This window comes from Leiobunum rupestre, chromosome 1, assembly GCF_980474605.1.
Source record: "Leiobunum rupestre chromosome 1, qqLeiRupe1.1.hap1, whole genome shotgun sequence".
Lineage (NCBI taxonomy): Eukaryota > Metazoa > Arthropoda > Arachnida > Opiliones > Sclerosomatidae > Leiobunum > Leiobunum rupestre.
This window is the reverse complement of record NC_143384.1, coordinates 55,230,433-55,332,049: the sequence shown is the minus strand read 5'-3', so window position 1 is coordinate 55,332,049 and position 101,617 is coordinate 55,230,433. Positions and strand designations below refer to the sequence as shown.

At 35.1% G+C, this 101,617-nt stretch overlaps 4 protein-coding genes and 1 long non-coding RNA gene across 7 annotated transcripts; 1 reads left to right on the top strand and 4 right to left on the bottom strand.

Annotated features, from left to right (window-relative positions):
* Nucleotides 1–4,111: 4,111 nt before the first annotated feature.
* Nucleotides 4,112–22,952, bottom strand: Hap40 (Huntingtin-associated protein 40 kDa). Of its 2 annotated transcripts, none has more exons than XM_090170547.1 (12): nucleotides 22,888–22,952; nucleotides 19,718–19,818; nucleotides 19,086–19,132; nucleotides 18,949–19,021; nucleotides 18,466–18,757; nucleotides 7,898–7,955; nucleotides 7,417–7,476; nucleotides 6,795–6,886; nucleotides 6,279–6,360; nucleotides 5,631–5,677; nucleotides 4,828–4,883; nucleotides 4,112–4,257 (listed from the first exon to the last, which is right to left on the bottom strand). In XM_090170547.1, the coding sequence occupies exons 2-12, from the start codon at nucleotides 19,792–19,794 to the stop codon at nucleotides 4,191–4,193; spliced, it is 951 nt and encodes a 316-aa protein (XP_090026673.1). In that variant the 5' UTR covers nucleotides 19,795–19,818; nucleotides 22,888–22,952; the 3' UTR covers nucleotides 4,112–4,190. The 2 variants fall into 2 exon arrangements, with proteins under 2 accessions (XP_090026673.1, XP_090026674.1); XM_090170548.1 differs by lacking the exon at nucleotides 22,888–22,952 and adding an exon at nucleotides 22,173–22,255.
* A 15,048-nt stretch (nucleotides 22,953–38,000) lies between these two features.
* On the bottom strand, nucleotides 38,001–38,888 carry LOC149963293 (polyubiquitin-B-like). 2 transcript variants are annotated; one of them, XM_090170545.1, is made up of 2 exons: nucleotides 38,800–38,888; nucleotides 38,001–38,731 (listed from the first exon to the last, which is right to left on the bottom strand). In XM_090170545.1, the coding sequence occupies exons 1-2, from the start codon at nucleotides 38,815–38,817 to the stop codon at nucleotides 38,042–38,044; spliced, it is 708 nt and encodes a 235-aa protein (XP_090026671.1). In that variant the 5' UTR covers nucleotides 38,818–38,888; the 3' UTR covers nucleotides 38,001–38,041. The 2 variants fall into 2 exon arrangements, with proteins under 2 accessions (XP_090026671.1, XP_090026672.1); XM_090170546.1 differs by lacking the exon at nucleotides 38,800–38,888 and having other exon boundaries at nucleotides 38,001–38,737.
* An 8,011-nt stretch (nucleotides 38,889–46,899) lies between these two features.
* Nucleotides 46,900–59,409, bottom strand: LOC149963292 (kin of IRRE-like protein 1). The gene is made up of 9 exons (XM_090155928.1): nucleotides 59,359–59,409; nucleotides 58,846–59,053; nucleotides 57,654–57,914; nucleotides 55,240–55,488; nucleotides 54,343–54,464; nucleotides 50,555–50,729; nucleotides 50,180–50,290; nucleotides 48,539–48,735; nucleotides 46,900–47,384 (listed from the first exon to the last, which is right to left on the bottom strand). Exons 1-9 carry the CDS (start codon nucleotides 59,407–59,409, stop codon nucleotides 47,058–47,060), a joined length of 1,701 nt encoding a protein of 566 aa, XP_090012054.1. The 3' UTR covers nucleotides 46,900–47,057.
* LOC149963290 (irregular chiasm C-roughest protein-like) lies at nucleotides 47,058–71,853 on the bottom strand. The gene is made up of 11 exons (XM_090155913.1): nucleotides 71,775–71,853; nucleotides 68,469–68,666; nucleotides 67,351–67,473; nucleotides 66,260–66,366; nucleotides 58,846–59,053; nucleotides 57,654–57,914; nucleotides 55,240–55,488; nucleotides 54,541–54,731; nucleotides 54,343–54,492; nucleotides 50,382–50,729; nucleotides 47,058–47,384 (listed from the first exon to the last, which is right to left on the bottom strand). The coding sequence occupies exons 1-11, from the start codon at nucleotides 71,851–71,853 to the stop codon at nucleotides 47,058–47,060; spliced, it is 2,241 nt and encodes a 746-aa protein (XP_090012039.1).
* Nucleotides 62,243–65,588, top strand: LOC149963291 (uncharacterized). Its single transcript, XR_016480203.1, has 2 exons — nucleotides 62,243–62,563; nucleotides 65,325–65,588. It is a non-coding gene; the product is annotated as an uncharacterized LOC149963291 (long non-coding RNA).
* Nucleotides 71,854–101,617: the final 29,764 nt, after the last annotated feature.

The window sequence follows — 101,617 nt, the reverse complement described above, 5'->3', positions numbered from 1 at the left end:
ATTTAAATAGGGTAGTCCGTGTGAAAAAAATCATTAGAATATTTAACTACTAAAACTAATTCTTCCAAATGAAATGGTTTGCAAAATTTTCATATAATAGATGTTTCTACAAATTAACGTGGCCTTCTTGTTTTAATTTAGCTACTACGTCACTGTTTTAACTTTGGTAATATTACAAGCCCGCGCTTAAGGCGAGTTGAACCACAGATTTTCAAGTGCGCGTGAAAACCACTTCTTATAAAGCTATAAAATCGTGACGTAAAAGCAACATTAAAACAAGTTCGGCAAGCGTAGCTGAATTTATAGAAAGACCAATTGCAAAGTTAAATGCTCACTGAAAGAGTATTTTCCACGTCACAAAAGAAGATATTGTTACCGTAGTGATGTTATCTACTTTAATGGATTATAAGCAGTATTTTCATTTTAAAACAAAACTTAAAAATAACCTAGTCTACTCTTATTTAACTCTAAATCTTGTATAGCAATGAAATAAGCAAAATGTGAATAAGTAATTTTTCTATTTTATATGAAAGTAAAGAAATTTTTGTAAAATGTTTGTGACAACCTTTATTTGCAGTTTAGTGTTATTTAATTTATGGTTTAAAGATATGTTGTAATAGCGTGATAACTTGCATTGTAATAACACCCGCTGTTGATGTATTGATATTGTTGGTTTTCATAAAAATTTTATTCAATAAAAAATACTAGTAATAGGCTAATAGCCTAGGTGATATTAATTAGTTTAATAAAATCTATAGTATCAAAAATATATTATAGAAGTATCCATCTCTTTGGCAGGTGTCCACTGCTTTTTGAAAATATATTTCAGAAATAAATTACATTGAAAAATGCGTTTTTACCCAATTTCTGAACAACGTTGGAGCGACTTTCCATTTGTTATCATATCTGACATATACATAATGTATAGGAATGGCTCCAGTTTTGAATGGTTAAGTCGTTTTCAAGACCCTAAACCAATCTTGTATGGTACATATAGAAATCTTCACTAACAATATCTCTGCCTAACATTTAATTACTTGTTGTGACCAACTTGAGTTGAGAGATTTTAATAAAAGCACACATTTTCAGACTGGTCAGAATATATGATATTTATGGAAAAAAATGAGAGTATAGAAAAGAAATTTCTAAAAATATATTTTTTTTTAATTTATTAAATTTAAAATTTTTAGTTTTGACAGATTAATTGGCAAATAAACTGTCGGATATAAGTCGGCTTTTGGACTGAAAACGACTATTTGACCGCTTCCAACCATAAAACGCATAGCGTTGATTTGAATTGGGTTGGCGGAAGTATTTTGCAAAAATCACCCAGCAGCGTTAATTTTTCGGCGTTGGCGGCGCGAAGGGGCTAAAGTTTCTCCTCACTTTTGAAAATTTGGAAAACAAATCCCAAAATGTGTTTGAAAAAACAAAGTTACGTAGAACATTTCAAAAATAATTTGGCAGCATTTGAACAGCTCTAAGTATAGATACATTTTAAAATAAAAGTGCGAAGTTGACCAAGAACAATTAATTGAGCGGAGCAAGCGTAGCTCTCATAGGGGCGACTTTTAATGGAAAGTTGTCTGTCAATCACTGTACGTTTCCAGAGGGGCATGAAAAGAAAGGGGGAACAAAAAAATAGAGTAAAGTGGATGAGAGAGAGGAGCTTCGTAGGGTGACTGGCAGCGCGGGTTCTTCGGGGATAACAGGCGGTGATGGTATCAGCTAGCAGCGCAGGTTGAGACAAAACGAGTGAGCAGGGTGTAACGGGTTTTGTGAAAACTGACGTTATCGTTATGTGTAAATGCTACACTTTCGTATAATTTAAGCCCGTATCCGAAGTTAGATATTGAAATATTTATTAGTCATGGAATAAAGACTAAAGGGAATCTAAACAAGTACATTTATTCATGAAAGAGACTTACACGATGATTATGGTACAATGGTATATTTAAAACTCTTCACTTTGCCCGTAATGACCTTCGGTGGGGGGTCTGAGGCTACGGCCATCGGACCGACGGCAAACTCTCTAAGTCCTGGATCAAGACTTCCCAGTTCGGATGGTGTACTCTCCCCAGACTCTGAACATTACTCCTCTGATTGACCAACTATCTTCCGCTATCCTCAACTGACTGCCATCGCGGAATCCCTTGACGGACCGACAATCGTCAGCAATCCTCAATTGTCAGATATCAGACTCCCATGTTCAGCGTTAGGTACTGAACTCTCGATCTTACTTCCCCCAGGTCGTTCTTTCTTCTCCCTTCTGGGGAGTTCGGGTTTTTATACGTGATGAGTGTTTTCACCCATCTGACGTCACAGGCTTCTGGCGGAGATAAGGAACCTTGGAAGCTCCCCAGGGGGTCTTTCTTTATCTGTTTTCCCGCCAATCCTGTCAACACTTTGCACCGGCCTTATCGTTTATTCGCGGGAAAAACCAGTCCATCACAAGGGGGTGTGAGACATGAGAGTACGTTTTCCTATATATAACTCGGCTTTTACAACTTCAATTAACAAATACGATTAATTATTTTTCAAATAAACGTTTAATTCTTTTTCATTGCATATCTATATATATATCAAAATAATTATTTGACATTTTCCAAACTATATCTCATAGTAACAACCATCCCCAGCTCAGATTTTTGTGACCTCCTAGTATAAATAAACATATTGTAGCCATTGGTCAGTAGCTAATAGTGTTCTTGGGCGCCAGAGTAGACTTTAGCTCTATACCGGGTGTCTCAAATTATGGCGGGAAAATACCGTCACATCCCCCCCCCCCCCCATCTACCTCCAGTTCTCTAATACAGAAATATTCTGGTACAAGACTTCTCTCATGCTAGAGTGGGACTTGAATTTCTCTTTTACAACTGGCTTATAACTCTGCTTCACATGAGACAACTGCATGGTCACTCCCCTTACTTTCTTAATCATAGCCAGGAACCTAGGTTGCTGTGGGTAGAGCCAATGAATGATCCTAATTTGACAGGATCTGATGAAGAAGTTGGTCAGTATATTAATGAGATTGTTGCCCCTATGGCCGCACGAATGGAGGATATTCGTCGTAATATCTGGTTTTCTCAGGCCAAGCAGAAACGATACTATAATGCGAAACAAAGTCACTGGATACCTGAAGTTGGGTCCCTTGTTTGGCGACGCACACACCCCTTGTCTAATGCAGCTCTCAGGTTCAGTGCTAAGCTTGGCGCCAAGGTGGGAGGGCCCCTTCCAGGTAGTTAGTAAGAAAAATCCTCTGTCCCCAGTGCTCCGGGATGTGGAAGTGAGAGCGTGGCATTTTAGTTGCCTCAAGTTGTATTATCAACAAAATAACTGGTTACTCGTCTTCACCGATGATGAAAATTTCAGAACCTGGTGCGTTGGAGGCCTCAGGGCCTCATTGGTCTTGTCTTTCAAGTGGCCGAATTCGTTAATTGAAGTCACATAACTTCTGAATAATTCAGCAAACCGAACCATGCACCATTGCTACCATGTTGTATTAACATAATAAAACTGCATTAATAATTATTATAAGTTAGTTATAATGAGCTACTTCTCACCACTCATCTCTGATGTCATACCCAGATACCCTATCTAACTAACTCTTGATAATATAATCATATTTCAAAGTTCAATTACAGGGACTATAATTGAGAATGGCTGCTTAGTTTGTGATTAACACCAGTTGTCATTTTAGTAGTTTCTCGCACAAATTAGATCACGAAATCAAACCTTTACCCCCTCAGACCGAACCACACCAAACTTAATAGATCAAAACGTATTTCTCGGTGCACCAAAATGTAACGAAATAAAATTCAAACACCAAAGTTCGTAAATTAAATTATTTAATCAGTAACATACCCAAAATGAACTGGAGACGGAGGAAAAACCTAAGTAAATCCAAGGGACCACAAAATGACCATCCACCTTCCAATTACTCACATAAGAAACATTATCACTGAAATTAGATAATATTCTATCTAGAAAATGTTTTTTTTTTTCATTTCTGCTTTAACTGTTTTTTAGTGTCACAATGGAAACATCAAATATTATTGAGGATACTTCAAATCAGATCAGTAAAAAAACGTAATTTATTTCACAATCTCAATTAAATTTACATCAAGCTGTTAACATATATACACTATATTCGTTTAATCTAAATATTAACCATTTATAATATTTTACCGTTAATTTTCAACCAATCTTAAGTAAACTTTATGCAACAATGTATTTTGTTGAGCTGACAGCAAGGACCTGAAATATATTCAAGAAAACCACATTTAATGTCAGTAAATGGAATTTAAGATTTACACATGTTGGGAGATACCACACAACTTTAAATTAAGTATAAAGCGGTATTAACTTATTTCTAAGCTGATTTTACCCTTTTGCAGCCAAATCTGCTACAGGAGTTTAGTTATTTGCTAGAGGAATACTTAAAGCTTAGGTAGATGTGTGCATTAATCAGTAGAAATAGAGGCTAATACAGATTTTTAATTCATAAACAATCAACAGTACTAATAGCAGGAAAAATATTAATTTCGTTGATACACCATCTAACAACCTACTTTATACTCCCTTTACTATGCAGTTCTTAATCAGAAAAATTAGATAAATTGGGTTTTTTTGCACTAATTGACTAAGATTATAAGTAAATAAAGAAATTGTAAATTTGGGGCGTTTTTCCCATTCTCTTGCAGTCTCAATTAGTCCAATGTTGGACATTATAAAACCAGGACAGAACTGCCAGGTTTTAAGAATAGTGAATTTTTTAAACACTTTCTGTAATTCAAACTTGATTATTATGAGCAATTAAATACTGACCACAAGTCTTTTTGTAGAGCTTTTAAGACATCAATTTCCTTAGAATCACAAGCCATCTGCAATATAAATTACAGTATAAAATCAAACATCTCACAGCCATTATACGCTTTTAGCACCCTAGGTTAGTAAACATATACTAGAGATTCAAACTAATCTAAACTCCAGGCATTTGTATATTTGAAATAAACAGGTGTGTTAGAGCCAGCTTGCATCATGGTATTAATTATACCTTTAGCAATAGAAATTATCCATAATTGCTATGCTATGGACATTCTTAGGCTATCCTAGATTGAGAGTAGGTGGGTAGTGGTTAACTCACAGTTAAATGAGTCCTGATTAAGGGTTAGAGGTTAGCTATTATTATTAGTGGGTCAAGCTACATTATCTCTTGTTGGGAATTATTTATATTAATCAGTCTCTTCATTTTATGTTAATTTTTTTATGAGGTAGTAATCGTGGTCTCATTAAAATATTGGTTATGTGTTGGGTTTTTCAATGGAGAGTAACCCTTCATAATATTTAAATAACTGATTATAAAATAAATACAGATAACCAAAATATCCATTATAAGCATTAATATTTAACTTTGCTCCATAATGACTCAGGAGGCCAATGAGTTCTTTACACAAATTCTTAGAGCTAATTCTTAGTATTTGTAGCTAACAACAAATTTATAGAAAGGACTAAGTTGCTTTCCTCCCCAAAACGAAATGCAGATTTAAATGTTTAGTCTATTTAAAATCGATCTTGTTCAAGGAGTTACCTTTACTTTATTCCATAAAAAAATTTAAACCAGTACTTACGATTAAAGACTGGAGTAGTAGAACAAGATCTTCACTAAGGTAATTGACTACATAAAAAGAATATTATTAATGTTTAAGTAATATTTTTACTTTTTACAAGCAGCTCAGAATTTTATAAGATATAATTTTCAACATTCATTCAAAGGGTGAAAAGATACTCTCAGAACAGTAATCAGTAAGATCCTGAACAGCTATCAACCCATTTTCAATAAAAGTCTTTCAGTGATGGGGACAAGCCCTGTAGTACTTCCAAGAATATTATGATTTGGTCATTGTAATATGGATGCGAATGCTTATCATTCGTGGAACTTCGTGACTATCACTAGGTCCTCTCGTATTAACCAATTTAATGGACTTAAAAGAAAGAATTTCTCAATTTCATTCAAATTGGGTCATTCCCCATCATTTAGCCTCAATTTTTATTTCCATTATATTTTCCTATAACTATATTAACTTAAACTGAGATGCTAAAAGTTTTAGCCTAATTAAATTATGGCAATTGTTTCTTCATTCTTGATTAATATTTCATTTAAAAAAATTTAAAAACTGTTTTTCATGAATAATGGGGGGTCAAATAAACTTATATTGCTAGCAATGACAATAAACATTTTAGACACAAAATGAGTGGTAAATCCAACAAAATGCTACCTGTATTTTCAGGATCATAGGTTCCAATTACATATTTGTCCATAAACATGCTTTGTTCAGTACTGAGTTTTTGTGGTGGAGGCTGAAAAAAACTTTTATTTTAACTACAGCCATGTCTTGAAGTATTTATTTACACTTAGGGAGAATGACTCTTATGCAAATGTTGCATGTTGAGATGAATTTTAGTATTGCACCAAATCCCCCCCCCCCCCCACTCATGTTGGAAAAGTAAGTTCCAACCTTCAAGAAAATACAAATCATTGGTTCTGTCTAACTTAACATATTCCAACACGATCAAAGCACACGTCAGTGGCAATTTTCCTCCCTTTTCCTTCTACCAGAGAAGATTTTGACCACGATAACCGCAGAGTCTAAACAGTCATTCTCCCAAAGTTTAAATAAATACATTCTTGATATTAATATTTTTGCCAATAACATGAAAAATTCCAAAGAGCTCAAACCAACTACTGTTGGAAATTAGTTATCTCCTTAAGTCAGTATATTAGAGAAAAATACCTTTAAAAGAAGTAAAACCAGCAGTAATGTCACTTCTGTATCAGCTAAGATAGATCCAAATACACCAACTGCTCTGCCATTAACTTGCTGTACTAGAAAAGTAAAACCAAAAATATCCTTTTTTGAAATATGGGGTTATTCATAAACCTTAAACACCAAATAAAAGCTTTTTCGTTAGAGGGGAGTATAGAAATGTTTTGGCAAACTTTGTGCTAAAGGATTTTCAGTTTATACTTTCCGTTTCATTATCCTTGTTATTTCTACAGATATAAACCAACTTGGTGTATTTATCACTTATGGAACCTGCCATTTTCCAAGATGGCGTTAGATTTCCATTAAAAAACAATAGGTCTCATCTAATGGGTGTCACCAACTAACTGTTGTAAAAATTACAACAGGTATATCAGAAACGTTTTGTTTATTAACAGATAAGCATTTTTCAAGATTTTAATTAAATTTATTAAACTAATATTTATTAATATTATATTATTATATTACATTTATAATCAAAAAGTGTCCATCAATTAGACATTAAATTTAAGGGCCAATAATTGCATAAAAATCAATAAATTCAAGACATAAATTAAGAATTAAGCTTAGTAAATAAAAATATTTAACAAACTTTTATCTTGGGCTATAACTGCCATTTGCGATAAGACTGTTAGTGCACCATCCAAGTCACCTAGTCAAAAAAACATCAAGTTAGAAACATACCAGACATTGTCAAATTTTAATTAGAATTTGAATTGCCAGGCTTTAGGGACGTGTCTATGGCTTTCATATTAAAATAGAATCAGTCAGATTGACCCATTAAAGGGGCTCCAAAGTTCGGTGGCAAAAAAAAGAAAATTCAGCATGCTTTTCATTCCCCCCAACCCGCCCCAACCCCTCACTCGGGCTTGGCAGAGGCGGGCAGAGTTAACCATAAATTTCGCACTTTACTGACTTTACACACATTTTGCCACCGAACTTTGGAGCCCGTTTAATTTTCAAAACTTTGCACCAATAGTTTGTTTTTTCCAATAGCTGAAAGTGTAGCACTAGTCAAGCCAATAGGTGGAAGTGTACCACTAGTCGAGCCAATAGTTTCCACTAATTCTTACCTATGTCCAGTTTACAGGATGCAACTTTGTCCAATGCAGTTAAATAGTTCAATGGGCACTGAAATTAAATATAAAATTCAATATTATTTGAAACAAATTGCTTAAAATGAAATAATTAAAAAAAACAGCTTCATTATATAAAAGAAAATGATGGGATCTGATGATAAATTACCCAAAATTGGTATACATGTGGTATACCATTTAACTTTATATCTTTATCATTCTGTTCAGCTACTAAAATAAATGCCTATGTCTGAGAAATTTATGGCCCCTAAAAGTATAATTTTGCTTTGTAGCAGAAAAGAATTCGCACAAAAAAAATTAACTAAACAGAGATAAAATTCGATGGTGGCCATGTCAATTTGTGCAAATTTTCTGTATATTTTCCATCTTGACAATTACAAAAATCACATAGAGAAAGGTACTGCCCCTAAATATGCTGACGATAATTCCCTACAAAATTATCATTATAATACTGAAAATCTGGTCTGTAATAAGGCTTTGGGGGTGAAGTGCACTACAGCGGCCTCATCGAATTTTATATTAATTTTGGTTGCGCCTGATAGACCTTGTCACGTAGATGCCGAGGGTATTTTTTTATTTTGGCCGCAAATGAGTATTTAATTGTTTAATTTAAAAAATTTCTCATTTTCATTGAATTTAATATTAATTTTGGTTGCGCCTGATAGACCTTGTCACGTAGATGCCGAGGGTATTTTTTATTTTCGCCGCAAATGAGTATTTAATTGTTTAATTTAATTTTTTTAATTTAAAAAATTCTCATTTTCATTGAATTTGAATTGTATATTAATTTTGGTTGCGCCTGATAGACCTTGTCACCTAGATGCCGAGGGTAATTTTTATTTTGGACGCAAATGATTATTTAATTTTTTAATGTAATTTTAAATTTCTAATTTTTGGGCATTTTCACGTGTTTCGTTGTACTTATTTCCGTCGTGTGTTCGCCGACACCACAGTTTCGGTGTCCTAATGAATTCCACGTGATATTCCCTTTTTTTATAAAATCAATTACAGTTTTTGTTCATTTTCTCGGTGTTTTGTATTTTTGGGCCACAAAGTGATATTCCCGTACTTTATCAAATCTTATACAGTTTTTGTTCATTTTCTAGGTGTTTTCTATTTTTGGGCCACTTTTTTTCTGGTTGAGATTAAAAGTATATACTTGATGCGTAAGGCTTGGTACTGTCCTCTAGGTCGCTTTATAGATGCCCCATCGCTTTTTTTAGTGAAGCGAGTGCGCGGCGCCAATACGGGGAATCTCCAAATGCGTCAGGCGCCAATACGGGGAGTTTAGTAACGTCTTTTACGTGTTTTGGAAGTAATTATCTTCGTCGGAATGGGGCTGGGGCGTGTCAAAAAAGTGGTGTCGACGGATACACGACGAAATTATTTTTTAGAAAAACAGGCGGTGATGGTATCAGCTAGCAGCGCAGGTTGAGACAAAACGAGTGAGCAGGGTGTAACGGGTTTTGTGAAAACTGACGTTATCGTTATGTGTAAATGCTACACTTTTGTATAATTTAAGCCCGTATCCGAAGTTAGATATTGAAATATTTATTAGTCATGGAATAAAGACTAAAGGGAATCTAAACAAGTACATTTATTCATGAAAGAGACTTACACGATGATTATGGTACAATGGTATATTTAAAACTCTTCACTTTGCCCGTAATGACCTTCGGTGGGGGGTCTGAGGCTACGGCCATCGGACCGACGGCAAACTCTCTAAGTCCTGGATCAAGACTTCCCAGTTCGGATGGTGTACTCTCCCCAGACTCTGAACATTACTCCTCTGATTGACCAACTATCTTCCGCTATCCTCAACTGACTGCCATCGCGGAATCCCTTGACGGACCGACAATCGTCAGCAATCCTCAATTGTCAGATATCAGACTCCCATGTTCAGCGTTAGGTACTGAACTCTCGATCTTACTTCCCCCAGGTCGTTCTTTCTTCTCCCTTCTGGGGAGTTCGGGTTTTTATACGTGATGAGTGTTTTCACCCATCTGACGTCACAGGCTTCTGGCGGAGATAAGGAACCTTGGAAGCTCCCCAGGGGGTCTTTCTTTATCTGTTTTTCCGCCAATCCTGTCAACACTTTGCACCGGCCTTATCGTTTATTCGCGGGAAAAACCAGTTCATCACAAGGGAGTGTGAGACATGAGAGTACGTTTTCCTATATATAACTCGGCTTTTACAACTTCAATTAACAAATACGATTAATTATTTTTCAAATAAACGTTTAATTCTTTTTCATTGCATATCTATATATATATCAAAATAATTATTTGACATTTTCCAAACTATATGTCATAGTAACAACCATCCCCAGCTCAGATTTTTGTGACCTCCTAGTATAAATAAACATATTGTAGCCATTGGTCAGTAGCTAATAGTGTTCTTGGGCGCCAGAGTAGACTTTAGCTCTATACCGGGTGTCTCAAATTATGGCGGGAAAATACCGTCACATCCCCCCCCCCCCCAACTACCTCCAGTTCTCTAATACAGAAATATTCTGGTACAAGACTTCTCTCATGCTAGAGTGGGACTTGAATTTCTCTTTTACAACTGGCTTATAACTCTGCTTCACATGAGACAACTGCATGGTCACTCCCCTTACTTTCTTAATCATAGCCAGGAACCTAGGTTGCTGTGGGTAGAGCCAATGAATGATCCTAATTTGACAGGATCTGATGAAGAAGTTGGTCAGTATATTAATGAGATTGTTGCCCCTATGGCCGCACGAATGGAGGATATTCGTCGTAATATCTGGTTTTCTCAGGCCAAGCAGAAACGATACTATAATGCGAAACAAAGTCACTGGATGCCCCATCGCTTTTTTTAGTGAAGCGAGTGCGCGGCGCCAATACGGGGAATCTCCAAATGCGTCAGGCGCCAATACGGGGAGTTTAGTAACGTCTTTTACGTGTTTTGGAAGTAATTATCTTCGTCGGAATGGGGCTGGGGCGTGTCAAAAAAGTGGTGTAGACGGATACACGACGAAATTATTTTTTAGAAAAACGTTACTAAACTCCTAAAATGACGCCTTTTTTAAAAGTTATCATTTGCGGCCGCAAAAAAAATGGTTAAGTAATCTACGCGTCAAGTGCTACATTCTCCCCCACAAAAAAAATACAAAAACACGGTAATTCCCTAAAACTACTAAATTTTTAAAATTAAGTTAATTAATTAAATTATCATTTGCGGCCCAAAAAAATTAGTTTCGTAATCTACGCGTCAAGTGCTACATTAAAAATACAAAAACACGGTAATTCCCTAAAATTACAAAATTTTTAAAATTAAGTTAATTTATTTAATTATCATTTGCGGCCCAAAAAAATAGTTTCGTAATCTACGCGTCAAGTGCTACATTCTCCACCAAAAAAACGAAATTACATGAGGCCGCTGTAGTGCAATTTTGCCGTTATTGGATTCAACTAACAAAATTATTGGATCTGAATTTAGTATTAAATGAAAAAAGACAAAATGTAGGGTCATATCTGCCCGTAGAAAACACGATTTCCATGATCTTTAGGTTTTAATAAAACCATATAATTAAAATAGTAAATGTCTTGATAGACGAGAAGCATTCCTGGAATGAGCATATATTGACAATGTCATCAAAAATGTTAAGCCACAAAAATGGTTACTTAGACCACTATAGAGAATATAAAACATATGAAAAACCCATTTATTTATCATTATGGTACTCGCTTTGTGCAAAAAGTAACTAAATATCATTCATCAAAAGACATACTTGAAACTTCATAGCGGATACCATTAGAGAATCTATACTTACTAGCATCATTGCAGTTTATGTTTAGAGGGGCAAAATTCTAATTAACTTAAATTAAATTATTTCAAAAGGGAAATCCCTCATAATCACAATACTCGGGGTGCAAATAGTAATTTTTAGAGACATGCGGAAAATTCTAAATAAATTTTTTGTAATAAGAAAATCGGCTACTGTTGAAAGTAGTTTGGATTCCTTTTCTGAAGAAAGCAATAGCGATTTATCAGTTTCATCTGATGAAAGCATCAATGAAAATGTACAGAAGGCTTCTATACCTACATCTTGTGATATTTATTCGGATACGTTTTCAAGTGGTGAGTGTTTATATTGATAATACTATTTTTCATTTCTCTACAGATGAGAATGACAACTTAAATATAAGTTCAAGCGATGCTTTGTTGAGTGATGAGGAAGTGGAAGAATACCTCCGCAACATGAATTGTGATGAAAAATCTAGTCAGTGCAAAGCTAAACCTCTTGGGGCAATAACAAAGCAAGTTGATATCCAAACTGTTTTACTAATATTTTAATATTAACATTTGGTTTGAATATTATTTTCAGCACAATCAAAAGCCAGCGAAAACCATCACCAAAGAAGAGACTAAAGAAAGTTATTCGGAGCTACATGATATCACGTAATAAAATATACGAAAATATTGTTTTGGGACACTCTAATAACAATTATTTGTTTAGCTAATGACTACGACGCCGCATTTGGGGGAATTGTCTCTGAAGTGAAAAACACAATTAGAAATTCAAATCTACAGTTGACAAATGCAGCAGAAAAAAGCTGTCAGTGGCTATTGAATATACATGTTAGAGATCTAAATGAAGTAAAAGCTGTAATCCGACCAATCCTTACCGAAACCCCTCAGGATAAAATAACTGTCAAAATGAACGACCTAGTGCATAACAGAAAGAAAACTACGAAAACTTTAAAATCATTAACTCATACTAAAGTAAGTTTAATTTAAATTTATAAAATTGTTCACTAGACCAAAAATCTTTCACTAATTGATTACATTTTTAACGTAGGGGTTTAATGAATTGACAGATCCGGAACGATTTAGATCTTTAAACTCTTTGTTGCGAAGAACCATTGAAACTGGATGCAAGAAGGAAAAAATTAAATCAATAGATGTAAATGTTCCTGTGGAAGAGGCTAGCGATGTTTTAATGTATGTGATAGGTGCTGCCATTAAAGCTATAAGTCGCAAATCAAATGAAGGAAGGAAATTAGTATCAAAGTTAGTCACTCAAAAAGAAAATATTCCAGAACAGTTGCGATCATGGGTTGCGAAACAAGATCGGGGGGGGGGGGGACTCTTTTACCCAAGTGAGGAGTCGTACAGGTTTTTCGAGAGCATTTACAAGATAATTTCAAAATATTATGGAGCAGTTTATGTTGAAAATAGAGTAGTCAAAGCTAAAGAACAAGTTCTCCAAGATAAAAATATTCTAAATATTTGGAATGGATTTTTTGAAGACACAGTTTCCGAACATGAAAAAATGACATTATTTACCCATTGTTTGCAGTATTTCATAAATACTGTAGCTAATGGACACTTGAAAAAAATCAAGGAGGATTTTAAAAACAAGGCCCAAGCGAAGGCTGCAAAAACAAAAGCAAACTCAAAATCCAGGTAAAGAAAACAGATCCAACTGAGAAACTATAAAAAAATGATTTAACAATTTGAATGTATTTTTAAAACTAAATTTATTAAAATAACAGTGAAGATTAATCAAGCAAATCTTCTATCGAAGTATTACCTAAATTGCTGTGGCAGGGTATTTGATACCTTTTTAGCATTAAGAGTTTTTCGCGGTTGTTACCTAGTGTGTCTACCATAGGGTTTTCATTAGATCCGTTGGCTGCTCTCTGACGGGAAAATTCTAATTCAAGCGGGTCTTGATTAAAATTTGCACTTAATACAAATTTCGCGGTTTCATTTAATGTTTCTCCATATTCAGATTCAATTGCGTTTGCAACAGATGAACTGAGCACTTGCGAAGCGTAGCGGACTTTCATTTTACTATATGATGTGATCCAATGTCAATTTGTGGGCTTTGCGTAAATTCCCAACTTTTAACAACTCTGACTTATAAAGTTTGGCTATTGGTTCCCATGTAAGGGTTTGTCCATTTTTGAACATCAGACGGACTGTAGAACCATTCACACTTGATGCAAGACAATTTCTGGTAGTTTTCAAGAGGTGCGGAGGGTCAAATACAAAAAAAATTGGACGCACTTCATCCACACTGTAAGGATTGATGCAGGAGTAACGCTTACTGTCTGAAGTATTCATTGCAAAAAATCTCCTATTAGTGGCAGCTCCATCACCAATAATTGATAGAATTTTGAACCCGAGCAATTCCAACTTTTCAACTGCTTCCCATATTACTGAATTAAGATCGTCCGCAGTTAAACTGTTAGTAGCGAAATGGGCGAATGGGTACTTGACTCTTGAAGTGGCACCTCTTAGCATTTACATGAGAACATGTGTGGCAAGTTTTTTATCTGAGAAATTTTCGAACCGTAGCCCATTAATTTGGTTACGAGCATCATTTAGGTCAGTGTATCCTATGAGATCTCCAGACTTCTTCTTATACAATAAATCCTCCTTGACTTTAATTTCGTCCAACAGAATGCTGAAGTATTCTTGGTGTTGCGGTAGATTTTCTGGTTTCAAATCTTCCTTCAGTTGATTTAAGACAACATTGTTAAATCCCACAATTCTTTTGTCTTTGGGCGTGTGTCGGAATAGGGTGCTGTACGATGGTAATTCAAGTATATTTGAGTCAGCTAAACTACGGTACGCGCTTGGAGACTTGTTGTATTGATAGATACACCATTTTATCACAAGGGGGTGCCACTTCCTGCCACGTTTATCTGTTTGCTTAATAACTTTTAACTGGGTTCGTAGGAATATTGCCAAAAATGAGTTATCGTCCTTTTTTGGTAAATTTTTCTCCAAGATTTCTTCAATGGAGGAGTCATCGTTTTCTTCAATTCTTTCTCCTTCTATATCTATACATTTATTTGCCCGTTTTTGTAAACGTTTAATCTTTCGTCTAGACAAAATTTCCTTTGATTTAGAAGCCTTGATCAGTTCAATTAGTTCTTTCTTCGATAAAGATTTGTACTTTTGGTTTTTGGTTTTCTCATACAACGACTTAGTTGTCAAAGCATAGCTTCTCAGCTTTAGGCAAAACACACAGGTTTTTTTATTCGTAACGCTCAGGCACATTTCATGGTGAATGGCCCCTGATTCCAAACAAAACTTTCCCCGTGACCTCTCTTATAGCAAATTTACTAGTTCTTCTTCAGGAATTCCACGACATACATTAATTTGGTTGAAAGTAGATATTACATTACATAGTTCAACTACACTACAAACCTTCTCTGGAACACTGATTAAATTATGAGTATCCAAATGTTTCCCTAAAACTGTAATTTAAAGTCGTAATTTATAGTTGCAGCTATTTCTATCCTGCCTATTTTTGCATTGACTCTGTGTAGTTGTAACCTAGTTGGATTCAATGCTGAAAACCAATTTGAGTCGTCTTGGATTTTAAACCACTCTTCGCTACTTAAGAAATTCCTAAAACTTGCAATGTTTGAAAAAGATGAATCATTTGAACTGTGATTAGGTTGGTGAACTTGGTTTTCCTTCTCAACATTGTCAACAGCTGTTTCTGTTGAAGATTCTCTCTTAATATCTTCGTGGTCTGTAGTTGAAGAAAAAATTAGTTCTTCGTGGCTAGAAGTTGTACAAACATTTGGTTCTTCTTGGCCAAAATACGCAGGATTCCCACTTAAATCTTCCATCTAAGTAAATCATTATTAGTTACTAATTAGTTAATACAATTCTCATGTTATATACTTGGTTTTGCTTCTCAATATTGTCAACAGCCATTTCTGTTGAAGATTCTCTCTCAATATCAATAGGTAATGTCGTACCCAAAATTGAAGTTATATTCTACAGAGAAAATATTTAATTTAACAATGTTTCAGTAAAAACAATTATATATGTTACTAATTTAACTTACTTTGTGGTCTGAAGTTGAAGAAATATTTGGTTGTTCTTGGCCAAAATACGAAGGACTCACACTTAAATCTTCCATCTAAGACCATCATTATTAGTTACTGATAAATATGTTAATACAATTCTCATGTTAAATACTTACAATCCAATGAACGGGATCTGGGTTTTGTATTGTAGGTCAATTTTGACCAACAAAATGTTTTGAACACACGTAAGTGTTCCGGGTAATGTTTTCTAGTTTAAAGTCGATTCTCACTTCCTTTAACCAATTTAACCATTTGTGACAAATGTCAGGGTTCCTTTTAGGTTTAGGAAAAGCCACAAAGCTTATTCCTAACATATGAGGTTTATTTTCATACCTAGAATCGCTGTTGCACTTGGGATATGCACAATGTTTCACTCTTCCATTTTTAAAAATAGCTTTTATTCTACTAAACTGATTCACGAATATGCCACACTGCTTTATATGTATACTTATTATCTAACAAATAACTTAATTACTGTCGAAACGGCGTCAAAGTAATAACTCTCCTCTAAAAACTGGCGACCAATTTCAAACTATTTCCGTTATTTTCAAAATTTCGTGCCTGCGTAGAAAATCGTGTCGCACCAAATTTTCATCCCACCCGCGCGTGACCCCCCCCCCCCCCGACTCTTTTCAAAGTTTGAGAGACGCTCTGAATGCCTAGAGGGAAGGTAGAGTGCTATATCCAGTAACATATTAATAATCCAAGATCTAACAACGTGTCCTCCTTTGTAGCAGACGAAACTTAAAAACTGCCAGGCAGGACAAAAAAAAATATAATAGGAACATAAACCATAGGGTAATATGTGAAGCCTCCCATTTTTCTCTAACACAATCCAGATACAATGGAGAGCAGTGTCAGTATAGCATCAGTTCGGCACTGTCCTCTTCAACACAACCCTTGATCCTTTCTACCCATTGTCCATCTACTACTGGCTCAACACTGTCTCAAATGACAAGGAATTTTCTCAAATAAATATGACATTGGTTTAAAAAAACACATAGGGTTTTACTAATGTTGAAAAACGTATCAATCCTCAAGACCAGAGCCAGGTGAAATATTGTATAAACTGTTTTTAACGGCAGAAAAAATACAAGGGGGTCAGCAATAAATGTTAAGATGTTCGAAATTGTTACAGACAAAAGGCCCGTATCTGCGGGGAGGCTGTCAAAAACCAAAACAGAAATTTCCATTATGGTTATTTTGTTAATCATATCATTGCAACGGATGCCCTAATGTATAAAACCTAACTTACCCTAGGCATAGTGGCTTTTGCCACTAGGACAGCCTGACACTCCTATTCCTACAGTATTATTTATTATTTTAGTTATCATCACTCCAGAGAGATGGCGCCAGAGAGGCGAGAACCGCCTTGACACCCAGGGGGGCTACTCTATATAAGCTCTAGTCCGAGCCGGCAAGGGGGCGTATATTTTTTTGGCTTCTTGACTCAACGGTCAGTCGGCAGCCCGCCGGAGTAGCTCGCCAGATGTTCCATGGCAGCACTGTTCCTTTTTTGTAAGGTTTATTTTTTGCCGTGGTAGTTTTCTCTGCCACTAGTTATCACAAGCCTGATCTCAACAGCAATTAAAATGGCTCTCTCCTCTCTGGTAATGTTAATTGTTAATTTTGTCACTGATTTTTCGCTATGTAATAAGCATCCGTTGATAGTTTAAGATAAGCTAGTTCCTCTTTGTAATTCTTCTCGGCCCCCAAATAAAGCCTTTATTTATTGAAATAAGGTAATTTTATTTCGATCGAAGCCGATTCGGTTTTCCCTTGACTGAACATCGGTTACATCATGACTCCTTAAACATTTAGACAGCCAAACACTTTGATTTTCAAGTCTGTTTCACAATGCATAAAAAAACTGGTTATGGAAAGCATTAGAATGTTCTTCATTGCCTCTCCCCCGAGTTCTTCGGTTTCCCCTTCCATAAAAACTTGTCTAGGTTAACGGTAATAGTTAAGGGAGCTGTTGGCTCGATCTCGTGGCATGCAGGGCTTGCCACCACCCTCCTACGCATTGTAACCCGGCCACCTGAATTAAGGGCTTCAAAAGTCGCATTAGCCTAGCTGATTATTTTATTATTAATTTACTGGTATAAATTAAATTTCTCCAAAAAAACGTTCTCCAGAAAAATATTTATACAAAAACTCCAGTTATAGGGGTTAGAATGCCGTAATCATGCTTATTGTATATAACACTTGGATATCAGACAACATGTGTAAAGGAGACATCGTGGTTTTGACCTATAAATGATGTCACTGATAAGGAAAAAAATGGGAACAGCATAGCTCATTGTGGTATTTTTTTTGGATGAGGCAGTTGCCGTAGTGTATAACAGCAAGTTCAGTTCGAGTTAATTTTATTGTTCAACTAATTAAGTTTTTATAGCATTTAAAACTTATTCGTTATTTATTTTTGGTCAATTGCTCTGCTAAATGGAAATAAATAACAACATAGACATCTAGTGGAAATCTTCAACGATTTTCAGATGATAGTTTTTAGCATAATGTAAAAATTTAGTCTTACTATGGACTTACATTGAACGGTATACAACTAAACTAAGACCTAGAATCATAACTGTACTACATCATTTAGCTCAAACATAATAAAGGGTTAAAATGATTACGAAACAAAAAATACAGAATTAAATTTTATATTAAGAACATGATTACCTGACTTTGTAAATCGGCGGCTTTCTGAAAATGTTGAATTGCATCTGCTTTTCGACCAAGCCAACTTAAAGCTTCACCCAATTCCAGACAAAGCGCTGCCGCAAGGGAATTTTGCTTCTGCTCCAAAAATGACTTTATTCCGTGAGAATAACAGCTAATAGAAGCGTTTAAATGCTCGCCAAAAGTAGGGCAATGAAGCAGATGATTCTGTTGTTCAGCTTCCAAAAATAATCTTGCACTTTGGACTAAGGCTTGAGTTTCACCAACACTATTACCTAACGTATGTTCACACCTTAAATAAAATGAAAAGAGATAATGTAATAAAATTTCAAATTATGTCCCATAATAATAATAATCCACATTGGAAAACTCTTTTGAGGGCAGACATTTGCTATGGACCAAATGTATTTATTAATAGTCCACTTTAAGAGTAGCTTAAACCCAAGTTGTAAATGTACTACATGTGAAAATAACATTACGTACCGAGCCACTGCTAAACAACAAAACGCAGCATAGTGAGGACATTCTTGTCTTTGAAGCTCTTTCGTTAGTATACCTTAAAGAGAAAATTTAAATTGTAAATATTTTCTGCAAAACAAACGAAAAAAGATACTACTTACTAAACTGTTCACTAGCTTCGGCGACATTCGGTTTTCGTAAAAAACGTCTGAAATAGAAAAATCATATGATTTGCATTACAGTCTATTAATTATAATAATAATAATAATCAGCTAAGCTAATACCCAAGGAACAGTGGCGTAGCTGAGAACTCAAGAGGCCCCCCCGCAAAAATCTCTATGAGGCCCCCCCTTTTTAATTTTTTTATGGTTAGCTGGGGACCACCCGAAGCTTGAGTCCCCCCCGCACCGCGGGCCCTGCGGACCATCAGCTACGCCACTGCCAAGGAATCACACAGGCCTAAGTCAAGTGACTTGTGAAGCCAGTTACCGGTGGCCGGGTTAGGAGTGTGGTGGAAAGCGCCCTTCAATCCATGCTCGAGGGGAAAATACCTCTAACCAGCAGGGACAAAACTCACAAACCAACGCAGGAGTGGTTCCGAGTTTTCACCCAGTGCCACAAGCGTTGACTATCTTTAACATAACTAGCGCTTTGACTTTCTTTAACAAAACTAGCATCGAGTATTGGTAGCTTATACTAAACATTTTGAGAGGTATACAAAATTTAGTGATCCGCTATGAATATGGAACTAAAATTTCCCAATCTTATGGTTAGAATGAAACCAAAATTATACTTTTTTAGCTTGTTAGAAATTATTTTATATTGACCAAGGAAATCATTCCGTCCCAATTCCATGGAGTTCCGAGACATGAAGGAAACTTCAATTATGTTGCGCTATAACGATAAATAAAAGAATTTCTGGATCAGATTGTGTTATACCTTACGTTTCGACCAGCGCTATCAGTATTGGTCAAACAACTTTGTTTCGAATATTGCACACCATTAGATATGCTTATCTAACTATACCTTCTAAATTCTAGAAAATTTTACTCGCACATCTCTAACAACTAGACAGTTTAAAAGTAAACCTTTGCTTAGTTATTGTAAGAGAAATTTTAAAAATGTATTTATCAGGATGCGAAGTGAAAACAAATACAACACCACAGTTGTGTAGACTTGTGAAATGCTCTTTGTTCACTGATATTGACAGAGCATACATATGGTTGAAGAGTTGGGTGGCAATCAAATACTTCCTTTGTTATGATTTTTTCCCCATATAATTTCTTTTGAAAGGATCCCTCATTTTATTATGTAGGCGTTCACCTTTTTTATAATAATAATAATAATCTTGATTTGGCCTCCGCTCTTGATTTGGCCTCCGCTCTTGATTTGGCCTCCGCTCTTGATTTGGCCTCCGCCCTTGATTTGGCCTCCGCCCTTGATTTGGCCTCCGCCCTTGATTTGGCCTCCGCCCTTGATTTGGCCTCCGCCCTTGATTTGGCCTCCGCCCTTGATTTGGCCTCCGCCCTTGATTTGGCCTCCGCCCTTGATTTGGCCTCCGCCCTTGATTTGGCCTCCGCTCTTGATTTGGCCTCCGCTCTTGATTTGGCCTCCGCTCTTGATTTGGCCTCCGCTCTTGATTTGGCCTCCGCTCTTGATTTGGCCTCCGCTCTTGATTTGGCCTCCGCTCTTGATTTGGCCTCCGCTCTTGATTTGGCCTCCGCTCTTGATTTGGCCTCCGCTCTTGATTTGGCCTCCGCTCTTGATTTGGCCTCCGCTCTTGATTATGAACTGGACCGTAAGCGCATCTGATCTGCTGCTGCCTGCTATATTCAGCTAACAATGTTGTCTTGATGTTCGTTGGCGTAAAAAGGGAATCATCGTAATGATAAATTTGTTGAACCAAATTATTGAAACTATTTGGGAACTTGTTAATTAGTTGTTAATATCCTTGTCTTTTACATCCTCTCCTGCCTCAGTCAGTTGTCTCTTTACTTCATATAATCTTCCTATGAATGTGGGTTATGTCTTTCTTGCTCTTGATTTTGGATAGAAAGCATCTTTTAATGCCACCCAGGCTTCCCTGGAAGTGTCAGCTTCACCAATTAAACTCCGTAAATCTTCACTAATGGATAAGGCAATTGTTGAGTAAGCCTTCGCCTCTTTTAGCTTATACTTCTGTTTCACATCTACTATGGCTAATTCTCCTCTTGGTGGTTCCTCAGTTCCATTTACAATATCCCATAAATCTTTCTCTTTTAACCTATACACAGTCTCATAGCTCCTATTTTTATAATTGTCTAAAGTCAATTTGTTAATTGCATTTACTAAATACGACCCTTCCACCATCTTGAAAACCGGCGAGTAATAACACGCGGTGAAATGAGCAATAGGAGAATCTCAAATAAGCCTTGGCGAGCTAATATACATATCACAAAAATGTTACCACACAAAAAGTTGAACCACGCTCTGCTACCACTTGTTAGGGGAATGTGTGGTAACAAAAACGACTCTCTTGAACATTATTAAAAAGGTTTAATAAAACTAGTTAATGATATATATACATAATTATTTCTAACTGAGTGCAGCTAACCAAGTCAAACAAGCAACAAACAGAACCTCTTGAGACCTGGGGAATATACAGGTTTGCCAGATCATTTATAAGCTAGTGGTAAATGTAGAGTCACGTGACTAAACATAACGTTTGTTAATTGGTCAATACGTATTATACTACATGTTAATAATTGTTAAAGCTAATTTAATATACTTTTAACAAATGGTTTTACTCCTACCTTTCTAGTCGGACACAATACGTCTCAATAAATGGGAAAACATCAACTCATAGATAGAGCTGTTAAACTGGGAGTACCACAAGGAAGTATACTAGGACCACTTCTCTTCCCCATTTATGTAAATAATTTTTCTGAAGCACTAGAATTTACTAAACCATATCAATTCGCTGATGACACGACCCATATGAAGTAATTAAGAAGCTAGACGCTGAATATGAAAATTGTGTAAAATGGTTTGATAAAGTAGGCATGTCTATCAAGGCCAAAAAATCAGAGTTCATACTTTTTGGTCCCATGAACAAGCTATTAAAATGGTCTAAGTAAATTCTTTACCAATTTCTGGGATTAAAAGAGTAAAAACAGTCAGATATTTAGGTTTCCACCTAGATGAAAACCAAACATGGACTCCTCAAATTGAAAGTATAATTAGTAAAATCAAATCAAGAATTTCCATACTTAGGAAGTAAGACAATTCCTGCCATCTCACATTCTGTTGCTTCGGTATAAAACTTCTATCTTACCAATCTTTAATTATGGAGATATATTATACTGCAATGCATCTCAAGAAAACGTATCACGACTGCAAGTATTTTAAAACTCTATGGGAAAAATTATCCTAGGAGTAAACCAAAGAACTTCAACAAAATATGTTCATACGCAGCTATCATGGACTCTACTCGATACACGAAGAAAAATTCATATGGCCACTTTTGTTTTCAAACTATTCATGATTAACACCCGTCTTGTTAACCTTATGCGCTCGCATAACACCAGAGGATCTCATACAAATTTATTTATTTATTCAAACCCAAAACTAAAATCTTACTAAATCTAAAACATCAGTACTTTCGAATGCGCTGCCACTGGAACTAAAAAGTATAAATATCAAAGACTTTAAATTGTTTAAATTGAAGTGTTTCGATTACCTACAGACTGGAAATTTTTTAGACAAATTTCAAACTTTTCTAATTCTTCTGTTTGAACTTAAATTTAAAGGACCAATATGTAAACTAGCCCTGGGAGTCTGGCTAATTGTTGATATCCTCAATAAATATGCTTTTTATTATTTTTATTATTACGTTACATATGCTCTGGCGTATGGCAATTAGTTTCGCAATAATGCAACGGTTTAAAAAATGATATTACACATTTAAAATTAATATTACGTTACCAAAAATGAATTTTAAGTTGTTGAAAATGTCGAAACTCATTTGTTTGTTTACACTTTATGGTGGCATTGGGTGAATGTAATCGGTAGAACGAAATACAGACGACACGAGTATCGCAAAAATACGGCCAAATGTCCTAGAAATAAGAAAACCTTAACCTATAAAGTTGCATCGGTCAAGGCTCGATAATGCATTAACTGTACAACTTTCGAAAGGACATGGTACTACCGAATGAATTCACTTTATTAGTTAAGCCGCTGTTGGGATAAAAAATAGGATGTAACTGGCTGTTAGCTAACTAAAACGATCCTCCGTTTAATCTAAAATAAAGAATATGAAAAATAAAAGAAATATGGGACATTCTTTACGTCCGTTATAATCCAAATTAATGTAGAACTCCACACCCTCGATTTGAATTCAGAGATCTTTCGGATATTCGACCCATTGAGTTGGGAATATTAATCTAGAGGTCCAATCAAAACGTCGGATTTCAGTATTTCGCGAAACAAGTTTTTAAAAATAAGAATACTGTCGTCTGCTCCCATCGGCGTCCCAAATGACGAGAAAACGTTATCATTCTACCCGTGGCGCCGTCTATCTCTCAATGGTTCCTTCAAATAAGACGCGTTTTCAAGCAAAAAGATTTTTTTCTTCAAAATAATGGATGGCGCCACGTTTGCTCGTCATTTTAGAGCAGACGGCACATTCGTGTTTTTCAAAAACTTGTTTCGCGGGGAGCAGATTTGATTGGATCTCTAGATTAATATTCCCAACTCAATGATTCGACCGCACGTGAACTCCGAAAAATTGGCTTCCATCAGTTGCAGTAGTACCCTATTTAAAGTTGGTAACCATGCATAATTACCATGGTAACCAGCTTCGTTCCAGCAAGTAGTAGGTAAACGCTATTTACTAAGGGCGAGTCAGTGATTCCGAATCTATGGTACGATGTCCATATTACCTTTGTTATAATGAATTTTAAAATTGTAAAAAATTTGCGAACGAAAACTATCGCTACGCCAGAGAGGGTAAAGTCGCTTCGCTATAGAGAGGCGCCTCTCTTTCAAAAATCCGTCGCATGATTTTTTTTCGCTAAAATGTCCACTAGTCTTGGACGTTTGAGGGCGCTACTATCACCGTTCGCCTCGAGCGGCGCTCGATTCAATATTAGGCGTAGAACGACGCAAAAAGTTTTCAAATTGTTGGATAAATTAACATCAATAAATCTTTTAATTATGTATTGTTCGGCGAAAAATTGTTCTTCACCTAAGAAAATTAAGTCTCGTTTATCTTTTTTTAAGTTTCCAAGGGATAAAGAGCGGTAAATACGCGTTTTTATTAGATTAGCTTATATTCTCATATATTTAACTTTCAAACTTTTAGTTCTACATTGTGGCTGCAAAATGTTAACAATGACAAACTCTTACATAAAACAACTGAATATTTGTACACAAACCATACACTTTGTTCTCTCCATTTTACTGACGATTGTTTCATGAATGTAAAAACCAGAAATAGACTAACAACATTTGCTATACCAACTATTTTTGGCAATAATGAAGATCAAATTTCAGTTTCCCCTTCGCCTATTAAAGGTATGAAAACATCTACCAGGAGAACTTGCTTCTTAATATTTAATTTATTAATTATTATTCCAACAAGTAGTAAAGGAAAACCAAACAAATGAACATGGGTTAGAAGATATCTCAAAAGAAAACACATTGGCTACACACGGGTCAGAGTTAAATGGGACTAAACAAATTCTCCAAATGCACAATTACGCTTTGCCTAATGAATCAAATTGTCAAAATGGTAATTTAAATTTGAAGTTGTAACCCAGATAAATCCCAGATTTAAATTGATAAAACATTTCAGTAGATAAACTTAATGGCAATGGGAAAAGAATTTTGGATTTAAACCCAGAATTGATATTCTCAACTAAACGCATTCAAATTGAACACAATTATAACCATCCAAACGAAAGCTACCCTTCAAATATTGACAATGAATATGGTAAGATAAGAGTTTTGATATTTATTGAAATTAATTTAACTAAACTACTTAAATTATTACACTAGAACCAAATATAGGAGGAGAAATAGAAATTGTAGTTTCGGAAAAGCAAGTAAAAAATAAGTCAGTTCAAACCAAAGTATTTAAAACCAAAAGAGAGTTAAACCTTCTTAAAAGACTTAATAAGAAAAATGCAAAAATCCTAAGAATGAAAAAGCAGTTAGCAAGTATGAAAGTTAAACTGGCAGACAGTAAAAATATATGCGATGTCACAAATGCTACTAGGTTCTTATCTGACTTTGCTAAGGAATTATTTGATTCTGAATTGAAACTAAGACAAAGAAACAAAAAGGGAAGGAGATACTCAACACTGTTAAAGAAATGGGCTCTTTCTCTTTTTTATCACAGCCCTCAGGCATACAGAATGTGGCAAGGTGTTTTATGCTTTCCAACAAAGAGAACGCTGGAGAAATGGTTAGCTCACATAAAAATTGAACCTGGATTCGACCACAAAACGCTTGAGGCCTTGAAAATAAAATTTCAAAATAAGAAAATTAGTGAAAGAGTGGTAGTACTTTCTTTTGACGAAATGAGCTTAAAAGAAAAACTAAATTACAATCATGGAAACGACATCATTGAAGGTTTTGTGGATTTTGGTCCTTACGGTAGAACCAAGCAGTATGCAAATCAAGCTCTTGTATTCATGATTAAAGGCATAAAGCTAAAATGGAAACAACCAATTGGTTACTTTCTAACAAAAGATGCTTGCCCAGGGCAGACATTAAATCTTTTGCTTCACGACTGCATAACTCACCTAAAAAATATTGGACTCATTGTCAAAGCTGTGGTTTGTGACCAAGGGACGGGAAACCAAACTTTGTTCAGAAGTATGGGGATATCAGTTGAAAAGCCATACATTAAAACTGATGATGAGAAAATTCATTTCTTCTTTGATCCTCCCCATCTCTTAAAAAGTGTGAGGAACATTTTCAAACGATATCCAATTATGGTGGACGACAACGTAGTTTCTTGGAAAGATCTTGAAAATTTCTTTGAATTAGATCAAAAAATTGGAAAGTTTCGAAGCGCTCATAAGCTGACACACAAACACATTAATTTACCTGCATTTTCCAATATAAAAGTCAGTTTAGCAGCCCAAATATTTAGCCGGAGTGTCGCCAATTGCATTGAAACGGCATGCTCTTTGGGATTAGGAGACTTAACATTAAACAGCACTTTCACAGCCGAGTTCCTTCTACACATGAACGACCTTTTTGATTTGTTCAATAGCCATCTACCTAATTTTTGTGGCTTTGTTGTTTATGGAGGAAGTGGATGCTGCCGTCTTTCATTAGATAACGTAGATCCTAATTGTAAATATTTAAATTATCTTACGACCGGCAATATTCCAAGTTTCTTGAGTAAAGCGTATCATTTTTAGGATATAATACAACTGAAATCATAGTACTAAATCAATGTAAATATAATTTTGTACCATATTTCAAACCTTAAGCCTTTGCAATGATTGGCTAATATATTTCCCATTTTTTCCTTTAACATGGCTTTTTTAAACACATTCCCTAAAATAGAAAAATAAATTGTATAAAATGATATAAAATAATTATAAGATCTGTTAAAATAATTAAAATTTTTTTCTTTTGACTTTTGAAAGTCGATTTATGTAACAATGGTCCATGCTTATTTTCGATCACCACGTGTGTAAAATTAGAATTTATCAACAAAAACCACATGGCCGCTGATAATAGATGGCGTTAAATAGTCGAGGTGTCCCGTATTTTGCAGAGGCGCCGGCTGAAGTGTAGCTCATTGCAGCAGAACCAAAAAAACACCCTCTTTTCATCTCCCGTTCTGTACTCCCTGTTGAGATCGTATGAGCTTGCAGGTAATAACTTAAATATTATATTAAGGAATCTGTAAACTTATTTGGAAGAAGATAGCTCCGTTTCATTTGCAGGTGCGCTTCATAAACATTTAAGCCTAAAAATCTAAATTTCCCGCCGTTTATTAGCCGAGGCCTAATGTTTATAACTTGAAAATTACATATTTTCGCAATCGGAATATCGACACTTTTTACACGATGGAATAAAACACCGCGAAGGCATTTTCGTAAATAAAATAATAAATAAATGTCTGCAGAAAACTTGTCGTTCGCCGAGAGCGCCGTATTTGAAGAATTATGATCAAATTCGGTTTTGGTAACGTAATGAAAAATAATGATTTAGGTGACGTCATTCTCTCTGCTGACGTTTAACTCTTGGCAGAACCACTCTTTGAGCTCTGATTGGCTGAGATCTGGCTATCGTCTGCCACGGCGTTTGGTCCATTTGCCAGTTACACGGCAGCATTCTAGTTACCTATGAGATTTCTATGATTGAAACCTAGATATGTAGCTATTAGTTTTTCCTCATCGTTCTTTATAAATTTTACTTTACAAATAATGATACTTGCATTTTAATTTAATTTTGCATCGTTTGCTTATATTTTGATAAGTTAATTTATGACTTTTTAATTTGACTGTAGCTGACGTTAGATAATAGGCGCAACGTCCGAGAAGCTAGCGCCTAGCGCCGTTACGCCTACTAGAATCGTTTCGCGAGCTAATACATTTCGGTTTCCTATTTTTTCGCCGCATTTTTCCCTTTATCCGCTTTGAAATTTTTTTATTAAAAACCAAATGGTTTTACTGAAAACAGACTATTTCGCCCGTACGGAGGCCAACGAAAAGCACAGGCTGAAGGTACGGTTCTAATCGGCCCTCAACCAAACTTTTATAAAAATCGGTGAAGTTATTCCTCCGATTTCTATGATTTCATATTTTCATTAGTGGCTGAAGGGCCGCTGAAGCCCCGCATACCTTCCTGCTTCTCAAAACATGTGATCAATGCCGGATTAAGACCCTTGGGGGCCTCTAGGCACTAGGCTATCGGGGGCCCCTTTAATACAAGCAGAGGACTCAAGGATGGAGTAAGAGGGTAGCTAAGCAAACCAACTTTTTCTAGAGTTGACACAATGACCATTTTGAAAATGGGAAATGGTTTTTTTCCATGGGCGCCCGCCGAGGTGGGCAAACGGGGAAATTGCTCCACCCCCCCCCCCCCTTTCTTTAGCCATACCTCTTTTTTCTGTCGAACTTTTTGGGGAGTGCAGTGACGAAGAAGAGTGATCCAGTTACTTGAAATGTGTGTTACATCAATTTCGGGAAACTTATATCCCTATTCCTACTAAGATTTATCGGATCGTTGTATGTTTAAAGGTTGTTTATTTCATCGGGCGAGTTCGCTATATGACTTGAAATAATTTCTGCCGGCGTCCATGCTCTCAGTAGCGTAGGGGGTGGACTTGCCCCTTGGTCCACCCATCTGGCTATGCCACTGCATGCTCCTCTCTATTTGAACTTTGTTTGAACCCAAAAACCAACCTTTTTCTATTTGACTAGGCAAAAACCTAACTTTTCGCCCTACCCTTAATTACTTAATTACACACGTTCCTGAATTCCATAAGTGACAATTCACAACGTAACTTAAACCAAAAAATAAAAAAAATGCCATTGCACCCACTTAAAGGAAGTAATAACTGGACCATGATTATCCAAATTATAGTTCGACTATTCAAATTTGTTTAATGCTGGGAAAATGTTGTCAATTCAAATCCTAACGATGTTTATATAAAAAACTATGCTGGGGCCAAACAAAATGAACAAGGGTGGGACAACCCCCTCTATGCTGAGCGGCCTGACACGGAATCAGAGTGGACAAGAGATTGATTATGCAAGGTTACAAGGTAGTCGTTTTGGTACGGTTCTACCTCTATAGATCACCGTAAAACGAAATAGAGGCTACGCGGCAGTGGCGGACTGGGTCTAAAAATGTGGACTGCCAGGGGTCAAAAGGGGCGTAGACAGGGGGAGACACCCTCCGAAAAAGGAACATTCCCCCCTGAAATATTGTTTTATGTTAATAATTTTTTCGCTTTCATTATTTTTACTCAATTGTGTGCGAACTACGCTACTGCCGAAAACTAGAAGGATAAATGCTATAATATTTTTAATTAAATCAAGGAATACCACTGGGCATGCCTCAGGCTGGAATCAAACCAGCGACGTGTGGGTTGCGGTCCCAACGCCTCTTTCTTTTGGACTACTAAGCCCACAATATAGGTGTTCCCTTGTCTCGCGTAAAATATATCCCGATTTTTTATTAAGCCATAGCATTTTATAAATCACCTAGTTGTAACAGTTCCCTTCAATTGGAATACTCTTTGAAACGGCAACTCATAGGTCGCTGGTTCGTCGCCATTTATAAAAGAAATGTTTTAGCGATATAATGTTTTTACCTCTCCGAGGGGACAAAGTCCCCTAGGAGGGGTTATACAACGACCGTGTCTGTCTGTGGGTCTGTGGGTGGGTCTGTCTGTGGGTCTGTGGGTCTGTCAGGCCTGCGAACGCGTTCGCATTTTCGGTGCAAAGTGTAATCCCTGCGTACGCAGTTTCTCGAGATCTCTGCGTTCGCAGTTGCTAGTAATTAGGGAACAAAGTCGAAAAACCGTGTTTGCAAAACCACCGTGGGACGGTGAGCGTTAACGGATTAATTTGCAGTCGGGGTTGGTTTGGTGGTTTTTTTTTCGTCAACGCTCGCCGTCACGACAGGTTTAATTCAGTGGTTTGGATATTTCGCTATTGTAATGTTTATGTGTAGGGTGGTAATGTTGTGTTATTGTTATGACGTTTGTGGGTGTTGAGTTTGTGGTGTGTATGTACGGGTGGTATCTCTCCAACTCTTTCTTATTGACTTTTGGGACGGACCGAGTGCTGAATGTAATGCTACCTCTCAACATCCAATGGCAGGGTTTCCACCAATTGTTCACGGTATTCGTCTTAGTATCAATTTGCGATCGCATCGGGCGGGTTTCGAACCCGAGACCGCCTGTTTGACAGGCGGACGTTCTACCACAGAACCACCGACACTTATTACGTTTCATTGAAAATCAGACCTTCAGCTTTATCGAAAGCGTATTTAATAGAGTATGCAATTTTGGTTTAATTGAAATAGAGCAAGATTTCGTGGAAGATTTAAATTATTGCATCGAAGAAATTCTAATTTAGCGATTTCTCATTTGATTAAAAACAAATGCGTCACCCAGGTTTCGAACCCGGGCCGTTCAGTTAGGCAGTCGAGCGCTCTACCACAGAACCAACGATAACTTCAAGCTATACTGCAAATAAGACACTCATTGTAAGCATAATAGTTAACAAAGTCTTGAATTTTTTTACGAATGAAATTGTGAAGGCCTAATGTGGTTTTTTTACGAAAAAATTATAAAGACTTAATCTTGTTTAATATAATAAGTTGCTTTATTTCAATTTGGTACTTTTGTTTAAGGTTTTTTTAATTAATGGAGTTAAAGATTTTTTTCTTCTATTATTTGACGTTTTATTTTAATGAATGGAGTTTAAGATTTTTTCTTCTATTATTTGACGTTTTATTTTTGCGGTTGTATATTTGTTTTATCTTTTATTCTTTTAAAATTATTTACTTCTTCCGCAAAATGGTTCATTTTTTGGAGGGACCTTTTTACTTATTTTTTGTGTATTAATGTTTTGAGAACCTTTACGTTTGGGAAAGGATAATTTTTGACGGAACCTTCAAAGTGTATACGTCGCATTTTCAAAAAATTTAATGGTCAAATCTTGTTTTAGCGCAGTCAGCAGATAAGATAAAGGGTAGAACCCGTTAGTTTTTTGTAATTTATTTAGTTTTTTCAGTCGTATATTCTTATCTATTAGGTTTAGCGTATTGGTTTTCAAGCTTAATAATTCATTTATTAACAACATATTGGGTTGGTCTGGTTTTCAACTCGGTCGTAATTTATTTTCTCGGCTGATTAAGATGTTTAATGCAGTTCATCAATTGGGTTCGTTTGTGTTTATTTATAAAGAACCCTAACTATTCCCTCTACGGTCATTTATTGATATACGTTTAGTCAAGTGGCTTTCTGTGTTTTGTGAATGGTAAGTTTTTCGCTTCTTGTTAATAAGTTTTTTGTTGGTGTGGATATTTGGATATCTACGATTCCTAATGCAGTCATTGATATCCTGGGTGTGCGAGTCATTATATGATATTGGAAATTGGACGGTTTTGGTCTTTTTCATGCGGTATGTGTCACAACGTCAACAGGATGGTTCCGACAGTCTACGAGTCGTCCACTACCAGATATCTACGATATCTTGATCGGGCGAACGTTGAAATAAAATGAGCGTTAACTATGCGGCAAGTATTTCGTAAGCGTATTACGACACTATAACTTTCAGGGGGGTTTTAGGGGAGTCGTGGAGATTGGAAGGGAGGGAAGATTCAAAAAGTTCCAAAATGTAACCTTGAGAATCTGACCCACGCACTAAACTCGAGGGAAATTTAAATACTATTTCCCCGTGCCGTATGTATCGAATTTATTTGTTCGGGATCCGTAGAGTCGTTATTGTTACGTAGTAGGTAAATGAAACCAATAGTAGTTATGCAAAAATAGTAACTCTTTAATATTGTACTTGTTAACATCGTATGGAATATTGCAGAGGCACTTAAGGATATGGCTGTCGCTATAAGGCCTGATGGGTCGGTAACAGATTGAAATTAAACAGTTCTGGATAGTTGAGTTTCCGGATATTTACAAGAGAGTTTAATTTTGGGCTGGAGGACTTGGTTTATTTTATACGGATGAATCAGTTAACGTCCAAAATAATAAATTAAAAGTACTTATCAATCTTCTATATACAAAGTCTTCTTCACAAAACACAACACCATTATGATGGTCACTCGGCATTCGCCAACACACACAACGTCCGACACACGGTACTAAGATTACCTTGGTTAACCCGAATAACACACCATAATTTAAACATTAAACTATAACTCAATAACTCAATAAATAGCAACATCCTGATAAATAATACTAAACGTTAATGAAAATTATAACAAGGTATTAATTAAACTGTAATCTGACAAACATCATAATCTCAAAAATAAATAATAATCTTTCCAATAATATTTCTAATAATTCGTTTTCATACTAATTCTGTTTCATACTCTGTCTCCCAAATAAAGCTGACTTGGCTTTATATACGGAAATAAAAAAAACTATTTTATCTTTTCAGGGTTCGAAAAAACGAATTACGGGGCTGCCAGAATAGACGCGATTCATTTATACAATTGATATTTTTAGCCGGCCCCTAGATGGCCATACTGAGGGTAGAAAATCAAAAAAATGTTATAAAATGCAAGATGATCACTCCCGAAAGTTAACGGGTCGTGATAAGCGACAAAAATACAAATACCCTCTGTAGATATTTCTTTCATTAAAATTGGCTTCGTATTATATTTAACTGCTAAACTTGTACCGTAAATAGGGTTAAAGTCAATTGTGCATTGTTTTAGTACGTCTTAACTCATTGTTGTAACTACTTAATTTATAATATTCTGAATAAATTAATCTCGGTTGTTTCGTCTCAATTATTTTAATTCAAATTAAAATTTTATACCGGGCGGGATTGAACCGGGATTACGTTATTAGTAAATAACTCTGAATTGGGGAGATATAACTTTGAGGGTCACCTCGAGAAATTAATACCGCTAGTTGTATTTTAATTTTGATTGTGTTGAGCTTTTGGGCGGTATTGTTGGCTTTAATTTTCATTTTTTCGTGTGAAGTGGTTTAAAGAAGGTTTTCTGTGTTGTTATATCGTAAGCGATAAAAATACAAATACCTTCTGTAGATATTTCTTTTATTAAAGTTTGCTTCGTATTACATTTAACTGATAAAATTATTCTGTAAATAGGGTTAAATTCAATTGTGCGTTGTTCTAGTTCGTCTAACTCACTGTTGTAACTACTTAATTTATAATATTCTGAATAAATTAAACTCGATTGTTTCGTCTCAATTATTTAAATTAAAATTAAAATTTTATACCGGGCAGGGTTTGAACCGAGAATACGTTTTTCGTAAATAACTCTGAATTGCGGAGATATCTTTGGGGGCGTGTCGAGAAATTAATACCACTAGGGACCATTCTTCCGAGGAGAGATATATTTTGGCTTGCCAACTTGTTAATAATTACAGATAACATATTAAAGGCAATATACAGTCGATACTAAATGTAAACATAATTATATAAATTGTTATTATTATATTTTAGACAAATGCCGAAATTTTACTTATTAACCGGTTGTTTAAAAGCATGTTTCATGTTCCACTATATTTTGAGTAATCGTTGGAATATACTAGATGACTGTGTGAATCTGTCAATAATTGCTTCTACATCCAATTCATCTAACAATTCCTTTTCAATTAAGCAATAATTTTAATACGTCGAAATTCGAAGCAAAAGAAAGCAATTCTAACATAACTTCATCTTTATCTGTCTTTACTGATTCGTGGAGAAAGCCTAACACCATCCAAGGCGTCATCTTCTAGGCCCTTCTTTGTAATATTATTAAAATTTGCTGTGTCCAAGCAAGATAAATCTTTATACAACTTTTTGTGTTGTAAAAAACGTGAATCTAGTGACTGGACAATGCGGTCCATTATTAGGTTAAACACATTTACTCTTAAATCAGCGGGACCCTGCCAAATATAAGACGTAACTCACAAGGAAAGTACCCGAAGTGTTTATTGCTGATTTTGTTCAAAGTCGGGCGTAATGTAGACCTATATGAGATATGAAATTTCCCAAAAGGAGACGTTGCACTACCCATTAGTTTTGCTATAGCAACCGAAAATGTTTTTGATCACTTAAAACAATAAAATCTCCATTTTAAAAAGCATGGGATTTTCTCGGTTTCACGAAAATTGAAAAAATTTAAAATTATGAAATGTGTAATTTGGACCACATTTAGGTAAATTTCATCAAGTTTGGGTAAATTGAAACATTTTTAGGGTAAATTTGTAACAAATTTTGGGTAAAATAAGAGAAAAATCTTATTTTGGTTGTAAGTGGTCAAAAACATTTTCGGTTGCCATGGCAAATCGAATGGGTAGTGCAACGTCCCCTTTTGGGAAATTTCATATCTCATATAGGTTCACATTACGGCCGACTTTGAACTAAATCGGCAATAAACACCTCGGGTACTCTCCTTGTTAGTACTGTTCAACTACGTAATTTCTTTCGACAGCTACTCGGGCTTAGCCAAACTTTTTAAAAATGTGTTAAAAATTGTTAAAATTGTTTTGAAAATGAATCCACGCTGAACCGCCAGCGCCTCGGCACCCCGACGATGTCATTGGAACTTTTTTTATAAATAAAATATTAATTTTTAGTTTTATTCAGTAAAAATATAATTTAATATTGAAAGTTTTGGGACTTCTATTATATTTTGAAGCTACTATAATGTTGACATATTGTTGAAGGTTTAAGGTGTCCCACTGACCAAATTTATCATGGGGCCCACCTGCTATCGGTTAGGCCCAGTCTATGGCCAGTCGGCCACTGCTACGCGGTACCTTATCTCGACTTACTCGAATTCGTTTTTTAGTGTTTTTCGGAATAGTATTTCATATTTCATTTATATTATAAATATTAAAAAAAGAATCAATTTAGTTTCAAAGTTATTGATTGTTTTCATTCTGAAAAACATGCCGTAAAACTGTTATTAAATTTAAATAAGCTTAATTAAAAAGATTAGCCACTGCAGCGATAACAAAATAATCAACTTTCAAAACCAACTATCACGCGCCAGTTCTACGACTCGGTATATTAAGTTTGGTTGGTGGCGCTAAGTCTGCATTTGGTGTTAACTGTTTTTACAAATAATTTAGAATTAGTTTCCAAAATAAATTGTTTTACTTCCAGTTTCCTGTATTGAAATAACTTCTTTTAGAACTTTGTAGACGTCACCATCCCCGGTATCTTTAGTAACACCGTGAATGTATCAATTTCAACAATGAATATCGAACTGCATTAGGTAGTTGGACCCATTGAGTTGGGAATATTAATCTAGAGGTCCAATCAAAACGTCGGATTTCAGTATTTCGCGAAACAAGTTTTTAAAAATAAGAATACTGTCGTCTGCTCCCATCGGCGTCCCAAATAACGAGAAAACGTTATCATTCTACCCGTGGCGCCGTCTATCTCTCAATGGTTCCTTCAAATAAGACGCGTTTTCAAGCAAAAAGATTTTTTTCTTCAAAATAATGGATGGCGCCACGGGTCATATGATAACGTTTGCTCGTCATTTTAGAGCAGACGGCACATTCGTATTTTTCAAAAACTTGTTTCGCGGGGAGCAGATTGGATTGGATCTCTAGATTAATATTCCCAACTCAATGGTTGGACCTAAGTAGCTAGGATGGGAGGAGCTTCGATATTATGACGTTGGTCACGCTTAGTGCTCAGAATTGTTTATTCATTATCCACAAAATTTCCGATTTATTTAACAAAAGTTGGTAAAAAGTATATAATTTTCACTTATTTAATTATGTTTTTTACGCAACCAAGCATTTATTTGAATTAAAATGGTATTTATTTAAATATTTGTTTGTTTTGTTTAAATAATAGGCTTATCCACTTTCGATTATTTAAACATTTTACAATTATCATTCAAATATTGGTTATTTAAATAAATATTATTTAAATATCGCCGAACTTATTTTATCCATGGATAAAAGTTAATCGAACGCCGACCTCTAGTCACGCTCCACCAAATCAAAAATTATTTTGATGGGTAACGTTTTTAAACTTTGATAGTTCCAATTACTTAAACCCAGAAAGGCACCACCCATCTTAGTTCAAGATGGTACAAATTGTAATGATATAGCTTGTTATTCCAGGCTAAAATTAATACATTCATGGTAACACAGAAATGACCTTGAAGAAAAATCAGAAACCTTCTGATAAAACACTTTACGCCTTTTTTTATAGTAACTAACGTCCATCCCACTTAGATTTTGTTAAACCTCCTGAAAGAAATGATAAATTCGTTCGTCCTCCAAAGCCGGTCCTAGTGGCGTACTCCTATAATGGCTGGTGTCTGGGAGGCAGAGAATATGGATGGCCTTGTGAGGACGACCACCAGTAGCCCCGCCAGGAATTTTTCGCGAGTACGCACTGCGTGATTAAGAGGCCCTCTCATCAAGAATTTATTTGTAATTTGTGTTGACATTTAACCAAGGAGCCTATATCCTAACATAAAGGATCCTTGATTTAACTGGTAAAAATATTTTATTTAAATATTTTAGAAAAATTAATTATTCAATAAATCATTTAAAATTATATTTTACCGAATTTATTTAAAATTTAAGATTGCCACTCTTCGATTAGCTTTTAATTCGTCAGCTACTAATTGAGGCACTTGTCTCCTAGGTAGTTTGATAGATCACGCTTAATCGAAAAAGTGACTAGGCTTCATAGCCTTTCCTCCCCCATTGTTGTCCACGAACGTATTATAATACTGTTGAGATAATTGACACTTTTTTCGGATATAGTAAATGCCACTGGAGTGCGTAAAATAATTATGTAGTATTTGAAAAGATCCTCAAGAGTCAAAGCCATCTTGTATTGCCATTAAATTATTAAAGCAGTCAGTCAATGACGTTAATCAAGGAGGATCCTGTCTACTTTGAGCATCATTCCAAATTAAGTCTACCATATTTCGTTAAAACGACTTTAGATAATTTGTAACACCTAATACTTCATCTAAAACCACAATTTAAGTCAAGTTGCTGAAGCTACTTAATCGGGAAACATACCCGCGACACTCACTTGTCAGCAGCTTCCTCGCGTTATCTGTTTTTAACCATTATGTAACGGTGTAACGACCGACGGGTGGTCTAACGTGGCATCGCCGAAAGAATTTTCTCCGTCCTTGCGTTTCGCCTTAGTACTAGGTCACGTTGGCCCTTTCGTCGGGGATTTTCCCGGCGGTCTAACGTGGGGGAAGGGGAGGGCTTACTAGGGTGGTTCAACTATGGGGAAAAGAGTACCACGTAAATTCTAGCATGGGAAAAAGGGGTAGAGGGGCTTACTGGGGTGTTCAACTATGGGGAAAAGGGTACCACGGAAATTCTAGCATGGGGAAAATGGGTAGGGGGCTAACAGGGGTGGTTCGACTATGGGGAATAGGGTACCGAACAGAAATTATCGCAAGGGTAAACGGGGAAGTAGGGCTTCTCGGCTAGTCTGTAATCAGTGTACAAGCCTGTAGCTGTGACTGTACTAAAGTGATTAAGTAACCAATTACAGATTGAGCACTACCAAAGGCTGTAATCGGTGTATAGAATTTGAGGAAGTGGTTAGCTCCTCGTTTGAAATACGGTACTTCAATTGATTTTAGGGAGCGCGTAGCGAGTGTCTCTCCAACGATGTAAACAAATTCACTACAGAAATAAAACTTTCAAGGAAGGGGTGGGCCCATAAGGAATAATTATGTACAAATACATTATGTACATTCTAAAAATAATTAAAAGATTTTTCATTTTCGTAAATACGAAAACCGTCTAATGCATTAATTTGCATGTAAATGGTGCAAATATTTGAAGCACATAAGAGGCAAATTTAAAAAAAATGGAGGCCTCAAAAAGGTCCGATATTTTTCCACGTAAGCACGTGCCTACTTGTGCCTACCGCTGGTAAAAAAAACCGACATAATCCCAAAAGTGTGCCAGATCGTAAAATTTCCCACTGACAGCGCTGCTTGTCGCGAGTGTTAGAGAGAGGGTAAAGAATAAGTTCTCAAAATTTAAAAATTTAGCCACTCCAGCGCAAAAACGTATTTCTATGCGCGAGTAAAGAGAAGAGAAATTCGCGCCAAGACAAATTAGCCCAAAGACCAACTTTATAGAATGCTTCCAATACATAGCCATCTAGTTGGATTTGCAGTCGACGATGAAACTAGCACTCGATAGATATTTCCTAAGGCGCCGCGATAGGGCTGACACACTTTTGGGTCTTACGTATCAGAATTTTTAAACCTCTGTAAATTGAAAATTCAGTCAGATTTGGTCGGCTAAACTTTATCGTTAGAAGAAACGATTTTTAAATTCGGAAAATTGGCACCCTTGTTTAAATTAAGAAGTCGGTGTAGAACAGTACTAGCTATAAGATAAATGCGTTTATTTAAGTCAAGACTTTTTACATATTTAACAACCGCGAAGACGGTAAGCTAGGAGTACAGTACACTCGTCCTGGATGTTATAGTCTGACAAGTTTAGACCACTTTCTAGTTGTCTTCCAGCAAATAAAAGCCTCTGATTATCGGCTGGGAGTCCTTCAAGCTCTTCGATCCGAGCTTTGAGATTATCTACGGAGCAATTCGATTTAACTTCTACAGTAATGTTTCTTCCAGTTAAGGTTTTCACATGGATACGAATTCCACCTTTCAATTTGACGACTAAATGAAGGGTGGAGTCTTCCTGGATGTTACTGTCTCTCACGGTTCGATCATCTTTCAGTTGTTTTCCTGCGAAAATGAGCCTCTGTTGATCTACAGGTTTTCCCGCTCGTTCTTCAATTCGTTCTTTGACATTTTTTATGGTATCATTCGGTTCAACTTCTAGGGAAAGGCTCACTCCAAAACCAGGTCCAAAGGCTTTCACCAAGATCCACATTCCGCCTCTCAATCTGAGGACCAAATGAAGCGTAGACTCTTTCTGAGTGTTGTATTCGGATAAAGTGCGACCACATTCCAGTTGTTTCCCAGCGAAGATCAGCCGCTGTTGCTCGGGCGGAATTCCCTCCTTGTCTTCTATTTTTAACTTCACAATATCAATAGTATCGATGGGTTCCACTTCAAGGACTATAGTCCTTCCGCTCAATGTTTTCACGAAGATCTGCATCTAGATTAAAAAAAATACGCAAAAGAAGTTACAAATATCCCTCTCAGCTAACTAAATTGCACCATCAACTTAATTTCCATTATATCCACAAATTAAAGGCCCTATTTGCGACCGAAACGAGTATGGGTGGCGCTGCGGTGTCACTGTCTTCCAAGAAAGCGCCTATGTTCTATCTATGCTATTTTCAATTCAGACAAAAATGCCTAAATCTGGGAGTTTTAATTGCTCTGGAGGAAACAAAACTGTGTAAAATTATAATAAAACGCTAATTTTATGGCTTCTATCCAATATAACGTAAATCCTTACACTACAGGATGGCAAACGCTAATAGCGTTTTATAATACGCTATGTAGTTTTCAACGGCAACCAAAAGAGGGTGTAGCAATTTTTTTCGGTCGCGAATGAAATTCGTTTACATATATATGAGTCACTATAATTCAATTAGAGGGACTTGCCAGAATGACGTTGATAATACGTCTCCCATGCTTTTTCCAATGGGAAATGAAGCATGCCATCATGGCGGCCATATCCAAGGGTACGGAGTGACGTCATACTACCAAGTCCATATTCAAGACAATCTAAAAATTTCTCTTTATTTGCAAAATGACTGCCAGGTACGTTGAAGGTGATAAAGACCAATGAAAAAACGTCTTTGATCTCGAGTAATGACAGTCATAAACAAAGCGAGTGTTTATTTTATTCTATTATTTACATTCCGATTCAATAATTTGTTATTATTAATTATTTCGACGAAATAAAGAGTACTTTTTTTATTGTGAAAAGTCTTAATTTTATTTAAATCTTGATCTCAAAGAAAATTAGCTGTCTAAGGAAGCTACACTCACATTGTCAGCGACAAGTTCGTTTGCGACGTTGTTATATTTTTTTAGTTATCAACGACGTTTGTAGAGCCTTTATGTTTCGATTACAAAGGTTTGATAGACCAAGGCTTAAAACGCGAAGACTTTTTTGTACCCGAAACTTTCCATTAAAATATAGCACCTTAGATTAATAAAGTCAAACACACAAAGCCAAAATAAATAGTATATTCTAAGGAATATCTAATCGATTTTTGGTAAATGGACAAGGGACAAAGTATAGATAATACGTAGGTAAGTAAAGAAAATGCGTATTTACCTTAAAAAGTAATCGTGGGCAACGTATCAACAGATTTATTTCGGAGCTCAGAAATGTACGTAGCTTGGTCGTCAGTGGTAGAGCACAGAATGGACTAACTGAGTTTGTGAAACAATTAACTAACGACCAAGAGTTACATATCAAAATCGGGGACAAATTCCTAACTGATAGTAATCTTTTTTTATTTTCTGATAAAGAGTTTTTCTTTTTTAAATTGTGATTCCAGAGCTATGACCGCGCGGACACCGAAGCGCCAAGTATTGATGCTAGATCGCGATTCCCGAAAATGCAATTTTTCTTTCACGGCGTTAAGATCCTCCTTTTCAGGCCAAAAATTCCCGAGCACTCCAAAACCCAAGAAACATTCATATTTATGTAATCAAAATATGTAACACAAAGTGTCTGCTCAACAGACGAAAATCTATCAGCTTACTTGGTCCTATGTTAAGTCAAAAGGCTACATGCAAAATTACTGATGAAAGTCTTCTAGTAGTATTGTAAGTCGGAAAATTGTGAGCGGAAAATGACCGAGGCCTTTTTTCCGGAAAATTTTCCCTATTTTTTCGAAAAAAATAAAAAAGTTTTCATTCCATGATAAATCTAATATATTGTTTGCAAATTTAAATAAGGCAGCCTTTTCGCCTTATTTTTTCGAATCTAAAAGTAAAACTAAACCTAGCTCTAGACTAGTTTAAACTGATTAACAACGTAACACTATTAATGTTTTGTAGTATGTTTACTGATATTAAACATTTTATATCAGTAAAAAGTTAAAAACATTAAAAACCTTTAAAAAGTAATTTATGGTTCAATTTTTTATTTTTCCGATTTGCTTAAAATTTTCCGCATTTTATTTTTCCGTAAAATTAACAACACTATCTTCTAGTCTTTTTTAGTGGTACCAGGTATGATTTTTCTATTTTAGAGGACTATTAGAAGGCGCCACTGACATATGATAAAGTTTCCGATTTGAACAAAATGTTTGTTGCCCGATGATCAAATTTGAACTATACCTCTAGATAAAATAATCTCAACTCATTTGACAAGACCATTCGGGACTGTCTTGTCCATAGAAATCTTATAACATATAATCATATGTAACATAATTACTCATAAGTATACCACTGCACCTTTATTACATTCAAAAATTTTCACTAACGGTTTGTTTCACCACGAACCAGTAAAAAGGTGGACTACGTTAGATTTTAACCTTTTTATTCATCCTAGTAATTTTGGGAGTCACACTATTGGCTACTAACATATTTATTTAAGCCAATGGAAAACCTCTAAATTGAGAAGGAATTTTTTGCGTCGGAATTTAAGTCAGCCCAAGGTAGCTTTATTGAAATTTATAAACTAGCTCGGTTTGTGCGGATGAAGTTAAATAATGAGTAATTTAGAAAAATAAAAGGTTGGGGAAAATGACCAATAAGTGATCGCTTTCCGAAAATGGAACAAGTCGTCGAAGTGGGATATTCCACCAGCGTTATAAAAACCCATATCAAGCCTAGAAGAGTTAGGCCTAGGCTCCAAAGAATCTGCATAGACTCCAACGTTGTAGATGCGCCAGAAAAGCTCAACCTGAATTTATTTATTTATTTTGGAACGTGAGTCTCTGATAACTTCATTAATTTGCAAATTATTCACATTGACAGAACTTGACACTATATTGTAGTACATTAGGGTGTTTAAAAAAATGCAAATATCGAAATGTTTTGGTGCACATTGATTTTCTTGTTCATTTTGGTGGGAAAATGACCCAGGAAAAATTTTACGTAAATTCATCAATATTTAGGACTGCCTCAACGAGCTAAAGTTTTACAATTATAAACGAACCCATTTATAAGCAAAAAATAATTATGTCACTCAAATACTTAAACTGAACGAAATATTTAATATGTATTACTTACTTAAGTTTACACAGGGTTTATTATAGTAATAAGTACCGGTACACAATAAAATAATTGGCAGAAATCCCCACAAAACCAGGTCCTAACTTGTGATTTTCAGCAGTTATGACTTGGTTTAGTGGGGCTTTCTGGCAAATATTTTATTGTGTACCGGTACTTATTTCTATAATAAAACTTTTAAAAACTTAAATAAGTAATAAATATTAAATTTTTCGTTCGAGTTAAGTATTTGAGTGACATAACTGATTTTTGCTTATAAATGGGTTAGTTCATAGTGGTAAAACTTTACCTCGTTGAGGCAGTCCTATATATTAATGAATTTACTTAAAATTTTTCGTGGGTCATGTTCTCATCAAAATGAACAAGAAAATCCATGTGCACCAAAACATTTCGATATGTGCATTTTTTTGAACCACCCTAGTAGTACATGTTAGCTCCTAAGCCTTGGTTGTACAAACCGGTTTGTTTACTAAAATAATGGCCCTCGGTTTATCAGACGTAGAGCTAATTGGGCGACGGCATGATCGGCATTTGAGATTCGATGACGTCAAATATTACATCAAATACTACGTAGGGTACGGATGACGCAATATCTGTGAAACAAACCGTTAGTGAAGAAATAGACCTAGTGGCATACTTATGAGTAATTATGTTACATATGATATAATGATTCCGTATAAATACAAAATGGGCCAATTACATTTTCGGAGGTTTCGTCATTATCAGCCAATCACGATTCAAAGAGTGACTACGGCAACGACTCGTTGCCATCTAGTTTGAGTTACTGAAAATAATAATTCGATTTTAGATTACATCACCTTAAGAACCAGCATTTGATTGGCCCACGTCAATCGAGTTTAATGTAGTTTTTAAACATGGTAGACTGTTTTTTTTCTTATATGCAAACGTTTTGGATAACTATTGCGTTGTTTGTTGTTATGGCTCCTCGATGTTTCATTTCCACATGTAGAAAACGATTTGCGATGGACGATAATGTGTCGTTGTACAGGTAAAAGTTTGGGTTTTCTTAAGCCTCGGGGCAATTTGAAATGTTGAAAAACAGCGGGTGATTTGGTAAAAGTTACTTCAGGAAGTTCAGTGAGCCTAGTGGAACAACAACTCAGGACTATAATTACGGCTATATCCGTTTTTTAAAAACACTTTATTTAGCATTGTAAATATCGGTATTCGTTGAGAACTATCTCTTATGTTGTTTAACAGTGGAATGTTGAATTTAAGCAGAGTGCGAGACATTTATCTTGGCTAAGCTTCTAAGAGAAAAAGCATATTATTAATAGAAGGTAAAGTTTTGAAAAATAAGACAAGCTAATTATCAGTATGATTGTTGTTGTTTAATTCAATGACTGTCGTCAATTCGTCATAAGTGTCATTCTTTAGTGTAATGTATTGTTTCTGGGATATAATTACTCTTTCATAAGGTTTTTGTTTATCTAAGTTTCTACAAACATAATAATAAATATAATATTACTTACTTTAAATGTGAAATAACCTTTAAATACAAAGGTCAATACTAAGGACCTTTAGTCACTGCTTCTCCCAAAACCACGGTTTATAGAATCTACACAGGTTGGGGCGCTTGGGATATGGGAGGGTCCACTTATAGCGTTTTCCATTGGGAACCTCCGAGCACTCCCAGAGTGCTCCAAAATCAAAATCGTATTCCATTGGGAAAAAGGGGGCAACTCCGAGAGGGAGGATCGTCTTCCATTGACCAAGGTACTCCCTCCCGGAGTGCTCCCGGAGTGCTCCAAGCTGCCCCAACTCAAGAGTCGGAGGGAAACAAAAGAGTGCTCCGAAAACGTTTCGTATTTCATTGGGAGCTACCAGGGCGAATCGCCGAATCCTCCGAGCGCCTCCTACAGAGAGCAGTGACGTCATTCAACAAATCCAGATCACACTTGGAGGTTCCCAATGGAAAACGCTATTAGAAGTTTGAAATTAGGCTAAGGCGCCGAAAGCGTCATCTGGCGAAAACTAGTGATTTAATTTTACTGAATGCTTCGGGACTCCTACCTTGGATTAAGAAATTCTTAATCCAAGCTCCAACTCATGGAAGGTTTTCTGAAGTTCATATTTAACTAAGGTAAATATATACCAATTCTTTATTTTTCATATTATTTAATCCTAAAACACCTTATAATTTTCAAAATATTTTTTGGAATGTGTTTTAAGCTTCCTGTTAAAAATATGATATTATTATTAGGCCTTAGCGTAGATAGACACGTGGATTTTTTTTCTCTATAATCTTGGTTTTAAATTAAAATTTTAAATGTATAAATTTAATTAAAAAGAACAGGTGCTGTATTTATATTTCAAAATAATTTCTAACAGGGTTGGCAGGCAATAGAAAATAAGGGGACCTAATCGCTAGCATGTACGAAGGTACAGGGTGCTTCAACCTGTGTAGATTCTATAAACCGTGCCAAAACTGCCATTCCCATTGCATGCTATTTTAAAAGTTGGGCCTATGTCTGGCCTAGGCTTAAATATTTTCAAAGCGAACCTAAACGAAATCTTATTTATCTTCCTCACAATGACATTTAAATATTCCTTATAATAAGTAAATATGAAAACAAAACTAAAAGTTCAAAAAATCTTACCACTATAATTAAATAAAAATCCAAAAACATTGAAGTGGTTCATGTGAAAAAATTCCAGCAAAAGCCTCGGATGGATCCTGTAAGAATCGTCTGAGCTTCTACTATTTTTAACCGCCATGCTATGGTGCTAGCGGCTTGCCGTAATCAATGAATGGCCGCTGATTGGCTGAAGCTTAAGCAAAGACTATATAATCATTAGTCGTTGTTACAAAATGTCTTGGCGTCAGGTTCTCCCGTAGACTGGAGCATTCTAGGTAAGAGTATAAGATTTCTATGGTCTTGTCAGTATATGACCTGATTACAGATAAAAAAAAGTGTACATAAACCAAATGTTTTATTTTCAATAAAATATTTGAAATGTACACAAAACAAATGTTTAATTTTCAGTAAAAAAATTTAAATTAATGTACACCAATTGCATAATTAACAATAAGAAATAGAAAGTAGCAATGTGTATTCCTCAGAGCGATTGAAGTGCCCAAATATCGAATATGAATAAATTTATAGTGTATTGATCAAATGGTTGAAGACCCATGATATTTACTAGCTTTCGGGTCAGCTTGAACACATTTCGAATTTTGTAATTAAGGGTATATCATAAGATAAATTTTTATGTCCAGATTTCTAAAATATATATGTTATAGCACTTAAAACAAATATTTAGTTATGAAAATTGACTTTAATATTGATACGAAATTTAAATATGCTGTTAAGCCTGGTCAAAGGACCAAAATTGTCAAGTTCCAATTTTTCCTAGTTCATGCTAGTTCCTATAGCTTGTCCAGTATCAGTGGTCAAAGCAGGACGAAACTTATTATAGTCTTTTTGTTTAAAAAATTAACGTTATATATAATTGGTTCGCGTTGTAGCCTCGTGCTCGTGAGTTCAGGTTAACTGACATATTAGCTTTGCCATATTTAAAATCCAAACTACTTTACTTTTTTTTATTCATTTTATCTCATTATTCGATGGAATTATTCGTAAATATTTTCTTTATATTTTACCATTTCTTATGGAAAATATTTACAAGTAATTCCACGTACGAAAATTCATCGTATAATAAGATGAACCCGCGACGCATGAGACTACAAGGCGAACCAATATACCGTTAAATTTTAACAAAAAGACTATACTAAGTTTAGTCGAACTTCGACTACTGATACTGGACAAACTATAGGAGCTAGGGAAATTTGGAAATGGACAATTTCGGTCCTTTGACCAGGTTAAACAACAAATTTCCTAATTCCTACCGTTCTAGTTTTTGTTAAGGTTAAATAAGTGTATAAAATTATATTAGAGGAGAGTGGCGTGATTTCGTGCGCTCCTTTCAAAAATAAAAAACGCGTGTGCTCAATAACATTAACAGTGCATCAGAAAATAGCGAAAACCACTAATATTTTTCGAAAGATTATTACATTTCGTTTGTTTTCGAAATAAGGTATTGATTTCTGTTTATTGATAATATAAATCCCTTATACGTAACACAATTATATGATTTCATTAATGATAGAATTTGAATACCGGTGTTGTATTAGTGCTCTCCATAAGGGTCATGGGCACCCTCAAGGGGGGGTAAACCCCCCCCCCCTTATATGAGCTATAAATGAACTATTAAAGGTATGAAGTTCTTTCCCACTTTTGACTAAAGGCCTTTTCACACTAGCCAACTTTTTGATCCAAATAGATGAGTGAACTTGAGTTGAGTCAACTAGTTGGTTCGTGTGAATAAAAGTTCGATGAGTTGATCCACCAAAAATGTACGCGAGAAAAAAATGGATCACTGATCCATTTTTGCTGACTCAGCATTTTGATTTAAAAAGTTGGCTCGTGTGAAAAGGTCTTAAGTATGAAGATTGCCCCCCCCCCCCCTTTGAAAACTTTCTGCGGGCGCCCCTGATAAGGGTTAAATTGATTTTTGAATGTCTCAAAATTAGGCTTTAGATATTAGGCTTGATAAATTTTTGTCCTACTATTTTCTCTCTGGTTTCCCTCTACACATTCTTTCTCGGTTCGCTCTAGTAGCAACCAATAAAACCATCTACCCGCAGATGACATCAACAGTAGGCCCTCAAGAAATGCAGGGAAGCCTACACTACCGTTTAATACTTCAATTGACTAGTGAATATTTATTTTTTTAAGTAAAATAGACATTGCCATTATTATGATCATTATATATTTATATATCACGTGCAAAAATCGAATACACCCAGAAAATTCTTTAATTAAGTTGATGGTGATAAATAAAGAGTGAAAACGCGTTTACAATCATAAATTTCAAAGACCTTCAGAGACGAAACGAAAGTTTATTAAATTATATTTTTGTTCCTTTTCAATAATAGTCGTTACACACCGCACCAAGTTCATTTGCGGCGGCGTATGTGTGAGCTTCATATACAGTTCGTTAATATCTATTGAGTTTTTGTATTTACATAAATAGTGATCGACTACACCAATTATGTAAACAGTATCGACTACAGCGATAACGGATCGATTAGTAATTTATTACGGGATGATTACAGCAAGTACTCAGTGATTACAGTACTATTATTATATAAACAGAGTGAGCATCGTATAGGTGGAGAATATCATCATGGAAACAGAGGCAATAAATGGGGCCACATATTCTCTGTTAAGCTGAATACATTATTAGTCTTAGACATGCGTTGCATGGGGTCCTTTTGGGAGGTTTCTCGCTATGACGTAATCGTTACGTAGTTGTGTAACATTTGGTAGATCATAGTTTTCAAGAGCTCTAAATAGTCCATCTGTTGAATAAAAAGGTCTTTCATTTGGGAAATAGTTGCCGCTGCTGACTAGGCTGGTAGCATTGTATCGTGTGTCAGAGCGTCTTGGTAAGTAATCGAGGAAAGGCTGTTGAAAGTCTCTTTCTATGATTGACCGAAGATTTGGGTTTCTTGAAGGAAACGTATGAGCTTCTTGTTGTCCCATGTACCTCGAATACATTGCGTCGGAAATCGGCTAAAAGCAACAATCGTTTCAGTTATCTATAGACTTAAAGGGAGTATGACCTAAAACGAAATATCGTCGGCTAAAACGCGCTTCGGGTTGTTTTTAACTTAACTAGCGCCAATTACCCCAGCAGCACAGGCTGCTCCAAAATTGGTTTGTAAATGGTATTAAGGTCGGTAAATGGTCAAAGTTGGCAGCCGACCAAATGCCTCCGCTTTTTAAGTCCATTTCTAGTCGGAAAATGGTAGTAAGTTGAATGAACGTTGATGGTCGGCAGCCGACCAAATGCCTACGCTTGTTCAAGTCCATTTCTAATCGGCAAATGGTAAAAGCTGGATGCCTGTTGATAGTCAGCAGTCGACCAATTGCGACCATAACCAAAGGTCTAATTAAATATTTCTTAATCTATTATGGTCGGTAAATGGGTTTTAACATACACTTCGTTATGAAATGGATTGAAGTGAATTTGATTAAAAACCTTAGTCATATTCGGCTTTCTTGTTATTTTTACTTAACGCAATGGTTAATTACCGGTTAACTACCATTACTTAACTTTTAAAGAACTAATTTAACAAATAAAAGGTCTAAGTCTTACTAAGCCTCATAATTTAACCAACAAAAACGGCGCCATTTTGTCAAAATTGAAACTCGGAAATCGACGCCAAATTTGTCACATTTAACTAAATTAACCATGATTTTCCTATTCCCAGTATTAACGCGTGCTTTTTAAAGCCTGAACACAGTGAGTCTCCTTAGTTCCTTGGTCACGGTTCGTACACGACCTGGGAAACCAGAAAAAGTCCGGGAATTTGAAATTGTTTCCGAAGGATCAAGGAATTTGAAAATGATTCCAAACGGTCAGGGATAAGTCCGGGAGTTTGAAAATTATTCCAAACGGTCAGGGAAAAGTCCGGTAATTTGAAAATTATTCCTAAAGGTCAGGGAAAAGTCCGGGAATTTGAAAATGATCCCAAAAAAATCAGGCAAATAAATTTTTCAAAGATGTATTAAAAATACACAATAAATATTTTTCAAGATTTGACCTCAGACAAAAATGATCAGGGAAAACCTCGAAATGTCAAGGAATTTAATCCCGGAAATTTTGTACGAACCCTGTTGGTCCATGGTTACGCAAATGGAATCTAGTGGTTTTGTTTTCTTACATTTTCTGGTCGTTCGTCGTCTCGTGAATAAGGTTCAAATGACGAATTCGAACTCCGTTCTGTGTCGGTCTCGCTTGTGGAGAACGTGGATGATGTTGAAATGTCTCCTTTTATTTCTTCGAAGGTTGACTCTGATTCGCTTGACCACAAAGAGGACGATCTTACGTTTTTTGATTCGTAAGATTTGTAGTCGTCATCTCAATCAAAAAATGAAATAAAATAAAATATGTGAAACGAAACTAAGCTTGCTTATCACCAACTCAAATGGCGAAATGTTTGTCATCGTCGTAGGCAAAGTAAAGGCCAAAGCGACATGGGTCTTACGTCGCTTTTGGTAAGGGTAAGTTAATAAGAACTAGAGCCCGACGCCGCCTTTTATACGCCGACATTTTCTTAAAATAAAAACAAGTGCGTCGGCCCGACGCACTTGTTTTTATTTTTATTTTCGGCGCGCCGCTACGCCGCCGCCGACCTTTTCCCGCCACTATTTTTGATCGAAGTTAGCCAAGGGCGAGTAGTATTCTTCCTAACGAGCTGTTCCGTTTTCCCAATGAGTTCATAGTTTTCAAAATTTAATTCTCAAAGTTTATTTTTAAGGTATGGAAACCAAAGCACTGGTAAAATTCGTTATTAGTGCTTACGCCGCCAAACGCCGCCGGCGCACTAAAAATAGATTTTGCCGCTGTTGGTCATTTTTCATCGGCGTCGGACTCTATTACGAGTCATCTATGGACTGTAATGCAAAGAATGATCAATCACTTGAAAAGGTAGAGATTTATATAATGAAAAAGGGCAAACAAATCTAAACCTTAAAATTATATAAAGAAATTACAGATTTTACGAGCATTGCCCCCCCCCCCTTGAATTTTTATGAGCTAAAAAAGGTCACAAATAAACAGAATAAAACATTTTGTGAATATATAATATCTTGGGAAAATATTTTGTTCTGACTACTATCCTGAATTATCCCACGGACTGTAAATTTTAGAGGACCGGTATTCCCGAGGTATTTTACGCCCCGTTCACCGATCAGGCTGACGGGAGTCGCTCAAGGTCATAAAAAAAAACTAAAGCGCGTGTCTTTCGGTCGGCCAGATTTCCAGATAACATGCGGGGGGGTCTATCTCTATGCGTGGTACAAATGACCTTGACGGACTCTCTCTCTCTAGTTCGAAGTGATTGATGCTCGGGGAAACCAAAATTCTACAGGGGAAGGCTACGCTTTACTCGTCCTCTAAAATTTACAGTCCATGATTATCCATAGCTATTTCAATTTAAAATCCGAAAAATATTGAATTTGATGCATTTTTTTCCTTTAAAAAAAACTGTTTTCCCAGACCACCGGACATTCAAGTTCTGCCCCCTCCTGAAAAATCTTGAAAAGACGTCCCTAGGACCACCATAGGTACTAAAGTAGCGTATTATTGCAGATCTGATATCGGCGTTTCAATTCTGTATTTATTAACACTTCAAGCTGCAAATTGACATTTTTGTCATTTTTTTGCAGTAGATTTACGCTAGTTCCTAATAAATTCTTCCCAGAAATCCCAACACTGCTGCCAGATATAAAAATATGATGCCTCCCCCGGGATAGCCACTGGAAAAGGTTTATGTGCGATATTATTTCGGAAATAAACTGACCATTTAGTAGGGACTTAGTACGCAGGCAGAAGATGACGACAATCGTGAATGTCACTACGAAGACTATTCCACCAATTACGCCGCCCAAAATGATCAGAATTTGAAACTTCTCTGTTATTTAAATATATAGAAAAATATGGTTAATGTACGAAATATATTTTAAATATTTTCAGGGCAACAAAAGTGACGAAGGGAAACCTACCTGGCAGAATCTACTCAAACTGCACATGGACACTGGGTAAAGGGGGGAAAATGTGGCATCAGACTGTACTGCGCCAAAAATACTCCCTAGAGTGTCTTTGTGCGATATGAGCAGATTTTGCCATGTAGTTTTCCACACGCCAGTTTTGTTGTCATTTATCCCTGGCTTTTTACTGATTTTGAACAAGGGAATGACGGCGGAAGTTTCACCGAAGGAGTTGGTCGCCGTGCAGTTGTATTCTCCGTAATCGGATTCTAGCGGTTCTCGAATTACCAGAGTACTGACGACCCCGTTCGTGATATTGCGTTGGATAATTTCGTAGCTGTCATTTCGGTGAACGCCAAACACCTGTGATACCAAAAAAATACACTTATGAAGAAATTAGCTGCCAATCTTTAACTTTAAGTCTTAAAGTTTGTCCTTTTATTTATTTATTTATTTATTTGTATGTCATGTTCCTAAGAATTAGATAACGGTTAGCTCTAGAGCTTTGAAATTTTAACCCAAATACCTGAAAGGTTATTAATCTAATTCAATTTTATTATTTTACTCGACTTCGGACTTTTGCCTCTTTGCTTCCCATATCTATTTTAGGATCAATATTTTTTGGAAAAATGTCGCGTGGTCGCGCCGTTATTTGTTTTAAAACGTCGCCCGGTTTATTTTCTTCTTTTGAGTTCCTTGCGCCCGTCCCGACCTTTAAACTTTTTAACGGGTTAGTGTGAAATTCGTAGAAGGGGAGTTAGTGTGAAAGAAAGGGATTTCGTAGAACGGGAGGTTAAGTTTGGACTTTTTAGTAGTTCAGGACTTTTTGCTACGCGTGTTACGTGTGTTACGTTTTTGCTACGCGTGTTGCGTTTTATCTAGAGCGTTTACCTTTCTTACGTACAAATCAGATCTAATTCATTAAAACTAAGACCCGGGCAGGGTATTAAAGGGGCTCCAAAGTTCAGTGGCAAAAAAAAAAAGAAAATTGGGCATGCATTTCATTCCCCCCAAACCCCTAACTTGGCCTTGGCAGAGGCGGCCAGAGTCAACCGTAAATTTCGCACTTTACTGACTTTACACACATTTTGCCACCGAACTTTGGAGCCCCTTTAAAGCTAGTAATGATATACGTAAAAGCATGACTGTATTCACCACCGAAACGAGTCTTAGGTGGCGTAATGGCGCTAGCTTTTTTGAGGTTGCGCCTCTGATCTAGCATCTGCTACAGACTAAGTAAACAGTCATTAGAACGTTTCTTCCTATAAAACTTGTCAAAAAATATAAGCAAGCGATGCGAAAAGTATATTAAAATGAAAATATCATAATTTATAAAGGTTTACCCCATTTCCCCCAAAATAGTTCTCCCAATTCCAATTTCTCCCAATCCCATTTCTCCCAATTCCCATTTTTCCCAATCCCATTTGTCCCAAAATAGTTATCCCAAATCCCATTTGTCCCAAAATAGTTATCCCAAATCCCATTTGTCCCAAAATAGTTATCCCAAATCCCATTTGTCCCAAAATAGTTATCCCAAATCCCATTTGTTCCAAAATTACACTTGGTATAAACATGAATCTAAGTTTTATTTTAATATGCAAGTACATCAAATTTTGCCCATTTCATTTTACATCGAATCCCCATTTTATCGCTTCGAAGAATTCTTCTGGGGTTTTGGATCCTAACCTAATCTAACCTAACCTAACCTAACCTAACCTAACGCCAAGTCAATTCACATATTCACAAAACGGTAAACTTACTTTTTTTACCGATTCCAAATAATGATTGGGAGAAAGGGGAATCCATATTTTTGGGAATATTGATCGTTGGGGGAAATGGGAATCAATTTTTCTGGGAAACTTGATCGTTGGGAAAAATGGGAATACATATTTTTGGGTTAAATGAACTCCGGTTTGGAGAAATGGAATTGGGACAAATGGGACACCATGTTTTTGGGAGAACTGATAACTTTGGGAGAAGGTAAAATTGGGTTAAATGGGAACATAACTTTATAAAGTCAAATTCACGAATAACGATGAGTTAAAACTAATAGCGTCTGCTTTAGCCGCAACCTATCTAGGTTTTAATGGTGAACAAAAGGGGGCGAAGCGATAGTTTTCGTTTGCGAATAGTTAAAAAATATATAATAAAAGAGACACCGTACTTAATGAAAAGATAATAAAGTATCGTGACTCTTTTAATAGACATTTTAAGCCAGTGGCGTCACTAGGGTGTTTTAGGCGGCGCTTGAGATACCCTAAACGTTTCTGAAGCGCCACCTAAAATTTCCAAAAAGCGCCTCCTAATTTCCCAAAAGCCTCTCCTCTACGGGAAGTAGCATGATTTGGCCAACTCTATTGATTTTTCTTATTCACTTGACAAAGGTTTTTTTGTGGGTTTCAACCTATAGTGCGAGAAGCATTTTTTACGAACCTTGGGTTTCAACCCTCATCTCTCTTAAATGCGACGCCCCTGACCAGGGCTTATGGCTAAAGCGCCACCAATTTCAAAATCCTGACGACGCTACTGTTTTAAGCTGAGTGAGCAAACCCATTTTGACGCTTTTACGCGGAAGTCTGCAACGTTCTGGAGACTAGTAGCTGATCGCGTAACCGCCTAGAAATGGGTTTGCTGAAACTGGGTATTAAATAATTTTTATAACGTATATATACTTTATATATACTTCGTGCCAAAACGGGGGCATTAATATTGCCACCTTTACCGCTCACTTTCTTTGCGATTCTTGCTCAATAGCAGTGATTATAAGTGGTGATTTTGAAAATGTATTCCATGTTCGTACAATCATCCTACAGGCTTCCTTCTGCTTTCTACCTTTTTATTATGGAGGACCAGAAGGTTTGGCCATATTTTAAATAAACCTTATTCATTTATCGGTAAAATTTTTAAAATAAACTTTTCTATTCAAAGATATAACGATATCTCAATGTTGCTCTAATATTTAATTTATGTTGTGAAAAAATCTCAATTAACGTAGGTCACCTTAGCTATTCGCAACCGAAAAAAATCGCTACGCCCCCTTTGGCTCTCCATTGAAACCTAGATTGGTTGCGGCTAAAGTAGATGCTTGAAGTTATTTCTCATCGTTATTGATATAAGTAATGATATTTGCATTTTAATATACCTTTCGCATCGTTTACTTATATATTGCGAAGTTTATTTAAGAAAAAACCTTCTATGACTCTTTAATTTGTTTGTAGCAGGCGCTAGATCATAGGCGATAACTCGTCACGTAAACTTGTCACGCACAAAAACGTATTCGGTTAATTATAGCTAGTGGCGTATAAATAACATTTACTCGTATTTTATAGAAACACCATTTTTCCTGTAAGTACTAGGTATACGTTATTGACTAAGGCTACGTACGGGTAAAGGCAGTGATTCCAAATAAAGGATACGAGGTCTATATTATCTTTGTTATAATGAATTTTAAAATTGTAAAATTTTGGAAATCAATAGAACCGAATAAACGACGAAAAAACACTTGCTTAAACGATACAATTTCTGGGGCACAAAAGTTTGAAAAGTGAAAATTAACGATACATTTCAGGGCGCTACCAACCTGATATGATGTATTGCAAAGATACACCTAGAACATGGTATTAGTACCCATTAAAATATTACACCCCAGAGAGTATTATACTTGCATTTTAATATACTTTTTACATCGTTTGATTATATTTTAACAAGCGTATTTAAAAAAGTTCTTACGACTTTTTAATTTGTTTGTAGCAAACTCTACCTCGGAGAAGCTAGTGCCGTTACGCCATCTAGATTCGTTTCGGTCGCGAATATTCTAAAAATCTATCTTCTGGTGGGCCATTGAAAAATACCAACATAAATGGTACTTTTCTTACTACATATAAACAACCATAATATTCGTAGTTTGTTTAAAATAATGGCATCCTTATATCAGGATGAAAGTCTGTTGATAAACGATTTTGCTATCACGATTTACCTGTTGATCTTTGTCCCAGACGACGCTAGTGGGGAAGGGAAGGGAGTGGATTTCGCAATCCACTCTGATGTCATCTCCGTCGAATGCGAACTGAGACCTTTCGTTGGTGATATTCGGAGGTCCTGCACCGAAAAGTACATTAGATCGTGTCTGTCGCGTAAAAATGATCACCTGTCAATCGTCGCAATGCAAGCTTACATCGCCACCACACGAGTTCGCGAAATGCATTTTGGGTGTTCGCTTTCTTATACGAATCATTTTGGGCATTAAGTTAAGTGAAGTCTTGTAATCTGATGCGTCATCATCAGTAACCATATTAACTAGCAGTGTATTAGAAGTATCATTTCCTATCAGTTCATCTACTTCTGGTAAAAGACATTCATTTCCTTCTGGTAAAAGAACTTATATACCAATAGGGAACTTATACAAATGTCCAAAAATAATGAAATGGAATTAGCCGCTATTTAAACAAATATGGCGGAGGGTGACGCGTTCAAGGCCCTATACCATCGGAACTATACAATCAGCACTTAACAATACGTACGAAGTAAGAATCGGAATTAGTTATTTAATTTTCAAGATAAAACGACAACAGCACTGTTTTGAGCTAGATAACTATAGGGGACCTACCTACATGGACCCAAAACTATGTTCAAAAATAATTAAATTAGATTAACTGCTCGTGAGACAATTTCGCGGAGGCATTAACCTTCGCCGAAATTCCTAAGCTAATAAGTTTTAATTAACTGAACTTCATTTGGCAGGTAGAGGAAAGCCTTTTAAACAATTTAGAAATATAGTGGTATCGATGGGGCCTTTCGACAAACTGTTATCAGAGGTGTTGCAAATGATGACGATATTATATTTCGATGTGGAACTAAAAAGTCCTAGTGTTACCGTTAAGAAGCACGATGACATCAGAAGTGGCTTCTGGAAATCCAAGAACTGCCGCTTTGCAAGTGTATTTGCCAACGTCTTCTTTGTTGGCAGCTTTTATTTTGAGCTCCTTGTCCCGGGCCAACGTGACGCCTCTGAACGTCCAGGAATATGTCGGTTTCGGGTTTCCTTCCAGATCGCAGACCAGCTTTACGGCACCGCCCAAACTGACCGCTTCGTATTTGACATCCGTACTTGATAACGGTCTGTCTAGAGAGTGAAATTAGACATTTTATCAAAAAATCATATAACAGATAGATAGCGATTAAATTAAGTGCGTTCAAATTTGCTTCCCTTATCTTGCGAAGACGCAGTTCCCATTCGTTATAGCTTCGCTTGTTCTGCCACTCTCTTAAAGTGTTGGTTGCACGAAATTTTACCTATGTATAATTAATGATTGATTAGAAATAGCAAACATTTTATAGCAAGTACAGAAAATTTCATCAAAATCGGTTAAGCGGTCCTTGAATTATTATAAAATGAAGTCGAAATGGTGAGAGTCGAGTTTTTCGGCAAATTTTCAGACTTCTAAAATTATTTTCGAAAACGTGAAGCGTATCATTGGCTAATTGTCTGTAATACATTTCTTTACATCTGAGATTAAAAGCAGGTTGATTTAACACCCAGGAAAAAAATCATACGCGGTAGTTAATGAAATAGGCATACTCAAGGCTACGTCTAGAAAAATGATATGAAACCGAAGGTTCCTCGCGCATAAAATCGTCTTGTCACACGCATCGCGAAACGCGCACTTCAAAATAATATTTTTTATTTCGATAATAAACCTAAAATTATGATTAAAAATCTTGGGTTTGAAAACTTCTACAAGTAAACAGAATCCCTCCAATTCAGTTCCTTCTACTTCAGCAATAAAACAACAGCTTCGATTTGCTCGTGCTACGGAGAAGAAAAATTCGCGCAAATTTTCAGGATTTTGGGGAGCGAAAAAGATCAGTTTTGGACCCAAAATCAGTACACTTAGGCTTGGAAATTTGTTTCGAAAATGACATTATTGAAAAGAGAACTACCAGGGTTTCAAAACAAGCCCTCTTTTATTCGATTTCATTACTATTGACTTTTCGTGCAACCAACACTTAAAGTGAAGACGTTGGACCAGACGACGTTATGATGCAGGGGGACTGAGTCTTCAAAAAATACGAGGGGAAAGGAATTTTTTCCCACTGACTTTACTTCTGGAATTGTATTTTTACTAGACTACAAAATATTGGTCCCAGGCACAAAATTTATCGTGCTGACTTTACCAAAATAATGCAATCTATTTTTAACGAAAGAAGAATCCACCACCCTCTCCAGTTATTTCTCTACTTGAAACATGTACCTTCGCAGGTTCCCGATGACTTTTTCAAAACATTTTGGCAGAAAAAGTAGAGCGTGGAAAAATGTGGAGTGACGTAATGGTTAGCACTTTCCATCCTAGTTTGTGAAAGTGGGTGAAAACTTAATTGGAACAACTTCTTCCGCGTTGAGTTTGCGAGTTCTTTCCCACTGGTAAAAGGGGTTTTCTTTGGTTTCCCCTTTTTCATAAAACCTTGCTGAGGCTAATGGTAATAGTAAGTGTAGGAAGCTGTTGGCTCGCGTGGTATGATGGGCTTACCACCACTATACATCGTGATATTACCAAAAATGACGTTAAAAGTCTTTCACTGACCTGGCTCAGAAATATACTAGTAATTATCTAAAACTCTTACATGATTTACATCAGAAAAACATGTATTTTTATAAGTGTCATTTAACATCTTGCATCACTGGACGAATAACACCCGGTAAATGGTTTATCATTGAAAAGTGCCTCGAGCCTGCGAAGTTGCATGTTTCAGGCCTAGATGGGTACTTATATATTATACAGGATGTTTCAAAAGTTTATGCAAACATTTAAGGAGTTGTAGGGGGTGAGTTGAGAAATATGCCTGTTTTTTTTTTTCATTTTCCTACGATGAGTGAAAATAGCGCTGGAGAGCTTCAAAGTGTGGCTTACTAGCCCCTGAAAGTAGGCTGTAACAAGCGCAAAACCAAGCAGCAGGGACTATAAATACTGTTTAAGTTTCCTTTTTTACGCTGGTTACTTTGATTTGTTTACAAAGTCCATTTTTAACTATCACACGAACCCAAACCTCAATGTTCGCATTTCCCTGCAGCTTGGTTTGGTCTTTGTGCAGCCTACTTCCAGGGGCTAGTAGGCCACACTTTGAAGCTCTCTGGCGCTCTTTTTACTCATCGTTGGAAAATGGGAAAAAACTGGCTTACTTCTCAACTCACCCCCTACAACTCCTTAACATTTTTGCATGACAATTTGAAACACCCTGTATACTTCTGACTTTACAGATAGGTTGGAAATAATTTCCGAGTGAAATTACAATTAACGTTTAGTTTATGGGTTTGTTTGGTGACTCCGATGGTGTTGCCAATTTCGCAGGCAATATCTTGTTTGTTGTAATCCCTGGGGATCTGCGCTATCTTGAAGGTGTCCGTGAAAGCTCCGTTGATGACTACGGTGTTTCTGTACCACTTGTAAAAGATTTTGCTGGGATTGGACGCTTTAGCTTCGCAGGTGAACGTGACGTCGTCGAACTCCTTTATTACGGTGGAATCCACTTTCAGCACTACATCCGGTTTATCTATCAAGCGAAAAGCATTTGTTAGCTGTCAGTAGTTTACCGGCGATAAGCAAAATGCTAATGCCGGTCAAGATAATACACAGAAGAAATGCCCTCAATTGGGAATGGAGATTTCAAAAATAATAAAACAAAGATATTTGATTGTTTAGAACATTGAAGCTAGTAATTGTGGAGGTCAGAAATTTTTATTTTAAACCCCCATGTCACACTCAGTCCAATCTGCACTCCGATACACTACGATAGGAGGTTTTCCCGATGTATTTGTTTATACTTATACTAGCCGAGAAGAGTGAGGTCAGGGATTTCGGTCTTGAGGTCACCGGGTATTGGTCCCGTGGTTAAAAACTACGAATATTAGCAATCTCAAGACGCCCCTTAAACCTGATGGCAGGGGGCCACAATTCCACACGCCAAATTTCGTGTGAATCGGACAATTATATATAGATAGGGATAATGATAATGTTAAAACTATGTAGTTCCTGGACCCTGGTCAATCCGACATTTGCCAATTTTCAGTGCGGGAGTTGGAATGTCAAAGTGATTTCAGAGAGAGATTTTCATAGCACAATTTTCTTATGGATTTCGGTTTTTTGAGGCTGATTTCGAGATTTTGGAATTAATTTTTGGCCAGATTTCTGGATTTTCAAGTTGATTTCAAGATTTCTATCATTTCTCTCTACTTATCGATCTTACGCGTTTGAATCTTTACTGAATTTAGAGTAGCTATGCATTTATTATTGCATTACACTATGGCAACATTTGGAGCCTAATATAGGCTCTTTGTTTGGTCGGCATAGTGTGCAGGTGAAGAAAGCCCCATATACCTGTTGGACAGAATTTTAGAAACCCGTGATTCTGTAGCCCCACCCCCAAATTCAAACAATTCTGTAATAATTAAGAGGTAAAGTAAAATGATTCTGAAAGCACCTACATTTGACTAAAATGGGAATCTGCGCGAAGAGTTTTTCGTCGAGGGCAGGGCTTTTCACCTCGCACTTCAACAATTTCCCGTCCTGTTTGCTGTCGCTAGTCAGAGTCCATTTGAGAGCGACGTTGATCAGTTTGTTTTTTTCCGGCGACCAGGACTTCTTTTCCAATTTCGTCTTGACAACTGAACCATCTCCATCAATCCAACTAAGCTTGCAAATTAAATATCAAAAGTACCATTATTAAAATGACTATAGAATAATATGGCGCATATTTGCCGTGCGAAATAAACCGTGTTATGAGCTATTTCATTTAATTTAAAACAATTTCTTGTTAAACGGAATGTGGCCTCCAACACGTTCCTTTGGGAAGACCCTATGAATTTCAGGGATTAGCTTCGCAACAAACCACTAAGCACAGAGACGAAGCAAGGATTTGGCCGGATTGGCCCACGCCAAGGGTGCCCGAAGCAAAGGGCCTCCTAAGAAACCGAAAACTGCTTGCCATTCAGACGCACTCTAGACCCTTCAATATTGAAAGAATACAAAGAAACTCCTATACTCGCCATGTTTAAAATCGCGGGGAACAGAGATTCACCATAAACTATGAAAGAAGGGTTATATAGATAAGATAAGCAACAAATACAAAGACATTGTAAAGCAATGCATTTCTTTCGCCACACTGGCTACATCTCCCATTGCAGTGGAACTGCAACGTCTACATCTCCCATTGCAGTGGAACTGCAACTTCTACATCTCCCATTGCAGTGGAACTGCACCGTCTACATCTCCCATTGCAGTGGAACTGCACCGTCTACATCTCCCATTGCAGTGGAACTGCAACTTCTACATCTCCCATTGCAGTGGAACTGCACCGTCTACATCTCCCATTGCAGTGGAACTGCACCGTCTACATCTCCCATTGCAGTGAAACTGCACCGTCTACATCTCCCATTGCAGTGGAACTGCAACTTCTACATCTCCCATTGCAGTGGAACTGCAACTTCTACATATCCCATTGCAGTGAAACTGTAACGTCTACATATCCCATTGCAGTGGGAACTGCAACGTCTACATCTCCCATTGCAGTGAACTCGCAATCTTTCAAACAACAAAAGACATTCGCGCAATATAACATCGCGGAAAAACATCAATACTCATCCACCACAGTTACAAAGTACCACGGTCCAGCTATCAAACTTCCCCTCGAAGACGCTTATTATAGACTTATGGTTACGCTTAAAGTTATTTGATAGTGTAGCTGTAAAGTCACATTTCAATTTTAGTTCGTCATGAATTTTACTTTACAATGAATGTTTGCGTTTACAGAGTTTCTAAATCGAGCAGAATAATCGAATTAACAGTTAAAAATATTCGCTTCTGAATGTTCCCAATGTGAAGTTAGGCCAATATAAAATATTTTGTTATGAACCCAATAGATATCTTCGTAAAAATATAATTGTTTGGCCTTCTTCGTCGTTTGGTTAAGATCAAAGTGTAGTAACTTCAAACAACATTTGTTAAAACATATCTGCATTAAATTGGATTGATCTCTACTACACATACTCGCACGCTCTAATAGTTCTTTAAGTAGATTCTTCTAAGTCCAGCAATAAAGTTTATTTTAAAACTCATTTGACAATTAATTATTATCATTATCATTTTCCAATAATAACTAGGCGATGCCACTCTGCCATGGCGATTAGTTTATGACTGCTGAACACGTGGTGTTATCTGGCGAAGTATTAATTAGCAAAGTTCTCGGGACTCCGGAGATTATGGTCCACTTAATGAGGGTTCAGTAACGTATCCAGAGATAGCGGTAATTCAATTTAAAAAATTCGATTGATTTTATCAATAATTTAGAGTAGGTTGAATCTTTAGCGCAGAGGTGACCAAGATTCCATTTCAAAAATCACCAATTTGTAGATTGACATCGCCATTTTCAAGGTTTATGGTATTATTTTTTTAATTATAAGCAGGGCCAGATTAACCCCAATATCAGCCCTTAGCAATTTAAGAATGTAGGTGCCCTCCCCTCATTAGTTAGTAGCCGCCGGACTCAGGAAAACAAAATTCTTATTTGGAATCTTGGATAATACTAATACAGATGCATTTATATTTTATTTATATTTTACTCCGAGTCCGTAACTTAATTTTTTAACGTGTATGAGATACATTTTGTAGGATACATTTTTATATTTTTTAGATTAAATTTTATAGTAAATCCGCCACTGAAATAAGGCGAAGCGTCTACAGCTGAGCTGATATCGGCAATTCGCCAAAACGACTACTTCAGTACCTCTATAAATATATTGGATACCACAAAACTGGTGGCGATAACAAAATGGTAACACGAAATGTTTTGACTATAGTGTAATAGATGATGCCAGACTACCATTATTTCAAAATGTTTTCCGAGTTAAATGTATTTACTGAACTGTGAGTTTTAATAAATAAAAATTTTACCAAAATACGTGACATTTCATGTAGCCTTTTTGTTCCCGCCATAAATATTCAATATATTTATGGAGGTATAATCGTTTTGGCGAATTGCCGATGTCAGTATAGACGCTTCAAAGGAGTATATAATTATAAATATTATATATTTATACTGATATAGTTATTTTTTATTTAGTTTTAGTTCCATTGTATCATTATCACATTTTTTAGTTTTTCCAAATGAATAAAATTTCGATGGTGCCCCTAATTTCTATATTTCTTGATGCCCTAAGCAATTGCTTTTTTTGCCTAATGGTTAATCCAGGGATGATTATAAGATTTAAGTATAATATTATATAATATAAGTTCGAGATGACCTTTTACTAAAGATCGCCCATTTGGCTAGTTCTGATATTGCATATTATTACCAGAGAGTGTAAAGATTATGAGAGGCGTCTCTTCCTATTCCCGTAACGTTAAAGTTTCGTACAAGATTTTGAGAGCGCGCGCCCATAGGAGAGGTTACGATACTATCCGACACACGATGTCGCTACTGGAAAATTTTTAAATTTTGTAAACATCCGGAAAGTTTTTCATCAGTCATGGCTGTTAAACATAGTTGAATTATGCTAATTTAAAATTAATAAAATTCAATTTCATGAAAAATAAAGAAACGTAAGTACAAGAAAGCGGACTATTTATAATATTTTGATACTAAAAGAATTATTTGTTTGATTAACCAAGGAAATTCATTGGAAATTTTATGAAATGGCCGAGACTTAACGAGAACAGAGCGTTATAAATTAAAAAATACGAGGAAACATTGAAGTTGGTAAAATGAGATTAATGTTGTATTTTTAACAGTTTCCTATCTAATCTTTTCTGGGTTTTCATGTATTCATGGTTGAGATCTTGTTTCCTAAGGGAACTATGTATGCAGAATTCTATGAAAAAAGATATCATGTTTTGGTATGCAGTTGCACATGGAGAATCTTCATTAGCTTTAAAATATTTCTTGTCAATTCTTTGAATGATGAATCTCTCCAAACGTCCTTTAATATTTGTCATGTGCGATAAAAGCTTAAAACTGGTGTGAAATACTTAATTCATTTGTCTCCGTTACAAATTTAAAGAAACTATCAGTTGGTACGATGAGGCTGCTGAGCAGCTGATAGAAGAATTCTTTGCTGTTTTGAAAGCTTTAAAGTAAAAGAGCAGATTTGTTGGGTCTACAATTGGATTGTCTTTTTTGAGTTGACTTATGCAAGAAGAGCATTGAAGGTTTGAGTAGCAGCGGTGAATTAGATATCCTGAAATGTAACTAAGGGGTCATTCCATGACAAATCGTCCAAAGGTATCCACCCTACCTTTTTAGATTTGGATAAAAATTTGCCTTAAGGGTTATTTTGGTCGTAAAAGCCGATTTACAAATTATTTTTAATGTGCGATAAGCGGTTTTTGAGATATTCGCTATAGAACTTTAGCAAAAAAGGCCAAAAAGGCCTCAACACCGAAAACTTGGAAATTGATATCTCCGTCAATAAAAGTCTGATTTTAATGGGATAAAGCTTATTGTAAAGCATTTTTCTTATACAAACCAGCATAAAATTTTAAAAATTCTATATTGATTTTCTTAGTCTCAAAAAACAGTTTAAATTGTATGACCTTTACCTGTTACCCCAATTTTAGTGAAATATAAATATTGTTTTTCGAATTCCCCGTTTATGATTTAGTCGGAAAGATCAAAATCCCAAAGTAGTATTTTTAGTTCTTTGGAAATAAATTATTTTGTACAACCCCTCGTGCAGTTTTAGAGACATGGAACTTGGTAAACATATCTTGTTAGTCCAGTCGATTTAAATTAAAAACGGGGTGTAACTAAAAAAAAATTGAATAGAATTTTTCTCTTTTGCAATGTGTTCCTAAAATCGGTCTGAACAGCCCCTGAAAAATTTCCATGAATCCCACCATGGGAAAGTGGTCAAAAGTGGTCACAGGTGGTCAAGGTAGATTTTATTTGGAAAATACGGTCGGGGAAAGTTTAAAAAAGTTATTCTGACTTCATGCTTTGAGATAAAAGGCTGAAATTTGGTGAATATACTTCACAGCTATAGGGGATAATTATAGGTCAAAGCTTTTTACCGCCGCCATCTTGGATTCAATATGGCGGACGCAAGTTCGGTGTAAATCTCGGAATATCTTATCAAAAAACCTTATAACGTATGCAAATACTCTTGATATTGTCTATTATCTATTTTTCCGGTTTATCACGGGCTTGCGCGGTAATAATATTTTCCCGCCATTCGCAAAATACAATATGGCAGCCGTTTCAACCTACAAGAGAGAGAATCACAATTGTTACTTGGACGATTTATGCCGAGTTTTGGCTTATTCTATAGGAAACTACATTCTCGGAGCGTTCCCGTCAAAATAAACACTATTTAAAAAAAGAAACATGAAATTAACCTAAATAATTTATTTTAAAAATTTTAAAACTTAAATATTTTCGGTATCAGAGTTCAATATCCGGTTTCAATGAGTTTTCGCAAATAGCTAATTGGCAAGGTCCGCAGGCCGACGAACAATTAAGGCTTTGGCTTTTGCATCGACAACTCTTATCGGAGCACCTCTTGGTACATTTGCAGCGTACTAAATTTAGTAAGCAAATTATAGCTGGTGTTAAGTCCATCGTTATCGGACCACCCTCTAATATCCATCCCCGGTCACTATGGTTCAGATTTTTGACGTTTTATTTCCATACAAATACAAATAGTTAGGGGAATACTCTCGGGTTTCACAAGTGAACTCTTAGATGCAACTTTTGAAAAAAAGGCTATGTAATGACCGTCAAAGTATCAGTTGATGTACCACCAAACATGGACTAATAGATTTGTATAGCCCCGTACCGTAAATAGATACAGAAACAGATAAACCCTGTTCCTTTAGAATAAGTCCAAACTAAATCGTCCCAGTAACAATTGTGATTCTCACTCTTGTAGGGTGAAACGGCCGCCATATTGTATTTTACGAATGGCGGGAAAATATTATTACCGTTCAAGCCCGTGATAAACCGGAAATATAGATAATATACAATATCAAGAGTATTTGCATATGTTATAAGGTTTTTTGATAAGATATTCCGAGATTTACACCGAACTTGCGTCCGCCATATTGAATCCAAGATGGCGGCGGTGAAAAGCTTTAACCTATAATTATCCCCTATAGCTGTGAAGTATATTCACCAAATTTCAGCCTTTTATCTCAAAGCATGAAGTCAGGATAACTTTTAATTTTCCCCGACCGTATTTTCCAAATAAAATCTACCTTGACCACCTGTGACCACTTTTGACCACTTTCCCAAGGTGGGGTTCATGAAAATTTTTCAGGGGCTGTTCAGACCGATTTTAGGAACACATTGCAAAAGAGAAAAATTCTTTTGAAATTTTTTTTAGTTACACCCCTTTTTTAATTTAAATCGACTGGACTAACAAGATATGTATACCAAGTTCCATATCTCTAAAACTGCACGAGGGGTTGTACAAAATAATTTATTTCTAAAGAACTAAAAATACTACTTTGGGATTTTGATCTTTTCGACTAAATCATAAACGGGGAATTCGAAAAACAATATTTCTATTTCACTAAAATTGGGGACACAGGTAAAGGTCAAAGGTCATACAATTTAAACTGTTTTTTGAGACTGAGAAATTCAATATAGAATTTTTAAAATTTTATGCTGGTTTGTATAAGAAAAATGCTTTACAATAAGCTTTATCCCATTACAATCGGACTTTTATTGACGGAGATATCATTTTCCAAGTTTTCGGTGTTGAGGCCTTTTTGGCCTTTTTTGCTAAAGTTCTATAGCGAATATCTCAAAAACCGCTTATCGCACATTAAAAATAATTTGTAAATCGGCTTTTACGACCAGAATAACCCTTAAGGCAAATTGTTATCCAAATCTAAGAAGGTAGAGTGGAAAATTTCAAAAAATTTGGTCGATTTGTCGTGGAATTTCTCTAAGAACATTTTGTTTTAGCAGGTTTGGACTTCCAATAGAATTACAAAATTCTAAGTCTTCATCGGAACATTGTCCCTGGCTTTGCGAGACTACAAGATTTTCAAAATTAGAATCCGGTGGTTTCAAGAGATTATTCACAGAGGCCGCCCTGTATGCAGCTCGAAATTGTTGTGGATTGGGATGATCACGGACTCACGGTTGCCTCCTTTCTGTCTTATAGATCCAAGAAAATTATCTACAAAATCTTGGCTAATCCTGTCTTTTAATAAAAACTTAAAACCAAAATTATCCTTTAGATCTTCCCAGAGGAGTAGCAAGGCTTGAATTGAAATTACCATTTTCTGAAATTTCCAATGGTGTAGAGTCATTAAGACTGAAAATTGTTGGCACAGCGGATGGTGTGAGCCTATTTTTAGTTCTAATATTCATGAAACTGGCATCAATGAAATGATTCGCGCAAATTATATGGTTAACGTGTAAATATTCCGTAGTTTTATTTGTAAGCCCATCATTATTTACATATTTCAGCCACAAAATAGAACTAAACTTTATATTAAGTTAATATGCCAATAAGCCTATCTAATGAAAATGCGAATTTACCAGTCTTTTTCCTTTGGAAACTTAAAAAAAGATAAACAAGGATTTCTTGTTTTCGATATTTTACAATTTAAAACAAAAGAATATACCCCAGACCTACTAAATTATTTAAAAACCTTGTAAAACTAGCATTAAAAATCTGGAAAGTTTTTGCGTCTCTTTTAAACCTAACATCGAAACGCACGCGCTGTGAGAACGGCGCCACTGGTGGCGCCATCGCTCTTACGGTAGTAGTGGACATTTTTGGGAAAAAAAAGTTAGTACGCTTTTTTGAAAGAGAGACGCCTCTCATAAACTTTACACTCTCTGTTATTACCAACCTAGCTCAGGTGGGATCGGGATATTAGTCTGTAACCTACCTCAGGCTCTGGTCTTCCGCCGTGAGCTTCACAGATGAGTTCCACTTTGGTACCTGCAGTTGTATTCACTCCGCTTCTTGGTACGATCTCCGGATGTTTTGGTGGAACTGTGAAGTTATTCATTTCCGATAAATATTAACATAAGTTTATAATTTTTGTTTGACAGAGTCGTGTCAGTTTCGCGTGTTAAATATTTATTGAGATCCATTTTAAGAATGATCACAAATTTTTATGCACTAAGGGACGAACAGTTGACGTTTTAATCAGATTGGCATAGTGCTATCTATTGCGACTACTTACGAGGGTCTGCTAAACGTAGACCCCTCTTTAGGAGTGCCGATCTCTCACCTCTGTAGGTGGATACTTTCGCTTGTTCTGGGTTTTGGGATAAGGGTAAGAAGAGTATCCTTATGACTTCATTTTATTCCGATTCTGTAGTGGAAAATAGCTCGTGTTAGGATAAAAACTTCTTCCCAAAATGGCAGCCGGCGACCATTTTACCAGATAAATTCTGGATAAGCAGACGAATTTCTCTTTTTACTCTCTTTGCACGTCCTTTTCAGGAAGAATATAACAGCGTATCCCCAATACACCGACTTTTACGAATATTTGACGGTACAGAGTTATTCTCTCCACCAGAACAAGCGAAGAGGTCTTATTTAGCGTAAAAATAGTACACCTATTGTTTCAGAAAAGTATCCACCTTATTTGAAAATCTTTGTACTTCCTTATTTTCTAACTCTACAAAATGTTTATCTAAGGCAGCGGTTCCCAATTTATTTTTGCTATGGAACCCTAAATTATCCACCAAATTCTGGCGGAACCTCAACTCATTTTTTTACTTATCTTAAAGGAGTCTTGACACAAACGAAGATGGCCGTGCTGCGAATGCTCGGAACCCCTGTGACCCTTCCACGGAACCCTGGGGTTCCGTGGAACACCTTTTGGGAACCGCTGATCTAAGGAGTTGCGAACCGTTACGCGGCCACTATTAGAAGTCTGCATAGAAAAGCACTATTAAAATTTATCAAACCCCTTAGTAGAGAAACCAGCCACCAAAGTTAGATTTGATAAAATGTGAGCGTAGTTACTTTGGACGGTGAGGTGAGCGACTTTGGACCTGATGCCTTGGTTTCCTTCCGCGGCGCCCACTTGGCACTGGAACTCGCCGTCGTCCTCCATGTTCACATGCTCAATCTTCAGAGAAAAATTACCTAATGTAACAAACGTAAAATATTTAGCTCTTACCAAATTCTTTCTCCCGTCAAATTACGTAATGCACTAACAAAAGGGGAAGGCAGTTCGTACAAGCTTCATTAAATGTTCAAGAGGGGAGAGTCCCATATAATTCTAAACCGGAACCTAATTATCAATTATTTTAGTTTACACTAGCAATTTAAGTGGCACTTGCGCTTTGGTACTATTTCGCGTAGAAAGTGCCATCAATATATGATAACTTTACATATTTAAGGGAGAGTCCGGCTTCCGCCAGTAGCTACTCGTGGCGCGGTAGTTTAAAAGGTAACAGAAAATTAAAATTTTGGACGAATATCGTTGTGTTTTAGCTGATTGAGTTGGGTATCGAGAATCGAAAATGTTTCGACGAGTAATATTCGAGTCAAAAGTAGGGTGGCCGCGATTCGATTTTTTTTCGGTTCTTCAAGGAACGGGAACCAAACCAGGAACCTACTAACTGTAACCGAAAAGTAGTAGGGACCGAACCGAACCGAACCGAGAACCAAAATAAAAGTTGGGGAAAAAAACTGTAAACTACACAAAACGTTTACTATTTTACTGTTCTTAAAAATTATTAAAAGCCGTCATTGCCGTAGAACAGGCGACGAAATAAAAAGAAAAGGTTTAGACAAATTGAAATTGTTTCGGTTCCGGTTCCTTTGGTTTTAAACGGCAGCCCTACGGTCAAAAGGATAAATTTTCCTTAATCGAGTAATCGAGTTTATAACATAAACGCTATTGTACTGTATTTATTACTCGGGTAATCGATTAGTTAAGAAAAAAAACCGAGTATTCAGATCAAGTTATCATTTTAACAGATTATATATTTATAAATAATTTAGTTAAAATAGTTTACATTTACAATATCTTTATATTTATTTCACATTTATTCCTATTTATTATTTATCTTGAATGGAAATAAATGGCGTTTACTAGGTTTTGACATGGTTCAATATTCCCAACTGGGTTTTACCTTCTTCTTGGTTTCCGCAAAAGGAGTATCTGGGATAGGAGTCTAAGATGAGATCGTGTCCCAGTCCGAATCCGTCTTTGGTCCACTGAATAAGCCCTCTTCTATACTGTACTTTGCACTCCAGGAGGACATTGGAGCCCACTCTGACCGCCGTGTCTTTGGGCTCTGTGAGGAACTTCTGCTGCGGCAGCGACACTTCTGGAAATACACAAATTAATTATTATTTTAATCATAAAAAAATAATCAGCTAGGTTTATACCAAAGGAACCACCTTAGGCCCAAGTCATATAGTGACTTATAATGCCTGTAAACAGGTGGCTGGGTTACAATGCGTAGGAGGGTGGTAGCTAGGAGCAACAAACACATCACCCCACACAAGGAGAACGCAATCCGTCAAAAGTCGTGCATTTTTTTGGTTACCGTTTTCATTGGTTAGACCATAGACATAATAAAGAAATAGACCCAAGATTCTACGGAGGGTTAATACGGGAGTGATAACTAGCAGACAACCGGTATTTGTTCCGTATTCCTGTGGTACCACGTTTAAGCGACGCCTGTCGATTAGGAGAGAAAATAAAAAATCATCACGTGACACGTCACACATGTTCGTGTTTGTAATCCTTTAGGTACTCTGACGTGATTCGCTAATATTTTGGCTGTGAGAATTTAAAATAAGGTAAATTTTTATTATAATTTTTAAATAAGTCAATTAATTCTTTCAAAACCCAAATAAAAAGCAGCAGATGATCTTTTAATTAAAAACATTAAAATTCTAATTGCGAAATGATATTTTGTCAAAGGCTTAAGTAACTCGTGTACTATCCGGTGTGTTGTTATGGGAATATTCTGAGATTCTAAATTGTAAACAAAAGTAAATGGAATTTTGATGAAATAGATGATTCTACCTTGGATTAATAATATGACTCCAAGATTCTACTAAAGGTATGTAGCTATTGTCCTTGAAATAAAATTAGCTTTGACAATTTAAGTCTGATGGCTTGACCCTTCATTTCTAGATTTTTGTCCTTCGCTAATTTGTGGAGTCTGAGCTTGCAATATAAATTAATAACTTTCTTAATGATGATGTTCGATTCCAACTTCAGCATCAAACATGTTCGTGGTGATCTGGGAAGATGTCCATGCCAACAATATTTCGTAATACAGCAAGTTCTAGTTCTTAAATTGTCAAAGCTAATTTTATTTCAAGGACAATAGCTACATACCTTTAGTAGAATCTTGGAGTCATATTATTAATCCAAGGTAGAATCATCTATTTCATTAAAATTCCATTTACTTTTGTTTACAATTTAGAATCTCAGAATATTCCCATAACAACACACCGGATAGTACACGAGTTACTTAAGCCTTTGACAAAATATCATTTCGCAATTAGAATTTTTTGTTTTTAATTAAAAGATCATCTGCTGCTTTTTATTTGGGTTTTGAAAGAATTAATTGACTTATTTAAAAATTATAATAAAAATTAACCTTATTTTAAATTCTCACAGCCAAAATATTCGCGAATCACGTCAGAGTACCTAAAAGATTACAAACACGAACATGTGTGACGTGTCACATGATGATATTTTATTTTATCTCCTAATCGACAGGCGTCGCTTAAACGTGGTACCACAGGAATACGGAACAAATACCGGTTGTCTGCTAGTTATCGCTCCCGTATATTTTTGGCAAACCAAACTCCGCGTAAAGTGTCTATTTCTTTATTATGTCTATGGGTTAGACGCTTTAGCGCCTGCTGCCGTTGGAAGGGGAAAATTCGGAAATTACCTTCCCCCTTTCCGTAAAACGCTCAGCGAAAAGGTGTTTCCAATGAAATTTGTAAACCCCACTGCGGCCGATACTAATTTTCACATGCAAACTCTTTTTGCAAACTTTACGCAAGTTTTGATATTTTCAGAAATAGCCAATAGTTTGCAAATCCGATACTAATTCGCGCACGAGTTTTGCAAAATTTTATCAGAGATTGATAATTTCAATTCTATTTACCTCAGATATCATAGTTGGCAAAAATATAATATTTTGCGCAAGGTTTTTGAAAACTATGATATCTGAGGTATATATAATTGAAATTATCAATATCTGATAAAATAAAGTAACGTGACTCTCTTGTTTCAATGATTCTTTTAAGTCGCTTTCTTTTAACCGTACAAATCTATAAGCACCGTAAGCACGTGCTAGAGTCACGATAAATTTCGTATTTTTAATTGCACGTGCCAAACAATACTAATAAACCGCCGTCTAGTGACAATTCTCCTTTTTATTTTACAGAAAAATTGTTTCTGAAAAATCATCTCTAAATGGGTCTAATTTTTCAAAACGCGTATTGCCGCGAAAAATTGGTCTTTCAAGTGTGGTAAAAAATTATTATTTCAAAAATTGTCAAAACAATAGGTACAGCGACGTTTTGACGTGGTGGGAATTGGGTTTTCTCCCACTGACTTTTTAAACCTATCTATTTCATAAATTAATAAAATTTAACTAAAAAGTTCCAAAGCCTGGGCGCCCGCGTCTGTGTGCCGCATTCGTGTGATTGTGGAAGTGCTGTTGACTCTTCGGCACCCATGGTCTTAGCTGTAAGCGTAGCGCGGGTCGGCTTTCCCGTCACGGTGCTGTGAACGACATTTTAAAACGCGCCCTGGTCTCCGCTGGAGTTCCATGCATCCTAGAGCCGCCTGGTCTTTCGCGTGATGACGGAAAACGCCCAGATGGATTAACCCTGGTCCCTTGGTCGGGCGGGAAATCCCTCGTCTGGGACTTCACCTGTACCGACCCTCTAGCGTCCTCTTATTTGGCCTCTTCTTCCTCAGCCCCCCTCTGGGCTGCTACCCAGGCTGAATACGAGGGCCTCGATAATCGATACATGTTTAAGGCCGTCGCCATCGAAACCCTCGGCTCCTTCGGTCGGGACTGTTTGGCGTTCATACATGCCATCGGGCGTCGAATTCGTTAGGTTACCCAAAGAATTCTTTGGGTTACCGGCGAGCCGCGATCGGTGGAATTTCTCACGCAAAGAATTGCTTTTGCGGTTCAAAGAGGGAACGCAGCATCAGTTCTTAACTCGTTCCCCCCGGGTGCTTCGCTTGCCGATTACCTGGCAACCTTGTTCTAATTTCTTTTATTTTATTTTGGTTCACCATAACATTCTATGTAACTTTGTTTAAGTGCTTAAAGTGAATAAATCATTTGTCACTAGATTTTTTAGGTATAACAATTTCAAATTTCTAGAAAATCATTTTTTTTTCGAAAAAATAACTTTTCTAATTGTACATGATATAAATACATTACCTTGAGTAGTGGCGACTTGAGCGTCGAACGAGGGACAGAGGAACAGCGTAAAAGCGAAGATTTTCCAAATCTTATGCATCGTTGTATTTGGCCATGAATGTCTGGAAACAAATCCTAACATATTTGACCTAAATAACTATTCAAACTTCCTGACTAACACCTTACACCAACGTTATTAAAGGGAATTTAACCTCCAGTATTTCTGTCGTCACCAAAGAGTACCGATACATGCATTTTCCTCCTGTGGCTTTTGACATTATTCAAAAGTGTTTTGTGACAGAGGTAATGCCTAAAATTGTTAGTTCGTAAAGAACGAGCCTGGGATTATTTTACCTTAAGCCAAAGATGTATAAATTTCAAAGTTAAAACATTTCTTTATCCACCATAAATATGGTAGTTCATAATCTTTTTAAAAGGTTGGTAAAATTTCAACCAAAATTCCAGTCATAGCAAAGGAAATTTTGTAATAACACTAGTGCTACCTTCACTTCAGATTCTTGCTAAACCATTCCATTAAAGTGTCAGGAATGGAAATGTTTACTTCATTGAGTTGGGAATATTAATCTAGAGATCCAATCAAATCTGCTCCCCGCGAAACAAGTTTTTGAAAATTACGAATGTGTCGTCTCCTCTAAAATGACGAGAAAACGTTATCATATGACCCGTGGCGCCATCCATTATTTAAAAAAAAAATTGCCGGAAAACGCGTCTTATTTGAACGAATCATTGAGAGATAGACGGCGCCACGGGTAGAATGAAAAAGTTTTCTCGTCATTTGGGAGCAGACGGCAGTATTCTAATTTTTTAAAAACTTGTTTCGCGAAATACTGAAATCCGACGTTTTGATTAGACCTCTAGATAAACATTCCCAACTCAATGGTTTACTTATAGCTATGTATGGAGTGACGAAGAATTGACGTCAAAACTAAAATCCTAATAACTTCTAGAGAGAAAAATACTCAAGTTGAAAACTAATTATGGGTTCAGTTTTAGGCCTCCTACTTGGATCATTTTTTTTCCATAAGCGCTCACGATTTTTGTTTTTTCTCTTTCAAATTTTAGAGTTAAGCAAATAGTCTGATTCAGAATCAAACTAAATAATTTTCATAAGCTATAACCTTAAGTTATATAATTATATAAATTTATTATTATACTTTATAATATATTACCAAAAGTGGATGTGACTTCGTACAAAAAGTCTCGTTCTCGCTTGATTCCGTAACTTTGGCTATGCTTGTCGTGATATTTCTTAAGCATCAATAATAGCAGACAACACGTAATTTTTATTATCCCATAAGAGCTCGAATCGCTAAACCACGTGATTTTTAAAGAAAAATAGTACAGTCAGAAAGTCAACCCAGTCTCAGTGAATTATTATAGCGAAAATTGGGAGGTTGTAACTGTTTGGCGTGAGTTTAATTAAGTGTTAGTTAATTTAGATAAAAATTTGAAAATTTAAAATGCCGCGAAAGAAAACTGCAGCTCAGCTAGCAGTTGTATTAAAACCACAATGGACATAGGGTAGAAAGCACAACTGAAAAGTCAGTTCAGTCAAGCCTGGGCCCCGATATTGCATTACGAGATCAAATTGTTATTCTAAAATACCAATTGAACTAAGAATTATTTACATTATAAATAAAACTGAATTATTGAAACAACAATTCATTTTAGAATGCAAATTTTATATCGTTAATTTTGCGACTGAAATTCAATTAGCTCTATTTGATCACGGCAGAACCCTATGTCGAACCCTATAAGTTCGTATGTACCGGCGATAGTCGGCTTCAACTCTGGCGGGAAAATAGTATTCATTCGCCTATGAGGGGGGAGCCATTGAAATAACACGTTTCTTGGCCGACGGCGAGAGCGACACTTTTTGTATGAAGTCATATACACGTTTGATATTACTTCACTTCTCCTACACTACTAAATAATATAATGATTATGGGTTTTCGTTTTATCTTCTTCACCCGGATTTCCATAATTCGAAATTTTAAAATTATGTTACTTATAAAATATTTGGGAATTTTATTTTTGGTGGGTTCAATGTATGTAGACTGAAATCTTTGAGGGTACAATGTACCCCTACACCTCCCTATTCCATCGTCACTGCTTTTATGAAGAGGGCAAGAGGCCTAATGACCTGGTCTGAAGTAATAGCTTCCAGTAAAATATTTCACAAGCAAAAGAAAGCGAACTAACATACTTATATGAAACATAATTATATACTTGCGGCGATAAATATCAGTATTAATTAATAAAAAATTAATTACCAGAACTTGTATGTTGTTATTAAAGTTTGTTGGAAGCGCTTGATGCACATTTCATTTCGGAAAGAAATCGTGTGAAATCCGTAACAAATAGTCAAACTTACTCGTTCGTCGCTTTTCCAGAAAGTTTCGGCGGATGGCAGAGAATGATAGATTTAATTCCCACCGACAATTATGGGTCTCGTGAAACCCGACCCCAAAACGCCCCTCGCCACATGTACGAGTATCAACTGAAATCGTTGATTTCTCCGCTTAAGGCAGACTTAGTGAAAGCTATATTCGCTTTCATATTCGAAAAAGTTCCAAACTAACTGGTAAATCACTTTAGACACGTACACATATATCAAGACCGTTTTAGGTGACTGAGAACGAACGAGTCGAACCATTAGAGGCAAGAGTGACGTGGCAAAATCTAGTAAACGCCCATTTTGAACATTTTTAATTTAAGAATAGATTAAGGTATAAATGCGAATTGTTTTCCCCAAAACATCTGTCGATGAGAGATACCGGTAAGTTCATTAAAATTAGAAATAATTAAACACGAAACTATAAAATTAAGTAGCTCAAATTTAAAAAAAGGCGTTTATTTAGCTTTTCCGAGTACTTGCCAACCAATCGCAAATATAAATTTTAAGGTTTTACACGTATACAGAAAATAAATCAACAAATAAATAAATCAATTGATTTATTGTTTAAACGTCAACCTTTTTGGTGAAATCATAGACCCAAAAGAAGAGGAGTAGCAGCTCAAGGATTTAAAATGTATTGAGGCTTTTCAGCGGGAATCGTCGCTCGAGGTGCTATTCCTTTTCTATATTTTCTATGGCCAGATTAACATTCTTTGTTCCAATTAAAACCACAACGCCATCTTTCGGTTACTTACTTTAAATGTTTTTTAAAATAAAGTTTAGAATTGTCAACTTATTTTACTAATTATGATAAATTGCAACAAAATGAATTGAACTGATATTTTTCACAACTTATTATAAACGTGTTCGCAGTGTTCCGAATTTGTAAATTATGTAATAAATAAAAGTAAAAAACGTTAAATTCTATAAAATATAAAAAAAAGTTCTATGTATGCCAAGAAAATTATCGACATTAATTAAAGTGACCGAACATTCTTTTTTTTTAAATGAGAATAATGTTTACAAATGTTTTACTATTTATTAATATTTATTAAAAATTTCGAGGTTTTGGCTATGGACTCGCTTGATTACACATATAATTATAATAATATAATTAGTATAATACAATTATTTATCTTTATTCACCATTAGTTTACTCAATATTCAAATTTTAGTGCCCACATTTTTCCGACATCGGGATTGGATCTACTTTTAAAAGCGATCTCGGCAAATCAAAGAAATCTCAAGTTCTGTTATTGATACACCGAGTGGGAATTGATTTTAATTCCTGTCACAACATAGGCGCCACCATCACTTACTTAACAGTGACTGTACGTGGATATTTTGATATATTTTCCTAAAATAATAATAATAAGTTTGGGCTGCTTAGCAAATTCATCTAGCGACCTTTACTGCATTAAATTCAGGTTGCCGGGTTAAATTTCGTAGAAAGGTGGTGTAAAGCACTTCGTGGTAGCACTTTCGCCTCGCAGCAAGAGTAGCCGAGTTCGATTCCAGCTTGTGGAAACTCAGAACCACTCATCCTGCGTTGAGTTTGCAAATTCTCTCCCCACTTGTTTAGGGGGTTTTCCCCGAGATCAACGGTTTTCCCTTTCCATAAAAACTTGTAGAGGTTAGCGGTAATAGTAAGGGTAGGGAGCTGTTGGCTCGCGTGGCATGAAGGGCTTGCCACCACCCTCCTACGCATTGTAACCCGGCCACCTGTTTAAAGGCATTAAAATTGCTCGATGACTTGGGTCGAAGGTAGTGCCTTAAGTATTAGCCTAGCTGATAACTATTTATTTATTTACTAATATTATATGCAGTAAAATAACAAGGTGGTGTTATTATTCCATTGATAATACTCTAATATTTTGAAAAATATTCTACTAGCGTAGGTAACCTTAGCTATATTAAAAAAAATGACCTTCTGACTACTTTATAATCTACCATGATAAAAGTGTGCCCGGTTATGGTTTGTATAAATTGGCGGGGTCCAAATTTTGGCGCGAAAACAAACCTGGTATGATACTTTAGTGGTCAAATAGTTTTCGTTCGATAAAATAATTTTACTTTCTCGATGTCTGGACGTGATGGGTCTCAGGCCTTTTGTTAAGCAAATAAAGAACTAAAGAACTTCATAGCTTTGGCTATGGCCGCCATTTTGTGCGGGTTTTTTCTCTATGCCGAAAAGTATGGATGACGTCGTGTCACGTGATACTTAAATAACTTAATACAATGATGACCTCGTTTTCGACATTAACGATTCTAAGAATTAAGGGTGTGCGAGTCCTGTTTTTTGAAATTCGAGTCGAGTCTCGAGTCTTAGAAACTTGGACTCGCGAGTCCTCGAGTCCAAATATTAAGGACTTGATCGAGTCCTCGAGTCCTAAAGAATTAGGTTTAAAGCTTTCGAGTCCAATACGAGTCCGGAATGTTTTTAACGAGTCCAATTCGAGTTCAATTCGAGTCCTAAGTTATCGTGGCCAATTCGTCTGAAATTTATTTGTTGCTGTTTAAATAATCGCCGAGAAATCATGGACTTGCCCAATAATAATGGACTCGCCGAGTAATAATGGACTCGCCGAGTAATATTAGACTCGCCGGGTAATTTTCAAATTATCTATTTACTCGAGTCCGCTTCGAGTAATTATGTACCCTTTTCGTGGGAATCGGGTACCCGTGCGAGTAATAAAATTACGTATTCTGAGTCCGATAACGAGTACTCGCAATTTTCGAGTACTCGCACACCACTACTAAGAACCAAGTATTTATTTATATTTTAAAAACAAAACCAATTAATTTATTGTTTTACCACTTGAAAACTGAATTTTACTATTATAAATAAGAATATCATGTTCTCTAAGTTAAAATAATTGATAATTTTTTTCAGTATATATTTATTTAAACTTAAGTATAAATAAATACATCCTTGCAAAACAACAGTGTACAAATTTTGGAAAATAATTTAGTCTTCGTAGACTGAATATGGATTTTACTTGGCCTATTTCTACGCAGAATAATAATGATCTTAGTTTCCAAATTTAACTTTGAACAGAACTAAAACATTTGAGGCCCATAAAGAAAAATACATAATTTGGGCTTCTTACTGATATTTAGGGTCACAGAAACATTTGAAAAATCATCTTGGGTTATCTATTGGAATTCCTTATTTCTCACCCTGCTGTGTAGCCCGTTTTTTCCGTCTTCCGGCGCGAACTCAGTAAAAGCCTCACGAGAAAACGCGCTATCGAGAAACGCCGTGATTTTGAATCTAGGGTACGTAGTTATATTATCTTTGGTTAAACACGAGGGGAATTCAGGGCGGTCACCATATTCTCAGCTAACATCAATTATTCTCAGCTAACATCATTTTTCGTAAGAACCCTAAACCAAATGTTGGTTTTGGAAAATGTCTTCCTGAAATGGTTATGACAGAATTGTTTTAGCTTAAGCGTTAAAAAATCAATTTACGAGAGTTTATTACGATCAAATTAATAAAGTTAAAATACAGGTTAATGTAAGAAAAATACAGTGACGTCACTCCTACAATTTCTCCATATGAAATGATCCACTTCACCAATTCAATTTCTACGTATTAAATCATCCGCATCATCTACACAATTTCTCATTAGGAAATGATCCTCGTCACCCACACAATATCTCAACAGGAAATGACTCACCAGCGGAATTAGTGAATTCTAATAATGCTCAGTGGTGGTGCCAGGATTTTAAGGGTTGTTGGCTAATACGTTTTCTCAAAATGGGTCCAATTTCAAACATTGAAAAACTTAAAGAAGGCAAATTGACCAATAAATTTACTTTTCTTTGACAATTAGAATTTATTTGTGAGTCCCTTAGTAAAAAGACCCGTACGCTATAGCCCACGACCCACGTAGCCTATCCCTGGTGCTCACAGTGATAATGCTACAGTGGTCTATGACGTCAAAAATGTGTAGCATTGTTTTGAATGTAAACTTCCACAGTTTTTAATCAACTGATTCCTTGGAAAACGTGGCAACAATTATTTCTTCTTCTTTCTCGCAAAATATTTGGTGATTTCGAGGCTTAAGGCGATGAACGACAGTGCCAAGCCGTAGAGCCACACTACGAATATGGGCGCAACGAATGACATGGCGATCGGTTTCGGGGGAATTCTGGTTTCTGTTCGATTCACTCGCAAAAAATTAAATTCGCGAATTATGTTCCAAGGTCGTCTCTGTCGAGTGTCCACATATCTCAAAACACTGAAACAAAAACGTTATAAATAAAGCTGTGGGAAAAGTAACCATTTGAGTGGAGACTGCAGTGTGGAGTACAGATCTATCAATGGATAATGGCGTCCGGACACAATATCTTACAGTGAAGACTGGGGTTCAAACACCTATACACTAGATCTTTCAGTGGAGACTGGGGTTCGGACACCAGTACACTAGATCTTTCAGTGGAGACTGGGTTTCGGACACCAGGTATTAAAGTGGAGACTGGGGTCTGGAGAAGAGATAATGGGGGCCGGACACCATATCTTCGAGTGATGTTATTGAATTATGATTTCGATATATATAGTAAAATTACACATAAAATTACATTAATTTTAAAATATTTTTCTAAGTAAGAAATAATAATCATGAAACGGTTCGATTTTTTAGTGTAGGTAGTCAAAATTTGGCCAATAATAACGGTTTTTGGCCAGCCAGTTGCAGAGGCACCTTTCGCACCCTCACCAAGAAAGCCCTGGTCCTGGGCAGGGACAGAAATGGAGTCTCATGACGTGACAGGGCTACATCAGCTTCTGTACCACGACAGAACAAAAGAAAAGTATCCACCCAGTGACCTAATTTGGTAAGTTATATACGGATGACTCACCGATATAGAATTATCTCTTGTACGAAATGAGGCAGTTTGGCTGAGAAAAACACGCTCTGTGTCAATGGAAAATACTCCTTCTTTCCCCGGTAAACATTCTTGCAATGATGACTGTCCTTGCGAAGTATGGGCCAGTATACGGCTGGTGCGAGAAGAGCTGTCTTCCGCCGCATCACATCGTGGGAAACTTTCTCTACCAATATGCTTTTTGATTTGCTTAGAAATTTAAAATTTCCTAACGTAGTCTCTTCCTGTAAAAATGTAAAAGTACCACATAATAAAGGAAGTATATTTTACATCTCTTATACCAAAGGTGCCCAAATGGACTATCATTAGTAAATTTTGATTTCTTGAAAATGGTCATCTCGACCTTTAAAAGGTTTATCTCGAAAATATACTAAAATCTTAAAACCAAAAAGAGAGGTCTCGAATTTCAAAATGATGATCTTTTAAGTCGAAATGTCTCGAAGCTGCTAATGCTATTATCTTGAAAGCTATTAGACTTTCTTAAGTCTATGCAGGGTGTTTTCTTGCCCGATCAAGCGATTTATTTCAAAAACTATTATAACTAGAAATCTGAAATGTTCATGGTGGACACTTTTCGAATTCGGTAAATGTTTTTTTAAACCTATTTTTCACCACTACCCATGTAGCACATACGGGTCGGCCCAACGTCGAAAATACCCTCAAACGGCAAGGTCGGCCGACACACAGTGTTCCAAAAGCCCAATTTTTTGGCCAAAATTTCAGAGATTGCATAAAATAAATATTTGTACATATATTTCGTTTTTTTTTTCAGAATACCTGGATTTGTCAAATCTAAATATATTTTTCATGCGACCCCTAGCGGCCAAGTTAGCTTCCTATTGCGTTTTGGAAAATTTTTACATTTACAATGGATAGATTAAATATAGTATTTTTTGGATGGCGATGTTTCGCATATAAATAAACATGCACAAAAGCAGCCATCTTTGACTGGCTTTAACTCCAAACGTTGTGGGCAATTTTCGTTGATCTTTTCAGTATGGGTAGACAAGAAGTCATAAAATGTAATACTTATTACGGTTTTTGGGCTGGGAAAATAAAATGTTTAAAAAATTCCGAAATTTAAATTTGCTCAAAAATAGTATTTTTTCCCCCTTTAGAATAGCAACTCATGTAAGATACATCCTTGAACTTTGTGCGCAAACGGTGTAAGAGTCTTTATTTTGGAATAAAAATATGAATAGCTTAATCTATCCAATGTAAAAGTCAAAATTGTCCAAAACGCAATAGGAAGCTAACTTGGCCGCTAGGGGTCGCATGAAAAAATATTTAGACTTGACAAATCCAGGTATTCTGAATAAACTAAATATGTACAAATATTTATTATATGCACTCTCTGGAATTTTGGTAAAAAAATCGGTCTTTCACTAAGTTTCCTACTAACTTGTACGCACATGCATATTTTGAAAAGGCAAATTTATTTCGTCTATTTTAAAGGTGTCTAGATATGCTTTTTAGTGGGTAAGTTACCTTTATGTCAATTCCTGTTGGTATACTAACGCCTTCGTAGTATTGGTCAATAAATGGTCTTTTAAGGACATCCTTTATGTTGTCGATGTATTTAATTTTGCCCGCTGTCATCTCACCCTTCATGTTACACAGGTAACATTTGTGCAAAATCAGAGTGGCCCCTAGAAGCCAGCCTGCCTGCAGTAGTCTCCAGGGGGTGCTACGATGATGCGGGGCTTCGGCGACTCCTACCAAACATAAAAACCATAGCTTAAAACGCTAACGGAGCCTCGTAAAATTTACATTTTCCTCATGCGAAAAAAACTTTTTAAGAAATAAAATTAATTTTTAATTGTTTCAAAACGCCTCGCTTCGCAGTGCTGTAAATCGAACTACATTGAAACCTTGTTAACTGCTGCAATCGGAATCGTTTCGCATCTTTTAGATCCAGCAGCTGCTTCTAGCTATTTCTAATTTGATTGATGGGAATTAAATTACGCATTTGGTTGATTTTCAAACTTATGATATGCGTTTAGCGTCATCTACCGGTTTGACACGATTTGATGTGACAACTTAAAGCGACGTGTCTTCCTCGTGCCTTTGCGACTGCACGGAGAGTCGGAGACGCTAAAAAACTTGTTCTACAGTTTCCCTGATAACGTGATCCAGCCCCCAATTCTTTTTCTCCCTTTTGATTGGCACCTGAGCATGCCTTTACGTAGGTAAAGTGCCTATATCCAGTAAGCGTGTGAGTGTTAAATGCTATGAGGTTTATTTCAAACGTTACTTGATCGAGGATTGAAGAGCAGATGGGAATAGTAGAAGAAGATGTTATCCGCCATGGAACAAATCCAGAAGGTTGTCCTACTCGTCCTGATGGAACCGCTGAAGAGGATAGTCGTGATGGTGGATATTGAGAAGAAGCAGAGCAGTAACAAATTCCAATTGGCTCGACCCAAAGCTTGATGAGGCAGCAGAACGCGCTCTTTCACTCCTCGTCCATCCAAACAAGTGAAGATACGGGAAGCGATTAAATCGAACGACTGGCTGGTTCGAATTCCTCGTTCTGTTAAGATGTCCTTTAACTGGTTTCTTGACGCAATTCCGGAGCTGACATCTACAACCTTAACAGATTTATATTATTCATTTAAAGCGAGAGATAATAACGTGTAGTACAACGAATTTATTATTTTTATCCACGAATGCAAAAGAAAACCAATTGTACATACAACCATACGTTTCTGGGGGAGCACCTGTTCCCCTGGCTACGACTCTGATTAATTTTTTTAATAACAGTTTTTGAAATTTATTGAACATTTTGAAAAGATTTTCACGGATGGTATTATTTTGAATGCCTGATTTCTGAAAGACCGAATCCCGTCAGGCTCAACGTGGTCGTGAACAGTTTTCAAAATTACAAAACCCGTTTCTAATTGTAAGTATAACCTAAATTCGTACTAGCCACCAATTACCTTTCCCCGAAAAAATAATTGTAAACCAATTTATCAAAATGTTTTTCTGATATTACAGTGTTTCACAATCGATTGTTTTAATGAAAACCAAGAGCAAACCATTAATTGTTAAGGCTATTGCAATTAGTTCTATATGGAAAAAAAGCTGTGGTCAATCTTTCAAAAAACATCGTTATAATACGTCACTCAACGGTCACTTACCTCTTGTTGGTGACTTCGAAGACTATTAGATGAACATCGTGATGAGAAACAGAAAATTTACGATTGAGTCTTAGGACAGACATACATGTACATTTTGAATACTATGCTACTAGAAACGTTATTGTTTTCCTGTACGAACTTGCATTTTTATTTCATTTTAGTGAAACCCAACCAACTTATTTTGCAGTTTTGGTGTATGCTCCTTAAGTTTGTCATTGGAAACCGATGAGAAAATCAAATTCTCAAAACTGTGAATATATTTTATATATTCGTGAAATTTACGAATATAAACGTACCTTACCAAAACCATGTAAGTCACGTAACATAAGTTTTAGGCGTAATAGGAAATTATGGGAAAATAAAACTCTCCACTCCCTATTCTAGTTGTGGGATAAATTACTGAGAGTTTAGTTTTATGTTAAATAATTTATCATTAATTTTTCCAAAGTAAATCATATTTTAAATTTCAAAAGCGTTTCAATCGGTTTTCAGTAAAGGTTTGCGGTGGTGATTTCTCGGACGGCAGTTTCAAAAACTAGATACATCTTACTTCCTATGTGACGATTTATGCGTTTATTGGCGAAACCGATTATCTTTTAATAAAGATTTGGGAACAGGTGGAGTGTTACATTTATATTCCGAATTGTACGTTATGTTTGCTAATATATTGGGTATTAGCCTAGCTGATTATTATTATTATTATTATTATTATTATTATATGGCCCGAAATCTTCACCAAGATACATTGTATAGTTTTTGATGAAAGAGCAATTTCAGACACCATGTATTCATGATAGAGGTCGGGGATGGTTAACTTTTATTCAATAGATAAAGCTCTCAAAATTATTTGTTAAACGTTTTGATCAAGTAATTTATATTTCTGTATTATCCGATTAATTTTTTGATAAATTTGTAAAATTAATCGGAAAGCGACGTTTTTACCGATAAAAAGCTCAAATTTTACGAATACATGTTTTTTAATCATTTTCAGAAATATTATCCGGTAAATTTCTTTGTTTACATTTTTTCCCGAAAAAAATCAATTGAAACAAGGATAATGATTAACCGTCCCCGACCTCTAATTCATGACTATCCTCTTCTACAGAATAGTACTCACATTGTTGATGACATTCGACGGAAATTGAATGGCTTCTAGTGTTTCTACGTAAATTAGCCTGAAATGTATAAAACCATATGTTAATAATTAACTTTCACGTTAGTTCATCAATTCCCTATCCTCCAACCACATGTTAATGAAAGTTAATTTGGAATAACCACACATTTCTGGCGATCTTGATTAATTATTTTCGTAGTCATACCAAGCGAGTGCAGGGAGTCTTGCGGATGCGTAGGACTCTCGCTTGGGGCAATTCTGTGTTTGGTTATGATACCAATTTTACGACACTTCAAACGTAGCTATCAGGGACTATTTTATCTAACTGACACACTTCTGCATCATAATTATAGACTTATGATCAGTATAATTTCGTCCTTTTATTAGTTGCAGTTTTTAAAGCCAGTGGCGGCTTGACGTGAAGTAGCTCTTTTTTGCAATAGATCAAAAAGATCGTTGATTGGATCATTTGTAAATTGGTCAATAAAATAAATTACAGCAATTATAAACAATATTTTTAAATGTCATGTATAATTTAAGATTAAGCCCACTAAATAGAGTTTAAGTTGTCTAACTATAATACTCTACAATGGCCCTCTGATGACGTTTTAATTTTGCTATTTTAAATTTTAGCTTCCTTTGACATAAATAAATGGCACCACGCTCTCCAGTAAAGTCGCGTTTTTTGAAGAATCGGAAAGATTCATGGCCATCTCTAATAACACGGGACCTTTATTTCTATCGCCTCTCAAACCTGGTGGCATAAATGTGAAATTAATTTATCCACCAGAAACATAGAAGTTCATAATCCCTTTAAGGAAGACGGATGAGCCGTGCATGAATTGTAACGGCAGTTGATATTTAACTCTTTTCGGGGTATTCCAATTCTCGGAGAGCCCATGTTTATTCCTTACAATCATAAGAAACATACGTATGCCACTTTCTATTGTTTTAAAACCTATATACTGTCACTCTCGCCCAGGTCGGACTTGGACTGAGTAGTATATTATCGTACTTGGCAGTAGTATACTTTGCCTTCAGGCATATTTAGACACTAGGGGGCTCTGTTCTAAACTAAACCTTGATTGGGAAATGACAATTAGGTAGTTATTTAAGCTTTGCTTACTAAAAGACAAGCTGCATTCGTAGCCTTATTAATGTAACTAGTTTTCATTAACAAATTTCATAAATAATTATATGGATTTCTTTTATTTAATTACGTTATTGTTATGTCGTGTATTTTACCAGCTTCACTTTTGTCAATTTCCATGGGGTCTGGTCCCCATTCAGTCAACAGCACCTTCGTAAATTCAGAAGGGCGTGGATTTCATTCTAGGATTCAAGGTGCAAACATATTCTCTGTTCGATTGAATAAATTCTTGGTTTCATAAATCTTTAGTTAAGTATTAAGGCAATGAAAATAAATTGTAAAACATATCTGGCCAATAATTTGTATCAAATCGGATTGAATGTGGGGGGTTGTTAGTTTGTGTGCCAAGAAGGATCTTATACCACACTCCTACGCTTTGTAACGGGTCCATTAAGTTGGCCCCCCAAATAAGGGACTTCCCTTGTCCGGCACGCTCTTTGTCAGGCAGGCCTTTTGCCGGGCACGCATTTTGCCGGGCACGCCTTTGGAAAACATTCTATACTTTGAATTTATTTATTGTTTTATTTTATAGAAACCCCTATTGATATATTTTCTTTTCGTGGACAAATTTCAGTTAAAACTATTATGTTTAAAAGTTTTCAACTACATGAAAACCGTAACTAATTCAAAATATAGACCAAATATCATGAAAATATACCATACAATAATGGTTATTGAAATCAATCATAATTTGTTTGTTTTATTAGTATTGCACAATACAAATGTAATCATGTCATTTGCCTTATAATTTATATAGCCTGAAAATAAAAACTGTAATATAAAGAGAAACCACTTTGACTTTCTTTAAAATCCTATTAAAAATCCGTCTCTTCTTAGACGTAGTGAAATAATACACCGTTAGCTATATCAGCTATACAATTACCAGCTATTTCCTACAGTTATAATATTTTTCCTGTTTTTTGGTTATACCTTCGAAGCAACGTCGCGTCGGCCAGGGGCGTAGGAACCGGGAGTGGCAGGGGGGCAATGCCCCTCCCTACAATTATGTTGGGAGGGGCAACTAATGTTATTGCCCCCTCCAACATTTTGGTCAGTTGAAATTTTCAAAAGGCTCAAATTACCATTTTAAAAGCATATACAGTTTATAGAACCTCAAGTGTGTTTAAATTTCAGTCTTTTCCCGCCAATTTACATAGTAGTAAACAGTACACATACATTCGGAGATGCTACACCCCATTAAAAATGCAAAACCATTCTCCAGACCACTTTTCGTTTCTCTTTGCCCCCTCCAATTTCTAGAACGTTCCTACGCCCCTGGCGTCGGCGAAAATCAAAATGAAGGTAGCGTACGACACTACTTGAAAATGGTGGAGCATGAGAGCGCACGACTAGCACTATCGTTTCCATACATTAGGTTTTGTCTACAGTCGGGGGGGGGGGACAACTTCATGGACCCCTTGGGAACCCGACCACGCGAATTAATGCCATTAAACGTCACTCGCTGACTTGGACTTATGCTGGAGCTTTATATTAGGAAGAAAGTAATTATTTATACTTCAGGAGAATGACTATGTTGAAAAACCTGGTTTCCAGTGGCGTAGCTAGCATGGGGTGACACCCGGGGCGGATATCATGGTGTACTACTTACTAGTCTCTAATTTGTGTAATTTTTAATTTTTTTCACGGTCGGGTGTCACCCAGAAATAACGCGGACCGCCCCCCAAATAGCTACGCCACTGCTGGTTTCTCATTGCTTCCTTAAAACGTACACCGTCCGGTATGATTAGAGCGCACCCTGGGGTCGTTTTCCCTCCCCCAGCCCACTCGTGCTTGGGGAAATACTACCATGATGTCAGCGGCTCGTCTCATTATAGTCATTCGCCCTAGGTATAAATAGTCTAACTTAATATTATTATTGTTATAATTGTTCAGTTATATTTTTCTTGAATATATTACGTCACGTTGTTCAGGTTCAAGATCGTAAATGGAAGAAGCGATAACGGCTTATGATGGCCCATATCCACATGTAATTGGCATCCACTCTATAAGTTAAAAAAGCAATATCGTATTCCATTAGAGTTAAATTGCTATATATATATATATATATTAGTTGAATTTATTTAGCCCATGAATATTCAACAGGATTTCTATAGAGTCCCTGTCCTACTGGTCATATGGGATGCTTATGATTGCTCCTAGGTGCACCGGTATTTAAATTCTGACCCAATGTCTTAAGGTAGAAGGTAGATCCTATGTATAAAATTCTGTGACGTCATATTAAAAGCTTTTGATTGGCGGTCAATAGATGTAATGAGCGCACAAACTATTTCTATTAAATATTTAGAGAAAAAGTTTGAAATTAGAATTATTAAATATTAAATAATTTAAGAATTCGTTGTTATTGACTCACGCGACGCGGAAATAGGCTCTGCCTTACGCTGTTAAAGAGAGGTCATAATGTAATTATGATGAATTTAAATATTCATGGGTTACATACATGATGAGCAAATATATATAGTGTTCTTTGGCTAGTAATGTTTTTCATTTACTTTTATTTTAATATTGCCAAGGCACATTGTTTAGCAGAGTTTCATCGGTTTCCAAAATTGTTTTACAATTTAAAAAAATATGTTGTTACTAGGTAGTAGGTGCGGACATTTTTTGGCAATGAAATAATTGTCGAGTGTAATCGAAAAGGTAAGATGTCGTTATTTCTTTTCACAAAGGGAATACACGATTGGAATATTACAGGACTAGCGAAGAAAATCGATTTACTGCGCAGAGATTTTGTCTACGTTTTTCCATTGAATTTTTATGGAAAGCTACAGCTGCCATTAAAGGGCATTGAATAGAGAAATTTAACATCAATTGCCTTTGCAGTTTAAAGGGAGTATATTCATAGCGGAAAAGGTCAAGCTTCTGTCATTAATCACTCTTAGCGCCACAGTTTAGTTTCAGTAGAAAATCCTGCAGTGATTGAATATCTCCCAGCCGGATAGGGAATTGCAATTTTCTACTAGGTGACTGCCGCGCCACGAGTGAGAAATGACGGAAGCTCAACCTTCCTTGCTTAGGCTATACTTAATTTATTAAGTTTCGAAATATGATTATATTTTTCTAAATTTATTTTATTGACTACATATAGCGCATTATCGATTATATGGTTTCAAATATGAAACACTTCCTCGGCCTGAAAGTTGCATCGCGGATTCATCTAAATCCTACAGGTTTCTCAACATTGATTAAAACCAAGGGGTCCAACATTTACAAATTTTTGCGTAAGGGATTTTGAATTTCAAAGTTATTTTAGAAATAATAAAAAACTGATTTTGAGATTTCAGTGCAGGATTTTCTAGTTGATTTCTAGTTTATTGGTCTGATTTTTAGAATTTCGAACTGATTTTCGACAAGATTTCGCGATTTTCAAGTTGATTTCAAGATTTCTAATATCATTTTTCTCTAGAGTGTAGGGGATTTGTCATCGCAAAAAAAGACCATGTATTTATAATTGCTTAAATAAAGTCTTACCTTATAGCTTTGATGTAACAGAAAATCACTGTGTTTAATTTCAATATTTCCAGATGCATTCATATCTCAATTAAACTAAAGAGTCTTACGTTGATTTAATTACTTAAAAGCTTTCTCCGGAATAAGAGTCCAACAAGACGAAGGCCAAAGATGTGTTTCGATAAAATGAAGTAAGAAAATAGAAACAGTTTTACTTCGCGTCACGGGCCCAAGTTTACCTATAGTTCCTCGGCACGCGTGAGTATCACGTAGGCTTGTTAATGTTTACAATAGCTACAGCTAATGATGTAGATAAATCGATAACACGAAACAACCACATTTTATGGAAAAATATTTATGGAAACTTGTACAATTCTTTCTTAATAATATAAAATTCAGGAATAAAAGACTTTCGTGACCAGTGTTCTATCAATTTGAAATGAACGGAATCGATATATTTACACAAGTTATTTACATAGTTAAAGGTTGAAAAAAAAACGATCATTACGTGCATGTTTTCTCTTACAACATTTTGTAGTTTCGCAAGAATTCCTTTTGTAAATACAATATTACATTTCTAGGAAAGTAGGAAACGATGTATTTATGTATACACTTTAAGTGTCTAGGGAAGATTGTGTTGACCGTGATGATTCTCATAGAAACCGGCGTCTAGTTTACAGCAGAGAGCTGCAGGGTAGCAAAAATAGCATTCCGTTTCCGTTCCGTTTTGTTTCCCAATGTGATATTTCTTTCCGTTTATGTTCCATTTCTTTTCATAATGAACCTTTCAGTCCGATTCTGTTCCGTTTCGTTATCCCATGTAGGATTTACGTTCGTTTCCGCTCCATTTTATTTATCGTCTCCTAATTCCGTACGTTACCGCTCCGTTTAATTTACCCCAACATTTTCTGTCCGTTTCTCCGTTTCAGCTCCGTTTTTTGTTCGTGTTTAGTAGTATGAATTAGTTATTATTTCCGACAAGATCGAAAATGAAAGAATCAACGATTCCATTTGGTCCTAGAAAAACCTGGAAGCATTATAATATGTATAACATTTACAAAAATTTGCAAGAATTGCTTAAATTTTCATGTCTTATTGAATTTGTATTTCCCCTCATAAAACGGAGCTGGTCCACCTCGTCGAAGCCTGGGAGGCTAGCTACCGCCTATCGTTATCCCATAATGTTATCCCCCGTTTTCGGATATTTTATTCCGATTCCGTTCCGTTGTTATAATTTCCAGAAGTTTGCTTCCGAATCCGTTCCGATTTTAATACTTTTAGAAAGTCAGCACCGTTTTTGTGCCGCTCTTTCTACCTCTTATATATTAGCACCGATTCCATTCCAGCTCCGACAAAGACGCGTGAAAACACGATCGATAAACATTGATTTTGTCACCACTTATCACGTGTTTTACTACGTTGTATTTAAGGGTTAATTTAAATTAACTTTTCGATTATGTGATGAAATTAAACATTTACAGTCGCATTGATTTTAGAAATAACTGCGGCGCTAATGTATTTGAAATATACTGTTTGAAGCTCTTATTGTTAGTGTATTAAGTGGATATTGTTAATATATTAAGAATTTATTGTTCGTGTATTAATCTGTTATTGTTCGTGGATTAATCTGTTATTGTTCGTGTATTAATCTGTTATTGTTCTTGTATTAATCTGTTATTTTTCATGTATTAATCTGTTATTGTTCGTGTATTAATATGTTATTGTTCGTCTATTTAGCATGTTAATTTTCATGCATTAAAATATTATTTAGAGTACATCAATTGATTATTTTGCATGCATTAATTGTTTAATATTCGTGTACTATGCAATGAAAAGCTACAAGCTACACAATGATTATTCAACTTATACTAGATAGAGTATTATATAGATTGTGTTTCAAATTGATAGCTCTAGATAAATAATTTGTTTAATGGTACATATCTAAATTACATGTTCTCTTTAGAACTTAAGTGCATGAGCCATAAATATAATAACCTAATGAATATCTAAAATGAATGAATAACAACATAAAATTCAATTATTTCTCGAAAGTGGTAATTCTTAATGGATCTTCATTTACTAGAGTTCTTCCCCATTAACTTAAAAATTGTTTGTGAGGAACGTACGCCACGAAATTGTTAATAAAATTAATTTATTATAATTCATAATTGGTATTCCTTTAATGAAGAGTCACCAGACAAGATGTTTTTCAAAACATATTTGAAAATAGATGATGAATTAAAAAAAAGGTACCTTTTTGTGTTTGAAAGTCGAACAATCACTCGGCCATAATTAAAACAAGTTGGCAAGCCAAAATATACCTCTCCTCGGAAGAACTGTCCCTAGTGGTATTAATTTCTCGAGATGACCCTTAAAGATATCTCCGCAATTCAGAGTTATTTACTAAAAACGTAATCCCGGTTCAATCCCGACCGGTATAAAATTTCTATTTTAATTAAAATAATTGAGACGAAACAACCGAGTTTAATTTATTCAGAATATTATAAATTAAGTAGTTACAACAGCGAGTTAGACTTACTAAAACAATGCACAATTGAATTTAACCCTTTTTACAGTACATGTTTATCAGTTGAATATAATACTAAGCAAATTTTAATGAAAGAAATATCTACAGATGGTAATTGTATTTTTCTCGCTTACGAAATACTTGCCGCATCTTTAACGTTCATTTTATTTCAACACTCGCCCTTGATGAAGATACCGTAGAATAGCTATATTCGACATCTGGTAGTGGATGATTCGTAGACTTCCTGTTGACGTTGTGACACATACCGCATGAAAAAGACCAATACCGACCAATTTCCAATATCATATAATGACTCGCACATCCAGGAAATCAATGACTGCATAATTAGGAATCGTAGATGTCCAAATATCCACACCAACAAAAATGGATTAACAAGAAGCGAAAAACTTACCATTCACAAAGCACAGAAAGCCCCTTGACTAAACGACAGCTCTTATATCAATAAATGACCGTAGACGAAATAGTTAGGGCTCTTTATAAATAAAACAAACGAACCCAATTGATAAATTGCATTAAACATCTTAATCAGTCGAGAAAACGTTTAAAATAAATTACGAAGTAATGACGACCCAGTTAAAAACCCAGACCACTATGTAAACAACTCGATATTTTCTTCACAAATGAACTATTACCCTTGAAAACTAATAAGCTAAACACACAATAGATTAAAAAAAGACTGAAAAAACGAAATAAATTACAAATAACTAACGGGTTCTACCCATTAACCATTTTATCTGCTGACTGCGCTAAATCAAGACTTGACCTTTAAATTTTCATACGTAAAATATTTAGACTTTAGCAAGTTCACAAAAATTAAAAAACAAAGTTCAATAAACAATATATACAGATATTGTGCTCATCCGTTTAGTAAAAAACCCGCTTTATCATAAAGGTTCCTTTACTTTAACGTCTTCCCTAAGGAAGTCAATGGCTTGGCGGTGAACTAACCGCATTGTAACAATGCGGCCCGAGTTCAATTCCTGATCACGATGAAATTTTTCATTAAAATACTAAAATATTTAATTAAATTTAAGATTAATATAATTCATAAATATTTAATTAAATATAAGATTAATATAATTCATAAATATTTAATTAAATATAAGATTAATATAATTTATAAATATTTAATTAAATATAAGATTAATATAATTTATAAATATTTAATTAAATATAAGATTAATATAATTTATAAATATTTAATTAAATATAAGATTAATATAATTTATAAATATTTAATTAAATATAAGATTAATATAATTTATAAACATTTAATTAAATATAAGATTAATATAATTTATAAATATTTAATTAAATATAAGATTAATATAATTTATAAATATTTAATTAAATATAAGATTAATATAATTTATAAATATTTAATTAAATATAAGATTAATATAATTTATAAATATTTAATTAAATATAAGATTAATATAATTTGTAAATATTTAATTAAATATAAGATTAATATAATTTATAAATATTTAATTAAATATAAGATTAATATAATTTATAAATATTTAATTAAATATAAGATTAATATAATTCATAAATATTTAATTAAATATAAGATTAATATAATTCATAAATATTTAATTAAATATATGATTAATATAATTCATAAATATTTAATTAAATATAAGATTAATATAATTTATAAATATTTAATTAAATATATGATTAATATAATTTATAAATATTTAATTAAATATAAGATTAATATAATTTATAAATATTTAATTAAATATAAGATTAATATAATTTATAAATATTTAATTAAATATAAGATTAATATAATTCATAAATATTTAATTAAATATAAGATTAATATAATTTATAAATATTTCATTAAATATAAGATTAATATAATTTATAAATATTTAATTAAATATAAGATTAATATAATTTATAAATATTTAATTAATATAAGATTAATATAATTTATAAATATTTCATTAAATATAAGATTAATATAATTTATAAATATTTCATTAAATATAAGATTAATATAATTTATAAATATTTCATTAAATATAAGATTAATATAATTTATAAATATTTCATTAAATATAAGATTAATATAATTTATAAATATTTAATTAAATATAAGATTAATATAATTTATAAATATTTAATTAAATATAAGATTAATATAATTTATAAATATTTAATTAAATATAAGATTAATATAATTTATAAATATTTAATTAAATATAAGATTAATATAATTTATAAATATTTAATTAAATATAAGATTAATATAATTCATAAATATTTAATTAAATATAAGATTAATATAATTCATAAATATTTAATTAAATATATGATTCATATAATTCATAAATATTTAATTAAATATAAGATTAATATAATTTATAAATATTTAATTAAATATATGATTAATATAATTTATAAATATTTAATTAAATATAAGATTAATATAATTTATAAATATTTAATTAAATATATGATTAATATAATTTATAAATATTTAATTAAATATAAGATTAATATAATTTATAAATATTTAATTAAATATAAGATTAATATAATTTATAAATATTTAATTAAATATAAGATTAATATAATTTATAAATATTTAATTAAATATAAGATTAATATAATTTATAAATATTTAATTAAATATAAGATTAATATAATTTATAAATATTTAATTAAATATAAGATTAATATAATTTATAAATATTTAATTAATATAAGATTAATATAATTTATAAATATTTCATTAAATATAAGATTAATATAATTTATAAATATTTCATTAAATATAAGATTAATATAATTTATAAATATTTCATTAAATATAAGATTAATATAATTTATAAATATTTCATTAAATATAAGATTAATATAATTTATAAATATTTAATTAAATATAAGATTAATATAATTTATAAATATTTAATTAAATATAAGATTAATATAATTTATAAATATTTAATTAAATATAAGATTAATATAATTTATGAATATTTAATTAAATATAAGATTAATATAATTTATAAATATTTAATTGAATATAAGATTAATATAATTTATAAATATTTAATTAAATATAAGATTAATATAATTTATAAATATTTAATTGAATATAAGATTAATATAAATTATAAATATTTAATTAAATATAAGATTAATATAATTTATAAATATTTAATTAAATATAAGATTAATATAATTTATAAATATTTAATTAAATATAAGATTAATATAATTTATAAATATTTAATTAAATATAAGATTAATATAATTTATAAATATTTAATTAAATATAAGATTAATATAATTTATAAATATTTAATTAAATATAAGATTAATATAATTTATAAATATTTAATTAAATATAAGATTAATATAATTTATGTATATTTAATTAAATATAAGATTAATATAATTTATAAATATTTAATTAAATATAAGATTAATATAATTTATAAATATTTAATTAAATATAAGATTAATAAAGTTTATAAATATTATAGGGGCTTAGTGGTTAGAGTAAATCTCTAGCACGCAGCAGACCCGAGTTCGATTCCCAGCCGGCGTCAATAAATCGCAAATTGATACTAAGACGAATACCTTGAACAATTGGTGGAAACCCTGCCATTGGACGTTGAGAGGTTGCATAACACTCAGCACTCGGTCCGTCCCATTAATCATTAAGAAGAAGTTGAAGAGAAAACGCCCGTACAAGCGCAACAAACACCAACACAACAGACTCAACATCCACAACCGTCATAACACAAACACCAGAAACTCAACACCAACAACCGTCATAACCCCAACTCAACATTCACACCCTACACATTCAATTAAATTGAGTTAAAACTGTCAAAGGTAACCCAAAAATGAGGGGTTTGGATAATCTGTGCCACTGGTTTTTTGTCCCCATTCTGAAAAATAACTTACCCATCTAGTGGTTACTTTTGCAAATATATCAGCTAGGTAGCAAGAGCACATGCTAATTAAGTTGATATTAAGTATTCATTATCTATATTTTTATATATATCTACGGGAGAGCACGTTATGCTTAACACTTTTACAATCTTGTTATTATTCTACTATGTATATATATAATAACTTCGTCAACGAATTATAAGCGTCTGCTGGGAAATCACCCCAGAAATAATTCAACATGCTTTTGACAACTTGATTGTTTGCGCTCAAGCTTTTTACGCAGCTGATGGTGGAATATTTGAACAATTCTTATAATTTTCGTCGCATTTTGAAAAATAAATTGATTTTTCTGATTCTTTTTGGAAATTATTTACTGTACGTATTTGGAAAAACGATATCTTCTTTAATTATTATATCTTCCCAACCTTTAACTTAAAAAATTATCCGACTTTTTCCAACAAACGTAAACCTAATTTATGACACTATGCGAATACATTTTTAGCTAGCCCAACTTGTCTCTTTTTCAAGTCCTGTTTTCCAGTGAAAAATTCGTTTAATTTTTTTCGAACCAACGATATTTTTAGGTTTTCGATGACGCTCTACAAGTTTCCCATTGACAAATTAATTCCAGCACCAAGCGGTGAAAAAATAAGTTTTGGAAAACATGAAAATAAATTCTGAAATCGATGAAACTTTGTAAGCAAGTGTGCAGGGCTGAGGTGAGGTGGCGGAGTGGTTAGCACTCACGCCTCGCAGCAAGAGGAAACGGGTTCAATCCCAGCTTGTGGTGAAAACTCGGAACATCTCCTTCTGCGTTGAGTTATGATGAAGGGCTCGCCTACGCATTGTAAACCGGCCACCTGAATTAAAGGCTTTAAAAGTCGCTTGATGACTTAGGCTTAAGGTGGTGCCTTGGTTATTAGCCTAGCTGATTATTATTATTATTATGTATAACGTCGTACCATAAAAATTTCAACTTTCTAGAGAACATAGTTTTTTAAAAATATTACTTTTTCGAGCAAAAAAACCACCCTGTATATATATAACTTAACACGTTGGATTTACGTATATATTTTATTCAACACATAATATAAACGTTGAATTCTAAAACTCAAGTTAATATACTGGTGCTTTTGCTACCTAGGATAGCATTTTGACAGGAACAGATGAACATGCTTTTTGAGAGACGTTTGACTTATTCTGTTCTGAGATCTTTATAGAAATATATTTATCCATAAACTGTATAAAGAAGCAAACACTAAGCAGACAATGAATTCATTGGAAAAATAATGCTTTTCTAAATACTTACGGTCGAATCTTAAAGATTATGCAAAATTATTAATTAAAAAGGTATAAAAGGTCCCTTCCGGTTTAATTTTTATGTTATTTGTCCCCATTGGACTTAACTTAATTTATACGAAAACGCAACTTAAGCCGGAACACCATTACAACCAAGTTAAATATTTACAATTTATACAAAAAATGCATATTAACGAATCCAGTGAGTTATTCACGAAATATATACTTGAGCACAACGCCAAGCTAAACTTTATTTCAAACTAGTTATTTATCTGCTATTTATACATAAAAAATTTACCTGTTTACCAATTAAGTGATTTATTCACCAAATATATACGTGAGCACAACGTGTGGCTGAACACCATTCCAGACTAGTAATTAATTTTCTATTTATACATGAAATATCTACCTTTTTTCAAAATCTAGGGATATCTTTACAAAAAAAAACATACGAGGGCACAACGTACGGGCGAACACATTTCCAACCTAGTTATCAATTTACTATTTGTACACGAAAAATTAAATACTTATCACCAATATATATATATATTCTGTATATATCCGTAGAAAACAAATGTAGTGGAACACTTAATGGAAAAAGTGTTTTTAATACCAACTTTACACGTTGAAACCGCGTATTAATCTTCTTCAGATTAACTAGGTCAAAATTGAACATTTACTGCCTAGAACCTTAATACAGTGTTGCTTGTCGTGTTTTGTTTAAGATGACTGCGTCAACGTTTTGACACGAAATAAAGAACAAAAATTTCGCCTTAGACTTTAACCTCCGCATTAACCTGATAAATAGAACATTCCTACAAGTATACTTATCTCGTTAGATACATTTTTATATTATATTATGTTAAACGTGCGTAAACAGAATTAGAAGGTTGTCCCAATTCTTAATAATACATGAAATTTATCATCTTCTAAATTTTGAAAAAATAAAAAATATTGGTTCCTTTAAATTTGTTAAACTTTTATAAAGTCCTGTTCTTCTTATGGTTTAAAAAACAATAGATTTCCAGACCCCATGTTTGGGTTGCCTCGACAACTCGAACTTCTGAAAGGTACGTACATATTTTGAATTGTAAGATTTTTTTGGTCTCATCTTCTGTTTTAATGTAGCCCACTATTTTTTTTAATGGCTCAATTACCTTTATGATAACTCCCGTTGTGTTACTAACGCCATCGTAGTATTGGTCAATATGGGGGTTTTTAAGGACATCCTCTATGGTATCGATGTTTTTGAAAAAACATCAGAGTGGCGCCTAGAAGCCAGCCGGCCAGCAGTAATCTCCAGGAGGAGCTGCGATGAGATTTTGCTTAAACGATACCTACAAATAGAAATAAGCCTTTTAAAACGATAATTGAGCCTATTTAAATTAGTTTTTCTGGTGCGAAACAATTTTAAAAACTAGTGTTAGTAGCATGTTTGGTAGGACCGTTCACGAGCCGAGCTGAGCGAGCGTTTTGATAGCAAAATCAGCGGCTCGACTATTCTAGCCGAGCTGAGGCTTGACTCGACTTGACTCAAAAATTAACGAGCGGATTCGAGCTGGTTTGCTTCAAAAATACTAAATACGTAGGACTTGACACGATAAAGATTACTACCCCCTATTAGGAATGTATTGGTATAGTAAAAACCGAACGAAACATACAGTACACGTATTATTCCCACAGCTAGGAGAGTGGGGAAACCTTTTTACCTCTCCGAGGGGACAAAGTCCCCTCGGAGGGGTTATACAATCACCGTGTCGGTCTGTGTGTCTGCCCTGCGAACGCGTTCGCATTTTCCGTGCAAAGGTTAACAATGTACGCAATGTCTCGAAATCTCTGCGTTCGCAGTTTTTCGTAGTGTTTGCAAAACCACCGTGTGACGGTGAGCGTTAACGGATTATTATGTGGATGGGTTTGGTTTGGATGGTGTTTTTTCGTTAACGCTCACCGTCGTGACGGTTTTAACTCAGTTTGATTGGGTATTTAGTTATTGTAATGTTGAGTTCGTGTTATGACGGTTGTGGGTGTGGAGATTGTTGTGTTTGTGTTATGATGGTTGTGGATGTTGAGTTCGTGTTATGACGGTTGTGGGTGTTGAGTTTGTTTTGTCTGTGTTAGATTGGTTGTGAATATTGAGTCTGTTGTGTTTGTATGGGCGTTTTCTCTCCAACTTCTTCTTAATGACTTTGGGACGGACCGAGTTCTGAGTGTTATGCAACCTTTCAACGTCCAATGGCAGGGTTTCCACCAATTGTACACGGTATTCGTCTTAGTGTCAATTTGCGATTTATTGGCGCCGGCCGGGAATCGAACCCGGGTCTGCCTCGTGCAAGAGATTTACTCTAACCACTCAGCCACCAACGCTAGCTTGTTAATTTACGGGGTTTTTCTAAAAAACAGCTTTGGCGAATGTTAGGTACTATAATTTATTCTACATCATTTTAAATATTAATAAATTATATTAATCTTATATTTAATGAAATATTTATAAATTATATTAATCTTATATTTAATTAAATATTTATAAATTATATTACTTTTATATTTAATTAAATATTTATAGATTTTATTAATCTTATATTTAATTAAATATTTTAGTATTTTAATGTAAAATTTGATCATGATCAGGAATTGAACTCGGGTCGCATTGTAACAATGCGGATAGTTCATCGCCGAGCCATTGACTTCCTTAGGGAAAATATTAAAACCATTATAATAAGGCGGGTTTTTTTACTAAACGGATTAATACAATATCTGTATATATTGTTTATTGAACTTTGTTTGTTTATTCTTTGGTACGGTTTTTTGTTTTGTTAAATTCTTAACAAAATTTCGTTAAAACACAAAAAGTAGTTCATTGTTACCTTTTAATAACCGTTAAAAAAGGATAATTATTCAAAACTCCCGCGGAAATTAAATCAAAGTAATAATATAGCGCCACCGTGTGGAGAACTATCAATCAAACCGGGTAAAAAATATAATCTCTTAAATTTTTCTAACTTTAGTCAAATCTCGACGGGTAAAAAACAAACACAAAATAAAAGTATATAAGGCCGTTGCCGTCAATATAGAAGATCTATTCTTTCTTAGTTCTTGGCTGTCAGACGAACTAATACAGGACGGGGTCCTGGTGTCGGTCAAAAGTTATGACGAACTTTGCGGTTGTAATTAGTATGTTCGGTCTTCGGTCAAGAAAAGAGTTAAATTGTGTTTCGCGTTTGGAACGTGAGTGAATGGACTTAAGTGTATGAATAGTGCGTGTTTAAGACTGAAAGTGTTAAAGTAAATGTGAACTAACTCAAGTCAGATGTAAGATAAAATTGATTGTTATTATTTTTTGAATTGGAATAACCTAATTATCAACTCAACCTGTGAGGCTTATTAAGTAGATTGGAAGTAATTAGTAGATAACATATGTCAGCTGTTAATTAAGACAGAGTTTAAAATTACTCAGTATAATTTATGATAATTACTTTTAGTAAGTGTGTTTTGGTTTATGTTTCAATCACGATGAACTAAGACAAATCTAATCTAGTCTTAGACACTTGAGTACCAGTTCTGTATAATTACGTAGAAGGGATATATATTGTTGGGTTATTGATGAAAGTTAAATCTAGAACTTTCCAGAGACTGTTCTGAATAAAAATAAACATTTATAATTTTACATAATTTAGGTTGCAATTTTATTTTCTAATCACTCGCCCACGACATTACAGTTCTGGCAATCCCGAACCAAATAAATTTTCGATATAACGGCGACGGGAAATTAATCTCGCAAATTTATCGCGCGGCCTTAGGGAATATTCTTTTAACAAAATTTCGATAAACTATAGTTTAATTAAAATCGGCCCGATTCCGTTAAAATTATAAACCAAAAAGCGAACGGTCGTTATAATACCCTCTGTAGATATTTCTTTCATTAAAATTTGCTTCGTATTATATTCAACTGATAAACTTGTACTGTAAAAAGGGTGTAATTCAATTGTGCATTGTTATAGTACGCAGTGGCGGCTTCAGAAGGCTGGGTCCCCGGGGCGGCGGCAGTGTTTTGTGACACCCCCCAGGACTGTGCAGAAGTTTTCACGGGTCCATCTTCTTCAAGTTTAATCGTTCTGATTTGCACCCCCCCCCCCTCGAGCTTCTCTGATGGCACCCCTGCTGCCCTGGTACCCGGGGCGGACCGCCCCCCCCTTAGGCCGCCACTGATAGTACGTCTAACTCAATGCTGTAGCTACTTAACTTATGATATTCTGAATAAATTAAAATTGGTCGTTTCGTCTCAATTATTTTAATTATAATTAAAATTTTATACCGGGCGGGATAGAACTGGGATAGCATTATTAACAAATAACTCTAAATTGCGGACATATATCTTTAAGGGTTATCTCGAGAAATTAATACCACTAGGGACAATTCTTCCGAGGAGAGGTATATTTTGGCTTGCCAACTTGTTTTTCAATCAGACATTTAACTTGGCAGGCTTGAGGCACTTCTTAATCGGAGCAAATTTGACGCCAACAGGTGATGTGTGCAGCGTATTACTTCTTTTACATTTACCACTACAGAGTCTATTTTAAGATTTTTTAGAACTACCCAAAATTAGGATAAGATTGATAATTGTGACACTTTTGTAAAATTTGGGGGGGGGGGTAATTTTTTTCCACTACTCAAAATGTCTTCCACCCGGAAAAGGTTTCGTTACCACTCAATTTTAGAATTATTCAACTACGGCAGAACTATCCACTAAAATAGGCCCTATGCTACTCCGTCTAACGATGTAAAAAGTAATAATGCGTAGGTTTATTTAATTAAAAAGCTTTTGGATCACGGACCTAGCTAGTTCCCCCCAGCGGTCGCCGAGTGTTGGCGTCCTGCGTTCAAAGAACTCTGGAATACCCAGCAACGTACAAGACCTCTAAGCCAATACGAGCGGGTTTTATCTACAACGTCGATGTTTTTCGCGGTCAGTTACCTTTTAATTGAATTTCATGAAATTAGTATTAAATGAATTTCATTAAATGAGTATTAAGTGAATTCCATTAAATGAGTATTAAGTGAATTCCATTAAATGAGCATTAAATGAATTTCAGTAAATTTGTATGAATTGAATTTCATTGAATTGGCATTAATTGAATACATGAAATTGGTATTAATTCAATTTCATGAAAATAGTATTAATTGAATTTCGTGAAAATAGTATTCATTGAATTTCATGAAAATAGTATTCGTTGAATTTCATTAAAATAGTATTCATTGAATTTCATTAAATTCGTATTAGTTGAATTTCATGAAATTGGTATTGGTTGAATTTCATGAAATTGGTATTGGTTGAATTTCATTAAATTAGTATTAATTTATTACCATTAAATTTATTTCATAAATTTAATGTCCTTAAATTTATTTCATTAATTTAATATCATTTAATTTATTTAATTTATTATTATGCTGGTACATCTTTTCTCTTGGTAAGACCGTATAAACCAACTCAATCAGCAATCCTAAAAACGTATTTCAGTTACTGAACTGTATTGAAAACCTTAAGTAACTTTAATATTATATACCAATTATTGCGTAGACATCACCAAAATTAAGTTGTGGAAATGAAGAACGTTCAAACATTTGCCATCTAGCAGCAAAACAAACACAAGGAGAACGCAACTAGCCTTTAAACACGCTTAGGCAGTGCTGTGTACGTTTTACGTAAAGGAAGAAGACAATTTCCGAATTTTCCCCTTCCGACAGCAGCAGGCGCTAAAGCGTCTAACCAATGAAAAATGTACACAAGAAAGTAGTCGACTTTTGACGGGTTGCGCGTTAATTGCGTTCTCCTTGTGTGGGGTGCTGTATTTGTTGCTCCTAGGTGCCGTTTCCAAATAATTTCGTTCATTCCAACATTGGAGTAAAATACACAG

Bases quoted from the DNA above. Each gene is read 5' to 3' on its own strand.
- LOC149963292 (XM_090155928.1), bottom strand. From the start codon at position 59,409: ATGGCGAGTATAGGAGTTTCTTTGTATTCTTTCAATATTGAAGGGTCT. The intron at 50,730-54,342 runs GTAAATCGTGAT...TTGGTATCACAG, and splicing joins TCTGGGACAAAGATCAACAG to GTGTTTGGCGTTCACCGAAA. The intron at 50,291-50,554 runs GTAAAAAGCCAG...TTTAAATAACAG, and splicing joins CATTCCCTTGTTCAAAATCA to AGAAGTTTCAAATTCTGATC.
- LOC149963290 (XM_090155913.1), bottom strand. From the start codon at position 71,853: ATGCATAAGATTTGGAAAATCTTCGCTTTTACGCTGTTCCTCTGTCCC. The intron at 68,667-71,774 runs GTAATGTATTTA...GTGTATTTCCAG, and splicing joins TCAAGTCGCCACTACTCAAG to AAGTGTCGCTGCCGCAGCAG. The intron at 54,493-54,540 runs GTAAGCTTGCAT...TTTACGCGACAG, and splicing joins CGAACTCGTGTGGTGGCGAT to ACACGATCTAATGTACTTTT.
- Hap40 (XM_090170547.1), bottom strand. From the start codon at position 19,794: ATGTCTCGGAACTCCATGGAATTGGGACGGAATGATTTCCTTGGTCAA. The intron at 19,022-19,085 runs GTAAGTAGTATC...TTTCTCTTTAAG, and splicing joins CGAAGCTAGTGAACAGTTTA to GTATACTAACGAAAGAGCTT. The intron at 6,887-7,416 runs GTTTGTTAAATA...TTACTTTTCTAG, and splicing joins AGTTATAGCCCAAGATAAAA to TACAGCAAGTTAATGGCAGA.